A 144,179-nucleotide genomic window follows, 5' to 3' on the forward strand; every position below is an offset into this window, starting at 1 on the left:
TATGTCTTGAGAAATGTAGGGTTTACCGGTTAAGCCTTAACCCGGTGAAATGCGTGTTCGGTGTGTCAAGCGGTGCATTACTAGGCCACATTGTTAGCAAGGACGGTATTGCCGTAGACCCGGACAAGGTCAAAGCAATTTTGGAGGCACCGGCACCCACCACGGCGAAAGCATTGAGTTGGTTCCTAGGACAAATCCGGTGGCATAGCCGGAGGCTCCGGTATCTGGCAGACCTGGCCACACCATTGCATGCGGCGGTGCACCGAACACTGTTTCAATGGACGGACACAGACGAGCAAGTGTACTCGGCACTAAAAGTACTAGTATCACAAGCACCGGTGGTGCAACCCCCGGATTGGTCTAAAGAATTCCACGTATTTGTAGACGCATCTGACATAGCAATTGGGAGCGCATTAATGCAGCTTACCGAACCGAAGTGGTACTGGCCCGTGTATTATGCCAGCCGGAAGCTGTCCCAGGCGGAACGTAATTACTCAACAATGGAAAGAGAAGCCTTGGGCATGATCTACAACGTCACCAAGTTCCGACACTATCTATTGGGGAGGAAATTTTCCTTTCATGTAGACCATTCGGAGCTACTTTACTTGGTTTCGAAAGCATCACTCACGAGTAAGCTGGCCCGGTGGATGTTATTATTACAGGAATTTGAGTTCAAGATATTTTACCGGCCAAGCATACAACATGCGGTTGCGGATTATTTGAGCCAGTTAGACTCCTGTGAAACCGGTGACGGAGTCCCAGATGAGTTTCCGGATGCAGAGTTGTTTAGGGTCACAACAGAAACAACAATAGATGGTACGGTCGCCGAGGAGGACAAGTGGCTCACTAACATGGACCAATTCCTGAGCACCGAATTACCTTCAGAGGAGATGAATAGAGACGAACGGAAACGATTAGCAGTACAAAGTCGGCACTTCTACCTAGTGCAGGACACACTGTACCATAAAGGCGCGGATGGCATATGGCGGTGCGCGGTGCGCAGCAACGAAAAAGGCCAAATATTGCGCCAAGCACACTGCGGCGTTGCCAGAGGGCATTATGTTGGGGACGCTACGGCAAGGAAAATATGGCAGAGTGGCCTATGGTGGTAGAAAACATTAAAAGACGTCATCCGCTATGCTAAAGAATGCGATTTATGTCAGTGGATGGGCCAACCAACAGAATAGGCAAGGATGCCTCACCAACTAGTGCTGCCATTGGAACCATTTCAGAAATGGGGGCTGGACTTCGTCGGCCCATTTAAACCACCAGCAATGAGAACTGGCAACTGATACGTGATTGTCGCCACGGACTACTGCACCAAGTGGGTGGAGGCCAAAGCACTATGTGACAACACCGCGACATCCACGACAAAGTTTTTATATGAATATATTTGGTGCCGGTATGGATGTCTGATCGAGCTAATTAGTGACCAAGGTTGGCATTTCCTAGGACAAGTGGTGGAGAGCTTGACGACATTCTATGTGGTGGTGCACAAGCGAAGCACTCCGTATTATCCGCAAGCCAACGGATTAGCCGAATCCACAAATAAGATTCTACAAAACATCCTGCGGAAAATTGTCAATGAGAACCGGACGGATTGGGATACAAAGCTGCAGAGTGCACTCTGGGCCTACCGGAGAACATATAAGACAAGTATCCGGACAACGCCGTTTTGATTAGCATTCGGATTGGAAGCAGTAATGCCGATCGATTTCTAGGTTCCTAGTTTGCGGTTACAGGTTCGGGAACGCCTAAACGAGGAGTCGGAAAAAATCCGGCTAGCAGCACTATGCGAACTAGAGGAACACCAGATAGCCAGCCTGATGCACATGGAACTAGAGCAACGGAGAAGGAAAGCGTTCGTCGATCGACACCGGAAAGGTAACGAAAAAATGTTCGAGGTCGGCAAGCCGGTACTTGTCTTCCAGACTCGGATGGGTAAGATGACGCGGAAGCTATGGTTTCGGTGGACCAGACCATATTGTATTACACGAGAGTTCAACGGTTCCTACCAGCTAGGGACACGTTGTCGAGGTATTCCTCGCGGATGCGTGGAATGAGGCGGGCCTCGGGGGTCTTGTACCGAAGAGCAAGAGACAAAGGAGAAGCGAAGGGACCCACTACGTGTGGGCGTAGATTCACAGGGACACGGCCCTTCGACACAAAGACACGAGTGAGACACCGACGCAGAGAGACACGAATGTATGTATATATATATTAACAAGGACAAACAACAAGAAGCCCGAAGTCGGTTACAACCGAACAGGCCGGCGAACAGATGCCGTTGCCTGTTCGTAAACGCTCAGAAAGAAAGGAGTAGGTTGGAGGTGTTGCCGGAAGCACTCGGGCATTCCTCAGAGCAGCGCGAGCCACCCGAAAACCTGCACAGGAAGAAGCTACGGAGTATGGAAGAGAGACAAGCCTTCGGCCGACAACCCGACAGCACTTCGTCCTCTCTAACCGCGATCCTCTCCTCCTCCTCGTCTCCCCCCTTTTATAGGCAAGAAAGGAGTCGTTCCCCATGAACTTCCTTCCTACCGAATCTACCTACCTAGGATCTTCTATGTACCTAATTCTCTCTTATGTACAACATAAGGCGCACGTGCATGAAGAGCCGGTTCCTACGCTCCGGTGCACCGATTCCGCTTGTGGACAGTTTTCTTCACGACAATGCGCTGGAGAAGGTATGGGTAAATGGGTCAATGGGTTTCGACTCAAACCATACTATGGACCCATGCCAAGAAACCTGTTTGAGCATACAAGGGCTGACACTGAACCGGACACCGGTAAGCACGACAAGAGGATAACCGGTCAGGCAATCGGTAAGCACGAAACAGGTGAAAGGGACCACAATCCGGAGATGGGTCCATTTGGGCTGGACATGGATTAACAAGATCGAATTTTAAAAAAAACGAAAAAGAAAAAGAAAAAGTGAAAAAAAAAAATAAAAAAAAATCAAGTAAGATCCAATCAAACCCAAATCATACGATGGTGAGGAGCAAACGACCACATGCAATGACAAGGAGTGAAGGGGCACTTTGAAAAGACAAGTAGTGGGCTATTTATAGCACATTATAGTACACGACATGCACATGCGCAAGAATCGAGAAAGGCGCCAACATGCAGAAAGAAAACCTACACCACATGGAGGCCTTCTCATTTCGCGAATAGAGAATTGCAAACGCACACAGGCGATTAAAGATAATCAAACGCGAGCACCCAGAGCCCACTAATGCACCTACCTCACTAGCAACCACCGATTCAGAAGGAGAAATGGACTGCATGGCACTCTCTGAGGCAGCCAAGAAGTGGTTGAAGCAACACGGATTGGAAGGATTCTTGAGGATCATGGACACACCACCCTAAACCCTAAACCCTAAACCCTAAACAACTTCAAAACGGCAACAACTAGGCAACCAAAGAGAAGGAGGCCAACACTGAAAAAATGGCGAAAAAGCGGCCTAACCAGGTGGAAACGCAAGAGGAAACACCGGCACGACCAATAAAGATTACGTTGAACCAGCCAGGTCAACAGGAACCAAAGCCCATGGAAATGAAAATCAATCTTGGGACTCAAGAGGAGGAAACAGCGGAGGAGCCCAATGAGCACCTCCAGTGGCGCCAGAAGAAGTGCACTACAGACCATGCCAGGGAGCAATCGGGTCCAGGGAAGGATAGGACGTTGATACCCCGCACGGAGGGCCCAGAGCCAAGGGCGGAATCGAAACCGGTTCGAACAGAACCGGTCACAAAATTCCCTGCGCAGCAGGCTACGCCGGGGGTCAGGATATAACAAGATCCGTGATTCAGAAGCCGGTGATTCACTTGTCTACACCACCGGCACACCAAGACCAACCAGAGCCGGAATGGCCAACTGAGGCACAACTAGAGCCGGAACTGCCAAGTGGTAACCAACCAGAGCTAGAGTTGCCAATTGACGTAACCAGACAAGATCAGCCACTGGCAAGCGCAGAAATCGGCCAAACCTCCACACAGACACAACAACAAGGCACTGACAGCCAATGGTTATGGTGGATCGTTGATAAAATAGCCGGACTAGTCCATTATATGGAGGCAGAAGAGAAAGCAAAATTGGACTGGTTGCTAGCCACAACCGGAGAATTGGAAAAGGCCCGGTCAAGGATCCAGAGCTTGGAACAAGATTTGGCTAAGATGGTCATAACAGGACCCCGGGAACAAGAACCGATGGCTTCGGTACATGTACAGAATAATGTGACGCTGACAACTATAAATAATCTTCAAACCCCGGTGACAGAAACAATCCTGGAAACAATTACAGCGTAAGCACAAGAGCTTGCCGTTCTCAAAGAAGACCTGGCCGCACAGGAAGCATTACAGGTCAGGGAAAGAGAATTAAAATTGGCGGCAAAGGAGGAACAACGGAAGACTGCCGACAACCTCCGCCGAGCAGAAGAAAGCCTATGGAAGGGACACCAAGCCTATGACCCGCTTAAGGAAGAGAAAAAATTGCTGCAAGAGAAGGATAAACTCCAAAGGATGGTGGAAACAGAGATAGAGAGGCTCAAAGAAGAGCTTCGGCAGCAAAAGGATAGGGAAGACCGAGCTCGCCGCCAAGTCAATCTGAAGTTGAAGCAGAAAACAGAAGATTTTGACCGCCTGCACCGGGATTATAAACATGTTGAGATGGAATAAAAGAAGCTCATCACCGACAACGACTGGCAGTAGGAGAAGATGTTCGAGCTCCAGAACGAAGTGCAACGGGCGAAGACGGCACTAACAGAAGAACGGGTTGAGAAGGAAACCATACGAGCTGAAGCGATGCAGGAACGCCTGGAACTCTAGAAGCAACATCATGCGGAAACGGAACGTGCCACCATGGTCTTACAAAGAGTGCAGACAACTTATCAGAATCAACTGGTGCGCTACAAGGACTAGGAGGTGGTAACTGCGAACGTGATCAAACAATTGAAAGATGAACGGCAAGCCGCAGAAAACAAATCAAAGATGGGGTTGGAGCGGATCCAGTGCATTGTACAAACATAGAAGAATCGAACGAAGCGCTTGATTATGGTGGTCGAAATGGGCGAAGCATGCTGTCGAGCTATAGTTGTTGAGGGCGGATGCAAAAAACCAGCAAAGGGAAGGGGATGAGTTCAATCAGCTGGAAAAGGAAGAGTTTGTTGCCGTGAAAGATGAATTGGCAGACGACTTTGTAGCGTTGGCTGATGAACATATAGTAGTGGTCAGGCAACTAGTAACACAATTGGACGATGATCGGCTGGATAACCAAATCCGGTTTGAAAGTTACGAAAAGGAGAGGCTACGGCAAGAGGTGACAAAGAGCGTGGCAACAATCAATCTTAGTGATGAAGAGCCATCGTCGGAGCCAAGGACAGACAGAGGCAAGGCTGGGACAAGCCAACCGGATTTAACTCAGGAGGAGCAGCCAAGGGAGGAATATCCGCAACAACCGCCGGTACCGGGAGCCAGACAATAGTTATCGGAGGAGCAACGCCCAGAAGAGCAGGAGACTGCGCAGCAGTAGGAGCAACGCCCAGAAGAGCCGGAGATCGCGCAACACCAGGAGCAATGTCCAAAAGAGCCGGAGATCGCGTAGCAACAGGAGCAACAGCAACAACCAATGGAACAACAGCCGAAGCAACGACCACAGCCCACAGAGCAGCAGCAAGAGGAGCAGCAGCAATAACAACAGTCCGATCAACTTTCCGACTAACCCTTACAGCCCCTCGATCAAAACATTCTGGATATTTCGAACAAGGATTGAAGGCCAGATAGTGGGATTCAACGTACAAGGTACTGCCCCACAGGCGTGCCCGGAGTAAAGAAGGCGCTCATATCGACGAGTGAAAAACTTCGACACACTTTAAGAGAGAAGAGTCCCGTCACTCGGCTCGGCTACAAAAACTACATGGCCCATCACTATGGCTTTGCGCTGAAGGTAGTGGCCGAACAAGAGCCCAAGAGCTCCACCGAAGCGGCTCGTAACCCACGATGGGTGGAAGTAGTCGACCTTCATCGACACACTATAAGCCTTCGTCACCAGCTTGAGGGGGAGGAACCGAGATTGCCACAGCAAAGAAAGTAGAACGCCGACGAAAGCCAAAGTGGATGTCGGACGCCTCACACTTGAGGTTGAGGGGGCGTGTTGAGAGATCAAGCTCAATTTAGTTTAGTTACTTAGTCTACCATGTAACTTCGTAGTTACCTAGATAGAATCTAGTTAGAAGTGTTGACTATAACACCTTAAATAAGACCTTCTACTTAACTGGGATATTCTAGATCCTCCACTCCTAAGTACATTTATAAAACGACTTACACTTTTGTACCTATATTATCCTCACACATGTGCACCCTTGCACATGAGCTCTATATATACCTCATTGTAGGTATTTTTGTTTTTCATGATGATAATGCTAATTTAATATAGAGTTAATCATCCCCCATCTTCTGTTGCTCATAAGTGTACTTTCCTCGACGAGTTTCGTGGGTGGGTTCTTTTGGTGTGCTCGTCCCGTGCTACAAAATGCCGATGTGATTGCGACACACACAAAAACTCGGCTAAGTCTCGAACCCATTTATTTATTTTACCTTCTTTTTTTCTTATTGACACCACAATGACGTCTAGACGGACTAAGGAACTTAAGGATATACAAGACGAGGCTATAAGTAAGGAGGACTTTTTAGATATGTTTAATCGTTTAACAAAAATAGAGATGGATATGAAAAAATGGGCGAAAGACACCGAAACCTACAAGAAAAAAGATAGAGAGGAAAAAGACGCCCTCAAGGCCGAAATCGAACAACTTAAAATAGAAAACATCGACCTTAAAAAACAACTTAAGGACATCGAGGTATCTCGAGAAGACGGTGAAATATCCTCTATAGAGGATATAAAGGACGAAATTAAAAAAGTTAAAGAGGAAGTTAATAATAACATAGAGTTAGCTAAAACGGGTTGGGTAGATGTGGTTAAGAGAAACATTAAAAAAGAAATAAAAGATGAAAATATTGTTAACACCACCCTTGAAGAAGAGAAAATGCGTCAGGCCCGACGCTTAAATGTACGTGTCACTGGGCTCAAGGAAGGTGCATCCCCAAATGAGGACGCACAAACACTTGGGAAAATGTTAGGGTACACAGAGGCCCTACCTATCACCAAAGCATGGAGGGCCGGGCGTGACACAACTAGGAAGAGAGCCTTAGTCCTTCAATTTAAAGACTTAGACTCTAGAATCACTTTCTTTAAGAAGAGACCAATCCTTCGAGGAATGGATGGGGACCCCATCTATCTCGATGAAGACCTCACTAAGATGCAAATTGAGCATCGCAAGAGTTGTATGCCACGAGTTATGCAAGCTCGTAAAGAAGGCCATCGCGCCTTTTACCGAGACGGGCGAGTGATCATAAATGATCGCACTACTAACTGACGGCGTGTGGCCCATGTGACAGAAAATGCACTTAGGATGACCCTATGGAATTGTAATGGCGCACTTTGGGCACACCCCGGCCGCCTAGAGGAGATACTAAAGGTATCTGATATACTCTTCTTGGTAGAAACACATCAGAGCCCAAATAGAGGACTCCCACGGGTCGAAGGATTCCGTTGGGAGTCCGCTTTTAGACAAACCTCACGTCGACACACTACTAGGGGATCTGGAGGTGTCGCGATACTATTTCGTAGAGAGCTACATAATAGGATAGAAATAATGAAGATAGACCCAGAAGCTCGTTTTATGTGGGTGAAAGTCTCCACAAGCAAAGACCATGCAGTATTTTTCGCCATTTGTTACTTTCCCCCAAAAGGATCCCGTTATAATATTAGTGGCTTGACGAGATTAGTCGATGAAGGAATGACACATGGGCCTTCTCCATACGAACCCCTATCGGATGACATAATCCGATATTCTTCCCAAGGAGAAGTATTTCTTGTAGGAGACTTCAATGCGAGAACCCAATCCCGACAATGCACAGTATTTCAGATGAATAGAAACCTAGAAATGGTAAATGTTGATCCTTTAGACATAGGCACCACACGTAGATCAAAGGATCAAGGTGCGGACGCCACGAGCTTTGGCCATCACCTGCTCGAACTTGGCAGTCGGCACCAGATGGTCATATATAATGGTTTAGCTAAGTGGCCGGGCTCGGAAGAGCTCACATGTTTCCCACATGGAGGAGGGGAAAGCACAGTTGACTATCTAATAGGGCGCCCGACAGCTACCGACTTGATTAACTCCTTCCGAGTGGCCCCATGCCCTATTGGCGCAGACCATAGCTTCTTATACTTCGAGCTAAAATGTGATATCTCTAAGGTCACCAAGTCTAGTCAACCATGCCATCACACCACAATACATTTCACACATGAGCTCTCTGACATATACTCTCAACATGTTCAGGCCCATCTCCCCTCCATTGATCCCTCTCTACCGTTAGAAAGCCTTAGTACGAAACTCACACACATCCTTCACTCCGCAGCAGCTAGCAGTTTCCCATATACAAAACACTCAAATCAAGGTAGATCAGGATCAATGCCACAAAATAAATGGTATGACGAGGATTGTAGGGACCTACATAGACAACTTACAGTATCGCAACTCAAGGGTAGTATTACCTCCACACAAGCTCGCAAAGAAATGCGTAAGATGACACGTCGTAAGAGACGAGCGTGGGAGGCATCCCAATACTGGGAACTCTACCATATGCTCATGAGTAGCGATTGCGCCACGGCATGGAAGAGACTACGGGAGCCAAGACCACAAACACCCATCGAAGATCCCGAAACTTGGCACACATATACAGAGAGACTTTACCAAATCCCAAACCAACCACCTTTTCCAATGCCTTCCACACCCCGGCCTACCACGGGGACACTTTTCACGACCTCTAGGGTCATGAAGGTCATAAAGAAATTACAACATAGGAAGTCCATGGACCACACAGGATTGCGAGCAGAACACATTATATATGCGAGAGAGTGCCTAGCTCCCCTGCTAACTCTAATCTTCAATCGTGCCCTTGCGGAGGGTTTTCCACCACAATGGACTATGAATACAGTGACCCCCATACATAAAGGGGGGGACCCCATGGACCCAAATACATATAGGACCATTATGATAGGCCATACCTTTGCTAAGTTATATGGTGCAGTAATGGAAGCAGAGCTTAGCGACTACATGGAGACCCTAAACCTTCGTGCACCTGAACAAGCTGGCTTTAGACGAGCCTTCTCCACTATTGATCACATCTTCACACTTAGATGCCTAATTGACCAAACTAGGGCTCGCAAGAAGAGATTATATTGTTGTTTTGTGGACTTCCGCAAAGCCTTTGACACAGTCCCTAGAGATCGGTTGTCTGATAGACTTAAAAGCTTGAGGATACCAGATGATATGGTATGGGCCATCTACGCACTATATGAACAAGTGTCCGGGTGTGTCCGATGCCCAGGTGGCCTATCCAATCGTTTCACTAGCACTATTGGTGTAAAACAAGGTTGCCCCCTATCACCGACGCTTTTTGGGATTTACATTGATGAGATCACAGATTTTATTGCTCGTGAGGGAGGCACCGGAGTGGTCCTTGGGGATACGCAGGTTCGTATCTTGCTCTATGCGGATGACATAGTTTTGCTCTCTGAATCCGAACACGACCTACAGAGGCACCTCAATGCCTTAGATGACTTTTGTGTACAACGAGGATTGGTAGTGAATCTAGGGAAAACGAAAGTCCTTATCTTCCACACATCGGCCCAAGTTAGAGCTAAGTGTCACCTAACTATCTCCCATAGCCCAGTCGAGGTGGTTGGATCGTACGTATATCTCGGAGTCACTTTTAGTGCCCGCTCAGGTAAATTTTCGATGACACAGGCAGCGAAGGATAGACTCACGAGAGGACATGCATCCCTCTCACTCCTAGAGAGACAATGCCACCAAGCACACTTTCAAGAGCCACGGACTAAAGGGTGGCTCTTTGACTCATTAGTGACCCCCTCCCTCATGTATGCATCTGCGGTTTGGGCTCCAGGATTACCATCCTTCATGTGGACGCAATTAGAGAGACCATTGGTGATGATGCTATCACGCCAACTTCGAAGCAAATCGACTGTACCACATGACATTATTAGGGCCGAGTTCACGTTACCCCCAATGCTAGTAGAGGCACTTTTTCAACTTGTAGTCTTTATTGATAGGATACATAGCCAACCACATGATAGAATATCTCATCAAGCCTTTAAGGCCTCTCGATCATTGTATGAGTCCGGCTATACTAGCTCATGGTATGGCATGATGGTGACTTGGCTTCTTGCGAATGGTCTAGACATTAATAACCTACCTCCCCTTAGGTACAACCACACGAGTGATAACACCTTAATCTCTCATGAGAACCGCAATAAAGTAATACGCCAAGAAATATGGCAAATTTACACTCGGTGTAAATGGATCACCCCACTAGAGCCACTCCCATCTAAAATGTCGTACTATAAGAAACACTTCATGCACTTCTCTGAGTTAGGTTTTATCACACGGCCAAAATATCTAGATGTATTCTTACCACATGCACTAAGGGTTGCCATAGGACAACTTAGAATATCATCTCACCAACTTGAGATATGAAATGGCCGTACTAGTGGAGTCCCTAGGGAGGAAAGGATATGTAGGTTATGTCACATAGAGATAGAGGATGAGTACCACTTTACTTGCAAGTGTCCAACCTATGCCGAGATAAGGGCACAATACCGAGACATACTTGGTCCGTCTCCCACCCTCCCCAAACTATTAGATACTCTAGATATAAAGAAATTAGGCAAATACATTCTAGCGCTAAAACAACACAGAGAGAATAAATTACAAAATGTTGACAATAATGCTGCTAATGATCACGAACATGTAACAAATGCAGTTTTTCAGGAACCTGAGGAGACAACGAATGCCGACACACTTGCACCACTCGGCCTTTCCATTGATGAGGCAGAAAACCAGAGAAGAACCAGAGAAGAACCAGACGTCCTCGGGTGCCGGGTTTCAAAACAACTCAACGTGATGTGGACGCAATATTGAAAATAAGGGAACGTGAGCTACACCGCCTAGAAGCCATGGCTAGGGCACTCTCTACATTGGAACCCACATCAAGACCCTTTTACCCCCCACTTCTTTTCGAGAGGCTTGGGTGGAAATAAAATTAGGCTTAGTGTATAATCACTTTCGAGTATACTACATATTGTACACTACTAGAACTCTTTTAGTTTAAGTTCTATTTTTTTTTTTACTTAATTTTATTTTTAGTTATGATGACTGGATAAATACTCTATTGTTGTAAACCAATTGTCTCATGGGCCAAATTTGGCCTTAGAAGACGTTAATACACCTTTCTTTCTTTCTTTCTTTCTCTCTTCCTCTCACACACATATCACTTAATCTTCTCCTTAACTTAATCACATATTTAGGTACTAATTAACCTTCTTAATTACCTAATTAAGATAAATGTCAGATTAGTGCTTACATTCCTTGAAAATCAACACACCTTTGTTAAAAAATAGTACTAATTAAATTAAGGGAATGAATTATATTTTTTCAATAATACTGATTGCATGAGTTGGAGGTTCCATTCATTTCCAACTAAACTACATATGTTCCGCACATTAATTACCGATGACAACCAATTGAGATTTAAATGGTAATGAGATACCTAATTTTATACAAAATTTACTAGCTTCAATAACTCAGTTGGTTAGAGCATATGGTTGTTAACCATAAGGTCGAAGGTTCAACCCCTCCTTGGAGCGACATGAGTTGAACCTCTGTGGTGCATTCCTTGAGAGTAAACATATCTTTGTTAAAAATAGTACTAATTAAATTAAGGGAAGGAATATAATTTTTCAATAATACTAATTGCATGAGTTGGAGGTTCCATTCATTTCCAGCAAAACTACATATGTTCCACACATTAATTGCCGGTGATGACCAATTCAGATCTAAACGGTAATGAGATACCTAATTTTATACAAAATTTACTAGCTTCAATAACTCAGTTGGTTAGAGCATATGGCTGTTGACCATAAGTTCGAAGGTTCAACCCCTCCTTCGAGCAACATGTCAAGATTAGCTATTAAACCCATGTACTTGAGGCTATGAATATGAACTACATAAAAAAGCACATGAATATATTATGATTGTTTTATAACCTAAGTATGTTATTAAAGCAAAGATGAGAATACAAAACACGTTATGTCATGTATTTAATTACAAGTGAGCTAACAAGATACATGTATTAAAAAAGGAAGCCGAGTATACCCTGCTCTGAATCCTCAGCAAATCTATGGCGAGAAGTTAAAAATTGTAACGATAGAATGCATTAGGAAAATTGAATTCACTGATAAGGACAACAAGTTCTATTTTAGAATTGAAGTCTGATGCATATACAATACCCTAAAAAAATGCCTCAACCTAAATGAGGGCTTGTTTTCATTGAGAGTTGAACTCAACACCTCCCGCTTACGAAACAAGTGCTCTAACCAACTGAGCTACAAAAGCACCTTCTTAATGTAAACACCACATAGAAAATTCTTCGACATTGCCACTTACAAAAGATAGTCCAACAAATTGAGGTTCAAATAATTTGGTATAGACAATTTGTATTCATGAATTCAAAATATAAGTAACCTTGCACTAGGGAGATATTTCTTTATTCATAGACTAGACATAGTTATTGTGCCAAAAAAACAAATCTGAAAGTAAGTGAGCTAAATATAGGATTGTTGATTGCTTTTATTTAGCATCAACAATTCTATATTACCAAGTATCAGAAAAGGTAATGAAAAACTTTATTTTGTGCAGGATTTACGTAGTTTAAAACCTCATTTGGCTAGAGCATACGATTGTTTGCAATAAGATCAGAGGTTCAAACAATACGGAAATAAAATCTCTTTTATGATTGAAATTTGATGTGTATATAATACACTAAAACAATGCCTCAAATTAAATAATTTGGATTTATCAATTACAAGGCCAAGGGGCCTTGCACCTGGTAGCTACTTCTCTATTAAGAAAAAAGACATAATTTATGCGCGAGAAATGAAAATCAAAAAGAATTGTGATAAATGTCAGATTAGTGCTTGCGTTCCTTGAGAGTCAACATATCTTTGTTAAAGAACATTCCAAATTAAATTGAGGGAAGCAATAATATGTTTTCGAATAATAGTAATTGCATGAGTTGGAGGTTCCATTCATTTCCAGGAAAACTACATATGTTACGCACATTATTTGCCAAGGACGACCAATTAAGATATAAATTTTAATGAGATACCTGATTTTGTGCAAAATTAACGTGCTTCAATAGCTTAGTTGGTTAGAGGGTATGGTTGTTAACCATAAGGTCAGAGGTTCGACCCCTCCTTGGGGCGACATGTCAAGATTAGCTATTAGACCCATGTACTTGAGCTATTAATATGAACCACATAAAAAATCACATGAATATGTGTTAATTGTTTTATAATCAACACATGTTATTAAAGCAAGATGACAATACAAACCATGTTATCTATGTATTTCATTAGAAGTTAGCTGATAAGATGCACACACTCAAAAAGAAAGATGGGTATACCCTTCTCTACATCCTCAAGAGAAACTTTGAGAGGAGTTAAAACTCGATCGACCTATAGAAGTGTTCGAGCCCACCAAATTGTAACGACACCATGGGTTAGCATATTTTGATTCACGGATAAGGAAAACAAGATCTCTTTTAAAATTGAAATTGCATGTGAATATAATACACTAAAAAAATGCCTCAAACTAAATAATTTGGATTTACCAATTAAAAGGCCAAGGGGCCTTGCACTCGATAGCTACTTCTTTATTAAGAAAAAAGACATAATTTATGTGCGAGAAAGGAAACCCAAAAATAATTGAGATAAATGTAAGATTAGTGCTTGCGTTCCCTGAGAGTCAACAAATCTTTGTTAAAAAACATTACAGATTTAATTGAGGGAAGCAATTATATTTTTTCAATAATAATAATTCTATGAGTTGGAGATTTCATTCATTTCAACCTAAACTACCTATCTTCCGTATATTAATTGCCATGAACGACCAATTGAGATCTAAATGGTAATGAGATACCAAATTTTGTGCAAAATTTACGTGCTTCAATAGATCAGTTGGTTAGATCATATGTTTGTTAACCATAAGATCAGAGGTTAAACCCCTCCTTGGAGCAACATGTGAAGTTTAGATATTAAGCCCATGTACTAGAACGTATAAATATGAACTACATAAAAAACCACATGAATATATGTTGATTGTTTTATAATTGGCCCATGTTATTAAAGCAAGATGAGAATATAAACCATGTCATCTCATGGATTTCATTAGAACTTAGCTAACAAGATACACGCGCTAAAAAACAATGACAGGTTTACCGTACTATGGATCCTCAGCAAAAACTTTGAGAGGAGTTAAAAATTGGTCGACCTATAAAAGTGTTCAAGCCCACCAAATTGTAACGACACAATGGGTTAGGAGAATTGGATGCACGGATAAGGAAAACAAGATGTCATTGAATATTGAAATACGATACATATATAATACACTAAAAAAATGCCTCAAACTAAATAATTTGGATTTATCAATTAAAAGGCCAAGGGGCCTTGCACTCGATAGCTACTTCTTTATTAAGAAAAAAGACATAATTTATGTGCGAGAAAGGAAATCCAAAAATAATTGACATAAATGTGAGATTTGTGCTTGCGTTCCTTGAGAATCAACAAATCTTTGTTAAAAAACATTATAGATTAAATTGCAATTATTCTGATTAACCTATGCAAGTGTTCGAGCCCACCAAATTGTAACGACATAACGGGTTAGCAAAATTGGATTCACGGATAAGGAAATTGTGTCTTTGAAGATTGTAATACAATGCATATATAGTACACTAAAAAAATGCCTGAAACTAAATAATTTGGATTAATAAATTAAAAGTACAAGGGGCCTTGCACTCCATAGGTATATCTTTATTCAAAAATACGAAATAAGTTCTGTGCGAAAAAAGAAATCCAAAATTAATTCAGATAAATGTGAGATTAGTGATTGTGTTCCTAGAGACTCCACAAAACTTTGTTAAAAACCTGTTGAGAGATCAGGCTCAACTTAGTTTAGTTAGTTAGTCAACTATGTAACTTCATAGTTACCTAGATAGAATCTAGTTAGAAGTGTTGACTATAAAACGTTAAATAGGACCTTGTACTTAAGTGGGATATTCTAGATCCCCCACTCCTAAGTACATTTAATATAGGACTTACACTTTTGTACCTATATTATCCTCACACATGTGCACCCTTGCACATGACATCTATATATAACTCATTGTAGGTAATATTGTATTTTATGTTGATAATGCTAATTTAATATAGAGTTAATCATCCCCCATCTTCTGTTGCTCATAAGTGTACTTCTCTCTCTCTTCCTTTCACACACATATCACTTAATCTTCCGTTTAACTTAATCACATAATTAGGTACTAATTAACCATTCCTTAATTACCTAATTATTAACATGGTATCAGAGCGTGTGGTTTAGAAAATCCACTAAACCCACCCGACTCCATGATTGTGTGTTCAAGACGCTGTCGTGAAGATCTGTCACTACATGCAGATCGTGAGGCGGAACCGCCGAAGTCCTGGACCAGAAGGATTCGAAGTTTGCATGAGCTTTAGCGCGAAGGGATGTAAGATAGATTGAGAGAGTGAGATCAATATTCAGATTCCAATTTATTTTGAGACATATTAAGGAAGAGAGAGATTGAACCCGTGACTTCAATTTGGAGGGTCCAGAAGATACATCACCAATAGGAACTAGTTTCTTAATACTAATTTTGATATAAAGTACAAAGCTTGCTTGATTTCCATTACTTTTTCCTCTAATCTTTTATAGATGCCCCCATGCATATGATGCATGTGACGGTACAAGACATGCATACAATGCATGCTTGCCATTTCTGCGTTCATGCATCACATGTCATGCATGATGACCATGTCACTCATCCAAGCTCTTATGTATAGGAATTTACATGTAAAAATTATAACGATGAAAATAAACTTCAAAGAAATGGCTTGATTTAGTGGTAAGCATATTGGTTCTTATCTTGTAGGTGTAAGGATCAAGCTTGACTTGCACCCCTTTGTATGCACCCAAATATTACTAGGCTTTAGTCATCTTCTTTTCTTATATTTACAATTGTGCGCACATCATACGGGGACATGTTTAACTTTACATCTAGCTTTTCTTTTACAATTCTCATTTCAGTCCTATTTAGAACATGCTAGCATATGCGTGTGGCCTTCACCCATTTCACACGTGCACATTGCACCTTCTCGATTTCATTCAGTGCACACAATTTTCAGACCGTTGCCGAAAATCTTCACGACAACGCCAACGACAAAATGCGGCTATCAGCTACCATAGTGCCGCTACGTAGCACGTGTACGTGATCGAAGGAAGAAAAGAAAAAGAAGAGAAGACACTACAATCAACATGAACACACAAATGGGTAGCTCACTCCCTAGTGAAAAGCTAGACCGGAGCAATTATTCATCTCGAGAGTACAAGGTGACCAAATTCATCTTGTAAGCCAAGGGTATTAGAGCTACATTAACGACGCACAAGAAAATTGAACCGACTGAAAGAATGCCGAGCATGCAACATGGGAGCAAGCGGTGAGTTGAGTCATGTATTGCTTGGCAACATGTGTCCACGACCATATGCTTAGCCACATTCAAGACGCCAAGATGCATAAAGAAGTGTGGGCGAACTTAAAGAAAATGTTCACTGCCAACACAACCGCCCGAAAGCTTCCACTCCGACAAGAGTTGAACAACATTCAGCAAAAAGACATGTCTGTGTCGGACTACATTGCCAAGATCAAGAGCATTTGCGACTCGCTTGGTTCCATCAAAATAAACGTCGACGAAGATGAGATGGTTCAAGTATGCTTGAGTGGCCTCGCACAACGATTCGACTTGTTGAGGACGGAAATCTTGGCGAGGGAAAATCCTCCTTCGTTCGTCGACCGCAAATCAATGTTATTGGTCAAAGAGAATCACGTCCGAATCGAGACGAAGACGTTGGAAGGACAAATGTTCTTCTCAAGCTTGGATGGTGGTCGAGGACGAGGTCACGGTAGAGGAGGTCATGCCTGTAGAAGAGGCCAATTTGGCTCATCACAGAAGGGAACTCAAACCTTCACGAAAGCCATCGAGGAACCTTCGAAAGAAGGGGGAGCTTCCATGCTGAACAAGGTTGGCAAATGAGGCCCGCAACTTGCAACTATTGCGTAGAAATTGGCCGCCGTGAGGAGGAGTGCCGAAAAAGAAGAAGCAAGTTGGCTTCGACAAGTTAACAAGTCACGAATTACGCTAACAACTCTAAATACGACGACTACAACGGACTATTCGTAATCAGGCATATAGCGAACTCTATGTCGGTCTTCGAATCCACAAGCACCTCCAACTCGGAAGACGTGTGGTTCGTCGATTTCGGCGCCTCACATCTATGACATTACACCAAGAGTGGTTTCGTGACTTATGAACGCCAGACCGACACGGCTTCATAAAGACGGGAGACGACACCACACATCTCATTCGGCACATAGGAAATATCCCATTCGGGAAAGAAGGCGAACAAACATGCATCAAGAATGTCTTGCACGTGCCCACAATAACGAAGAATTTGGTCTAGGTCGGCCAAATCGTCAATCAAGGCATGCAAGTTCGCTTCAACAACGAAGGTTGTTTCATCGAGAAAGATGGCAGACTCTTAGCCAAGGGACGAAGAGAAGGTCGCATGTTCATCCTTGATTCGAATGAGGTGAAATTGGCCATGTATGCCAAAGTTCTCAAAACCGAGACAAGCATCGAGTTGTGGCATAAGAGAATCAACCACATAAACCTGCACTGGCTTCGAGCTATGCAAACAAACAGATTCGTCATCGGATTTCCGACATTCGAGTCGAAATGAGTCGACCGAGTATGCGAAGTGTGTCAACTCGGCAAACAACATCGACTCCCATTCCCGAAGGAGAGCCACGCAAGAAAAGGACTCATCGACATCATACACTCGGATGTATGGGGACCGGCTCAAACGCCGACGATCGGCGGATGCCGATAATACGTAACCTTCACTGACGAATACTCGCGCTACGTGTGGACCTTAGCGATGAAGAAGTAGAGTGAAGTGTTCTCCCACTTCCAAAAGCTCAAGGGCCAAGATGAAAAAGAAACGGGTCGGCACATTCGATGCCTACAATCGGATGAAGGCAAGCAGTACTTCTCCGATGAATTCACCTCTTACCTCCAAAGTGAAGGCATTCGGATAGAATTCTCGTGCCGACACACATCCCAATAGAATGGAGCAGCTGAAAGGAAGAATCGGCAAATACTTGAGGTAGCACGTGCCATGATGCATGAGAAGCAGATGCTGAACTTCTATTTGGCCGACACAGCATCCACTGTCGTCTATGACATGAATCGATGCACCACTAACTCCATACGAGCTCCTTGTCGGAAGCCGATCCTGTTGCACCTCAAGGTGTTCGGAAGCATTGCGAATGTACGCATCCAAATGAACAACAACAGAAGCCCCACGCAAAGTCAGAGGAATGTATCCTCATAGGATAGTCATCCGAGAATAAGGAATACAAGTGCTACAACCCTTCTACCCGAGCGGTTCGGGTAAGTCTTCGATGAGTCCGTATCCTGGTATGCACTAGAGAGAACTTCAACTCCTACTCTGCTCGACCCGGAATGCACCCAACAAGAGGTAGAAGATGGAGATCGCTTTAAACACATGTTGGAAGGAAGTTTGATTACGGCAAGGTCTAGTGGGACACAAGAGCCACCACGCAACCCAAGCACATCGCGGCCAAGTAAGATCTTGGACCAAGGCAAAGGTAAGATGCCTGAATATGAGGTTCATCACCCCGACGATAGTGATTCGGATGTGTCGGCTCCCTCACTAGACAGTGAGTTCAGTGTACCCATCATGCGAACACCTAGAATAAAGAAAGCGCTCACATCGGCGATCGAAAAACTTCGACGCGTTTTCAGAGAGAAGAGTCATGTCACTCGGTTTGGCTACAAAACGTACATAGCCCATCACTATGGTTTCTCGCTGACGGTAGTGGCTGAACAAGAGCCCAAGAGCTCCACCGAAGTGGCACGTAACCCAGGATGGGTGGAAGTAGTCAACTTTCTCCCACACACTATAAGCCTTCGTCACCGGCTTGAGGGGGAGGAACCGAGATTGCCATGGCGAAGAAAGCCGAAGGCCGACGGAAGCACACAAAACCGACGAGAGCCAAAGTGGATGTCGAATACCTCACACTTGAGCTTGAGGGGGTGTGTTGAGAGATCAAGCTGAACTTAGTTTAGTTAGTTAGTCAACCATATAACTTCATAGTTACCTACAGAGAATTCAATCAGAAGTGTTGACTATAACACCTTCAATAGGACCTTGTACTTAAGTGGGATATTCTATATCCTCCACTCCTAAGTACATTTAATATACAACTTAAACTTTCATCCCTATATTATCCTCACACATGAGCTCTCTATATACCTCATTGTAGGTATTTTTGTTTTTGATGATGATAATGCTAATTTAATATAGAGTTAATCGTCCCCCATGTTGTGTTGCTCATAAGTGTACTTCTCTCTCTCTTCCTCTCACACTCATTCACACACATATCACTTAATCTTCCGCTTAACTTAATCATAAAATTAAGTACAAATTAACCCTTGCTTAATTACCTAATTATTAACAAAACTATAACCTAATTTTATAGAAAATTTACATGCTTCAATAGCTCAATTGGTTAGAGCGTGTGGTTGTTAACCATAAGGTCGGAGGTTCAACCCCTCCTTGGAGCGACATGTCATGATTAGCCATTAAACCCATGTAGTTGAGCCTACAAACATGGACTACATAAAAAAGCACATGAATACATTATGATTGTTTTATAATCTACGTATGTCATTAAAGCTAAGATCAGAATACAAACCACGTTATGTCATGTATTTAATTACAAGTGAGGTAACAAGATACATGTATTAAAAAATAAAGACGACTATACCCTGATTGGAATCCTCAACAAATCCATTCCGAGAAGCTCAAAATTGTAAGGATAGAATGGTTTCGGAAAATTGGATTCACAGATAATACAACAAGTTCTATTTTAAGATTGAAATACCATGCATATATAATACACTAAAAAAATGCCTCAACCTAAATGAGGACTTGTTACCATGACTTTGGCTTGCTTTCATTGAGAGTTGAGGGAAATAGGTGCTCTAACCAACTGAGCTACGAAAGCACCTTCTTAATGTACACACCACATAGAAAATTCTTCGACATTATCACCTACAAAAGATTGTCCAACAAATTGAGGTTCAAATAATTTGTATTACACGGTTCGTATTAATGAATTCAAAATACAAGGAACCTTACACTAGGGAGATATGTCATTATTCACAAACTAGGCATAGTTATTGTGCAAAACAAACAAATCTGAACGTAAGTGAGCTAAATGTAGGATTATTCATTGCTTTTATTTAACATCAACAATTCTATATTAAGAAGTATCAAAAAAGGTAATGAAAAACTTTTTTTTGTGCAAGATTTACGTAGTTCAAGAGCTCATTTGGCAAGGCGTACAATTGTTATCTATAAGGTTAGAGGTTCAAGCCCTACTGGGAGAGACATATCAAGTTTAGATATTAACCCCATGTACTTGAACCTATAAATATGAACTATATAAAAAGCACATGAATATATGTTGATTGTTCTATAAGCACATGAATATATATTGTTTGTTTTATAATCGACGCATGTTATTAAAGCAAGATGTGAATACAAACCATGTTATCGCATGGATTTCATTAGAACTTAGCTACCAAGAATGACAAGTATACCTTGCTCTACATCCTCATCAAAAAATTTGAGAGGAGTTAAAAATTGATCGATCTATAGAAGTATTCGAGCCCACCAAATTGTAACGACACAATGGGTTAGCAGAATTCGGTTCACGGATAAGGAAAACAAAATCTCATTTAAGATTGAAATTCGATGTGTATATAATACACTGAAAAAATGCCTCAAATTAAATAATTTGGATTTATCAATTATAAGGCCAACAGGCCTTGCACCTGGTAGATAGTTCTTTATTCAGAAAAAAGACATAATTTATGCGCGAGAAATGAAATCCAAAAATAATTCAGATAAATGTGAGATTAGTGCTTGCATTCCTTGACAGTCAAAGTATCTTTGTTAAAAAACAGTACGAATTAAATTAAAGGAAGCAATTATTAATTTTCAATAATAATAATTGCATCAGTTGGAGGTTCCATTCATTTCCAACTAAACTACATATCTTCCGCACATTAATTGCTGGTGAGGACCAATATAGTTCTTAATGGTAATGTGACGCCTAATATTATACAAAATGTACAAGCTTCAATACCTAAGTTGGTTAGAGCATATGCTTGTTAAACATAAGGTCGGAGGTTCAACCCCTCCTTGCAGAAACATGTCAAGACTAGTTATTAAACCAATGTACTTGAGCCTATGAATATGAACTACATAAAAAAGCACATGAATATATTATGATTGTTTTATAATGTACGTGTGTCATTAAAGGAAGATGAGAAAACAAACCACCTTATGTCATGTATTTAATTACAAGTGAGCTCGCAAGATACATGTATTAAAAAATAAAGAGGAGTATGCCTATGTCATGTCTGTAATTACAAGTGACCTAACAAGATACATGTATTAAAAAAGAAAGACCAGTATACCCTGGTCTGAATCCTGAGCAAAACCATTGCGACAAGTTAAAAATTGTAACGATAGAATGGTTTAGGAAAATTGGATTCACGAATAAGGACAACAAGTTCTATTTTAAGATTGAAATATGATGCATATATAATACACTAAAAAAATGCCTCAACCTAAATGAGGGAAAACCATGACTTGGGCTTGCTTTCATTGAGAGTTGAACTCAAGACCTCCCGCTTACGAAACAGGTGCTCTAACCAACTGAGCTATGAAAGCACTTTTTGAAGAAATGTAAACACCACATAGAAAATTCTTTGAGATTCCCATTTACAAAAGATAGTCTAAGAAATTGAGTTTCAAATAATTTGGTATAGACAATTCATATTAATGAATTCAAAATACAAGGAACCTTGCACTAGTGAGCTATTTTCCATTTTCACATACTAGACATAGTTATTGTGCCAAAAAAACAAATCTAAAAGTAAGTGAGTTAAATATAGGATTATTGATTGCTTTTATTTAGCATCAACAATTCTATATTACCAAGTATCAGAAAAAGGAATGAAAAACCTTATTTTGTGCAAGATTTACGTAGTTCAAGAGCTCATTTCGCTAGAGCGTACGGTTGTTAGCTATAAGGTCAAAGGTTCAAGCCCTCCTTGGAGAGACATCTGAAGTTTAGATATTAACCCCATGTACTTGAACCTATAACTATGAACTACGTAAAAAAGCACATGAATATATGTTGTTTGTTTTATATTCGACGCATGTTATTAAAGAAAGATGAGAATACAAACTATGTTATCGCATGGATTTCATTAGAACCATAGAATGAACCATTCGTATCATACGTGCATTCGCATTCGCGAATGATTCAATAATACATGTATGGTAAATCATCTTAACGTTGGATTGGATACATAAGAATGGTATTGATTGAATCACATGTAATAGGTTTCAATACTTTAGAAATTATTAAAGTACTAAACATTAGAAAGAGAGAGAAAGAGGGAGACAGAGCAAGAGAGTGGCAGGTAGTTTCAATACTTTAGAAATGCTTAAAATACTAAACATTAGAAAGAGAGAGAAAGAGGGGGACAGAGCAAGTGTTATGAGCTAAAGCTTTAACTTCTATGGCAGTATTCCCAAGACCATTCACTTCCTTCTCTTCGTCGTCCTCAGATTCTTCATATTTTTCATATTTTTCTGATCATCACCATCATCGTGATGACTCTAATTCTGATTTTGTTTTTGAGGATCACCATGGTCCATGACTATCATTCATCTGATTATGAGGATCACCATGACTATGATTCATCTGATTCTCGTCGACATGGTGGATCAAGCTTATGTTCTTCTTGCTCATCATCACGGTGTTCTTGAGATTAATGTTGGCTCTGAGCATGTCCCTAGCTCTAAGGATCTCCTCCCTCATCCTCTCCACGATCATGAGCCACACCTACTGCCCAGAGCTCCCCATCGCTCCCCATGAATTATACTGAGGAGGTTGAGATATAGCAGAAACCATGGATCATTGCATCCATGGCCTGGCGGCAGAGTCGTTGTAAAGAAGAACGCCATAGCCATACCCGAAGACACAACAGAATTGTTGGAGAAATCATGGTCACCAAGATATGGCGGATGAGTGGCGTTCTGATCATGAGTAGCAGAAGAAGATTCATGAGGAGGAGGAGAGAGAGAGAGAGAGAGAGAGAGAGAGAGAGAGAGAGAGAGAGAGAGAGAGAAGTAAAAAAAAAAGGAACACGTATTTTTCCCCTTTCCAACGTGTTCGTTTCCAAACGTATTCAAACGTTTGAATGCTACCACGAACACGAATATTACGTTCTCTGATTAGAACTTAGCTAACAAGAATGACGGGTATACCCTGCTCTACATCCTCACCAAAAAAGTTGAGTGGAGTTAAAAATCGATCGATCTATAGAAGTGTTCGAGCCCACCAATTTGTAACGAAACAATGGGTTAGCAGAATTCCGTTCACGGATAAGGAAAACAAAATCCCTTTTAAGATTGAAATTGGATGTGTATATAATACACAAAAAAATGCCTCAAATTAAATAATTTGGATTTATCAATTATAAGGCCAAGGGGACTTGCACCCGGTAGCTACCTCTTTATTTAGAAAAACCATATAATTTATACGCGAGAAGTGAAATCCAAAAATAATTGACATAAATGTAAGGTTAGTGCTTGCATTCCTTGAGAGTCAACATATATTTGTTAAAAAACAGTACTAATTAAATTAAGAGAAGGAATTATATTTTTTTCAATAATACTAATTGCAGGAGTTGGAAGTTCCATTCATTTTGAGCTAAAGTACATATCTTCCGCACATTATTTGCTGGTGATGACGAATTGAGATCTAAATGGTAATGAGAGACCTAATTTTAGACAAAATTTACATGTTTCAATAGCTCAATTGGTTAGAGTGTATGGCTGTTAACCATACGGTTGGATGTTCAACCCCTCCTTGGAGCGACATGTCAATATTACCTTTTAAACCCATGTACTTGAGCCAATGAATATGAACTAATAAAAAGGGACATAAATATATTATGATTGTTTTATAAGCTAGGTATGTCATTAAAGCAAAGATGAGAATACAAAACACGTTATGTCATGTATTTAATTACAAGTGAGCTAAATATAGGATTACTGATTGCTTTTATCTAGCATCAACAATTCTATATTACCAAGTATCAGAAAAGGTAATGAAAAACTTTATTTTGTACAAGATTTACGTAGTTCAAGAGCTCATTTTGCTAGAGCGTACAATTGTTAGCCATAAGGTCGAAGGTTCAAGCCCTCCTTGGAGAGACATCTCAAGTTTAGATATTAACCCCATCTACTTGAACCTATAAATATGATGAACTACATAGAAAAGCACATGAATATATGTAGTTCTTTCTATAATCGCCGCATGTTATTAAAGAAAGAAGAGAATACAAACCATGTAATCACATGGATTTCATTCAAACTTAGCTAACAAGAATGATAGGTATAGCCTACTCTACATTCTCACCAAAAAAATTGAGAGGAGTTAAAAATCGATCAATCTATAGAAGTGTTCGAGCCCCACCAAATTGTAACGACAAAATGGGTTAGCAGAATTAAGATCACGGATAAGGAAAACAAAATATCTTTTAAGATTGATATTCGATATGTATATCATACACTAAAAAAATGCCTCATATTAAATCATTTGGATTTATCAATTATAAGGCCAAGGGGCCTTGAACCCACTCCAAAAATAATTGAGATAAATGTCAAATTAGTGCTTGCGTTCGTTTTGAGTCAACATATATTTCCAAAAAACCATTCCAAATTAAATTGAGGGAAGCAATAATATTTTTTCAATAATAATAATTGCATCACTTGGATGTTCCATTCATTTCGACATAAACTACATATCTTGCCCACATTAATTGCTGGTGACGACCAATGGAGATCTAAATGGTAATTAGATACCTAATTTTGTGCAAAATTAACATGCTTCAATAGCTCAGTTGGTTAGAGCATATGGCTGTTAACCATAAGGTCGGAGGTTCAACCCCTCCTTGGAGCGACATGTCAAGATTACCTATTAAACCCATGTATTTGAGCCTATGAATATGAACTACATAAAATGCACATGAATATATTATGATTGTTTCATAACCTACGTATGTCAATAAAGCAAAGATGAGAATACAAAACATGTTAATGTCATGTATTTAATTACAAGTAGGCTAAGAAGATAGACGTATTATAAAAGGGAAACGAGTATAGCCTTGTCCGAATCCTCAGCAAAACCATTGCGAGAAGTTAAAAATTGTAACGATAGAATGGTTTAGGAAAATAGGATTCACGGATAAGGACAACAAGTTCTATTTTAAGATTAAAATACGACCTTGTCCGAATCCTCAGCAAAACCATTGCTAGAAGTTAAAAATTGTAACGATAGAATGGTTTAGGAAAATAGGATTCACGGATAAGGACAACAAGTTCTATTTTAAGATTAAAATACGATGCATATTAAAAACACCTCAACCAAAATGAAAGAAAATCATGACTTGGGCTTGCTTTCATTCAGATTTGAACTAAAGACCTCCAACTTACGAAACAAGTGCTCTAACCAACTGAGCTACGAAAGCAACTTCTTTATATAAACACCACATAGAAAATTCTTAAACATTCCCATTTACAAAAGATAGTTGAACAAATTGAGTTTAAAATAAATTTTGAATAAACAATTCGTATTAAGGAATTCCAAATACAAGGAATCGTGCACTAGGGACGTATTTCTTTATTCACAAACTAGACATAGTTATTATGGAAAAAAACCAAATCTAAAAGTAAGTGAGCTAAATATAGGATTATTGATTGCTTTTATCTAGCATTAACAATTCTATATTACCAAGTATCAAAAAAGGTAATGAAAAACTTTATTTTGTGCATGATTTATGTAGTTCAAGAGCTCATTTCGCTAGAGCGTACAGTTGTTAGCCATAAGGTCGGAGGTTCAAGCCCTCCTTGGAGAGACATCTCAAGTTTAGATATTAACCCCATCTACTTGAACCTATAAATATGATGAACTACATAAAAAAGCACATGAATATATGTTGTTCTTTTTATAATCGACGCATGTTATTAACGAAAGAAGGGAATACAAACCGTGTAATCGCATGGATTTCATTCAAACTTAGCTAACAAGAATGATAGGTATAGCCTACTCTACATCCTCACCAAAAAAATTGAGAGGAGTTAAAAATCAATCGATCTATAGAAGTGTTCGAGCCCCACCAAATTGTAACGACAGAATGGGTTAGCAGAATTAAGATCACGCATAAGGAAAACAAAATCTCTTTTAAGATTGGAATTTGATGTGTATATAATACACTAAAGAAATGCCTCACATTAAATAATTTGGATTTATGAATTATAAGGCCAAGGGGCCTTGCACCAAGTAGCTACTCCTTTATTCAGAGAAAAGACATAATTTATGCGCGAGAAACGAAATCCAAAAATAATTGAGATAAATGTTAGATTAGTGGTTGCGTTCCTTTTGAGTCAACATATATTTGCTTAAAAACATTCCAAATTAAATTGAGGGAAGGGTTTACGGTTTGAGATTAGTGCTTGCGTTCATGAGCTCATTTCGCTAGAGTGTACAGTTATTAGCCATAAGCTCAGAGGTTCAAGCCCTCCTTACAGAGACATCTCAAGTTTAGATATTAACCCCATCAACGTGAACCTATAAATATGAACTACATAAAAAAGCACATGACTATATGTTGTTCTTTTTATAATCGACGCATGTTATTAAGGAAAGAAGAGAATACAAACCATGTTATCGCATGGATTTCATTAGAACTTAGCTAACGAGAATGACGGGTATACCCTACTCTACATCATCACGTCAGATTAGTGCAATAATGTCAGATTCGTGCTTGCCTTCCTTTTGAGTGAACATATATTTCCAAACAAACATTCCAAATTCAATTGAGGGAAGCAATAATATTTTTTCAATAATAATAATTGCATCAGTTGGATGTTCCATTCATTTTGACCTAAACGACATATCTTGCGCACATTAATTCCTGGTGACGACCAATGGAGATGTAAATGGTAATGAGATACCTAATTTTGTGCCAAATTAACATGCTTCAATAGCTCAGTTGGTTAGAGCGTATGGCTGTTAACCATAAGGTCGGAGGTTCAACCCCTCCTTGGAGCGACATGTCAAGATTACCTATTAAACCCATATACTTGAGCCTATGAATATGAACTACATAAAATACACATGAATATATTATGATTGTTTTATAACCTACGTATGTCAATAAAGCAAAGATGAGAATACAAAACACGTTATGTCATGTATTTAATTACAAGTGAGCTAACAAGGTAGATGTATTATAAGAGGTAGACGAGTATAGCCTGCTCCGAATCCTCAGCAAAACCATTGCGAGTAGTTAAAAATTGTAACGATAAAATGGTTTAAGAAAATTGGATTCACGGATAAGGACAACAAGTTCTATTTTAAGATTGAAATACGATGCATATATAATACACTAAAGAAACACCTCAAGCTGAATGAGGGAAAATCTGACTTCGTCTTGCTTTCATTGAGATTTGAATTAAAGACCTCCAGCTTACAAAAGAAGTGCTCTTGAATCCTAGGTACTTGAACCTATAAATATGAACCTCATATAAAAACACCTGAATATATGTTGTTCTTTATATAATCGACGCATGTTATTAAAGCCAGATCAGGATACAAACCATGTTATCGCATGGATTTTATTAGAACTTAGCTAAGAAGAATGACGGGTATACCTTACTCTACATCCTCACCAAAAAATTTGAGAGGAGTTAAATATCGTTAAATCTATAAAATCGTTTGAACCCACCAAATTGTAACGACACAATGGGTTAGTAGAATTCGGTTCACGGAGAAGGAAATCAAAATCTCTTTTAAGATTGAAATTCGATGTGTATATAACACACTAAAAAATTCCTCACATTAAATAACTTGGATTTACCAATTATAAGGCCAAGGGGGCCTACACTCGATAATTACTTCTTTATTCAGAAAGAAGACATAATTTATGCGCGAGAAACAAAATCCAAAAGTAATTGAGCTAAATTTGAGATTAGTCCTTGCATTCCTTGAGAGTCAACAAATCTTTGTTAAAAAACATTCCAAATTAAATTGAGGGAAGTAGTAATATTTTTTCAATAATAATAATTGGATGAGTTGGAGGTTCCATTCATTTCGAGCTAAACTACATATATTGCGCACATCAATTGCCAGGGACGACCAATTGAGATGTAAATGTTAATGAGATACCTAATTTTGAGGAGAATTAACGTGATTCAATAGCTCAGTTTGTTAGAGCGTATGGTTGTTAACCATAAGATCGGAGGTTCAACCCCTCCTTGCCGCGACATGTGAAGGTTATCTATTAAACCCATATACTTGAGCCTATGAATATGAACTACATAAAATACACATGAATATGTTATGCTTGTTTTATAACCTACGTATGTCAATAAAGTAAAGATGGGAATACAAAACACGTTATGTCCTGTATTTATTTACAAGTGAGCTAACAAGATACATGTATTAAAAAAGGAAGACGAGTATACCTTGTTCCGAATCCTCAACAAAACCATTGCGAGAAGTTAAAAATGATAACCATAGAATGGTTTAGGAAAATTGGGTTCACCAATAAGGACAACAAGTTCTATTTTAAGATTGAAATACGATGCATATAAAATACACTAAAAAAACACCTAAACCTAAATGAGGGAAAATCATGACTCGAGCTTGCTTTCATTCAGATTTGAACTAATGATCTCCAGCTTACTAAATAGGTGCTCTAACCAATTGAGCTATGAAAGCACCTTCCTAATGTAAACACCACATAGAAAATTCTTCAACATTCCCATTTACAAAAGATAGTGCAACAAATTGAGTTTCATATAATTTGTTATAGAGAATTAGTATTATTGAATTCAAAATACAAGGAACCTTGCACTAGGGAGCTATTTCTTTATTCACAAACTAGACATAATTATTGTGCAAAGAAAACAAATCTAAAAGTAAGTGCGCTAAATATAGGATTATTTATTGCTTTAATTTAGCATCATAAATTCTATATTACCAAATATCAGAAAAGGTAATGAAAATAATTATTTTGTGCAAGATTTACGTAGTTCAAGAGCTCATTTCGCTAGAGCGTATGGTTGTTAGCCATACGGTCGGAGGTTCAAGCCCTCCTTGGAGAGACATCTCAAGTTTAGGTATTAAACCCATGTACTTGAACCTATAAATATGAACTACATAAAAAAGCACATGAATATATGTTGTTTGTTTTATAACCGACGCATGTCATTAAAGCAAGATGAGAATACGACACAGTGGCTTATTGCATGGATTTTATTAGAACTTACCTAACAAGAATGATGGGTATACCTTGCTCTGCATCCTCACCGAAAAATTTGAGAGAATTTAAAAATCGATTGATCTATAGAAGTGTTCGAGCCCACCAAATTGCAACGACACAGTGGGTTAGAAGAATTTTGTTCATGGATAAGGAAAAGAAAAGCTCTTTTAAGATTCAAATTTGATGTGTATATAATACACTACAAATATGCCTCAAATTAAAGAATTTGGATTTATCAAATATAAGGGCAAGGGGCCTTGGACTCGGTAGCTACTTCTTTAGTTAGAAAAAACACATAATCGATGCTCGAAAAATGAAATCCAAAAATAATTGAGATAAATGTCAGATTAGTGTTTTCATTCCATGAGAGTCAATATATATTTGTTAAAGAACAGTACTAATTAAATTAAAGGAAAGAATTATATATTTTCAATAATACTAATTGCATCATTTGGAGGTTCCATTCATGTCCAACTAAACTACATATCTTCCGCATAGTAATTGTTGGTGACGACCAATTGAAATCTAAAAGGTAATGAGATACCTAATGTTATACCAAATTTACATGCTTCAATAGCTCTGTTGGTTACAACGTATAGCTCTCAACGATAAGGTCGGATGTTCAACCCCTGCTTGGAGCGACATGTCAAGATTACCTATTAAACCCATGTACTTGAGCATATGAATATGAGCTACATAGAAAAGCACATAAATATATTATGATTGTTTTATAACCTACGTATGTCATTAAAGCAAAGACGAGAATACAAAACACGTTATGTCATGTATTTAATTACAAGTGAGCTAACAAGATAGATGTATTATAAAAGGGAGACGAGTATACCCTGCTCTGAATCCTCTGCAAAACCATTCACGAATAAGGACAACAAGTTCTATTTGAAGATTGAAATACGATGCATATATAACACACTAAAAAAACACCTCAACCGAAATAAGGGAAAACCATGACTTGGGCTTTCTTTCATTTAGAGTTAAACTCAAGACCTCCCAGTGACGAAACAAGTGCTCTAACCAACTGAGCTATGAAAACACCTTCTTAATGCAAAAACACCACATATAAAATTCTTCGACATTCCCATTTAGAAAAGATAGTTCGACAAATTGAGTTTCATATAATTTGGTATAGACAATTCGGATTAATGAATTTAAAATATAAAGAACCTTGCACTAGGCAGGTATTTCTTTATTCACAAACTAGACATAGTTATTGTGGTAAAAAAACATATCTAAAACTAAGTGAGCTAAATATAGAATTATTCATTGCTTTTATCTAGCATCAACAATTCTATATTACCAAGTATGAGAAAAGGTAATGAAAAACTTTATTTTGTGCAAGATTTTCGTAGTTCAAGAATTCATTTCGCTATAGCGTGCTGTAGTTAGCCATAACGTCGGACACTCAAGCCCTCCTTGGAGAGACATCTCAAGTTTAGATATTAACCCCATGTACTTGAACCGATAAATATGAACTACATAAAAAAGGACATGAAAATATGCTAATTATTCATAAAGCACATGAATATATGTTGTTTGTTTTATAACCGACGCATGTTATTAAAGCAAGATGAGAATACGAGACAATGGGTTATCGCATGGATTTCATTAGAACTTAGCTACCAAGAATGATGGGAATACCCTTCTCTACATCCTCACCAAAAACTTTGAGAGGAGTTAAAAATCAATCGATCTATAGAAGTGTTCGAGCCCACCAAATTGTAACAGCACGGTGGGTTAGAAGAATTCAGTCCACGGATAAGGAAGACAAAATCTCTTTTAAGATTGAAATTCGATGTGTATATAATACACTAAAAAAATGCCTCAAATTAAATAATTTGGATTTATCAATTATAAGGCCAAGGGGCCATGCACCCGGTAGCTACTTCTTTATTTAGAAAAAGCACATAATTGATGCACGAGAAATGAAATCCAAAAATAATTGAGATAAATGTCAGATTACTACTTGCATTCCATGAGAGTCAACATATATTTGTTAAAAAACAGTCCTAATTAAATTAAAGGAAGGAATTATATTTTTTCAATAATCCTAATTGCATGAGTTGGAGGTTCCATTCATTTCCGGCTAAACTACATATCTTCCGCCCATTAATAGCTAGTGACGACCAATTGAGATCTAAAGCGTAATGAGATACCTAATTTTATACAAAATTTACATGCTTCAATAGCTCAGTTGGTTAGAGCGTATGGTTGTTAACCATAAGGTCGGAGGTTCAACCCCTCCTTGGAGCGACATGTAAAGATTACCTATTAAACCCATGTACTTGATTGAGCCTATGAATATGAACTACATAAGAAAGCACTTCAATATATTATGATTGTTTTATGACCTATGTATGTCATTAAAGTAAAGACGAGAATACAAAACACATTATGTCATGTATTTAATTACTAGTGAGCTAGTTCAAGCAAAGATTTATGTAGTTCAAGAGCTCATTTCGCTAGAGTGTACGGTTGTTAGCCATAAGATCGGAGGTTCAAGCCCTCCTTGGAAGGACATCTCACGTTTAGATATTAACCCCATGTACTTGAACCTATAAATATGAACTACATATAAAAGCACATGAATATATGTTGTTCTTTATATAATTGATGCATGTTATTAAAACAAGATGAGAATACAAACCATGTTATCACATGCATTTCATTAGAACTTAGATAAGAAGAATGACGGGTTTACCCTACCCTACATGCTCACCAAAAAATTTGAGAGGAGTTAAATATCGATCGATCTATAGAATTGTTCGAACCCACCAAATTGTAACGACACAATGGGATAGCAGAATTCGGTTCATAGATAAGGAAATCAAAATCTCTTTTAAGATTGAAATTCGATGTGTATATAATACACTAAAAAAATGCCTCACATTAAATAACTTGGATTTATCAATTATAAGGCCAAGGGGCCCTGCACCCAATAGCTACTTCTTTATTCAGAAAAAAGACATAATTTATGCGCGAGAAACAAAATCCAAAAGTAATTGAGCTAAATTTGAGATTAGTCCTTGCGTTCCTTGAGAGTCAACAAATCTTTGTTAAAAAACATTCCAAACTAAATTGAGGGAAGCAATAATATTTTTTCAATAATAATAATTGGATGAGTTGGAGGTTCCATTCATTTCAAGCTAAACTACATATCTTGCGCACATTAATTGCCGGGGACGACCAATTGAGATGTAAATGGTAATGAGAGATCTAATTTTGTGCAAAGTAAATGTGCTTCAATAGCTCAGTTGGTTAGAGCGTATAGCTGTTAACCATAAGGTCGGAGGTTCAACCCCTCCTTGGAGTGACATGTCAAGATTACCTATTAAACCCATGTACTTGAGCTTGCCTATGAATATGAACTACATGAATATATTATGATTGTTTTATAACCTACGCATGTTATTAAAGCAAAGATGAGAATACAAAATACGTTATGTCATGTATTTAATTACAAGTGAGCTAACAAGATACATGTATTAAAAAAGGAAGACGAGTATACCCTGTTCCGAATCCTCAGCAAAACCATTGCAAGATGTTAAAAATGGTAATGATAGAATGGTTTAGGAATATTGGGTTCACGGATAAGGACAACAAGTTCTATTTTAAGATTGAAATACGATGCATATATAATACACTAAAGAAACACTTCAACCTAAATGAGGGAAAATCATGACTTCGGCTTGCTTTCATTGAGATTTGAATTAAAGACCTCCAGCTTACAAAAGAAGTGCTCTAACCAACTAAGCTACGAAAGCAACTTCTTAATGTAACAACACATACAAAATTCTTAAACTTTCCCATTTACAAAAGATAGTCCAACAAATTGAGTTTCAAATAAATTTTTAATAGACAATTTTTGAATTTACTAAAGAAACACCTCAACTTAAATGAGGGAAAACCATGACTTGGGCTTGCTTTCATTGAGATTTGAACTAAAGACCTCCAGCTTACGAAACAAGTGCTCTAACCAACTGAGCTACGAAACCACCTTCTTAAGGTAAACACCACATAGAAAATTCTTCAACATTCCCATTTACAAAAGATAGTCCAACAAATTGAGTTTCAAATTATTTGGAATAGACAATTCGTATTAAGGAATTCAAAATACAAGGAACCTTCTTTTCTTTTCTTTTTCTAAAGTAGAATATACTCCATTAGTTAAAATGACATACAATACACAACTTTAGACATTACCTACTTCCATATGGGCTACATCACTTATTTATCTTACAGTAAATAGCCCACATGTTTGTTCTCGATGTTTGTCGTATCATTCACGCCCCTCTATCATCTAATGGGAGGGGGGAACAGCCATCTCGGTACTACGTACTGCCATCGTATATCCTCTCCAATTTCTATAGCCATCGGTGTAGTACACCATTGTTTTCTGAAATTTAGCCTCATTAAATCTGAAGCATCATCTGTTGCATCAATCCGCTCATATTGGGCCCTCAATGTAGTTATTAACATGTGCCATATTAGCTTAATAGATTCTGTTGGAGGACGTTTGTTTTCTAAAAACACCCTGGTACATCTTGCGGTCCAAATGTTCCATATGATAATGGGTGCTAGCAACATCCATAGATCTTCAATTTTCTGCTTCTGGGCATTACTTCTAGGTGCACTGTTACCAGCGATCAATCGAATAGTTACATTCTCCCCTCTGTACAATCAAATTTCTCTACGTCATCATCAAGGTAATTCCAACAAGCATGTCCCTAATTGAGGGTAAATGAGCTAGAGGCATGGCAAAGCAATCGTAATGCCCTTCTCTATACAACCGTAGCCTCATGACATTCCCAGAGATAGCGGGAAATGCTTTCTAGTTGTCCACATGCACTACATCTTGGGTCTACATTGGGGCTTTTAGTCCACGCCCCTACTGGCAAGGCTCTATGCACAATAAGCCATAAGCACATCATTATCTTGCGGTCACCGCTGTCATGCCATATCATTTTCCAGAATTTAGCTAATCTCCTTTCACTAATGCCCTCTTGTATCCAAAATTTACGAGCTGCAATATCTTGGTGTTCATGTTTTAGGATAATTTGCCTCTCGATTTTCGTGTTGTACCTGAAAAATTGCACCAACTTGGCACCATCACTTTGACCTTGAATTATCCAGAAATACATCGCGGGGTCCCATGATAGCTTATTTGAATGCCCTTCTATCGGCCAACACACTATCGTTGGTTTGAGCTCACTCGGCTCGGGGTCAACTGTCATAGCCTTTCCATTTTTTGCAAGCAACCTAATCAGCCTTTCAGTTTGATAGGCTGGTTGCTCACATATTACCCTTCTATGCTCTATTTTGTAGTAGTATGCCTCATTAGAACCGGCTTTCGTTCCCTTAATTCCAATTAGATAATTTTCAGCATCGATAACTCCTGTCCATTCCATTTCAGAGGGACTTATGGTTGCATCTTCCAAGATTTGCCCGCTACGTGCAAAGGCATCTGTAATCTTCATTAGCATGCATTTACCCCTGTTTATCCTCCATATTCTAGCCTTTTGACTGCCCACATCATTACATAGAAATCTCTTCCAATCTGCCAATGTATTCCCTTGGGCATTGATTGAATTGGCCCATTTGAAGCCTGCTTTTTGTCCTATCATCAACCCATACACATCTCTAATTAATGGGTTCCAAACAATAGGCATGTACATTCGAGCATATGCATCATTTCTCCACCTACAAACGATTCCCTTTCTTATTCTATTCCATGCCTTCATAATTCCAACAACACATATACTCTATGTACATCCCCGGTATTTGGGTCGCATTTCAGGCACAAACCCCCAGAAAGCGCTACTTGGCCAACTTCCACCATGTCTTGGCAACCACATCTTCCATTTGCATCTCCAGAGAATTTTCCAAGGTGCCTCAGGTGGTTGCAAGCTCCTGACCACCAATTTGCCTAGCAAGGCCTTCGTTTGCACCACAAGATCTATTAGTCCCACCCCACCTTCACTTTTATCTTTTATGAGTGTAGTCCATGCAACCTTTGCACAAGCATGTTTTTCCTCGATGCCCCCCCATAAGAAATTTCTGATCAACCAGTTTATCAATTTCATCGACTTGGGTGCGATTATCCAACATGCCGCAATATGCCATATTGTGGCCATTAGAACCTGATTTGCAATCACAATCTTGGCTGCAAAGGATAGTTTTCTTGCATTCCACCATATTAACTTCGCTTTTATTTTGTCCACCAGTAGAGTGTAGTGTTCTGAGCGATCAACGTCCATCTTGATTTTGAAACCCAAGTATCTAGTAGCTTCTCCTCTCCTCAACCATCTGAAATTAGGGTCTAGAGCCCAATTTACCACAGGCTTATTGCTAATTCAAATGCCCACTGATTTATTCCAGTTTATATTCGCACCCGACCCCCTACAAAACTCATTTATTGCACTTTTTAGTCTGTCCAAGTTGTTTGCATCCCCCTTAACATAGATTGTTGTATCATCAACATATTTTGTATCAAGCATCATTCTTGCATCATTGGGTAGGGGAAGGCCTTGTATTTGCCAATATCTATCACTAATATGATAATGCAATGCTTCTGCTGCAATAATGAATAGGTACGGGGCCAATGGGCATCCTTGGTGTATCGATCGTGTCATCGTAAAGCTCTTCCCTAAGCTTCTAGCCATTAAAACCTGGCTGGAAGTATCCCTATAAAAGGCAGCCAATCCAAGAATCCATTGCTGCTCGAAGCCTAGGGCATCCATCACTGCTTCTAGGAATTCCCATGAGATCCTGTCATATGCTTTTTCGAAATCGAGTAACATTACTGCTAGGTCCACTCCTTGCTCCTCTGCCCATGCTGAATACTCCCAGAAAGTTATCACATTGTCAACAATGCTCCAGTTTTCGAGGAAGCCAGTTTACGTTGTATGTATTATGTCCCCTAGGACCGTTTTCAATCGACTACTTACAACTTTAGCCATTATCTTAAAGGCATTAGTGAGAATCGTCAAAGGTCGCCAATTATCAAGCATAGTTAGATCTTTCCCATCCTTGAGAATTAAATAAAGCATTCCTCGACACATTGACGGAGGCATTAAACCTTCAGCCATAATGTATTGCATCCCTTCCAACATGTCATCCTTAATTAGATCCCAATATTTGATGTAAAAATATACAGGGAGTCCATCAATGCCTGCATAGCTTTGTTTGTTCATATCTGAAATTGCATCCCACAATTCTTGTATACAAATAGGGGTATTTAGACGGTCCATCAAGTTCCCGAATAAACTATTCCTTTCACACTCTGGTCTGGACATCCTTAAGCCTTCTTTGCCGGTCGGGTAACACATGGCACGCCCGTGGGACAATACCTTGTACGTCGAACCCATTATCTGGCCCTGCTACTCTTCGTCCAAACTATCCAGAATGCTTTGCTCCAGAATTTCCAATGGCTCGTCGGGAATCTGTTGTTGATGTTGTGGCTGTTGTTCCGTTTGTGGCTGCTGTGGTGGCTGCTCCATTTGTCCTTCTACGTTTGAGGCTGCTGCTCCGTTTGTCGCTCTGGCACCGGCGTTTCCTTCATTGTTTCCTCCGTCGGAGTTGTCGCTGGCTGACTAACCCCGGCCTGGTCCCCGTCTGGTCCTTGTACCGGCAACGGTTCCTCATCACTATGGTTGACCATTCCCGGCTTTCTTGCTTTTTCTTCCCGGAGCCAGGACTGCTCATAGCTCTCAAATTGGATTTGAGCCTCCAGCCGATCGTCATCCAGTTGAGCTAAGAGTTGCCAGACCTGCACCAATTGTTCATCCGCCAGGGCTGTGAAATCTTCGGCCAGCTCATCCCTTATGGTGGTGAAGTCCTCCGATGTCAGCGTATAACAATTGTCACCTTCCTTCCGCCGGTTTTCCACGTCCACCCTGAGCAATTGGAGTTCCGCCATATTCTGCTCCCATTTCGTCCACCATTGCACAGAGCTCTCGTCAATCAAGTGTTTGGTCTTGGTGAGCCATGCCCGGAGGATGCACTGGATCCGTTCGGTTCCCATCCGTGATTTGTTCTCTGGGGATTGTTGCTCCTCTTTCATTTGCTTGATGATTCTGACCGTGTCCGCCTCCTGCTCCCTATAATGCAACAATTGACTTTGATAGGTTGTTTGCAACCTCTGTAACATCATTGTCGCTCTTTCCTTTTCTTCATGGTTCTGCTTGTGGAGCTCCATCCGGTCCATTACCGCTTCCTCCAATAGCTTTGAATTCTCAGCTCATTCGTAGGCGAGTGCCGTTGTGGCCCTATCAACTTCTTGCCGGAGCTCGGCCATCCTTTCCTGTTGTTGCTTATACTCCGCGTCCAGCTGCTTGTAGTCCCGGTGCAAATGATCAAAACCATCGGTCTTCTGCTTCAACCTCTCGTTGATCTACCGGCGCGCGCGGTCCTCCTGGTCCTTCTGTTGACGGAGTTCTTCCTTCAACCTTTCGATTTCCGTCTCGCCATCCGTCGCAGCTTGTCTTTCTCCTGTAGCAATTTCTCTTTTTCCTCCTTTAGCCGGTCGTAAGGTTGATGTCCTTTACGCAGGTTTTCCTCTGCCCGGCGGAGGTTCTCAGTAGTCTTCTTTAATTATTCTTCGGCTGCCTTCTTCAAGTCGCGTTCGCGGCTCCGTAATACTTCTTGTGCGGCAAGTTCGTCTCTTAAATCAGCAAGCTCTTGGGCTTGCGCAACATCTTTCTCCAGAACAGTTTCTATCTCCGGGGTCTTGTTCGTATGTACATCCACCGGAGTCACCGGTGCTTCGATCTGTGTTGTGGTTAAGGCCATTTTGGCCATGTCTTCTGTGACCCGATCCAAGTCTTGTTCGAGGCACCAGATCCTTGACCGGGCCGTCTCTAGTTCATCGGTTGTGACTAGCAACCGTTCCATCTGCGCTCGTTCTTCCGCCTCTACGTATCCAACTACTCTGGCAATTCGTTCTCCTATCCACCGGAGCCATTGGCTGATGGTGCCCTGTTGTTGCATTTGCACGACGGGTTGGCTGATGGGTTCACTTGCCGGTGGCTGGTCCCGCCTTTCTGCGTCGAACGGCAATTCCGGCTCTACCTACTGACCACTTTGCCGTTCAGGTTCCGGTTGTGTTTTGGCTGGCCGCACTTGTTCTACTTGTTCTTGGTCGGCTAAGGAGGTTAGCATTTGTATAACCGGCTCTTGAGTTACGGGGCTTGCCGGTGCTGCTTTTTGTGCAAGGACTTCTATGACCGGTTCCATCCGCACCGGTTCCGGTGCCTCCGTTGGCATGGGATTCTCATTGTGGGTTGCAGGCGTTCCATCCTTCTATGGGTCCGAACGCTTCCCGGCTGATTCTGCGGTCCTCTTCACCGGCCGCCGCTGGAGGTGCTCCGTAGGCGCTTCCTTCGTTTCCTCCTTTTGAGTCTCGACATTCATTCTTGCCGCCAAGGTGTCCATTTCTTGCTGTACCGGTCGATGGAGTGGGCTCTTCAAGGCCCGTGCCGGTGTCTCCTCGTGTGTGTCCGTCGGCAGCTTCCGGCTGGCACACTCCTTTGCCGCCTTCTCTGCGTCAGCCGTCTTCCCCTTAGTGGCCTTGGAGGCTAACAGGTGTTGCCGTTTTGAAGCAGGTTTCGGGGTGCCGTCCGTTGCTCTTCCCCGTTTCTTGGTCTGGACGGGCTCGACAGGTGGCGCCAATAGGGTGAGCCATTGTGTCACCGCATGCCATATTTTCCGGCCTTCTTTGCCTTACCTCTTACGGTATCACGTGGGTGGCTCCCTTTTTTGAAATGCCGTTTTTTATTGAAGTTCTTTTTGTTGCGGTACCCTTGATGGGGTTGGTCGTCATATCTCCTGTAATCTTCCCGTCGTTGGTGATACCTGGGGGAGTGATCCCGGTTGTAATGCTCGTACCGTCCATTGTAATCTCGATACCTGTCATATCTGTCGCACCGGTCATAGTTGTCTCGTTGATCGCCGTACCGGACATCCTGTGCCACTCGATATCGCTCCTCTCGCCGCCAACGTTTGTCTTCTTCGTCACGGCTGCTACGTGGCTCGATTTGCCGGACTGGAGGTGCTTGCCGATTCAATAAGTTATATTCGCACCGGTCCATCGTATGGCTCGTAGACTGGTAAAGTAAGTAGTGCGTCCGCATGGTGCACTCCAGTGCCGAGTGTCCGAAATTCAAGCAAGTCGTGCATTGGATTGCTTGCCGGAACCGGAGATCCTCATCTGTTGGTAACACTCGTTGGAGGGCTCCCATTGTTAGCCAAGAGCTCGTTTTCTCCATTTCTCTAACCTGGTCGATGACCTGATCGACGGTGCTTGTGCAAAAGCCGATGACTGTGCATACCGTTCATAGAGGTTCCTGGAGCGCGGCTAAGAATATAGCCCGTGTTTCTTCCTCCGGAGGTGTTTGGGTAAGCTGACTGTGCATCCGTTGAAACCGGATGACAAACTGCGAAATGCTCTCCCCAGGGTCCTGCCGGATGGTATAAAATAGGCCCACCATTTCTCTCTAGTCCACCTCCTTCTGAAAGAAGTGCAAGAATTTATCTTTCAGGTCCGCAAAGGTGGTGATGGTGCTGGGGTCCTGCGTCCGATGCCATCTGGCGGCCGGTCCTTCCAATGTCACGCCGAATTCGGCTATCTTAGATCGTTCCTCTTCGGCCGCAGTTAACCGTTTTGACACATGGTTCGCCTCCCATGTTTGTTGAAACGCGTGAACATGAGCCTCCGTGTCCGGGTCATCTCTATACTTGGAGTACTGGAACGGCATGTCGTCGTCCGGTGTCGGTACGCGGGCTGGTGGTGTCGATGGTCTTTCCTGTTGTTCCGTCGGCGTCGGAGGTCTTTGCCGGTCTTCCTTTGATGTGGCCAGCTCGACTTCCGGTGTTGGAGGTCTTTCTTTGTCTTCTTCCGTGTCCGGAGGTTGCTCCACGTCTAGTGCCGGTGGTTCTTGGTTTGACAACTCTTGTTCCGGTGTCGGTAATGTATTCGACTCCTCGTCCTCCAGTTCTCCTGGGGTGTCGTTACTACTGCGATAGTTCGTGTGCGCGCTCTAACCCCCTTCCGAATCCGATTCTAGTGCTGAAAATGCTTCGGATTCGCCGTCTCTTCTGGCCAAGGCCTAGAGAAGGGATTCCGCTTCCCGGAGACTGCTTAAGCTGCTTCCTTCGTCCGGGTAGGCGTTTTGTTGCAGACGGAGCGACTCCTCCGCCACTTTCCGGATCACTTTGGAAAATGATCGATCTGATCGGATTTCTGCCGTTGCTTGCTGGAAAGAATCTCGCCGCCTTCGCTGTTCAGCAAGTCTTCGTGCTCTCTCCGTAACCGGGTCGTTTGTTGGCCTAGTCATCCATTCCCGTCGTTGTTCACTGCGATTGTGCAGGAATCATGGTCGCCAAAAACTGTGTTAATCCTAGGGCCGGACAATAGCCTAACACAGGGTGTCCACTTAAGACACTTCACCAAAGGGTGTTACAGCCAGATGACTTACGACACAACGCTTAATTAGACCTTAATTGGTTACTTAGCAATACCTCATTAACACGCGTAAGATATAACAATGAGTACAGAACGGTAATCAATACTGAAAGGTTAAGGCAATAAGTTCTATTAATTATCCGTTGTCCATTACATTGTAACCGGGCCTTTATATAGGTCTCCGGTGCGAAGTACAAAACGGTGCCAACCGGCACCTATTCGGAATCGGTCCGGATCCGGATCGGCATACCGATTCCGGTCTGTCCGTCCATATTAATAAAATAATTATAACAGTTCCCGAATAAACTATTCCTTTCACACTCTGGTCTGGACATCCTTAAGCCTTCTTTGCCGGCCGGGTAACAGTCAACAATGGTCCAGTTTTCGAGGAAGCCAGTTTGCGTTGTATGTATTATGTCCCCTAGGACCGTTGTCAATCGACTACTTACAACTTTAGCCATGATCTTAAAGGCATTAGTGAGAATCGTCAAAGGTCGCCAATTATCAAGCATAGTTAGATCTTTCCCATCCTTGAGAATTAAATAAAGCATTCCTCGACACATTGTCAGAGGCATTAAACCTTCAGCCATAATGTATTGCATCCCTTCCAACATGTCATCCTTAATTAGATCCCAACATTTGATGTAAAAATATATAGGGAGTCCATCAATGCCTGCATAGCTTTGTTTGTTCATATCTGAAATTGCATTCCACAATTCTTGTATACAAATAGGGGTATTTAGACAGTCCATCATCTGAGCTAAAACTCTCTTCGGTATCCTATTTATTATATTTCTAAAGGCATCTAGCTCAATATGTTCCTCATTGCATACATTCAGTAGTTGCATATAATAGCTCGTGGCCATTTCAAGCATTTCCTCCGCGCACGTGGTCATTGTGCCATCTGTCTTTTTCAAACATGAAGGTTGGGTCCCGGAGCCTTTGCATTTTACAGCTCCAAAAAACTTTCGTAAGACAGTCTCCTACCCTCATCCAATTTACTGCTTTACTACGATAGGCATTAGTAGTCCTTAGCTTCTGATACATATCTAGTTTGCATTTTGCCTCCTCTAGTTGGGCCTCAATCCATACATTATTCGGGTATTGTTCTCTTAAAAGCGAGTGTCCATTGCATTTTCTGTAGTTTCTCCTTCATCTCCTTTCTAATTTCAGTTGCTTTCTTCTTAAAGAAACATGCACATTGCTCAATTTTCCCAACCAGCTCATGAGCGGGATCATGATACATCAATTTGACATTAGACCATAGTCTTCTTATATCATTAGTCCATTTATTGTCCATGACCAACTCCTTGCTCACCTTCACATTATGTGGATTGCATCGAATGTTTTCTTTTATATGTAACAGGACAGATGCACGGTGTGAGAACATCGTTCCAGAACAAATTATGCATTTGCCTTTCATATTTATGAGCCGAGGGTCCAAATACCATTTGTCCAACCTGGATATTGTTCTCCCATGAACGCTTCCTTCTACTCTAAAGTATAGAAGAGATTTTTCTTTTTGCATCTGAAAGTTAGATGCATTCCAACAGTCTATCACATTATATGCTAAACAAAACTTATCCCATGCATCTTTTTCCGCCCCTTGCACCATGCCATTTGCATTTCCGCTTCTATCTTCTTGTTGCTCCACCATCTTAAAATCTCCTCCAATGATCCACAGATCTGCATCCGATTTCTTGTCCAGTAGTTGCAACCAGAATTCCTTTCTTTCAGTAGCAAAATTTGGGGCATATATGTTCAGTATGCCCAAGTGCCCATATTTGTGTTTTTATCCTTATATAGACAGCCTACCTGTGAATCTTGCATTATACTTAGCTTTCATTGCTATGAGTACTCCCCCATGAATATGTTTGTCCCCTGTAGCTGCCGACCATGTATTGGTCCAACTCCCAAGGTAGATGTTTCTAATTTTGTCGATCTTCGTAGGAAATAAAGAGCCCCACAACAGAGAAGAAGCACTCGGAATGGTTGGAACAACAAATGGGTGCTCATGTAGATTCAACATATGGTACCGCAATAAGTGTGGAAATGAAAACACAATGGAAAGATGCCATGCTATGGAGCTCGGGCAAGGCGAATGAGCAAGGCATATGCTATATAAATGTGAAATTTAGGAAGCTGTCTCAAATGATCACGGAATTCGTGGTATAGCGAACCTAGTAGAAGCTAGAAGACGATAATCTCCAAGATATGATCTTAGCGAACATAGTAGAAGCTAAAACTGCATTGGTTGGGCCACTAAAGAGGCACGATATATGCTGGAATGAATCTTACCTTGCTAACATGGAATATACAAGGCAATGGTGGTAGCCAATTCCACATGAAGAAGAATGTATTAGCTGCTTAAATTGAGCAATGCACTGAGGCAATAGTGCTTGATGTTATCATGGTGCAAAATACAAGGAACCTTGCACTAGGGAGCTATTTCTTTATTCACAAACTAGACATAGTTATTGTGGAAAAAAAACAAATCTAAAAGTAAGTGAGCTAAATATAGGATTATTGATTGTTTTTATCTAGCATCAACAATTCTATATTACCAAGTATCTGAAAAGGTAATGAAAAACTTTATTTTGTGCAAGATTTACATAGTTCAAGAAGTCATTTCGCTAGAGCATACGGTTGTTAACCATAAGGTCGGAGGTTCAAGCCCTTCCTAGAGAGACATCTCAAGTTTAGATATTAACCCCATGTACTTGAACCTATAAATATGAACTACATAAAAAAGCACATGAATATATGGTGATTGTTCAATAAGCACATGAATCTATATTGTTTCTTTTATAACCGATGCATGTTATTAAAGAAAGATCAGAATACGACACAATGGGTTATCGCATGAAATTCATTAGAACTTAGCTAACAAGAATGATGGGTATACCTTGCTCTACATCCTCACCAAAAAAATTGAGAAGAGTTAAAAATCGATCTATCTAAATGAGACGACCAATTGAGATCTAAATGGTAAAGAGATACCTAATTTTATACAAAATTTACATGCTTCAATAGGTTGTTAAACATTAGGTCGGAGGTTAAACCCCTCCTTGGAGTGACATGTCAAGATTACCTATTAAACCCATGTACTTGAGCCTATGAATATAAACTACATAAAAAAGCACATGAATATATGTTGATTGTTTTATAATGTACGTGTGTCATTAAAGGAAAGATGAGAAAACAAACCACCTTATGTCATGTATTTAATTACAAGTGAGCTAACAAGATACATGTATTATAAAAGGAAGACGAGTACACCCTGCTCTCAATCCTCAGCAAAACCATTGCGACAAGTTAAAAATTGTAACGATAGAATGGTTCAGGAAAATTGGATTCATGGATAAGGACAACAAGTTCTATTGTAAGATTGAAATACGATGCATATATAATACACTAAAAAACACCTCAACCTAAATTAGGGAAAACCATGACTTGGGCTTGCTTTCATTGAGAGTTGAACTCAAGACCTTCCGCTTACGAAATAGGTGCTCAAACGAACTAAGCTACGAAAGCACCTTCTTAATGTAAACACCAGATATGAAATTCTTAGACATTGCCATTTACAAAAGATAGTTCGACAAATTGAGTTTCATATAATTTGGTATAGACAATTCGTATTAATGAATTCAAAATACAAGGAACCTTGCACTTGGCAGCTATTTCTTTATTCACAAACTAGACATAGTTATTGTGCAAAAAAAACAAATCTAAATGTAAGTGAGCTAAATATAGGATTATTGATTGCTTTTATTTAGCACCATAAATTCTATATTACCGAATATCAGAAAAGGTAATGCAAAACTTTATTTTGTGGAAGATTTACGTAGTTCAAGAGCTCATTTCGCTAGAGCGTATGGTTGTTAGCCATAAGGTCGGAGGTTCAAGCCGTCCTTGGAGAGACATCTCAAGTTTAGATATTAACCCCATGTACTTGAACCTATAAATATGAACTACATAAAAAAGCACATGAATATATGTTGTTCTTTTTATAATCAACGCATGTTATTAAAGCAAGATGAGAATACAAACCGTGTTATCGCATGGATTTGATTAGAACTTATCTAACAAGAATGACGGATATACCCTCCTCTACATCCTCACCAAAAAATTTGAGAGGGGTTAAAAATCGATCGATCTATAGAAGTGTTCGAGCCCACCAAATTGTAACGACACAATAGGTTAGAAGAATTCGATTCACGGATAAGGAAAACAAAATCTCTTTTAAGATTGAAATTCAATGTGTATATAATACACTAAAAAAATGCCTCACATTAAATAATTTGGATTTATCAATTATAAGGCCGAGGGGCCTTGGACCTGATAGCTACTTCTTTATTGAGAAAAAAGAAATAATTTATGCGCGATGTCATGTGGTTTTTCACACACGATATGAAAACTATGTAAAAAAATAATGAAAATTTTATTTTAGATTAGATTAGTAGCTTGTTATAGAAATATGGATGTACTCAAGAGTTTCAATACGTATTTTACTACATACAAAATAGACAACTACATATCAAGTCAGGTAGACATGAAGCTTGAGAAGATAGGGAAAATAGAATTTTGAAGTATCCCACATAGATAGGAAACTTAAGGCCCTGGCTATATAAGCACATTGAGATCCCTCATTTTTTCATTTGTGTTAAGAGCACTTTGGCCACTTTGTCTAGATGGATGAATGTGGCCAAGTTCCCAAAAAAACTGACTGGCAATAAAATGGAACTGGAACTTGTCGGTAAGCAAACCGGCACTTGCTGGTAATCAAAATGGAACCGGCCGGTAATCAAACCGAGACCCGTAAGTAAGCAAACCAAAAAGCAAACCGGAATCGGCTAGTAAGCAAACCGGAATAGGCCGATAAGCAATCCGGAACCGGTAGATAAGCAAACCAGAACCGGCCGGTAAGCAAACCAGAATTGATCGGTAAGCAAACGGGAACCGGTCGGTAAGCAATTCGGAACCAGCCGGTAAGCAAATTGGAACTAGCTGGTAAGCAATACGGAACCGGCTGGTAAGCAAATCGGAACCGGAGAAATCGGCAATCGGATGGTGTCGGAAATCAAGCGGAACCTGCGACCGGACGAGGTTGGACGCGGACCGAACTGATTGGATGGGCAGCAATCGAGACGAACGGATTATAGGATCATGTGGCTAATTAAAGTAAACTAAAGTAAAGTAAAGTAAAGGTCATGTGGACAGCTGCATGCAACCAAAAGAAAAAGTCATGCAACTAAAAATGGATGCAACTAAAAGTGGACATGCAAAGTAACATTGAAGGCAATGATCAACGGAGAACTCTATATAAAATTCCATTTTTTTCCTACCCTCATGCTCTCTCCATATTTTTATTTTCTTTTCCTTCTTAGCTCTCTTATCTTATCGAGGCCATAACACTAAAAACCCTAAATTTCCCTACGGAAGCTATAAGACTCAAAAACCCTAATTTTCCCTACGGAAACCATATCTCTCGTATAACCTAATTCTAATTTTCCCTATGGAAGCTATAAGACTCAAAAACCCTAATTTCTTATCGAAGCTCAAAACCCTAAAATTTCTATTGAATCCATATTTGGTTTCTTCTAATCTATTATTCTAGTGATCTCCATAAGCTAAAACTTTTGTAATCCCAATCTTGGGATTGATTGTAATCTTTCTTTTCCTTTGTTAATGAAATTTGTCAATCTTTCTTATTTCGATTAATTCTTAGTACATAAACACACGAATCTGATCTTCTCTGGTCGGAGGCCCCGGGGTCTTGCCTCAAGTTCACGTATCCTCGTCGTATTTTCGCGACATCTTTGGTGAACCCGACGTGAAAGAGCGGTAGGGGAGGACAAAGACGGACGAAGAAGATTTCATGGAGATGATGTGAAAGACGATGGTGGATTCACACGGACAAGGCGCAATGAAGGAAAAGAAAAGAAAAGGTGACAACCTTTTGCCCCACCACATCTATTTTTTGGCACATGCCGGAGGATGTGCGGTTTGGTGGGGGTGGATGTCGTGGTGTGGAGTGTGTAGTGTGAGAAAAAGTGAAGCTTCACGCACATCTCATAAATTAATATACGAATGAAAATATAATAATAAATATAAAGTTGTAGTAGCTTAGTGGTTAGGGATTATAAGTATACATGGGGAGGTGTAGAATTCGAGTCTCTCTTGTGATGAATTAAAGAGTATTTTGCTCCCGTTCCATTTTTGTGGTAAAGGGAAAAAAAGAGCATGTAATGTTAAAATAGGCGCCTCTTTCCTCTATAAGAGGGGAGGAATAGGGCTTACCATGGGGTCGCCCATTTTGCCTTAGGGGTGTACCACTAGGGTTTCATCATCTTCTTATCTTCTTCTTGGGTCAGGGTTTCGTAACCTCCCTTTCTCCTTATCCCTTTTTCCTTCTTCATTTTCTTGTAGGGTTAGGGTTTTAGAGCTTCTTCTTTCTACTTTTCTATCTTTCTCCTCAACATAACCCGAGGTTTAGGGTTTTATGTTCCTTATGAGCGTGTAGGGTTCATCTTTCTTATGAGTTTTAGGGTTGTGAATTTTGCATCCATTTGTGAGCTAGGGTTTGGGTTTGAGTTCCTTATACAATGACTTATTCAACATCTCCATGGTAGTAAACTTGGTGGCCGGTTGCGGAAGAGAGGTTGTAGTGGCACGAGAGCTAATCCGAATCGTGGCAACATAGCCGTCGGAAGTAGTCGAGCTCGGAGCCCACTAGAGTCGCCTTCATCAGATTATTTTCAGCCCCTTGTGTGTTGATTAGCCGTTTTTGAATAAGATGAAACTATTTCTATGTAAAAGAATCACCTAAATCATGGTATCTAACTGAACCGTTGTACAAACCCTAATTTTTACAACATAACTCTTGTGTATTGTTGTCTACATTTCTCCCTAACCTCATGTGTATTCTCCTTAAACATTTGCTAATCGTGGTGGCGAATTTCCCACTATCCTCACTTCTTTTGTCTCCCCAGTCCAAGGCCGTGGCGGTCCCATTCGAGCGACACACGCATGCGAAACTTCGCGACATTGGTGAACCCGACGTGAAACGAGGCAGCAGGAGGATATCTCATGGAGGCATATAGATACAAAGAGCCGAAGAGATGCAAACTATACGAGTTCGACCAATGGGTATCATCATTAAAGACCCACCAAAGTGCCATGCATGCTTTCATTGAGTTCGAGTGTTGCTTTGCACAACTCTCGAAGCGGGATCAAAGATTGGTTGGGGTGGGAAAAGTCCTAATGTTTGTGAAGTCAATCGATCGGAAGGAAAGGAAGGCCATTGAAGTTTGACTTGAGGATGATGATGGTGCAAATGGCCTCACCGAGGATTGGACGAAAGTGGAAAGAGTATGTCAACTGCACGATAAGAGGAAGACAAGATTCTCATCAGCAAAAACACAACCCATGACGGATGGTGAAAGGAGGACGGGAAGCAACTACAAACTACCACCTAAAGAAGAGAGCTTGAAGAGGGAAGATTAGATACTCAATATAGAAGCCTTAATTAGAGAAGCATTAGAGAACTTAAAGGTGCAAGATGATGCTGAAGAGAAGCTTCAAAAGGAGCCAAAATTGAAGCAAATGGTAATTGAGGAAGCAGAGGCCTCCCAACAAATGTTGATTAATGTTACGCTCGATACAAAGGCCCACGTTCGGTACAACAGCACCACGGGAGAAAGTGTGGAACAAGACGCCTTCTCGTCTTGCAAAGAAACAAAGATGAAGAATGAAACAAATGAATTAAGGATGGCGAATGCTACTTCAAGGGAAGACAAATGTTTCAGAACACACATCGTGTCTGAAACATCAAGTGATGAAGGTGCTAGCATGAGCAAAGCTTCCATAATCGAGGGAGATAAAAAGTGTGAGGCCGACATGATTCAGGAAATAGCCACGAAAAATGACATCGAGTCAGAGATGGCTATGAACGAGTCAATGGTGGATTGCCATGTCGAAACTTTCTCCACACTCGTTTGGGAGACTTGGGCAGATGCGTCCGAAAGCAAACGTGAGACCCAAGAGACGGAAGGTGGTGACGAGGAAGTGAAGGCCGAACCATAGGTCCGAGGTTCAACCGCTCCTTGGAACGACATGTCAAGATTACCTATTAAACCCCTGTACTTGAGCTTATGAATATGAACTATATAAATAAGCACATGAATATATTATGATTGTTTTATAACCTATGTATGTCGTTAAAGCAATGATGAGAATACAAAACACGTTATGTCAGGTATTTAATTACAAGTGAGCTAAGAAGATACATGTATTAAAAAAGGAAGACAAACTTGTATACCCTGCTCTGAATCCTCAGTCATACCATTGCGAGATGTTAAAAATGGTAACGATAGAATGGTTTAGGAATATTGGATTCATGGATAAGGACAACAAGTTCTATTTTAAGATTGAAATATGATGCATATATAATACACTAAAAAAACGCCTCAACCTAAATGAGGGAAAATCATGACTTGGGCTTGCTTTCATTGAGAGTTCAACTCAAGACCTCTAGCTTAGGAAACAAGTGCTCTAACCAACTAAGTTACAAAAGCACCTTATTAATATAACACCACTTAGAAAATTCTTCAACATTCCCATTTACAAAAGATAGTCCAACAAATTGAGTTTCAAATCATTTGGAATAGACAATTCGTATTAAAAAATTCAAAATACAAGGAACCTTGCACTAGGGAGCTATTTCTTTATTCACAAACTAGACATAGTTATTGTGGAAAAAAAACAAATCTCAAAGTAAGTGAGCTAAATATAGGATTATTGATTGCTTTTATCTAGCATCAACAATTCTATATTACCAAGTATCAGAAAAGGTAATGAAAAACATTATTTTTTAGCAAGATTTACATAGTTCAAGAGCTCATTTCGCTAGAGCATATGGTTGTTAGCCATAATGTCGGAGGTTCAAGCTCTCCTTGGAGAGACATCTCAAGTTTAGATATTAACCCCATGTACTTGAACCTAGAAATATGCACTACATAAAAAAGCACATGAATATATGTCGATTGTTCAATAAGCACATGAATATATGTTGTTTGTTTTATAACCGACACATGTTATTAAAGCAAGATCAGAATACGACAAAATGGGTTATCTCATGGATTTCATTAGAACTTAGCTAACAAGAATGATGGGTATACCCTGCTCTACATCCTCACCAAAAAATTTGAGAGGAGTTAAAAATCGATCGATCTATAGAAGTGTTCGAGCCCACCTAATTGTAACAACACAGTGGGTTAGAAGAATTCGGTTCACGGATAAGGAAAACAAAATATCTTTTAAGATTGAAAGTTGATGTGTATATAATACACTAAAAAAATGCCTCAAATTAAATAATTTGGATTTATCAATTATAAGGCCAAGGGGCCTTACACCCGGTAGCTACTTCTTTATTCAGAAAAAATACATAATTTATGCGTGAGAAATGAAATCCAAAAATAATTGAGATAACTGTCATATTAGTGGTTGCATTCCATGAGAGTCAACATATATTTGTTAAAAAACAGTACTAATTAAATTAAAGGAAGGAATTATATTTTTTCAATAATACTAATTGCATGAGTTGGAAGTTCCATTCATTTCCGACTAAACTACATATCTTCCGCCCATTAATTGTTGGTGACGACCAATTGAGATCTAAATGGTAGTGAGATACGTAATTTTACACAAAATTTACATGCTTCAATAGCTCAGTTGGTTAGAGTGTATGGCTGTTAACCATAAGGTCGGAGGTTCAACCCCTCCTTGGAGCGACATGTCAAGATTATCTATTAAACCCATGTACTTGAGCCTATGAATATGAACTACATAAATAAGCACATGAATATATTACAATTGTTTTATAACCTACGTATGTCATTAAAGCAAATATGAGAATACAAAACACGTTATGTCATGTATTTAATTACAAGTGAGCTAACAAGATACATGTATTAAAAAAGGAAGACTAGTATACCCTACTCTGAATCCTCAACAAAACCATTGCGAGAAGTTAAAAATTGTAACAATAGAATGGACTAGGGAAATTGGATTCACGTATAAGGACAAGAAGTCCTACTTTAAGATTGAAATGTGATGCATATATAATACACTAAAAGAAAGCCTCAATCTAATTGAGGGAAAACCATGACTTGGGCTTGCTATCATTAAAAGTTGAGCTCAAGACCCCCCCTCCCGCCTGAGATATAAATGGTAATGAGATAGCTAATTTCGTGCAAAATTAATGTGTTTCAATAGCTCAGTTGGTTAGAGCGTATGCCTGTTAACCATAAGGTCGGAGGTTCGAGACCTCCCCTCCCGCCTGAGATATAAATGGTAATTAGATACCTAATTTTGTGCAAAATTAACGTGCTTCAATAGCTCAGTTTGTTAGAGTGTATGGCTATTAACCATAAGGTCGGAGGTTCGACCCCTCCTTGGAGCGTCATGTCAAGTTTAGATATTAAGTCCATGTACTTGAATCTATTAATATGAACTACATAAAAAAGCACATGAATATATGTTAATTGTTTTATAATCGAGGCATGTTATTAAAGCAAGATGGCAATACAAACAATGTTATCTCATGTATTTCATTAGAAGTTAGTTGACAAGATACACGCACTCAAAAAGAAAGACGGGTATATACCCTTCTCTGGATCCTCAGCAAAAACTTTGAGAGAAGTTAAAAATCGATCGACCTATAGAAGTGTTCGATCCCACCAAATTGTAATGACACAATGGGTTAGCATATTTAGATTCACGGATAAGGAAAACAATATCTCTTTTAAAATTGAAATTCCATGTGTATATAATACACTAAAAAAATATCTCAAACTAAATAATTTGGATTTACCAATTAAAAGGCCAAGGGGCCTTGCACTCGGGACCTACTTTTTTATTCAGGAAAAAGACATAATTTATGCGCAAGAAAGGTAATCCAAAAATAATCGAGGTAAACTTAAGATTAGTGCTTGCGTTCCTTCAGACTCAACAAATTCTTGTTAAAAAAAAGTACAAATTAAATTGAGGGAAACAATAATATTTTTACAATAATAAGAATTGCATGAGTTGGAGGTTCCATTCATTTCGAGCCCATGTACTTAGGCTACGACCCCGCCTGTCCGGAAAGCGCACATTAATGCCGTGGACAGCCAATTGAGATCTAAATGGTAATGATATACCTCATTTTTACCAAAATTAACATGCTTCAATTCCTCAATTGGTTAGAGTGTATGGTTGTTAACTCTAAGGTCGGAGGTTCGACCCCTCCTTGGAGCGACATTTTAAGTTTAGATATTAAGCCCATGTACTTGAACCTATAAATATGAACTACATTAAAAAGCACATGATATATATGTTACTTGTTTTATAATCGACGCATGTTATTAAAGCAAGATGACAATACAAACCATGTTATCTTGAATGTATTTGATTAGAAGCTAGCTGACAAGATACACGCACTCAAAAAGAAAGACGGGTATACCCTTCTCTAGATCCTCATCAAAAACTTTGAGAGGAGTTAAAAATCAATCAACCAATAGAAGAGTTCAAGCCCACCAAATTGTAACGACACAATGGGTTAGCATATTTAGATTCACGGATAAGGAAAACAATATCTCTTTTAAAATTGAAATTCCATGTGTATATAATACACTTAAAAAATACCTCAAACCAAATAATTGGGACTTACCAATTAAAAAGGCCAAGGGACCTTGCACTCGGGACCTACTACTTTATTCAGAAAAAATAAATAATTTATGCACGAGAAAGGTAGTCCAAAATTAATCGTGCTAAACTTAAGATTAGTGCTTGCGTTCCTTGAGAGTCAACAAATCCTTGTTAAAAAACATTACAAATTAAATTTAGGGAAGCAGTAATATTTTTTCAATAAAAATAAGTGCATGAGTTGGAGGTTCCATTCATTTCAACCTAAACTACATATCTTGTGCCGGTGACAACCAATTGAGATATAAATGGTAATGAGATACCTAATTTTGTACAAAATTAACGTGCTTCAATAGTTCAGTTGATGAAGGCTACATGGGTAACATCCGGAACGGTGTCATGAAGTTCAGGAAGGGGAGCCTGATAGTGGCTCGGGCCAAGAAGGTCAACACCTTGTACTTGATGAATGCCCGCTTAAGCCCGGAAGAAGTGAATGTTGCTTCCGACACTACCGGTGAGCTGTGGCACAAGAGATTGTGTCACATGAGCGAGAAGGGGATGAGGAGGCTAGCCGAAGACAACCTCATTCCGGTGAAAGACGTGCACCTTGAGAGGTGCACCGATTGCCTGGCCGGTAAGCAAAACCGGACCTCCTTCCGCTCTAGGCCATTGATGAGACATAATGCACCACTGGAGCTGGTGCATACCGATCTGTGTCAAGTGGACACGAAGTCACATGCCAGATCGTATGGCGGAGCACATGAATGCCTTCCAGGGGCTGATTCACTAGGTATCATCGTTGGAAGTACCTCTCGCCGATGAGGTACTAGCACTGCTCGTGCTCAGTTCCCTCCCGGATAGCTAGGAGATGTTGGTTGTCACTTTGGGCAACGTCGGGCCAGAAGTAAAACAGTTATCCCTAGCAAGAATCAAGTTGAGCTTGCTGGATGAGGAGGTGTGTCGGAAAGACAAGGATACGAGCTCCAACTCCAAAGCGCTCCTTACCGAATCGGAACGCGGAAGACAAAGGAACTGTAGTCCCCAGAACCATGAAAAGTCGGGGACACGATCAAAGTCAAGGGGGACGCCTACTTGCTTCTATTGCGGCAAGCCTGGACACTTCTAGAGGAACTGTCGGCACTTCCGAAAATACAAGGAAATCGGTAGTACCGATTTGAAGCGGTCACCGGACCGGAACGGCAAAGACCGGAGAGGACCGGACCGAAAGGGAACGATAGCAATCGCGGCAAGTGAAGAGGAGTTGATGCTCATCACCGAGGAGAGTGAGTTGAACCTTGCTGGCAACGAGACAACGTGGGTTGTAGATTCCGAAGCGTCGTTCCACCTTACCCCGGACCGGAAATGCTTTTCATCCTACACAGCCGGTGAGCACGACTGTGTCCGGATGGGGAATGAAGGTACATGCCGAATTGTGGGCATAGGAGACGTGTGGCTGACAACACCAACCGGATGCAAGTTGCTACTGAAGGATGTCCGACATGTTCTGGAGGTTCGACTGTACCTCATATCAGCCGGTCGGCTAGATGATGAAGGCTACATGGGTAGCATCCGGAACGGTGTCATAAAGTTCAGGAAGGGGAGCCTGATAGTGGCTTGGGCCCGGAAGGTGAATACCCTATACCTGATGAATGCCCGCTTAAGCCCGGAAGAAGTGAACGTTGCTTCCGACACTGCCGGTGAGCTGTGGCACAAGAGATTGTGTCACATGAGCGAGAAGTGAATGAGGAGGTTAGCCGAAGACAACCTCATTCCGATGAAAGACGTGCACCTTGAGAGGTGCACCGACTGCCTCGCCGGTAAGCAAAACCGAAGCTCCTTCCGCACAAAGCCACTGATGAGACGTAATGCACCACTTGAGCTAGTGCATACCGATGTGTGTCAAGTGGACACGAAATCACATGCCGGATCGCAGTACTTCGTGACGTTCATAGACGACCACAGCCGAAAGCTGTGGGCCACACCATTGAAGACGAAGGATCAGGTGTTATCCTTCTTCAAGGAGCTCCACGCAAGAGTGGAAAGAGAAACCGGCCAGAAGCTAAAGGCGGTTTGAACAGATAACGGAGGCGAATACCAGGGGCAGTTTGAGGAGTATTGCCGCTCGAAGGGAATCCGGCTCGAATTTACCGTGCCGAAGACGCCGGAACTGAACAGGCTGGCTGAGAGGATGAACCGGACCATAATGGAGATGGTCCGGAGTATGTTGGCACATGCAGAGTTACCCAAGACGTTTTGGGTTGAGGCGCTGGCGACAACAACGTATGTGATAAACAGGTCACCCTCAGTACCCTTGTATGGAGACACACCGCAAAGAGTGTGGACTGGTAAGGAATTGTCCTACCAGCATCTGAAGGTGTTCGGGTGTCTCTCTTACGTGCATGTTGCAAAGGACCAAAGAACAAAGTTGGATCCAAAGTCCCGACCATGCATATTCCTTGGATACGGCGATGATGAGTTCGGCTACCGATTGTGGGATCCGGAGTCGAGATATTACCTTCATGGAGGACAAGACCCTTGCCGACTGGGAGTCGGAGAAGAAGATAATGAACTCTGAATCGACCGGAAAGGACCGGTTTGATGAGATGCAATCCCATCCGGCAAAGAGCCGATTAACACTCGAAGAACCGGCCGGTTACGGTGAGGATACCAAACTGACAAAAGGTTCCAACAAAAGAATGGCGTGGACTTCGATGAAATATTTGCCCCGATAATAAAAATGATTTCCATCCGGACGGTGCTGAGCATAGTGGCAAGCATGGACTTCGAGGTAGAGCAGTTAGACGTGAAGAGGAGATCGACATGCAGCAACCGGAGGGATTTGTGAAGAAAGGGAAGGAGCACCTAGTTTGCCGATTGAAGAAGAGCCTCTACGGTTTGAAGCAGGCTCCCCGACAATGGTATGGTCGGAAGTTCGAGTCCTTCATGATGGATCAAGGATACCACAAGACCCAGGCCGACCACTACGTGTTTGTGAAGAAGTTTGAAGGTGGAGACTTCCTGATACTGCTCTTGTACGTGGACGACATGTTGATCATCAGACAGGACCAAGCAAAGATTCGGATGTTGAAGCAGACTCTTAACCAGACTTTCTCAATGAAAGACTTGGGTTCGGTAAGACAGATATTGGGGATGCATATCATTCGGGACCGGTCAAAGAAGCAATTGTGGCTGTCACAGGAGAAGTACGTGACAAAGGTGCTTGAGCGGTTCAACATGTCAGATGCAAAACCAGTCGAATCGACACTTCCGGGAAACTACAAGTTATCTGGTAAGCAAAGCCCGAAGACGAAGGCAGAGCAGGCGGATATGATGAAGATACCGTATGCCTCTACCGTCGGGAGCTTAATGTATGCAATGGTGTGTACCCGATTGGATATCGGATACGCAGTCGGAGTTGTGAGCCGGTTTATGAGCAATCTCGGGAAGAAGCACTGGAATGCAGTAAAATAGATACTCCAGTATTTGAAGGGCACTTCGAGCATGTGCCTTCAATTCGGCTCAAGTAAACCCCAACTCAACGGATTCATGGATTCAGACATGTCAGCTAATGCGGATACCAACTGGTCAACATCCGGATATGTCATGGCATACGCGGGGGGAGCTGTTTCGTGGCAGTCGAGGCTGCAGAAGACGGTTGCTTTGTCAACCACAGAGGCAGAGTACATGGCGGCTGTGGAAGCCGACAAGGAAATACTATGGATGAAGGACTTCATCGAAGAGCTAGGGATCCGACAAGAGGAATACCGGCTCTATTGCGACAGTCAAAGTGCCAACCACCTTGCGAAGAATGCAACGTATCATTCCAGGACGAAGCACATCCAGCAGAGGTACCACTACATTTGGGAGAGAGTGGAAGATCGAGAGTTCATTGTCGAGTTGTTACGCGCGTGCGTGGAGAAAGGCGGGACCACGGGGGTCTTGGACTAAGGAGTGACGGAGCGTAGGAAGTCGTGCTTCACCGTTTCTGGGGCATCCCAGAAGCACACCGGAAGCAACTGAAGGGAGAGAGAGAAAGAGAGGGGGGGCGCGTTTGACGCCGACTCACGCACACACACACACTCACACAGGCCGACCCGACTCACGCCCTTATGTACAGGAAACGCAGGAAAAGGGGAAGCACCCGACACCAACAGAGACACCAATATACACAGACAAACGCAAATGTATATATATAAAAGGAGGAATACATTCACGGCTTCGAGCCGGACCAAGCTAGGGTAAGTTACAACAGTAGTCTGCAGCCAAGCCGCCGTCCGGGGAGCTCTCGGGCTCGTCACGCAGAGCGGGGTCCTGCACAGGAGACCGAGCGGGAACAACCCTCAACAGTCGACCTCCCCCGCGAAGAAGAAGAAGATGAAACCTAACTCTAAACCTAACGGTATACCCTCTAACACAAAATGGGCAACCCTTTTCACAAAGGGCGCTCCCTTCCTTTTATAGAACAAGGAGAGGGATGCGTTACAATGTGGGATAAATCCCGACTTACATGGGATCGTCTGTCCCGACTTGACTACTCTTCGACGCCATAAAGGCGCCCTCGTTATTCACACTAAATGTATAAGGGTGAGCACACATACTGCACCCCGCCGATGTAGCCAATGTTTCCCGGTTTCCACCTCTGGCCGAAATTCTTCACGACATCGTGCTGACGAAGATCCACACGGAGGAGAACGGGTCAGACATGTTGACCAAGGTGTTGACACCCGACAAGTTGGATGCATATAGGAAGAGGATAAGATTGACGAGGTAGCCCATGCTAGAGTGAAGGGGGAGCCTGTTAGGATTTTGGTCCCTCCGGATGGGATATGAGTACCCAGCAACAAAAGACCCGATGAGAACCGGATGATGAGAACCCGGCAATGAAGAACCGGTGAGAACTGGATGATGAGTACCCGGCAAGGAAGACTCAGTGAGAACCGGATGATGCAGGCCCGGTGAGAATCTCTCACCGGATGAAGGGACATATACGTAAATATGTTCTAGAGAGCCCATTGGGGCTATATTTGTAAATAGCCCGAAAGTCATATTAGTATAAATATGACCTAGGGCAAACTCTTGAGAGGTAGTTGTCATTATTTTGTATAGAGTTATTGGTGTAACTGTTGTATAGAGTGTAATAGACACACAGAGAGAAACAGAGTAAGTCTTTGTTGTAACCACCGCCAGGCGAAGAGTGTGAAGACGAGGTCACTGCCTCCGTTCCGTGTCTACCTGTTGTATTCCTCTCGACATAGTGATATTTTGGAGTCTGTGGGATCCCGTGGTTTTTCCTGTTTAGGGTTTTCCACGTTAACATCATGTGCATTCTCTTCTGTTTGTGTACTTACTTCCATTTCTCATTTCGTCTGTGTTTGATTATCATTAAGTGATCTAAGTCTCGGTTGTGGCCAAAGATTATTCCGCATAGTTCCTAACAGAAACCCACAAAGAGTAATAAGTTTTGAAGAGCAAAGAAAGGAGATAATGAGAGAGCTGCATGATAAATAATGGGTTGGTCATCGAGGAATGTGGGCCACTTTCAGTAAGATTAAAGAACGGTTTTGGTGGCCTCGATACTATGAGGAAATAAAAAAGTATGTGGAAACTTGTCCCACTTGTCAATATTATTCAAATATAAAATTTTGTGATGAGTTACACCCAACATACTCACCGGGTGTGCATTACAAGTGGATGATAGATTTGGTAACAATGCCACTTGGAGTAGGACAAAACAGATATCTGGTTCTTGCAAGTGAAGATCTAACAAATCAAGTGGAAGGACATGCACTGCGAACAAAAGGGACATTAGGAGTATTTCAATTCATCTTGGAGGATATTGTTTGTAGATATGGATGTATTGGGAAGATAGTGGCAGATAGGGGAGAGCTCAATTCTACGGAAGCTCAAGATTTTTTTGACAAAGTAGGAATTCGGCTCTCTTTGACAACGGCATACAATCCAGAAGCTAATGGAAAGATAGAAAGGGGACATGGGAAAATAGTCAAAGCTTTGGCAAAGGCATGTAAAGGACGAGTTAGTGATAGGCCAAAAATCTTACCCTATGCATTGTGGGAGGATAGGACAACTCACAACACTGTTACTGGATATATGCCTGCAGAATTAATCATAGGACATAAACCGATAATGCCAATTGAAGAAAATATCACTACATGGGTTGTGTTGCCTTGGGAATCAGAAATGAGTAGGGAAGATTTACCTATGATTCGGATACGACATCGTCAAACAAGGACAGGAGACATAGAAAAAGCAGCTACTAGATTGAAAGAGGCAAGAATCAAGAATAAGGACAGATTTGACAAGATGAAAAGAATACGACCAAGAAAGGTGCAAGAGGGATATTGGGTATTAGTATATGATAGTAGCCTAGATAATCAATACAGTACTGTTCGGAAGTTCTCAAAAAGATGGTTTGGACCTTATGAAGTTAGAAAAATAACAGATAAGGCCACATATTTCCTCAATGAATTGGATGGGACAGGAATTCTTATCCCAATTATAGGAAGAAGGATTAAAATATTTAAAAGGACGGAGTCACTAGAGCCCAAATTTTATGAAGAAGTAGAAGAACTAAAAGAATGAGAAGAAGTGTTGGTGAATTTTGCACATCCAATGTGCAAGTTCAGAGGGGTGGGTGTCGTGAAGAATGTGCTTCACAATATAAAAATGAACTTAAATATTGTATTCAGCAATATTTGAGAAACTTTAACCCACACCCTTATATATGAAGTACAATGTACACACCACTAAGCTAGGCTATTTATTTGTAGAAGTATTGTAAAGAATGTGCATCATGATATCAGAATGAAGCTAAATATTGTATTGAATAAAATTGAGAGACTTGAACCCTCAACTTTGTATACAAAGCACAATGTACACACCACTAAGCTAAGTTAATTATTTTAGAATGGATTTGTATCATTATTCTTATCCCCTTCTTATTTTCATACGTGGAATCTCAAATGAGTGAGATGTCTATCATGCATCACATGTAATGCATGAACGCCAAATGGCGATCATGCATGCATGTCTTTACCCTCACATGCATTATATGCATGGGGGCACCTATAAAAAGAGGGGAATCAAGTTAGGAAGGAATCAAGTCAAGGTGAGAGAAATAATATGATCAAAGAAACAAATTAGCTCATTTGGGAAGAGGCTTGTGGTTTGAAGTTGGAATCAAGGGTTCAAATCTAGAATTTAGTGAAAGAATAGTCGCATCTTATGATCGACATTGTAACTTTGGTAAAATATTGTGTTGTTAATATAAAGCTTGTTCTTATAATACATTTTCACTTCTTAAATCATACATTGTCTCTTATCTCTTATCTATGCTCATCTGTCTCTCGCACATTAATTCTAACTTTTGTTCTTCATATCCTTAATCTTTCTAACATTGTTGCACAAGCCTTATAAAATATATAGCCAACTCCTTTTAACCTTAGTCCTTGTGACTTCGCCGCACGAACCACAACTACCCCGACAGCGTGGGTGGAACCCATAGTCTGCGAACAAGGGTGTTATGCTAGTTGTTGTGTGGAGAGTATTGTTGTAGACGAACTCGGCCATTGGAAGAAATTTGATCCAATCATCTTGTCGATAACTTATCATACATCGGAGATATTGCTCTAGAATCTGATTCACTCATTCCGTTTGTCCATCTGTCTCACGATGGAAGGCTGTTGAAAATTTGGTAGAAGTTCCAAGTGTCTAGAAGAGGCATTTCCAGAAATGAGACATAAATTGGGGATCGTGATTAGAGATAATGTCATCCGGTAAAGCGTGAAGGCGCACAATATTTGTTAATAATAGATCTGTTGTTTCCATCCTTGAAATTGTCTTAGAACCTAGAATAAAGTGTGCCATCTTTGTGAATCTATCAACCACCACCAATATTGAATTGAATCCATCAATGTCTGGAAGGTCAGTGATAAAGTCCGTCGAGATGGAGGCCCATGGCCTATTTGGATTTGGCAAAGGTTGAAGTAGACCATAGGGACGATGATGTACTGCTTTGGCGCAGGCACATGTATCACATGTTTTCACGAATTCTTTAACAAGTGTCCAAGGTTGTGGCCACCAATAACTTCTAGATATTAACTCCAAAGTTTTTGCAATGCCAAAATGTCCGGCTAGGGCATCATCATGGCATTCCCTGACTGATACAGTTACGAAAAGGATCATCTGGGACATACATTAAGTTGTACCGGAAAAGAAAACCATCCCGAAATATAAATTGGTGATGAATATTCCGTACCTCGCCTTTGGATGAGTTGTTAACATTGTCCCTAATCTCTTGTGCAAATTTGTCAATGGCAGTATTTGTGGCTATTGCATTGAGTAATGATTCATCCATGGCCATATAAGTTGCACAGAGTTGAAATTGATGTGGCTATAGGAGACAATGTGATTGTTGATTTTAGGCTGCATCCCCTGACCAAATTTCCAATTCCGAACATCGAGATAGGGCATCGACTTTACCATGTTGGGCCAGGACGAAAAACAATTTCAAAGTCGCAATCAGCCAAGAAGGTCAACCATCGTGCTTGCCTTCAATTCAAAATGTGAGTATTGGTGAAGTAGACAAAGTTCTTTTGATCAATCATCACCTGGATACGGTGTTGGGCGCCCGCCAAGTAAGGACACCATTCTTCAAAGGCGGCGATAATGGTAGAGAGTTCTTTGCCATAAATTGGGTAGTTGATATCGGGGGGTGTGAACTTCCTAGAATATAAGGCAATAGGATGAAGGATCCCGTTTTTATCTGATTGAGAGAGAATGGCACCCATGGCGAAGTCAGAGGCATAAGTTTCGACTATAAATGGTTTGATCAAATCTGGATGAAAAAGTACCAGAGTCGAGGTAAAAGCTTTCTTTAGTGTCTCGAATGTCAGTTGGGTTGTTGGAGTCCAGCAAAAAGGGGAATCCTTCCGAGTGAGTGGTATAAGTGGTTGTGCTAGTGTAAGGAATCCTTGGATGAATCGACGATAGAAGTTGACAAAACCCAAAAATGTTTGTACATCCTTGACCTTGGTGGGGACTTCCCACTCTTGAACGGTTGCGACTTTCTTCTTGTCCATATTGAGACCATAAGATGAAATGACGTACCCGAGGAACTCAACTGAGGTTCGATCAAATTCACACTTCCTGGGTTTCGCATAAAGTCCATGTTCCCGAAGTTTGGACAAGATAAGTCACACGTGCTTGCTATGCTCTATGTAGTCCTATGAGAAGATAAGTATGTCGTCGAGATTGATGACCACAAATTCGTCTAGATATTTTCAAAAGATATCATTCATCATATGTTGAAAAACAACAGGAGTGTTTGTGAGACCAAATGGCATACCATGTATTCAAAATGCTCGTACTTGGTTTGAAATACCGTTTTCCACTCATCTCCAGGCTTGATACATACCAAGTTGTAGGCGCCTCTGAAATCGATTTTGGAGAATATACGCCCAGCCCGACGTCGGTCGAGGAGTTCGAGGATTAGAGGCAGTGAATAGCGGTTTCGAACAGTGACTCAATTGAGCCCGCAATAGTCGACACATAAGCATAGAGTTCCATCTTTCTTTTTGACAAATAGAATAGGAGAGTCAGCTGGAGATTTTGAGTGGCGAGTGAATCCCTTTGCGAGATACTCTTCAATGTATATTTTCAGGGCCTTGAGTTTAGGTTCAAATAACTCATAGATAGAGCCAAAAGGAGGACAAACACCATCTTTCAAGTCAATTGGACAATCGTATGGGTGATGTTCACGAAGACGATCAGCATTTTCTTCTCCAATACATCAGAGAAATCATTGTATTTTGATGGAAAAGAGCTACTACATAGGGTAGTGTCTGGAGTGGACATGACCGCCATGTCCTTAGAATTAGAAATGGATGCAATTAACACCGTATCAATTACCCGAGCAAGAGTGGAATCTGTTTCTGAGGCTGATGCGGTTTGAACTATCGATGTAGTTTCTATTGGAGCAATCGATGACATGGTTCTTGTTGAAGAGGAAATGGGAGTGACCACTAACGTGGTCCTTACCAGAGGAGAAATGGGAGTTTCCATCGAAACATGAGTGGGAGCAATCGTTGATGCGGTCCTCACCGAAGCGGAGACTGAAATCGGAGCAACCATTGATGCGGTCCTCACAGGAGCAGAAACTAGAGTTGTCCCCCAAACATGAGTGGGAACAAACCCAATATCCTCACAAACTCGCACCTTCTTGAAGTCAGCGCTTAATGGGAGGATAATATCATGAACATCGAGTCGAATTTGAGCCTTAGGTCCTTATATATATATATATATATATTTCTCCTAGACAAACTTTAGACTTTAAACCTTTGTATAAAGAGTGGTATGTAAGACTCAGTATGTAAGACTTAGTATGTAAGATTATGTGAGCTGACGAAATTCAGATGCATAGATTGATGTTGCATGTTCTCCTTGTTGTAACGGATATAGTTTGTTGAGTGTGACTTGTCATTTGCCGGTCTCCCCGAAAGTTGCCTCATATTCAGTAAGAAATGCTTGTAAATCATTCAAGAGAGGCAAAGAAGCCTCCACTAGAGGGGCAAACCAAGCTTGCGCTTGTCTTGTCAGCAACATGCCCATCAGTCCAACTTGTCAAAAGTCATCAGAATATCTTTGGGGTTGAAGACGAATAATAAGACGGATTTGGTTGATGAAGATTCTTAATCGTGACCTTTTTCCATCGAATTTTTCGGGCAAGATGACATTAGGTTCTACATCATAAGGGTCAATAATCGGGTGAGGTATAATCGTCGTCGCTGCCTAAAGTTCTTGAACAGAGTTTCGTAAGTTCGCATTCTCATGTTGGAATTGTTGCGGCTCCACCAAAATTTGCTCAAGGTTACTAGATGATTCTGACATGATAGTGTATTGAGAAAGAAGACAAAAAGAAGGAACGAGATGAATCTGTCACGGATGAACAATTGGAAGACAAAGAGATGGCTAAGTTGATGAGATGGAGAGATGGAGAAGTTGATGACAATGAGTAAGAATATTTATTCCATGACTGGTGTTGATCTCCTTGATGCTAACAAGGGAGATCAACCCTTTTTATACATATAGTAACGCATGATAAGCATGCTCATGCAAAGTCATACATACTATAATAACAAGCATACTGATTCTTGCATGCCAAGTCTTATATACTCAATCTTACATACTAAGTCTTACATACTCAGTCTTACATACCACTCTTTATACAAAGGTTTAAAGTCTAAAGTTTGTTTGGGAGAAATATATATATATATGAGGACCTAAGGCTCAAATTCAACTCGATGTTCCTAACAGGTAATTATTTCTTTATTCTCAAACAAGACATAATTACTGACCAAAAAAAAAAGAAATCTAAAAATAAGTGAGATAAATATGGAATTAGTGAATGTTTTCATTGAGAATCAACAATTCTTACTTACCAAGTATTACACATTCTATTAAGGATACAAATTATATTTTTTCATTCAGAGCAATTGGACGAGTTAGAGATGTTGTTCATTTAGAGGTAAAGGAAATATTAAACAAGGGAGATAACCAGTTGAGCTCCAAAAGCAAAACATCAGTTTGTAAAGGCTTGCTCATTACCACTTACAAAAGGTAGTCCAAAAAAAAAACTTCGAAAAAATTGCTATACAAAAATTTGGATTAATGAATTAAAAGTACAAGGGGCCTTACACTCGGTAGTTATTTCTTTATTCAGAAACAAGACATAATTAATGCGCCGAAAAAGAAATCTGAAAATTAGTGAGATAAATATGAGATTAGTGTTTGCTTTCTTTGAGAGTCAACAAATCTTAGTTAAAATTGATTGGGAAACTCCTTCCTCATGTTCATATTTCTTCTCATATTCTCATGTACTTGAACCTATAAATTCGAACTACATATAAACCACATGAATATATGATGATTCTATTATAATTTATGTATGTTATAAAAGCAAGATGAGGCTACAAACCATGTTGTTTCATGTATTTCATTAGAAGTTAACTAACAAGATACACGCACTAAAAAAGAAAGACAGATTAACGTTGGTCCAAATCGTCAGCAAAAACATCGAAAGGAGGTAAAAATCGATTGATCTATAGAAGTGTTTCGGCTCAACGAATTGCAACGACACAATGGGTTAGCAAAATTGCATTCATTGATGAGAAAACCAGGGCTCTTTACTCATTGAAATATGAAACATATATAATCCACTAAAACCAAGTCTATTGAATGAGCAAAATGCATGAATTGGCGTTGCCTTCGTTGTGAGTTGAACTCAAGTCCTCCCTTTTACTAAGCAAGTGCTCTAACCAACTGAGCTATGAAAGCAGCTTTTCAATACAAACACCACGTAGAAAAATCTTGGATATTGCCACATAGAAAAGATAGTCCAGTAAATTAAGCTTCAAAAAAATTGGTATAGATAATTTGGATTCATAAGTTAAAAATACAATGAACCTTGCAGTAGGTAGCTATTCGTTATTCACAAACAAGACATAATTATTGTGCCAAAAATAAAAATCTAAAAATAAGTGAGATAAATATGGGATTAGTGATTGCTTTCATTAAGAGTCAACAATTCTTAGTTACCAAGTATTACAAATTCAATTAAGGGTATGAATTATATTTTTTTAATGAGAGCAATTGGACGAGTTAGAGATGTTGTTCATTTAGACATGAACGAAATATTTTCCGCATACTAAACAAGGGAGGTAACCAATTGACCTCGAAAAGCAAATCATCAGTTTGTAAAAGCTCGATCATTACCACTTACAAAAGATAGTCCAAGAAATTAAACTTCGAAAAAATTGGTATAGATCATTTGGATTAATGAATTAAAAATACAAGGGGCCTTGCACTTGGTAGCTATTTCTTTATTCAGAAAGAAGACATAATTAATGTGCCAAAAAAGAAATCTGAAAATAAGAGAGATAAATATGAGATTAGTGATTGTTTTCCTTGAGAGTCAACAAATCTTTGTTAAAAAGTATTAGAGATTCAATTGAGGGAAGCAATTATAGTTTTTCAATGAGTTAGAGATTGCATTTATTTAGAGTGAAACTAAGTATCTTTCGCATATTGATTGAGGGAGATAACTAATTGACATACAAAAGGTAATGAGAAACTTAATTTTTTGCAAGTTTTTAGTGCTTTAATAGCTCAGTTGGTTAGAGCATATGGTTGTTAACCATAAGGTTGGAGGTTTAAGCCCTGCTTGGAGCGACATGTATTTGAAAAAATAGGTATAATACGTATTTATAAAAAAATGTAAGTAAAACCCCAACAAAAAGCAAAAGAAAAAAAAAAATTTAGTGAAGAAGAAGATATGAGATGACAACAAAGAAGAAGAAGACAAAAACTTGTCCTGACTCTGAGTGTGATAATCGGATAAGATAGAAGAAGAAGAAGAAGAAGAAGAAGAGAGAAACCTATTCTGAATGTGATAATCGTAGATGTTGTACGTTTTAGGGTTAGGGTAAATGATGATAATGATAAAGATAGGAATAGGGTTCACAATCATGGTAGATTGATAATGTATGTGTGATGATGATGGTGAGAGAGATCATGAATAACAAGACAAGCATTGAGGGGTGGGGGGTGGTGCCTAGAATGGCTCTACCCCCCTCCCAAGGGGGGTTCAACGTTAGGGAAGAGAAGAGAGAGAGAGAGAGAGATGACAAGAGAGAGATTGAGAGAGAAATGGTTATTGTATTCATTCATTCCCCATAAGGGGTTAAATAGGTACAAAGGGGTAGATCCACAAGGGTGCAAGCCCCTTGGGCATTCACACCTAGTCACTCACTCACACCTCTTTGTATCCACCACATTCACACTCATAATCGTATAAGATTACACATACATTACATCTTTCACCCTCACTTATCAATCACCCGTACATCTCGTACAGTAACAGTAGATGATTCCTTAATCTATGAAGGCATAATCGTACATAATTACAATTTGAAGTAAAACATCCTGATACACACTTACACTAATTTATAGAATAAGTGAATGTCAACATCCATATTATTACAAGCATAGTACGTAAATTTTGTGCTCGTCTAGCATAACATTCGTTTTCCTACGTTGGAAAACGAATGCAAATGTTATTCAAACATTCTTGTGTTTTTTTTTTTGTTTTTTCCCATTTTTAAATATATTTTTAGTTTTTCTTCCTTTTCTTTAGGTTTATTTACCTCATAATAAATAGTAAATCCAAAAGTATGGTATTTATCATTCTTTGAGGGTGTTTACCATACTCAAATGATTGAAACATTCGTGAATGTGAATGCACGTATGGTACGTATGGTTCATACTATGATTACAAGTATTTTAGGATGTGAAATGTTTGAATGTCTTATATGCATTTTAGGATCTAGAACTATATTGTGCATCACAAAATTGTGTAAACATAGATGTTTTTTATAATATTACAGATATTTTTTAAAAAGGTAAATAATTTTCAAATTCTAGTAGTATTTAATGTACTATACGTAAAATACGTATTTTACGTATCGTACGTATTTTATAAGTATTTAACATATTAAAAAACATATTTAACGTATTTTTAAATTGGGAGGTACTATACGAGTATTAATACGTTATATATGTATGGTATCTGTATCGTATCTAACATACCTAACAACCTTGCTTAAGAGTCAACAAATCTTTGTTAAAAAGTATTAGAGATTCAACTGAGGGAAGCAATAAATTTTTTCAATGATACTAATTGCATGAGTTGGAGATGCCGTTCATTTAGAGGTAAACTAAATATCTTCCACATATTGATTGAGGGAGATAACCAATTGGCAAACAATGAGAAACTTAATTTTGTGCAAGTTTTACGTGCTTCAATAACTTAGTTAATTGCCTGAGACAACCAATTGAGATCTAAATGGTAATGAGATACCTAACTTTTTACAAAATTTACGTGCTTCAAAAGCTCAATTGGCTACAGTGTATGGTTGTTAACAATAAGATCATATCTCAAGGTTAAATATTCAGCCCATGTACTTGAACCTATAAATATAAACCACATGAATATATGATGATTGTTTTATAATCTATGTATGTTATCAAAGCAAGATGAGAATACAAAATATGTTATCTCATGTATTTCATTAGAAGGTATCTAACAAGATACATGTAATAAGAAACAAAGACAGGTTAACAATGGTCCAAATGCTCAACAAAAACATCGGAATGAGGTTAAAATGGATCCATCTATAGAAGTGTTTCGGCCCAACTAATTGTAACGACACAATGGGTTAGCAAAATTGGATTCATGGATGAGAAAACCAGAAATCTTTATTGATTGAAATACGAAGTCAACACTGTGGTGTGCATGTGTTCCTATGTACCACCTATTTAGCACACCCTTTTTAGGATGCATGTACCTATGTCGACCCACCCTTTTAGCACACCCTTTTAAGCTAAGCCAACCCAATGGGTATCTTTAGATCAAATATAAATTGATTAAGAAGTAAGAAGCTAAGTAGGATGGTTTTGATCTCTTATGTGCATTCCACATATTGGTGGAGAAGCGGGGTTCCAGTCCCCCACCTCCAAGCATTCGCCTCTTTCGCTTCACAGGTATGCATCGCTCTCGCCAGCATCAATCACTCAACCCACACTATCTTGTTAGTCTCTAGTAGGAGTATCTCTTCCATTAGCGCCGCCTTAGTTCACCAGTTAGGCCTCCCAACATCCACCACTCCCTCCATCCAAGTTCTTTTTGGTGACCACCAATATCTATATACTCATCTCGCATGCAAGCTCATTGCCTCGTCACCTTAGGCGATCTCACTTTCTCACACCACTTTTATGTCTTTCCCTACCAACTCTTCCCCCTCACCTTAGGTTGCCCACTAACTTCTTGTCCTATGAGTTTCTCCGATCTCCCTCCTACCCGATAGGCGTCCTATACCCCACCTCAGCCAAGTCCAAGAAACTCTCAGTCCACATGAGTATTTCATCTCTATTGGCCAATTGCTAACTCGTTTTCCATCACTAGCCCCGTCCAAGTATTATCTTATCAGGGTCGCCTGTTCCACGGGGATGTCCTCAACGTTGTTGTAGCTCAACTAGGTGTCCAATAGGTGCTTAAGTTCCCATACCATCCTGAGACAAATGGCCTCCCTGGACATCTCAACGAGATCCTGAAGAAGGAGATTGCCGCTATCATTTATCCATGCAACAAAACTTGGGATCAAATCTTGCCTTTCGTCACCCGAGCCTCCAATACATCCGTACAGGTGTGGACACAGATCAACCCTTTTCGAGCACTCTATGGGCGTAACCCTCGCCATCCACTAGAATCGTCCATTGATGTCCATTCAAAACCTGCCAACATGAATAGTGCCACTTGGGGGGCTCTATCTCCAACATATGCTCCCCCTCCTTCGACAAGCCACTGCTCTTGTTCCTGTTCTTGTTCCTACTCCTACTCCTGCTCCTCAGTTTCTTGTTTCTCTAAGGGGCGAAATGTGGTGTGCATGTGTTTCTTTGTGCCTCCCTCTTAAGCTAAGTCAACCCAAATGGGTACCTTTGTATCAACTATAAATTGAGTAAGAAGTAAGAAGCTAACCAGGCTGGTTTTGAGCTCTTATGTGCATTCCACAATATAATCCACCAAAAACAAGTCTCAAACTAAATGAGCGAGAACCATGAATTGGCTTTGCTTTCGTTGTGAGTTGAAGCCAAGTCCTCCTGCTTACTAAACATGTGTTCTAACTAACTGAGCTATGAAAGCAACTTCTCAATATAAACACCACATAGATAATCCTTGGATATTGCTACATACAAAAGAAAATCCAAGAAATTGAGCTTCAGCACAATTGGTATAGAGAATTTGGATTGATAAATTAAAAATACAAGGAACCTTGCATTAGGTAGCTATTTCTTTATTCACAAACAAGACATAATTACTGCGCATAAAATAAAAATCTAAAAATAAGTGAGATAAATATCGGAATAGTGATTGATTTCATTGAGAGTCAACAAATCTTAGTTACCAAGTATTACAAATTCGATTAAGTGTACAAATTATATTTTTTTAATCAGAGTGATTGGATGAGTTAGAGATGTCGTTCATTTAGAGCTAAAGGAAATATCTTCCCCATACTAAACAAGGGAGATAACCAATTTGTTAGGAACCGGATGACGAGTACCAGGCTACGGAAGACCCGGTGAGAACCGGATGACGAGTACCTAGATACGGAAGACCCGGTGAGAACCGGATGACGTGTACCCGACAAGCGCCGGATGATGCAGGCCCGGTGAGGAGTGCTCACCGGATGAAGGGACATATTCGGAAATATGTTTCTGAGAGTCCATCGGGGCTATATTTGTAAATAGCCGAAAATTCATATTAGTATAAATATGACTTAGGGCAAACTTTAGTAATGTGTGTTGTCATTCTTGTTGGCGCAAAATTAGAGCGCAATAGTGTACAGAGAGAGAGAGAGAGAGAGAAAGAAACAAAGAGGTCGTTGCCTCTGTTGTAACCGCCGCCTGTGGCGAAGATCATGAGCATGAGGTCGTTGCCTCCATGAGCTCACTGTTGTAATCATTGTGATATAGTGATAGTTTGTAGTCTGTGGGCTACCGTGGTTTTTCCCTAGTTTGGGTTTTCCACGTTAACATCATGTATTCTCTTTTCTTTCCTGTGTACTCTTCTCTCCATTGTGTCGTGCCTTCATTCCCGTTTTTTTTGTGTTTGATTCTAAGCTTGGTTGTGGCCGATCGTTGCTCATTGGGAGCGCGTAGTTCTTGTCAAGTGGTATCAGAGCGAAACGACACAGAAAATGGACGAATCGTTGGGAGGCATGTTCAAGCTCATCGGCTCCAACTATTCCGTGTGGAAGTCGAAGATGAGGGACATGCTCGTGGTTAAAGATCTTTGGTTGCCGGTTCAGTTCGAAGACAAGAGACCGGACAAAATCGACACCACGATATGGGAGGTGATGCACATGAAGACAACGGCGTACATACGGTGCTTCATCGACATTAGCCTATATAACAACTTCAATGAAGAGACCAAGGCTCATGAGCTCTGGGAGAAGATCGGCATTATGTTTCAGAACAAAAATGATGTTAACCAGGTTTCGGTATTCCGGAAACTAGTAAGACTCTGGTACCAAGATGGCTCCAGCATGGTGGAGCACATGAATGCCTTCCAGGGGCTCATACACTAGGCAACATCATTGGAAGTACCTCTCTCCGATGAGGTACTAGCGCTACTCCTGCTCGGTTCCCTCCCGGATAGCTGGGAGATGTTAGTTGTCACTTTGGGCAACGTTGGGCCGGAAGGGAAATGGTTATCCCTAGCAAGAGTTAAGTCGAGCTTGCTAGATGAGGAGGCGCGTCGGAAAGATAAGGATACGAGCTCCGACTCCAAAGCGCTCCTTACCGAATCGGAACGTGGAAGACAAAGGAACCGTAGTCCCCAGAACTGGAAGAAGTCGAGGACACGATCAAAGTCAAGGGGGAGGCCTACTTGCTTCTATTGTGGCAAGCCAGGACTTCCAGAAGAACTGTCGGCATTTCCGAAAAGACAAGGAAACCGATGGTAGCGATTCAAAGCGTACACCAGACCAGAACGGTAAAGACCGGAGGGGGCTGGACCGGAAGGGAACGACGACAATCGCGGCAAGTGAAGAAGAGTTGATGCTCATCACCAAGGAGAGTGAGCTAAAACTTTCCGGCGACGAGATGACCTAGGTGGTCGACTCCGGAGCGTCATTCCACCTTATCCTGGACCGGAAATGCTTCTCATCCTACTCAGCCGATGATCACGGTTGTGTCTGGATGGGGAATGAAGGTACATGTTGAATTGTCGGCATAGGAGACGTGTGGTTGACAACACCAACCGGATGCAAGCTGCTGCTAAAGGATGTCTGACATGTTCCGGAGGTTCGTCTGAACCTGATATCAGCCGGTCAGCTAGATGATGAAGGCTACACGGGTAGCATCCGGAACGGTGTTATGAAGTTCAGCAAAGGGAGCCTGATTGTGGCTCAGGCCCGGAAGGTAAACACACTGTACCTGATGAATGCTCGACACTACCGGTGAGCTTTGGCACAAGAGGCTGTGTCACATGAGCAAGAAGGGGATGAAGAGGCTTGTAGACGACAACCTCTTTCCAGTGAAGAACGTGCACTTGGAGAAGTGCACTGACTGTCTGGCCGGTAAACAAAACCGGACCTCCTTCTGATCGAGGCCACCGATGAGACGTAATGCACCAATGGAGTTGGTGCATACTGATGTATGTCAAGTGGACACGATGTGCTGAAGAAAACCGTCCCTAGGCGGAATCCGATTTTAGCGTGCGTAAACCGGTTCTTACACGCGAGCACACTTTTCGTTGTATGGTAAGTAGGTAGGTACAAGTCGGGTTAGGTGAAATCCTAGGTAGCACGCATTCAATAGGGAAAGAATCGTGGTGTATCTCTGTCCGAAAGTATAGAGAATTAATGTGATGTAACGGATGATAACGGCCTCCCTCCTTGAGCTATAAAAGAGAGGGAGAGGAATGAAAAAGATATCGCGCATTAGAGAGGACGAAGTGCTGTCGGACTAGGACTGAGCCCTTCTCCTCTGCCTCTCTCCATAGCCATTTTTGCACAGGTTTTCGGGAGGCCGACTCTGCTCCGAGGAATGCCCGTGTGCTTCCGGCAGAGTTTCCATCTCGCTCTTCTGTGTGTGAGTGAACAGGCGTCGGTGTTCGCCTTGCCGGCCTGTTAGTTGTAACCGTCTCGATATATATACATATATTAATATACATACGTGTTCATATACTCAGACTTCTAGTCGTCTCATTTTGCTGTGTTGTTGGACTGTGATTCCTGTATGCTCCCGTGTCTGTGTGTGTGCAAGAGCGTCTGCTGCCTTTCCGCTCTCCTCTTTCTCGGCTATTTCTTGGTCCAAGACCCCGGTGGTCCCGCCTTGTTTCCCCACGCACGCGAGTAACAACGCGACATATTTGGTGAACCCGACGTGAACAGGTAGCAGAGGAGTAGAGAGATGAGGGGGTCCAATCTCGCAGAAGCCATGGCTTCGGCTGTGGATCGGATAGTGAGTGCACGCGAAGGCGCAGGCACCCTTGATAGGGCTATTGAAGCGGTCGTCGGCACGATAGGCCGGTTCGGTGGAAAGGACGCCACGAGCTATTTGGAGGCCTACCGGGCCGAGATGGTAATGAGAGACATTCCGGAAGAAAGGCGACTGACCGGGTTCCCTCGGGTGGCGATGCCAAGCATCCATGCGGAGGTGCTCGAGGTATGGGCTAAGAGCCGGACCTGGGAGGAGTTTGAAGAACGGCTCCTCGAAAAATACGGGCCTGATGATGCGCTTCGGCTCTCGAAACGGGACTTCATGGAACGGGTTGAGACCCCCGAAAAGGGGAGAAACGTGTCGGTGCTCCTCCAGGAGTTTGAAGAACGTTTCGCGCGTCTTTCGGCGCTCGACCGGACCGTACTAGACACAAGTCGCGTCCTGTTGTTCGTTAAGTCGGTGGATGTGAGGGACCGGGAGCAAGTGGGTCTCCTGCTAAAGACTGATGACGGGCTGACGGCCGACTGAGCCGTGGTGAAGAGAGTTTATGGCCGTTTCGACAAACGGCGAGATTGGGTCGATAAAGGGTCAACAGGGGCGGGCTCTGTAGCAGCAAGGAAACTCGAGCCAACCTCGCTAGCGCAAAGGGAAGAGACCCAAGACTCGCTCGAGACCGGATCGACTTTGACAGGCATGGTCAAAGGTTTGTCCGGAGGGGCAGCTCTAGAGGAGCTGACCAGGATGGTAAAGGACCTCCAGATTGCACAGGCACGGAGAGACGGCGGCGAACAGGCCCGTGACCGAAAGCCTCTAGCTGGAAACCGGTGTTTGTGGTGCGACGCCGAGGCAATGAGAGCCAACGTGGTGTATCTATGGAACGGTCGGGTGCACGCTAGCGAGACCCGAAGGGCCTTGGACCTGATTGTCGGACGAGGGGGTATGAAATGGATGATGGAAGAAGCGGCGGCTCGCCACGCGGAGACCATCCACTACTCGGCGTCGGCTAGGATCCGGGTCGGAGGAGGTGAGGCCCGGAAGACGAACGAAGCCGGATTCTGGCCACTGATGCTGGAAGTCCTCGCCGGCGCATGGCTAAGGAAAGAAGAAGCGAACCGCGCGGAAAAACAGGTCCGGGAGGTAACCGGGTGGAGCGACCCGGTCGAGGAGAAGATAGGCTTCGTTGAAGCCCCATGCCAGAACTACGAGGCTTTGGTGGAAGACAAGCGAGTAGGTAAAACCGGAGGGGCCGGGCCCTCACAACGGTGCGACCGGTGCACCGGATAAAACCAAGAAGGCCGGGTACCGGTTGAGCACAGAAATCGAAAGGACCACGGACCTACGAAAGGTCCTGGAGGAACGTATCCTCGACAGCAAAGTGGAACTGTCGCTGAGGGAAGTGCTCGGGATCGCCAAGAAGGAGTTCCACGACTCCATCGTAGACTTGGTGAAGAGGAAGAGGATGTCGATAGAGCCAGAGCCGGAGAAGCCGGTGGAAGTGTGAATCATGCACATAGAGGACATGGCGCTAGAAGACGAGTTGGCGGAGAGCCACTATTTGAGGCCGCACTGGGCCAGAGCGACCACGGAGACCCCTGTTAAGGTCGGGGACGTCCAAGAGCTGGTGGTGGTGTTGGTGGACCACGGTTCAAAAATCAACATGATGTCCATGGACTTCTACAAAAAGGGGAAATGGCCGATCAACACCAAACACGGCTGGAAAATACGGGCAGCGACACGCGCCATGGAAGAACTACATGGAGCCTGCCTGAACGTACGGGTGAAAATCGATGATGTCGAGATCGACCAGCACTTCTTAGTGCAAGAGACGTCCTCACATCCGGTTATACTAGGAGAACCATACATCACGACGGCACGGATGGAGACCAAGGTGCTGGACAACGGTTCGGCCTACGCAAGAGTCAAGAGCCAGGACGGGCGTCACTCGGTTCAGTTCCTGACGGTGCGACCAAACCATGAGCGAAACCACGAGACCCTCGGTGGCGAAACCCGAGGGGATTTTTAGAGAGGGCTATCAAGGTGTGGGGCCGCGATAGTCCAGACACCTCGGAAAAACTCCACAAATGTATAGTACGGAAGAAGACCTATACCAGAGGTAGGAAATTTTGGTTCTTCGACAACGGAGGTTGTACCATGGCCGGCGTCAACGGCTGGGAAAGGAAGCGAGCGGAGGGGCGGCTCAGGGGATGCGGAGTCCTCTCCCCCGACGAAGAGATCAACGGAGCCATGGAGGCGGTCTCTTTTGACGACACCTTGGGCGAGTTGCGAAAGGTTATCAGTGAAGACCTTAGAGAAGACCGGACCGTTATGGTAGGTTCGATGGGAATGTATGAAGTCATCGCAGACTTCGGGGAAAGGATCAGGTCGGATCGGACGGCCCGCATGAATACAAAGTACAAGACTGTGGACCGGAAGGTAAGGCCTGTCGCAGCACCCTTGCCGGAGGGCAACGAGGAGCGGATAAAGGGGGTCGCGTCAAACCCAAGTTTACGGAATCCGGCTGGCATAGGGCACCAGTTCACTGACATAACGCTACAGGAGCTCAAGGTCGGTGGGGGTAGCTTTCTACTGATGGCGGAGGAGAACAGGTTTCGGAGAATGCTCGGAAGGCACGGGAAAGCCTTCGCGTTCTCACCGGAGGAGATCGGGTGCGTGAACCCGACGATCGTCGAACCAATGGTGATCTTCACGGTATCGCATGTACCATGGAATCTCAAACTGATCCCCGTATTCGAATCAGTGGTTTACGGTGCCGAAGAAGAACGGCACGCTGCGCTTCATTCAGGACCTGCAACCGGTCAACAAGGTGACCATCCGTAACGCAGGAATCGGACCGACCATAGACAAGTTCGCAGAGGCCTTCGCCGGAAGGTCGATTTACTCTGTCGGTGATCTGTACTCGGGTACGATCAGTTCCAACTAGTCGTGGAGAGCAGAGACATTACAACGATGCGGACTCCTCTCGGCCTAGTGCGAATGCGTACCCTACCACAAGGAGGGACGAACTCGGTGGCTCACATGGTGAACGCGATGAACAAAGTGCTCAGGGATTGTATCCCGGACATTACCATGCCATTCTTAGATGACATCCCGATCAGGGGATGCCCGGTGGAGGAAAAGGACGAGACAATCGGACCGGACGGATGTCGGAATTTCGTGGCGACTCACATCAATGACTGCGAGAAGGTGCTGCAGAGACTAGAAGGCGCGAGGCTCACCTTCTCCGGGGAAAAATTGGCCTTCAGGCAATCAAAGATCATGGTCGTTGGGCACCTATGCGGACCATACGGTCGGAAACCGTCTCCGGCCAAGGTGGAAGCCATCTCCACGATGAAGCATGATTGCAGTTCGGTTACGGAGGTTCGGAGATTCTTGGGAGCATGCGCGTTCTACCATATCTGGATCCTGCATTATGCCCACGTCACGGAGCCATTGTATGGGTTGCTGAAGAAAGGGCATAAATTCGAGTGGGGAGAGAGCATACGGAGTCTGTCCGAAAGATGAAGGAAGCACTTGCCACGGCACCGGCGCTCCGAAAGGCTACCTACAGCAAAGACGCTCCGATTTACGTAACCGTAGACACGAGTTCGACTGCGATCAGATGGGTGATCAACCAAGAGGATGACGTTGGCACGAGGTTCCCCATCCGGTTCGGTGCGAAGGTCCTCAGTGAGCGACAACGAGGATACGCCTAGGTTAAACGCGAACTCTGGGGTATCGTATCGGTGGTGAAGGCCGATAAAGGAGAATGCCATGGCCGACATGCTCTCGAGGGCGAGGTTCAAAAACGAGGACAACATGGTTTCGGAGGACGAGGAAGTCGGCGTAGATTTCTTCGAGGCGGCATACGTGACGACAAAAAAGGGGAGCACTCCAGCGCTTAACGAATTCGACGAGAGCAAGTATTACGGGGAGTGGCTCCAGATCGACGGGCTCCTGAAAACAATGACACCGAACGCAGCGTGGACAAAGGAAGAGACCAACCGGATCCAGAAGAAAGCGTATCGATTCTTCCTTTGGGATGGGTACATATGGAAGCACCCGAACAAGAGGGACGGCATCCCGCTTCGAGTAGTGGCAAAGAAAGAAGAACAGGAGGAACTACTGGCGGCATTTCACGAGAGTCCTTGGGCCGAGCACCACGGAATGTGGGCGACGTTCGAGAAGCTGAAGGAGAAGTACTAGTGGTCAGGGCTGCACCAGGGCATGCATCGGTTCGTAATGACTTGTGAAAGCTGTCAGATGCACTCCGTAGTCCGACATCGGGACGAGCTACACCCGACTTACCCGCCTGCGGTCCATTTCAAGTGGATGGTGGACTTGGTGACGATGCCCATGGGGGTAGGACAAATGCGATACTTGGTGCTTGCGCAGGAAGACTTAACGAACCAAGTGGAAGGCCGTGCACTGCAGAACAAGACAACCACGGCGGTATGCCGGTTCTTGATCGAAGAGGAAGTGTGTCGGTACAGGTGCGTTGGGAGGATCGTAGCACACTAGGGAGAGCTGGATGTGCGGGAAGCTGAGGAGTTGTTCGACCGGCTAGGCGTCAAACTCTCCCTCACTACGATGTACAATCCGGAGGCGAACGAGAAGGTAGAACATGGGCACGGGCCGATCGTAAAGGCGTTGGTGCGTGCATGCAAAGGGCAGGTCGGGAATTGGCCGCGGCTCCTTACTTACGCACTATGGGCGGACCGAACTACGCAGAATTCGGTGATTGGGTTCATGCCGGCAGAGCTTATGTATGGACAGAGGCCGATCATGCCAACAGAGCGAACCATCTCCTCATGGGCCACGGTGTACTGGAGAGGTGACATGAGCCGAGAGGAGCTGCTGGCAGCACGAATACCGGTGGCTGCGCGGTTACGTGGGGGCGGATGTCGTGAAGAAAACTGTCCCTAGGCGGACTGGGACCGAGCCCTTCTCCTCTGCCTCTCTCCATAGCCATTTTGTTACCGGCCAGGAAAGGAGTTCAGAGTGTGAAACGGGGAGTTATTTAAGTAGTAGGAATGTGGTTGTAATTAAGCTATGAGTGTGGACGGACGGACCGGAATCGGTATGCCGTTCCGGATCCGGACCGATCCCGAACAGGTGCGGATGGCACCGTTTTGTAATACAGACTGGAAACCTATTTAAAGGCCCGGATACAATGTAATGAGGAGCGGTTAATTAATCAAGCTTAGTGTTGTTATCTCTCTGTGTTAATTGTCGTTCTGCCTTCATTGTTATATCTTACGCGTGTGATTATTAAAGGCGATCATGCTAAGTAACCTAATTAAGTCGGATTAATCATTGAGTCTAATCCTGTTGCCGTAACACCCCTTTGGTGAAGTGTCTTCCGTAGACACCCTGTGTTAGGCCATTGTCCGGCCCTAAGAGTTAATACAGTTTTTGGCGACCACGATTCCTGTTTTTGCAGCGAACGACGGCACGGATGGATGACTAAATGAACGCACGACCTGGTTACAGATCGAACTCGACGCCTTGCCGAAAGGCAAAGGAGACGTGAGGCTTTCCAGCAAGCGGCGCAGGAAATTAGAGTGGATCGCTCATTTTCCAACGTAATCCGGAGAGTAGCGGAGGACTCCCTCTGGTTACAGCAAACATCGCACCCGGACGACGGTAGCAGCCTAAGCAGCCTCCGGGAAACCGAATCCCTGCTCCAAGCGTTGGCAAGCGGAGAAGGTGAAGCAGAAGCCTTTTCAGCGTATGAATTGGACTCCGAAGGGGAATACAGCGTGCACACGAACTACCGTAGCAGCAACGAAACCCCAGGCGGACCGGAGGACGAAGGATCGGATACCTTACCGACACCGGAACCGGAAGTGCTAACGCTGGAACCCCCGGAACCAGCAGAGGAAGAGCGACCTCTGACACCGAAAGTCAAAGAGGAGAGGCCTCCGTCACCAAAAGAGGAAAAACCACCGATGTTGGAAACAAATCGGGAAAAACCACCGACACCGGAGAAAATCCCGGAACGAGCACCAATACTGCCAGCCCGAGCACCGATACCGGACGACGACATGCCGTTCCAGTACTCCAAGTATAGAGATGATCCGGACGCGGAAGCTCACGTGCACGCCTTTGAACAGATCTGGGAAGCCAACCATGTGTCCCAGCGATTGACCCCAGATGAAGAGGAACGCTCTAAGATAGCGGAATTTGGCGTCACATTGGAGGGACCGGCAGCAAGATGGCGCCGGACACAGGACCCGTCTACCATTAACACCTTTGCAGATTTAAAAGCTAAATTCTTGCATTTTTCCAAAAGGAGGTGGACCAGACCGTAATGGTAGGCTTATTTTAGACCATCCGACAGGAGGCAGGGGAGAGCATTCCCTAATTTGTCATCCGGTTTCAACGGATGCATAGTCAACTTGCCCGCGCACCCCCGGAGGAGGAATTACGGACTATATTCCTAAACGCGCTCAAGGAACCCCTATGCACGGTTTGCACGGTAATTGACTTCCACACAAGTACTATCGACCAGGTCATTGACCGGGTGAGAGAGATGGAAAAGACAAGCTCCTGGCTCACACTGGGAGCACTCCAACGGGCGTTACCGTCCGAGGAAGACCTCCGGTTTCGGCAAGCAATACAGTGCACAACCTGCTTGAATTCCGGACACTCGGCTCTAGAATGTACTATGAGGACGCAATGTGTAATCTGTCAATCCAAGGGCCATATGACGGATAGGTGCGAGTATAATCTATTGAACCGGCAAGCACCGCCCGTCCGACAAATTGAGCCACGCATCAGCCAGGATGAAGAAGAGGAACGCTGGCGGCGAATGGACCGCAACTGACCGACACAGGATGTCCGGTATGGCGATCGACAGGAGAATGATGTCCGGTACGATGATCGGCAGGATAACTATGACCGGCATGATTGGTACCAGGATTACAATAGATGATACGAACATTACGACCGGGAGCACTCCCCCGGGTATTGTCAGCAACGGGAGGAATACGGCAGATATAACGGGCAACCCCATCAAGAGTACCACAATAAGAAGATCTATAACAAAAAACGGCATTTCAAAAAAGGCGGCTACCCACGGGATCTGGAACAAGGAGCTTCAAGCAGCCAACCAGCCCAAAACCCCGGGTACAACAGACATTGCCGAATCCAGCAATACCCGGAAAGCCTACTGCTACTACTACCAACAGGAAGGCCATTATAGTAATCAATGCCTGGTGAAGAGCTATGAAAAACGACCGACGGTAAATATGGTAGTCCCTGAGGTGGCAGATCTACAGCAGGTGACCACAAGGTCGAAGGGCATGGCCAAGGAATGGGAGACGCAGGAGACCATCCGGAAACAAGCGACGGAATGGGTAAAGAAATCAAACGAGCAGAATGTCACAGACTTACAACGGCAAAAGGAGAACACCGTAGGGCTTGCCGACGGTAGTCACTCCGAGAACGAGACATGGCAGGCGTTGCAAGAATGCCAGATTACGCTGCCACTAGGAAGACTTCTACAACTCGTGCCAAGATTCACGGAAGGACTGAAGATGGCCATGACGGCAGGAGAATCATCACCGGCACCGGTGATCTTCTCGAATCCGGAGGAGGGACCAACGGTGGTGGACACCAACAGTCCGGTAATCACTGCCATTGTAAAAGGGAAAGAACTCCCCGACACAGTTATAGACGGAGGCTCTGGGGTGAATGTAATAAGCCTCCGGACGTGTGATGCCCTAGGAATCCACGAGTGGGAGCCGTGTCCGTTCTGGTTGCGGATGGCCGATACAAGCTCAGTGCGGCCGACAGGATTAATACGGAAATTAGAAGTCACCGTGGGCGGTCATACATTTCACATCTCGGCAGTAGTGCTACAATTACAGGCACAAGGCGCATACCCGCTATTGCTGGGGCGGCCATGATTGAAAACGGCACATATCAAACAGAATTGGAGGAAAAATATAATTACCTTCCGGCGAGGAAAAGCCAAGGTACGGGTACCAACACAGCCAAGGACGAGCACTGGCAAGGAATGTACACCGTTGTATGCGGAATGCGTGAACATGCTAGAAGGGTTAGCTGACGAAGAAGAAGCTCAGTACTTGCAGGAAAACCCGAAGATCATACCCCTCTTCGAAATTGACATTGCCGAAGCAGTAGCACCATACTTACCGCAACCGGAAGAGGCTGAAGCAGAACCGGATAAAGACGCAATCCGGGAGTTACGGCAAGCGCAGGAAGCGTTGGAACGGGAAATGGCCGTTGCACAGCGCGTAAAAGCGTCGCAACTGGAAGAGGTGAACCTAGGGACCACGGACGAAGCAAAACCGGTGCACATCACCAAGGAGATGAAGTCCGAAGACAAAACGGTGATGATCACACTTCTCACGGAATTTCGCGATGTGTTCGCATGGTTATACTAAGACATGCGAGGACTCGACCCTCAGTTATACCAGCATTAGGTTCACTTCAGCAAGGACGCAAAACCAGTGGCACAAAGACGGTATCGGATGAATCCCAATTATGCCACCAAAGTCAAGGAGGAAATCGAAAAATTGCTAAGAGTTGGCTTTATCCGTCCGGTAAAGAAAGCGACATGGCTGAGCCCGATCGTAGTCGTACCGAAGAAGAACGGAAAAATTCGAGTTTGTGTGGACTACCGGAAACTCAATGCAGCTACGGTAACGGATACGTTTCCACTTCCGTTCACAGATGGAGTGTTGGATGCCGTCGCCGGCCATGAGGTCTATAGCTTTCTAGACGGATTCAGCGGGTATAATCAGATCCGGATGCACCCCGACGACCAAGAGAAAACGGCTTTCGTCACCGAATGGGGGGTGTTTGTGGCCGTGGTGATGATGTTCGGACTCAAAACGGCACCGACAACATTTCAACGAATCATCATGGAAATCTTTGGTGAATATATTCCGGCTTTTATGCAGGTTTTCCTTGACGATTTCGCCGTCTATAGCCGGGAGGAGGACCATTTTCAGCACCTCCGTCTTTGTCTAGAAAAGTGTAGAGCGTACCGGCTAAGCTTGAATCCAGCTTAGTGTGTATTTGGCATGTCCAGTGGAACTCTATTAGGACATATTGTGAGCCAGGAAGGTATTGCAGTCGACCCGGACAAAGTGAAAGACATATTAGAAGCATCGGCGCCGGCAACAGCAAAGGCATTAAGCCGGTTCTTAGGCCAGCTCCGGTGGCACAGCCGGATGCTCCGATACCTGGCCGACCTGGCTACACCGTTGCATGCCGCCGTACATCGGACACCATTCCAGTGGACCGACACCGAGGATAGGGCGTATAGGGCCCTCAAGGTACTATTGTCGCAAGCACCGGTAGTGCAGCCTCCGGATTGGAGTAAAGAATTTCATGTGTTCGTGGACGCCTCCGACATCGCAATCGGAAGGGTACTTATGCAGCTTACGGAGCCAAAATGGTACCGGCCAGTGTACTATGCCAGCTGAAAGCTATCCCAAGCAGAACGGAACTACTCTACCACAGAACGGGAAGCTCTAGGGATGATCTATAGTGTGACAAAGTTTCGGCATTATTTATTGGGAAGGAAGTTTTCCTTCCATGTAGATCATTCGGCACTCCTTTACCTGGTGTCCAAAGCGTCACTCACCGGCAAATTGGCCCAGTGGACCTTACTGTTACAGGAATTCGAGTTTGAAATATTCCACCGACCCGGTATACATCATGTCGTGGCGGATTACTTAAGCCGATTAGAGTCCGGAGAGACGGGTGACGGAGTAGCGGATGAGTTTCCGGATGCGGAGTTGTTTCGAGTCACTGCGGAAACGGCAGCAGATGAGACGGTGGCACAGGAAGACAAGTGGCTCACAAACATGCACCAGTTTTTGAGCACAGGACTGTCTCCGGAAGAGATGAACCGGGATGAACGGAAACGCCTGGTGGTGCAAAGCCGACATTTCTGCTTACTACAAGACACACTTTACCACAAGGGCGCGGACAGCATATGGAGACGGGCTGTGCGCAACGATGAAAAGGACCTGATACTGAGGGAAGCCCATTACGGAGTTGCCGGAGGTCACTATGCCGGAGATGCGACGGCCAGGAAAATATGGCAAAGTGGCCTATGGTGGCCAACGACATTAAGAGATGCGGTACGGTACGCAAAAGAATGTGACCTATGCCAGCCAATGGGCCAGCCAACGGAGTAGGCTCGTATGCCACACCAGCCGGTACTACCACTCGAGCCATTCCAGAAGTGGGGGTTGGACTTTGTTGGACCGTTCAAACCACCGGCAATGAGGACGGGTAATCGGTACGTCATCGTCGCGACGGATTACTGCATGAAATGGGTGGAGGCCAAAGCCTTAAGAGACAACACCGCTGCGTCAACGGCGAAATTCCTATACGAGTACATCTGGTGCCGTTACGGATGCCCAATCGAATTAATAAGCGACCAAGGGGGGCACTTTCTTGGCCAAGTAGTTCAAAGCCTGACGACATTCTATGCCGTTGTCCACAAACGGAGCACACCATACTATCCGCAAGCGAACGGGTTAGCGGAATCGACGAACAAAACGCTCCAGAATATCCTCCGAAAGATCGTCAACGAAAACCGAACGGATTGGGATACCAAGCTACATAGCGCGTTGTGGGCATACCGGACGGCATACAAAACGAGCATCCGAACAACACCGTTCCGGTTAGCATTCTGACTAGAGGCGGTAATGCCGGTGGAATTCCAAGTACCCAGCTTACGGATCCAGCTACGGGAACGGCTGAACGAGAAGGAGTCGGAGGCAATACGGTTAACAGGGCTGTGTGAACTCGAGGAACAATGACTGGCAAGCATCCTGCACTTAGAATTGGCGCAACGGCGACGGAAAGCATTTGTTGACCGACACAGGAAAGGAAATGAAAAAATGTTCGCAATTGGCAAACCGGTGTTAGTATTTCAGACCCGGATGGGCAAGATGCTGGGTAAACTATGGTTTAGATGGACCGGACCGTATTGGCTAACACGTGAGTATAATGGGTCCTACCAGTTAGGGAAACTTGCCGGCGAAGTGCTAGGCAAATGGGTCAACGGATTCCGATTGAAGCCATATAGAGGACCGATGCCTAAGAACCCATTTGAGCAAAGGACCGACACTAGTGCGGAAACGGCAACCTATGAGGGAAACGGCAACCACCAAGACGGCAGAGACGGAGAGCCTGTAACTGGGGAGAATGAGGCCGGTAAGGGTCCAACGGACAAGTAACGTCACACACTCGAAAGAAAAAAAAAAACGAAGTAATCATGCAAAAGCGAGGAATGAATGGATGAAAGAGCGAGGAGCGAAAAGGTACGTAGTGGGCATTTAAAGCGCCACCACAGGACATAATGCTATTTTAGCACACGACGTGCACACACTCGAAAAAGGCGCCAAAATGCACAGAGAAAAACCACTGCACGTGGAGACCCTTTACTTTCGCGAACCTAGAAGCATAGAAGCACCAAGGCGCTGCAAGATCATCAGACGAGAACCTACGCATAGAGAACCCCCGCCTTCTGAACTCTCTCTCTCTCAATCTCACTCTCATCACCATCCAACCTCGTCACCGCAATCCGACCTCGACACAGACATGGACCCGCAAACGCTGTCGGAAGCCGCCAAGACATGGCTAAAGCAACACGGGCTCAAGGGCTTCTTGATGATGATGGAAGTACCGCCACACAAAGAAGCCGACAAGGTGATCAAAGAAATCGACACAGAGGTCATAATAGCAGAGGCGATTCGAGCGTTAACAGGCCTCCCGGAGGGAGGCATACTCACGATTGACAATCCGACCCCAGAGCAACTCATCAGGTATTATGGTGAGTACTCTCTAACCAGCAAGGGCTACCGAACACAGGGCAACAGATATATGCTATTCCGCGAGATTGCTTGTGTGGTCCACGAATACGGCCATGTGTACCCAGACCCCCTGTCATGCCGCAGAACCAGGCAGGGATGATCATCGCCACCTACGAAGGGATCAAGGTGGATTGGCCGGTATTGATCGCAGACGGGTTGTGTGCGGCGATCGAGATCGTCAGAGGCAAAGACGACAAAGAAGGCAGAGACGGATGGAGGATATGGCACGCCGTAACGCAGTGGCTCACCTTGCTTGTGCCACCCGTCCAGCCCGTCCAGCCCAAGAAGCGAGGAAGAGTGGCGGACGGCACCCCAAAGACGGCTTCCAAACGACAACAGCTATTGGCCTCTAAGGCCACTAAGGGGAAGGCGGCGGACGCAGAACAGGCGGGAAAGGAGAGCGGCAGCCGGAAGCGGCCAACGGATGCGCAGGAGGAACCACCGGCACGGCCCATAAAGGTTACACTCCGCCGACCGGTGAATAGAGAAGCGGACCCCTTGGCAGCAAAACTCAATGTCGGGACTCAAGAAGAGGAAATAGAGGAGGAGCCTACGGAGCACCTCCAGCGACGGTCGTCGGCAAGGACCGTTGAGGCAGCCGGGAAACGTTCGGACCCTCAGACGGAGGGAACACCGGCTCCCCATACTGAGACTCCCACGCCAAGGGAGGAACCGGAACCGGTGCGCATGGCACCGGCATCACCACCGACAACACCAGCAAGTCCCATTCCGCTAGAGCCGGAAAGGTCAATACAGCCTCCCTCGGCCAACCAAGAAGAAGCGCAAGGGGAACCAGGACAGCAGGGTGGTCCACGGGCAAAAACGGAATTGCAACTCGGCGCAACCAGGCGGCACCACCCATCTACAAGTGAGCCCATCTGTCAAACCTCCGTGCAAGCACAACAATGCACCGGTAGCCTGTGGCTCCGGTGGATAGGTGAACAGATAGCCGGAGCAGTGGGGTATATTGAGGCGGAAGAAAGAGCGCAAAGCGAACGGTTGCTCGTCACAACCGAACAACTAGAGACGGCCCGGTCCAGAATTCGGTGCCTTGAAAAAGACTTGGATCAGGTCACGACAGAGATGGCCAAAATGGCCTTAAAGGCAACACAGATCCAATCACCGGTGACTCCGGTAAGTGTACAGAATAAAGAAATGGATCGACCTGTACATACCAATAAGACCCTGGCAACGGAAACCGTTCCGGCGAGAGATGCGGCGCAAGCCCAGGAGCTTGCGGAATTGAGAGATGAACTTGCCGCACAAGAAGCGCTAAGGAGCCGTGAACGGGAATTGAAGACAGTGGCCGAAGCCGAATTAAAGAAGACTGCTGAGAACCTCCGACGGGCAGAGGAGAGCCTCCGGAAAGGCCATCAAGCGTACGACCGGCTAAGGGAGGAAAAAGACAAAGTGCTGCAGGAAAAGGACAAGCTACAGAAGACGGCGGAAACGGAAATTGAACGGCTGAAGGAAGAGCTCCGCCAGCAGAAGGACCGCGAGGACCAGGCCCGTCGACAGATCAACACATGGCTCAAGCAAAAGACAGATGATTTTGAGCACCTGCACCGGGACTACAAACGGCTGGAAACAGAGCATAAGGAACGGTTGGCCGAGCTCCAGCAGGAAGTTGATCGGGCCGCGACGGCGATCGCCGACGAACGTGCGGAAAATACAAGACGCTTGGACGAGGCGGAGAAGGTCCGGATGGAGCTCCAGAGGCAACAGCATGAAGAAAAGGAGAGAGCGTCAATGGTATTGCAGAAATTACAAGGCACATATCAAAGGCAATTGACGCATTACAAGGAGCAGGTGCAGGACAACGTCAAAATCATCAAGCAACTGAAGGAGGAACGGCAAGCGGCGGAAAGCAAATCGCAATTGGGAACGGGCCGGATTCAGTCCATCCTCCGGGCATGGTTGAATCAGACAAAACACTTGATTGATGAAAGCTCCGTAAGATGGTGGACAAAGTGGGCACAAAACGCGGCGGAACTCTAATTGCTACGGGCAGATGTGGCAAACCGGCGGAAGGAAGGAGATGATTGTTATACGTTGACTTCCGAGGACTTCACCGCCATACAGGACGAGCTGGCCGACGAGTTCCAAGTCCTGGCGGATGAACAGCTGGCGTAGGTCCGGCAACTCGTAGCTCAGCTAGACGATGATAGGCTGGACGCTCAAATCCAGTTTGAAAGCTACGAGCGGTCCCGGGTTCGGGAAGCGGCAACGGTTAACCTTAGTGATGAGGAACCGTCGCTGGCCGAGGGCCAGCCCGGAACCAATCAACCGGAGAGCACTACGACAGAGGGAGCAACGACGCAGACGCCGGTGTCAGAGCAACAAACGGAGGAGCAGCCGCAGCAGCCACCAACGAACCCGTCGCAGCAGACATCAACAGAGCAGCAACAACAACAACCAATTCCAGATGAACCATTGGAGACTCTCAAACAAAGCATTCTGGATATTTTGGACGAAGAATAGCAAGGGTCGGTTGTGGATTCGACGTACAAGGTACTGTCCCACGGGCGTGCCATGTGTTACCGGCCGGCAAAGGAGTTCAGAGTGTGAAACGGGGAGTTATTTAAGTAGTAGGAATGTGGTTGTAATTAAGCTATGAGTGTGGACGAACGGACCAGAATCGGTATGCCGTTCCGGATCCGGACCGATCCCGAACAGGTGTGAATGGCACCGTTTTGTAATACAGACCGAAAACCTATTTAAAGGCCCGGATACAATGTAATGAGGAGCGGTTAATTAATCAAGCTTAGTGTTGTTATCTCTCTGTGTTAATTGCCGTTCTGCCTTCATTGTTATATCTTACGCGTGTGATTATTAAAGACGATCATGCTAAGTAACCTAATTAAGTCGGATTAATCGTTGAGTCTAATCCTGTTGCCGTAACACCCCTTTGGTGAAGTGTCTTCCGTAGACACCCTGTGTTAGGCCATTGTCCGGCCCTAAGAGTTAACACATTTTTGCACAGGTTTTCGGGAGGCCGACTCTGCTTCAAGGAACGCCCGTGTGCTTCCGACAGAGTCTCCATCTCGCTCTTCTGTGTGTGTGAGTAAACAGGCGTCGGTGTTCGCCTTGCCGGCCTGTTAGTTGTAACTGTCTCGATATATATACATATATTAATATACATACGTGTTCATATACTCGGACTTCTAGTCGTCTCGTTTTGCGGTGTTGTTGGACTGTGATTCCTGTGTGCTCCTATGTCTGTGCGTGTGCAAGAGCGTCCGTTGCCTTTCCGCTCTCCTCCTTCTCGGCTATTTCTCGGTCCAAGACCCCGATGGTCCCGCCTTGTTTCCCCACGCACGCGCGTAACAACACGACAATGAAGTCACATGCTGGATCGCAGTACTTCGTGACGTTCATAGATGACCACAACTGGAAGTTGTGGGCCACACCATTGAAGATGAAGGATCAGGTGTTATCTGTCTTCAAGGAGCTCCACGCGAGAGTGGAAAGAGAAACTGGCCGGAAGCTGAAGGCGGTTCGAGCAAATAACGGAGGTGAATACCGGGGGCAGTTCGAGGAGTACTGTCGCTCGAAGGGAATCCGGCTCGAATTTACCGTGCCGAAGACGCCGGAACTAAACGGGTTGGCCGAGAGGATGAACCGGACCATAATGGAGAGGGTTCAGAGTATGTTGGCGCATGCAAAACTACCCAAGAAGGTTTGGGCTGAGGCACTGTCAACGGCGACATATGTGATAAACAGATCACCCTTAGTACCCTTGGACGAAGACACGCCACAGAGAGTCTGGACCGGTAAGGAAGTGTCCTACCGGCATCTGAAGGTATTCGGGTATCTTGCGTATGTGCATGTAGCTAAGGACCGGAGAGGAAAACTAGATCCGAAGACCCGGCCATGCATATTCCTCGGTTACGGCGACGATGAGTTCGGCTACCGAGTGTGGGACCTAATCGACAAGAAGATATTCCGGAGTCGAGATATTATCTTCATGGAGGACAAGACGTTCGCCGACTGGGAGTCGGAGAAGAAGATAATGAACTCTGAGTCGACCGGTAAGGATCGATTCTACAATGAGCCGACCCAACTGACAAGAGACCGGTTAGCACGCGAGGAACCAGCCAGTTACGGTGAGGATACCGAACCGGCAGAAGAAGAAGTAGAGGAAGCTGAAACCGGAACCGGCCAAGGCCCCGAATCGGATTCGGATGAAGAGCAAATGGAGGAGCCGGTTACCGAAGCCCAGAGATGGAGATATCCTCTCAGAGAGAGAAGGGCCCCCCGGAGATTTCCAGATGCAGAGCATGTGCTGCTAACCGATGAGGGGGAGCCAGAAAGCTTTGAAGAAGCGAAGGATGACACCCACAGCCGAAAATGGTTAAGTGCCATGCAGGATGAGATGGATTCCCTGCATGAGAACCATACGTACGAATTGGTGGAGTTGCCGAAAGGAAAGCGGGCACTCCAAAACAAGTGGGTGTACAAGTTGAAACCGGGAGATGCCAGCAACCCCCCGAGATACAAAGCCAGGATCGTGGTGAAGGGGTTCCAGCAGAAGAAGGGCGTGGACTTCGACAAGATATTTGCCCCGGTAGTAAAGATGACCTCCATCCGGACGGTGCTGAGTACAACGGCAAGCATGGACCTCGAGCTAGAGCAGCTGGACGTGAAGACGGCATTCCGTCACGGTGACCTCGAAGAGGATATTTACATGCAGCAACCGGAAGGATTCGTGGAGAAAGGGAAGTAGCACCTGGTATGCCGGTTGAAGAAGAGCCTGTACGGACTGAAGCAGGCTCCCCGACAATGGTACCGGAAGTTCGACTCCTTCATGACCGATCAAGGGTACCACAAGACACAGGCCGATCACTGTGTGTTTGTGAAGAAGTTCGAAGGAGGCGACTTCCTGATACTCCTTGTACGTGGACAACATGTTGATTGTCGGACGGGACCAAGCCAAAATACGGATGCTGAAGAAGGCTCTCAACCGGACCTTCTCAATGAAAGACTTGGATCCGGCAAGATAGATGTTGGGGATGCATATCATCCGGAACCGGCCAACAAAGCAATTGTGGTTGTCACAGGAGAAGTATGTGACAAAGGTGCTTCAGCGGTTCAACATGTTAGAAGCGAAATCGGTCGGATCGACACTCCCAGCAAACTGCAAATTGTCCGGTAAGCAAAGCCCGAAGACGAAAGCAAAGAAGGATGATATGATGAAGGTTCCATATGCCTCTGCCATCGGGAGCTTAATGTACGCAATGGTGTGTACCCGACCGGATATAGGATACGCAGTCGGAGTGGTGAGCCGGTTTATGAGCAATCCCGGCAAGGAGCACTGGAACGCGGTCAAATGGATACTCCGGTACTTGAAGGGCACTTCAAATATGTGTCTCCGATTCGGCTCCGGTAAACCTCAACTTGACGGTTTTACCGATTCGGACATGTCAGCTGATGTGGATACCAGCCGGTCTAGATCCGGGTATGTAATGACATATGCAGGGGGAGTTGTTTCGTGGCAATCAAGGCTGCAGAAGACGGTTGCGTTGTCAACCAGGGAGGCGGAGTACATGGCGGTTGTGGAAGCTGGCAAGGAAATATTATGGATGAAGGACTTCATCGGAGAGCTCGGTATCCGACAAGATGAATACTGGCTCTATTGCGACAATCAAAGTGCCATCCACCTTGCTAAGAATGTGGCCTACTATTCCCGGACGAAGCATATACAGCAAAGGTATCACTGGATCCGGGAAAAAGTAGATGACCAAGAGTTCGTGCTGACGAAGATCCACACAGCCGAGAACGGGTCAGATATGCTGACCAAAGTACTGATACCCAACAAGCTTGATGCATGCCAAAAGCGGATCAGACTAGTAAGACATCCCATGCCGGAGTGAAGGGGGAGTTTCTTAGGAAACAGGTCCCTCCGGATGGGAAGTGAGAAGAACCGGATGACAAGTACCCGGCTACGGAAGACCCAGTGAGAACCAGATGATGAGTACCCGGCTACGGAAGACCCTATGAGAACCGGATGACGAGTACCCGGCTACGGAAGACCCGGTGCGAACCGGATGACGTGTGCCCGGCAAGCGCCGGATGATGCAGGCCCGGTGAGGAGTGCTCACCGGATGAAGGGACATATTCGGAAATATGTTTCTGAGAGTCCATCGGGGCTATATTTGTAAATAGCCGAAAAGTCATATTAGTATAAATATGACTTAGGGCAAACTTTAGTAATGTGTGTTGTCATTCTTGTTGGCGCAAAATTAGAGTGCAACAGTGTACAGAGAGAGAGAGAAAGAAAGAAACGAAGAGGTCATTGCCTCTGTTGTAACCGCCGCCTGTGGCGAAGATCGTGAGCACGAGGTCGTTGCCTCCATGAGCTCACTTGTGTAATCATTGTGATATAGTGATAGTTTGCAGTCTGTGGGCTGCCATGGTTTTTCCCTAGTTTGGGTTTTCCACGTTAACATCCTGTATTCTCTTTTCTTTCCTATGTACTCTTCTCTCCATTGTGTCGTGCCTTCATTCCCGTTTTTTTTGTGTTTGATTCTAAGCTTGGTTGTGGCCGAGCGTTGTTCATTGGGAGCGCGTAGTTCCTGTCACAATTAAGCTCCTAAGCAAAACACAAGTTTGTAAAGGCTTGGTCATTACCACTTACAAAAGAGAGTCCAAGAAATCAACTTTGAAAAAATTTGTATAGATAATTTGGATTAAGGAATTAAAAGTACAAGAGGCCTTGCACTAGGTAGCTATTTCTTTATTAAAAAAGAAGACATAATTAATTAGCCAAAAAAGAAATCTGAAAGTAAATGTCATAAATATGACTTTAGTGATTGTTTGCCTTGACAGTCAACAAATCTCTGTTAAAAAGTATTGCAGATTCAATTATATTTTTTCAATGAGAATAATTGCATATGTTGGAGATTCCGTTCATTTAGAGCTAAACTAAATGTCTTCCGCATATTGATTGAGGGAGATAACCAATTGACATAGAATGAGAAACTTAATTTTGTGCAAGTTTTCCGTGCTTCAATAGCTCAGTCCACTAGAGCATATGGCAGTTAACCATAAAGTCGGAGGTTCAAGCCCTCCTTGGAGTGACATGTCAAGGTTAGATTTTCAACCCATGTACTTGAACCTATAAATGTGAACTATATATAAACCACATAAATATATGATGATTGTGATGAAAATAGTGCTCGGCCACAACCGAGTCTCAATCGCACATTGGAAGAAAACAGAAAACAGAAATAAGACGACACAAAATATTAATGTGGAAAACCCTAATCTTGAAAATCACGGGAGATCTCGGAACCCTAATCCACTATAGAGGCAATGACCTCGAGCTCTTAGCCTTCACGAACAGGCGGCTACAAACAAAAATGTCTCTCTCTCTCTCTCTCTCTCTCTCTCTCTCTCTCTCTCTCTCTCAATGTCTCTCTATGTCTCTCAATGTCTCTCATTGTGTACAACAACAAAAATGACAACAACTCTAACCTATTTTCCCTAAGTTATATTTATACTTATATAACTGATCATCAATCTGATCTGTCTCCCCCTGCACTCCGGTATGGGGTCCTCATCAATCTGATCTGTCTCCAGCATGCGTCCAACTTGTTGGCTGACAGCACCTTGGTCAACATATCCGACCCATTCTCCTCTGTATGGATCTTCATCAACGAAAATTCTTTATCTTCTACCTTCTCTTGGAGCCAAAGATATCTCCTCTAGATGTGCTTAGTCCGAGAGGGTAGGCCGCATTGACTATCGCAGTAGAGCCGACATTCCTCCTGTCGGATTCCTTGTTATCCGATGAAGTCCTTCATCTAGATTACTTCCTTGTCGGGTTCCACGGTAGCCATGTACTCCGCTTCTGTTGTCGACAATGATTTTTCACATTAAAGTTTTTTCACTTTTTCAAGTTTTTACCTTTTTCAAAATTTCAACTTTTTTATTTTTGATGTTTTTTCTTCTCATCATTCTTCTTCCAACCAAGCCTTCTCCTTACTCAAATCTGAACATTATTTCTGAATCGTTCTTCTATCTCTGATTTGAACCTTATGCATGAATCATTGTCTTAACCCAGATTTCATGCTTCATCTTTCAATAGTTCTCATAACATCATGGTTGAAGCTTCTCCCATGAATCATTATTCTAGCTCGGATTTGAAGCTTCTTCCAACCCCAATCTTTTCCACTCAGATTTGAAGCTTCTTCCAACACCAATCTTCTGCACTCAGATTTGAAGCTTTGGCTAACATGAGTCCTCCTATCTCTGATTTGAAGATTCTTTGTTGAAACAGATGCGGTTCATTGATTAGGAAATTTCTTCCTCATGTTTATATTTCTTCTCATATTCTCATGTAGATTTCTTTCATGTTCTTCTTTCTTCTCATATTCTCATTTCCAACATGAGTCTTCCTATCTTCGATTTGACGTTTCTTCCATGAATAGTAAGTGGTTCATAGATAGGGGAGATGTTTCCTTATGTTTATCTTTCTTCTCATCTTCTCATGTTCATTTTTCTTTCCTGTAGATTTTTTTTATGTTCATCTTTCTCATGTAAATCTTTTTCATGTTCATCTTTCTTCTCTATTCTCATCTAGATATTTTTCATGTTCATCTTTCTTTTCTTATTATCTTGTTCATCTTTCTCTTCAAGGGTTTTTTCATGTTCATCTTTCTTCTCTTATTCTCATGTCCAATATAAGTATTCCAATCTTCGATTTTAAGGTTCATCTATGAATCATAAGCGGTTCATACATAGAGGAGCTTCTTCCGCATTTTCATCTTATTTTTCATATTCTCGTGTTCATCTTTCTCTTGTGGATTCTTTTCTTGCTCATCTTTCTTCTCGTATTTTTGTGTTCATCTTTCTCATGTATATTATTTTCATGCTCATCATTTTTCTCGTATTCTCATGTTCATCTTTGTCATGTAGATTTTTTGCATGTTCACCATTCTTCGTATATTTCATCATTTTAATATATAAAACCATGGTTTCCTTGTATATGATTTTTTTATGTGATTCCTTGTCATATTCAAATTTTTTATGTTGCACGTTTATCTTTCTTCCTTTATTTCTTGCTTTTCATATTTGATATCATGTTATCATTGGTTATGAAATTACTAATACAACTCTTGTTGATTAATTATGCTTGCAGGTTCCATTTGGTAATATTAGTATACAACTAATTGTAACCTTGATTGCTTTAATTACTTTCCATGGTATTCTTTTTTAAGTAATACATATAATTGAAAATGTTAGTCATCAATTTGGTTGACATGTCTTGTTTACCAATAGACAGTATATAGTATGTGTAATGCGCAAAAAATGATTTATTAATCAGTCTTCCATTTCTTTTAAGAAGATATAAGTTTTGCCCACAACCCATATCGGTACAGTGAGCTTGATGTGGTAACTATCATATTGTGAAATGGAAACAAATTTAGGGTATGTAGTAGAAAATATAGGGAATAGACTAGTTAGGAAAAATATTAAGTAGGCATATAAGGAGACATGTTACTATGCTTGTCTCAGAGTTTCAAAAGTAACTCTAGGAGTTCATTCCACGTAAATTTAGGGTTTATGGGCAAAATTCACAATTCAAGGAATGTTACATAAGAAATTAATAATCTACATTTCAGATGATAAAAAACATTATCTGATTTTTGTTTAACATTGGTTTGAGCTTGACCATGAAAATTTACTATTTCTTGGTCTCATCTTTAATCTTCATTAAGTTTGGTCCGATGGTGTAGACTCACAATTAAAGGTGGCATGATACTTCTTTTTTATTGCAAGGTAAATTGATTATTGTACGTTAAGTACACATAGTTCTAAGTCTATTCAACTAATACTTCATAGGCCTTCAACTATTACTTTAGTTTCCTATGCATTCTAATCTTTAATGAAAACTTAGAACTAATTGTATTCAAACTTGTCTACATTACTAATATTAGTTTAGTCTCCTACATTTAGTGTTGTTCAATAAAAACTTTTTAGTGAATGACACGACAAACATGGAGAAAAAACATGTGGGCTATTTAGTGTAAGATAAATAAGTGATGTAGCCCATATGGAAGTAGGTAATGTCTAAAGTTGTGTATTATATGTCATTTTAACTAATGGAGTATATTCTTATTTGGAAAAAAAAAAAAAAAAACTTTTTACTTTTCTTCCAATGTGCATCAGTACTAATAATGTTTTTACCCATGTTTAGTCTTTTTAAGTAATAACTTAGTATTGTCCTCCAAAGTGCATAAATGTTAATTATGTATTTACCGATATTTAGTACATTTAAATAACAATGTAGTATTGTCCTCCCATGTGCATCAATACTAATTGTATATTTGCCTATATTTAGTATTTTTATATAACAACTTTGTATTGTTGTTCTATATGCATCATCACTAATTGTCTATTCACCTATGCTTAGTATTTTGAATAATAACTTAGTATTGCTATCAAATGTGCATCAATACTAATTATGTGTTTACCCATGTTTAGTATTTTTAAATGAAAACTTAGTATTGTCATCCCATAAGTGTTAGTACTAACTTTCTACTCACTTATGTTTAGTATCTATAAATAATAACTTAGTACTGTCCTCTCACGTGCATTGGTACTAATTGTGTATTTACCAAAGTTTAATCTTTTTAAATAAAAACTTAACACTATCCCCCCATGTGTGTCATCACTAATTTTTTATTCACGTATGTTTAGTATCTATAAATAATAACTTAGTACTATCCTCCCATGTGCATCAGTACTAATTATGTATTTACCTAAGTTTAGTATTTTTAAATAAAAGTTAGTACTATCCTCCCATGTGCATCAATGCTAATTGTATATTTACCCAAATGTAGTATTTTTAAATAAAAACTTAGTACTATCCTCCCATGTGTGTCAGTACTAATTTTCTACTCACTTATGTTTAGTATTTTTAAATAACAACTTAGTACTATCCTCCCATGTTAATCAGTACTAATTGTCTATGCACGTGTTTAGTATAGATATAAATAAAAATTGACTATTGTCCTCCCATGTGAAACAGTACTAATTGTCTATTCACGTATGTTTAGTATCTATAGGTAATAACTTAGTATTGTGCTCCATGTGCATCAGTACTAATTTACAACATAATATTATCCTTAATTTAAAACTTAGTATTTTCCTCCCACATGCACAAGTACTTCTTATGTTTTAAGCCATATAAAATATCCTTAATTTACAACATAATACTATTCTCCCACGTCTATCAGTACTAATTCTATTTTAAGCCATGTTAAGTATTCTCAATTTACAACTTAGCATTGTCCTCTCACATGAATCAATACTAATTATATTTTAAGCCTTGTAAAGTATTCTTAATTTACAACTTAGTATTGTCCTCGCACATGCACAAGTACTAATTATGTTTTAAGCCATGTAAAATATTCTTAATTTACACCATAGTACTATCCTCCCACGTCTATAGTACTAATTCTGTTTTAAGCCATGTTAAGTATTCTTAATTTACAACTTAGTACTTTCCTCTCACATGAATCAATACTAATTATGTTTTAAGCATGTTAAGTATTCTTAATTTACAACTTACTAATGTCCTCCCACGTGCACAAGTATTGATTATGGTTTAAGCCATGTAAAGTATTCTTAATTTACAACTTAGTATTATCCTCCCACATCTATCAGTACTAATTCTGTTTTAAGAAATCTTAAGTATTCTTAATTTACAACTTAGTAATGTCCTCCCACGTGAATCAATATTAATTATGTTTTAAGGCATGTTAAGTATTGTTTGGCTACCTGTGATGTACTAACTTAGAACTGTTACTAATGTTTGTTGGCTACGTATGATGCAAAATGCCCATGTACTTCTCATTGACCAACATTAGGATGCAATGGAACTACTTCAAGTGTGGACATGGAAAGGGAGAGCATGATGGGGCGGGAGGTTGTGATCAAGCATGCTCTTATAAGCAAGAAGGTGGATAATAAAGGTGCTAAGTTACAAAATGCACGTGATGTTGTGGAGTGGCTAACATAAAAGATGTCAAATGATGGTAAGAATAGATTGTTTATTGAGATTCATGCTAATGAGCTGGATAGAAGTAAATCATATGGTTGTAAAATTGTGAAAAGGACGTGTAAGATCCATCGCTCTTTAGGATTTTGTCACAAGAACACAACACAATTGTTATTTCGCAGTTTATCATGCTTTTGTTCCATCTGTATTATAGGTGAATCTTGGGATGAATGCACTAATCTATCAGTCGTGGAGTCAGGGAAGTTGCAGAAGCTTGAGATTCTTGTACCGGTTGACCGAGCCATCGGTGTTGTACTTGACCTTGTACACCCACCTACACCCGATCGGTTTTACCCCTTTTGGTGCATCAACCAGGTCCTAGGTCTCGTTCTCAGCCAATGCGTGCATCTCTTCCTCCATCGCGGCACGCCAATTTGCGTTTTTAGCCGCTTCTGCGTAGCTCTCTGGCTCACGCACTTCCGCTACACGGGTCATGTACGCATAATGATGCGCCATGTACTCGTTGTATCCGAACCACACAACTGGGTTCTTTTGGCGGGTAGATCGGCGTAATCTCACATTAGCCGATGTCGAGGCCTTCTCGGTCGACGCGGTATTCATCTTTAAAGACCTGTCACCGGTTCCCTCGGAGTCGGACTCACGTCGATCTGACTCGTTCCTTTCCGTGCCAGAATCCGACACCTTCTTCTTCCCTTTCTCTTTGCGCGTAAGCCGTCTCCTCGGCTTCCTGCGTGGGGAGTGCACGGCCGAGTCTCCACTACTCGCCGGCTCTTCATCGAACTGGTCGTACCGACTCAGTCGTCCAATCGGTCCACTTAACCAGAGTGAAATCGGACTCTCTTCGCGGGTCTCGATTTCGGGCTCATCCGGAGGCATCTCGACCTCGCTGACCTCATCGTCAGAGCTCGGATTGGAGTCGAGGTTCGTAGTCGTGGGCAGGTACCAAGACGCGGACTCGTCAAACACAACGTCGCGGCTGACACGCGCTTGTTTGGTGCCAGGGTTATAGCACTTATAACCCTTCTGCTCGTCCGAGTAACCGACCAAGATGCATTTCTCGGCCTTTGCGTCCAGCGTCCTCCTTTTCTCCTTCGGTACATGCACATACGCAATGCTACCGAACACCCTCAAGTGTCGCAAGTTCGGCTTCGTTCCGAAATATAGCTCGTGCGCCGACACTTTGTCTCCAATCCGGTTCTGGATGTATACCGCGGTCCTTACCGCCTCGGCCCAGTAGAACTTGGGCAAGCTCTTCTCCTCCAGCATTGCCCGTGCCGCTTCCATAACTGACCGATTCTTTCTCTCGGCCACGCCACCGTTCTGCTCTAGCGTGTATCTACAACTGAATTCGCGGCGAATTCCCATTTGTTGTAGGTAACCGTTGAATTGACCGGAAAAGTACTCTTTCCCGCCATCCGACCACAGGCACTTGATCTTTCGTCCCATTTCCGTTTCCACGAACCCTTTGAGGTCCCGAAAACAGTCGAAGACTTCGCTCTTCCTCTCAATGAGGTAGATCCACGTGTGCCACGTGTGGTCGTCGATGAAGGAGACGAAATATCGGCTCCCGCCAAGACTAACGTTTTGTGCCGGCCCCCACACATCCGAGTGTATAAGGTCGAGCTTGTTCCGGCTCCGGTTTCGCTCGTTGGGGAAAGGAAGTCGGTGTTGCTTCCCGAGCTGGCAGGCTTCACAAATTTGTGCCTTTCGGCCACTAAACTTGGGCAATCCGAACACTACCTGTTTCGATTGCAGATCTTGAAGCCGCTGGTGGTTGACGTGGCCTATCCGCTTGTGCCACAAGTCGATGTCCGACTCGGTCTTTTGTCCCTTTGCGAACATTGTGGTGCCGTCGTCAGTGGAGTCGAGGATGAACATCCTCCCGTCTCTGCGCCCTTGCGCAATCACTCAGCCTTCTTCCTCAATGAAGCACCCGAGGTGTGTAAACCGAACCTCCATCCCTTGGTCGACGATCTGTCCGACCGAGACCAAGTTCTTTGTGATTGTCGAAACGTGCAGCACGTTCATGAGTTTCCCTTTCTGCCCGACATGGCTAAGGGGAACTTCTCCGACATTTGCGATCGGATGCGGAGTGTCGTCTCCAGTTGCGACTACTCCAGGTTGTATCAATTTTTCAAGGTACGAGAACCACTCCTTATGGCTCGTCATGTGGTTTGACGCGCCGGAGTCTACGTACCACACCTCGTGCGATCTTGGGGTGTTCTGTTTCATTGAGTTTGCTTCGTGTCTCGTCACGAAGACAGACCCTTCTCCGGCTCTCCCGGAGTCTTCGGCGTAGTGTGATCGCTGCCGATTTCCCTTGTCGGTATGTCTGGAGCCGTTCACGGAACCAGTTCTCTCCGAATCGGCGCGCTTCTTCCAGCACTCACTTTCCCTGTGGCCTTTCTTGCCACAGTACCAGCACTCCGCGATGGACTTCCCTTGCCGGTTCTCATCGCTTCGACTCCCCCTGTTTCCGGAGGGTCCGAAGTTGCTATCGGCATCACTTCGGTGCCTTCTTTCCTGATCTCGTCGGCCGCCTCCATTGCGCCCCGACTCGCCTCGTCCTCCACGTCCACGAGGCCTATCTCCCTCCGTGTACAGCATTCTACTGTCGGTGTGCGTGCTTGTAGACACACCCGCGTGGTTCTCCTCTACCAGGAGCATCGACTGTAAGTCGAAAAAGGATGGCGTATTCTCCCGGGTACACACAGCCATTCGGAACGCTCCGAACTTCGACGCCAAACCTCCAAGACAGATCTAGACCATCTCGCTCTCCTCGATGTTCACCTCTATGGAGGCGAGGGAGTCGCAGATATCCTTGATCTTCGAGGTATAGTCCGCCACCGACAAGTCGCGTTGTCGTAGGTTGCTCAACTCCTGTCGGAGCTGAAGCTTCCTGGCTGTGGTGCTCGCGGCGAAAATCTTCTTCAGATTTTCCCACGCACCCTTCGGCGTCTTTGCATCCCGAACATAGCTCAATAGTTGTTCGCCCACGTCATTAGCTCCTTCGACATAACTCCAGTAGCTGTGCCCGAGCAGGTACTGGTGCATCTTGTAGGACCAAGACGCGTAGTTGGTTCTGTCGAGCTTCTCTGTTGGAAGCAAGCTCACCATGCCTCTATCCATCGTTCTTCTCGTTCTTCTTCGTCAAGCTGTGTCGGCTGCAGAGAGGTTCTCAACCCTCACGCTCTGATACCATGTAAAAAGTAACATGCGGAAGCAAGTATGAAGACCGAACAGAAGGAAGGAAAAACAGGTTCAATGGAGAGCTTGAGCTTAAGCGGTATACGCGGGAGAGACAGAGAGAGAAAAAACACAAAAAACTATATTCAACAATAATACTCAGTCTGTACATAAGACGTGCTCAGTGAGCACTTTTATACAAGTCCTAGAAGGACTGACCGAAGTACTGACAGTACTTCAATGCTCATCAAGAGCCCCTACACTAACTCCCAAATATATTCCTCACGGAATATCTTTCCTAACGACCTCCCGGTTTACGCACTCGGCCTAACCGATCGGTCCCAACCGATCCGGTCCTCAGCTTCTTCAGCCGATCCGGCCGATGTTGAGCTTGTCTCCCAACACAGCACTTCACCGAAATGCTTGGTGTTCAGCATCTCGACGTGCCACACTTGAGGGGGAGAATGGGCAAAGACACCACCGGAACAGGCAAAGGCAAAGAGACTGCCGATTGCGTCGGTGGGGGAAGAACCGACAAGGGGAGAGACAGGAAGAAGAAAGGAGCTGAGTCGACAAAGAAAGTTGACACATCCGAACAAGTCGGAACAAGAGGCAACAGAGGCAGAGTCAAGAAGGACAGAGCCGACCGAAAGAAGAAGGCCAAGACCCAGACATGGTCCAATGTGGTGAAGGGCCTGGAACCAGAAGACGAATCGGGAGCAACCGATTCAAACAAGAGCTGGAACGAATCGGAGACAGCCGATTCGGTTCTATAGAAGGATTCGGAAGAACCAGATCAATTCAAGGCCAAGAGGACAAGAAGGTAGCAAAAGTCGATGCCAACACGAAGGGATCGGCGAATCAGCAAAAGCCAAAGTCAAAACAGTGAGGGAGCTTAATTGGGCCTGTTGAGCAGACAAGCCGACCAAGGAAGTCGAGGTGTGCAAGAATAGAAGGGTCGTAGCAAATGGGACCGGACCGGACCAGGAGCGCGAGCGAGGCGGAGTGACGCCAGGAGGAGCCAGGTGGAAGGACCGGCTACCATAGAGACTGACACTACGATCCGACCTCAAGTTGAGCTTGAGGGGGAGTGTTGAGCGACAAGCTCAACCGGATCAAGATCAGCTGAATAAGCCTAAGCCAGATCGGCATCCAGAAGGATGAGCCAGTGAGCAAGTGAGCCGGTGAACTGGGGAGCCGGTTAGCTGGATCAAGCAGTAACCGGAAGCCAAGTAGCAGCTAGTCTACTAGGGAATTAATATCTTGGTAGCCAATTCTTTACATGGTATCCGAGCTATTGGTAGCTTGATCCAAGCCCGTCGCTTTGGCGTGTGTTGTGTCTAATCACGTGTTCACAAAGAACCAACTGATCGTTGTCCCAACGACCTACACAATTCGAATAAAGAGAAGAATAAGTCGCTCCACCCGAGAGAAGAACGTAGTCAACCGATTCGGCTACAACGACTACATGGCATATCATTATGCATTCATGATGAAGGTGGCAACAGTCCAAGAGCCAGAAACCTTTTTCGAAGCGCTAAAGACCCACGATGGGTTGAAGCGATGAATGAGGAGATGCAACAGTCAATCGATACAAGGCTCAACTTGGGGCGAAGGGCTACACGCAGATGCACGGTGTCGATTATGAAGAGACCTTTGCCCCGATGACAAAGATTGTTGGCCAGGTCAGACGTCCAACTGTAGAAAGGACGGAAGACGGTTAGAAAGAGTAAAAGGAATGGGTAGGGCCAAGTAATTATTAGGCAAGAAATAGACTGCTGTAAAAATAGAAAAGGTATTGAATTGTCGTAACGGTTCACAAATAGATGTAATCGTCCATGAGCCTATATAAAGGGCCATGGAAATCTTGTAAAGCTAATCGAAAAATTTGTGTATCATTGCGCTTAATAGAATCTTGTTTGCCTCTGATACTCTAAGTAACTATGCTATCTTTAATTTGTGTTGAGTTCACGTTCTGCGTAATCACGTGTATACAATCGGTTGTAGTCGTTTTGTCATCTCCACAAATCGCACAGTCTCCGTTCAATTCACGCGTAAGTTCTGTAGTTCGAAATCATCGAACAAGTTTGTGGTGAAGCGACTCCCTTTTTCCCCCGACCACAAGACCTTGAGTCGAATTGCCAAAAGATCGGAAGTTTGGCACCATGTTATCCTACACTGATAACACTTTTGGGATGTCTGGTTGATCTGTGAGCACACAAAAGAACATCGGGGAATGGATGTCGTCCAACTGAAGAGGCAACAAAGAGACAACACGACGAGGTAAACCATAGACTCGGCCAGAATCCCGACAAGGCGGCAAAGCTCGCCTTGGGAAAGTTGCGCCTCGACACCTTCTTGCCGGATCTCGACGAAAGCGTGTTCGACTCCACGCTCACCGAGCACAGCACCATTGGACAGGAGGTCCTCTCCCCAATTCATCCGATCGATGAAAGCACTAGTGGAAGTAATTTTGAGGCCTACCACAACGATAACCACACACCGTTTCCGACAGATCACACCCACAACAGCCTCGGACTTTACACTTTCGACACCATGACATTCCCATACCCACGTTACAATGGTGAACCCGATGCTGAAGCTAACCAGGTCTCACAACGACTACGAGAAGCCAAGGCCAATGCGTCGAAAATCGCAGAATTTGGCCTCACTCTCAAGGGAAGAGTGGTGTGTTGGCACTTGCAGTTCGATTTGGCTACATTCACAACTTTCGATCAAATGTGCATAGTGAAAGAGTTTCACTCCGATTCGAAATCAGAAATTGAACTTAGACGCAAACAGGAAATAAGAAAGAACACACAATTTACGTGGAAAACCCTGATTTAGGGAAAAACCACGGATCAGAGCTTTCACTATGAGAAATGACAGAATACAATCATAGAACAATGAAACCTGATTTGGTATGAGCATGTACTGAAACCACGATTTTAGTCAAGCTCTTCAAACTCTAGCACGCAGGTGACTATTCCTTCTGAAGCTTCCGAAGCTTCTCTGTCTTTTTCTCTTTTGCTTCACACTTCTTTTCTTCTTACTTAGCTTCTGAGTACGTATACTCTTACACAGCCACTACTATGCAGAAAACCAGTCGTTCTCAGATTTACCACACACACGCTACTCGTTTTTCTCTCATATATATATATCTCACACCCTCACATACGCTATGTAGGTTTTCCCCTTTTCTCACTATTTCACTCTTAGTGAGTTATCCCACATACAGGCGCACTGCCAGGCCTGTCAACATATATATACTAAGTCGTTTTCTTCTTTGAATGTAGAAGACATATGTATATGTATATGTGTGTCTATTCGACTGATTACGAATTTGACTCTCTCACCGAATTCGATCAGCTAACCCCCGATTCGGTTCTTCGTAACTGACTATTCTTTTACTTTCCGAATTTCGACCAAATTCGGTAATTCGGTTTTTCGGCCGATTTCAGTAATTCGACTCTTTTCGGCTTTTCGGCCGATTTCGACCAGTCGACACTCAAGTCGACTTTTCGGCCGACTCCCCCGCAAGGAGGGACGCCTTTACACAACAAACTCCCCCTTCACTCCTGTAGGGGGAGAACCAACCAAGCCAATCTTATTCCGGCATGCAACAAGTTTTTCCATAGGCAAAAATTTTGTGAGCATGTCTGAGCCATTTTCTTCAGTGGGGATCTTAGATAGAACAAACTCATTTTCTTCCACTCTTTCTCTTAACCAATGGTACCTTCTTTGAATGTGCTTTGTACGAGAGTGGTAGGTAGCATTTTTAGCCAGATGGATAGCACTTTGATTGTCACAATGAAGTAAGTACTTGTCTTGCTTCAATCCTAGTTCATTCAAGAACTCTCTCATCCAAATCAGTTCTTTTCCGGCTTCCACTGCAGCCATATACTCAGCCTCGGTGGTAGACAAAGCCACAACCTTTTGCAATCTTCATTGCCATGACACAGCTCCCCCTGAATACTTCATCACATACCCTGATGTGGATCGGCTAGTATCTACATCACCCGACATGTCAGAATCTGTAAAACCTTCTAGCACAGGTTTCCCGGAGCCATATCTAAGACATACATTCGAAGTTCCTTTGAGGTATCTAAGAATCCATTTCACAGCTTCCCAATGCTCCCTTCCAGGATTTCCCATGTATCGACTAACTGTCCCGACAGCAAATGCAATGTCCGGCCTTGTGCAAACCATAGCATACATAAGGCTACCAACCGCAGAGGCATACGGCACTCTTCTCATCTCTGCCTTATCTTTCTCAGATTTCAGACATTGTCCTGAATTTAACTTACAGTCCATTGGCAATGGAGATCCGACTGATTTTGCATCGCACATATTAAACCTTTGCAAAACTTTTGTCACATATTTCTCTTGTGACAGCCATAGCAAGTTTTCAGTCCTGTCCCGGACTATATGCATTCCCAAAATTTGTTTTGCCGGTCCTAAGTCTTTCATGGCAAATGATTTGCTCAATGATTTCTTCAAGCTTGCAATCTTTTTGACATCCTGTCCAACAACCAACATATCATCCACATACAACAACAGAATAAGAAAGTCACCCTCATTATACCTTTTCACAAATACACAATGATCAGCTTGTGTTTTGTGGAATCCATGTTCCAACATGAAGGACTCAAATTTCTTATACCATTGTCGTGGAGCTTGCTTTAAACCATACAAGCTTTTCTTCAACCTACACACGAGATTTTCTTTTCCTTTTACCTCAAAGCCCTCCGGTTGTTGCATATAGATTTCCTCTTCTAGCTCACCATGCAAGAAGGCTGTTTTAACATCTAGTTGTTCAATTTCAAGATTCATACTAGCGGCCATACTCAAGACAGTCCGAATAGAGGTCATTTTTACAACTGGGGCAAAAATCTCATCAAAGTCAACACCCTTTTCTGTTGGAAACCCTTTACGACGATACGGGCCTTATACCTGGGTGTACTACCATCTTCACCAGTCTTTAATTTGTAGACCCATTTGTTTCTAAGTGCCTTCTTACCATCAGGCAACTCCATCAGCTCATAAGTTAGGTTCTCATGCAAGGAATCCATTTCTTCTTGCATGGCATTATACCACTTCTCCTTGTGTACATCAGTCATGGCCTCTTCATAGCATTCTGGTTCCCCTTCATCAGTCAAGAGAACATATTGACTGGCTGGATATCTAGAAGAGACCTTCCTTTGTCTTCGTGGATATCTTCTCCCTTCAATAATTGGCTGATGGCCGTTTTCTTCCAGCAACTCATCTTCCGACTCCAATTCGTGTGTATCAGTCAGATGTTGGGTGTCGACCGACTCAGATTGTTGTTGGGTGTCGATCGACTCAAATTCAATTTCATTAGCCGATTGTTGTGTGGGAGTCGGATCGACTAGTATTGACTCCATAGCAGTGATCGATTTGGGAGACGACTCTGGTCTTTGTTGCTCCCAGTCCTCGATTGTCTTGTCTTCCATGAATATGACATCTCGACTTCTTATCACTTTCTTGTCAAGGAGATCCCACATTCTGTACCCGAACTCGTCTTCCGAGTACCCCAAGAATATACAAGGTTTGGACTTGCTGTCCAGTTTTGACCTCTAATCTTTAGCAACATGTACATAGGCCAAACATCCAAACACCTTTAAGTGCTGGTAAGACACATTTCTTCTTGTCCACACTCTTTGTGGTACATCCCCCTTCAAAGGCACTGATGGAGACCTGTTTATGAGATAAACAGTCGTCAACATTGCTTCAGCCCAATATGATTTTGGCAATTTTGCATGTGCCAACATGCTTCTTACCCTTTCCATTATGGTTCGATTCATTCTTTCTGCTAGACCATTTAGCTCAGGTGTCTTCGGCACCGTATACTCAAGTTTGATGCCTTGAGTCTTGCAATACATCTCAAATTGGCCTCTATATTCGCCACCGTTATCTGTCCGGACAGCCTTCAGCTTCTGTCCGGATTCTCTTTCTGCCCTGGCATGAAACTCTTTAAAGACCGACAACACTTGGTCTTTAGACACCAGCACATAAGCCCACACTTTCCTACTGAAGTCATCAATAAATGTGACAAAGTATTGTCCTCCACGATGAGATGGGGCATCAACATAACATACATCGGTGTGAACCAACTCTAAGGCATGCTCTCTCCTCATTGGAGGCCTAGAGTGAAACGCTGTTCTATTTTGTTTTCCAGCCAGGCAATCCACACACTTTTCCAAATGCACTCCTTTCACCTCTGGTAGGAAATCCTTTTCCGCAAGGATATGCATTCCCCTTTCACTCATATGTCCGAGCCTTTTATGCCACAACTCACCATCTGAGCCAGCCACTACATTTGCTTCCTCTCGACACAACTTCCCATGCATTACATATAGTGTGTTCTGTTTTTGGGCTCGAGCCACGATCAGGCTCCCTTTACAGAACTTCCATGAACCATTTTGGAAGCCACCGCTGTACCCTTCATCGTCTAGCCGTCCAGCCGATATCAAGTTCAACCTGACATCCGGAACATGACGTACATCCTTCAACATTAACCTGCAGCCTGTAGATGTTAGCAAGCACACAGTTCCTATGCCCACAATCTTGCATTCCCCGTCATTTCCCATCTTTACATGACCATAGTCACCCGCTGTGTAGGATGAGAAACATTCTCTTTTGGGAGTTAGGTGAAATGATGCACCGGAATCCACTACCCATGTGCTCTCAGCACTTGCAAGATTCACACTAGCTTGTTCACATATGAACAACATCTCTTCCTCACTAGTTGCGATGACTGAGGTATTTTTATCATCGGAGATTTTTCTAGGTTCGATCTCATCAGCCATGCCTTTGTCCTTCCTAAGGTGTCGACAATTCTTTTGGAAGTGGCCAGGCTTCCCACAATAAAAACATGTAGGTCTTCCTCTAGATTTCGACCTAAACCTATCCCCATTTTCTAGACTTCTATGTTCTCTTCTACCTCTACTAAATTCTTGGGTCACATTAGCCTCCGATTGAGATAAAGCACTTTTATCCTTTCTTCTTGTCTCTTCATTTAGAATAGTCGTTTTTACTACTTGTAAGGATAAGTTGTCTTCTTTACATGAAGTGCTGAGTGTTACTATTAGGTTTTCCCAACTATCGGGTAGAGTACATAATAATAGTGTGGCCTGCATACAATCATCTAATGGGAACTTTGATGATGCTAACTGATTCACTAGTCCCATAAACGCACTAATGTGCTCTACTATACTCTCTCCGTCTACATACTTCAGTCTCACTATCTTCCTCATCAAGAAGGTCTTATTTAAGGCATTTTTCCTTTCATAGAGAGCGGAAAGCTTATGCCATAGCTCGAAGGCATTTGTGTCACTCGCTACATGTTGTAGGACACTAATGTCTACACATTGTCTTATGGTCGCCACTGCCTTCCTATTTAGGATTCTCCACTCCGAATCTATTACCCCCTTTGGTATATCCTTGTTTTCTATAGGCTCATACAAGTCTTTTACTATTAGGAGATCTTCCATTTTGATCTTCCAATCTGAATAGTTTTATGAGTTCAAGACAATCATCCCAGGAAAGCCACTCACGCTCCCTTCCATCTAGAACCTATGCTCTGATACCAGTTTGAAAGAGTTTCACTCCGATTCGAAATCAGAAATTGAACTTAGACGCAAACAGGAAATAAGAAAGAACACACAATTTACGTGGAAAACCCTGATTTAGGGAAAAACCACGGAACAAAGCTTTCACTATGAGAAATGACAGAATACAATCATAGAACAATGAAACCTGATTTGGTATGAGCATGTACTGAAACCACGATTTCAGTCAAGCTCTTCAAACTCTAGCACGCAGGTGACTATTCCTTCCGAAGCTTCCGAAGCTTCTCTGTCTTTTTCTCTTTTGCTTCACACTTCTTTTCTTCTTACTTAGCTTCTGAGTACGTATACTCTTACACAGCCACTACTATGCAGAAAACCAGTCGTTCTCAGATTTACCACACACACGCTACTCGTTTTTCTCTCATATATATATATCTCACACCCTCACATACGCTATGTAGGTTTTCCCCTTTTCTCACTATTTCACTCTTAGTGAGTTATCCCACATACAGGCGCACTGCCAGGCCTGTCAGCATATATATACTAAGTTGTTTTCTTCTTTGAATGTAGAAGACATATGTATATGTATATGTGTGTCTATTCGACTGAGTACGAATTTGACTCTCTCACCGAATTCGATCAGCTAACCCCCGATTCGGTTCTTCGTAACTGACTATTCTTTTACTTTCCAAATTTCAACCAAATTCGGTAATTCGGTTTTTCGGCTGATTTCAGTAATTCGACTCTTTTCGGCTTTTCGGCCGATTTCGACCAGTCGACACTCAAGTCGACTTTTCGGCCGACTCCCCCGCAAGGAGGGACGCCTTTACACAACACATAGCGTTCCTTTGCTTGTTCCATTGAAGTGTCCCGTAGTGCGAAATCATCGGCAAAATTTATTCAATTCGACAGTTTAGCCAGGAATCCATCGCCAATTTCGTCATTCACTTCCAAAACCTCCGAACCCAGTTAACGTGGGCACCCACTCAAGAGGAAGCCAAGGACACTTTTCTAGCCGCCTTGCGTAGACCCATGCGAAAGACTCTGGGCATGCTCGATTTCATGGGCCAGACGGCCGATACGGTGATCGTCCGGGTCCTCCAGTTGGAGACGGAGGATACAGAAGAAAGCATGTACATGACCTCCTTACAGCAAGCACTACCATGGGACGATGAGTGCGAGTTTCGACAGGCGATTCAGTGCACCATCTGCCTCAACCCAGGACACTCGACCATCAATTGCAACATGCGGGCACACTCCCCAATCTACCACTCTAAGACACATACGGTCGATCAATGCGAGTATAACCTCCTGAATCGACCCACGGCACCAGTTCGGAGAATCGAACCTCAGCGCAACGGCAGGCAGCCACATGAGCGGTTCCACCGGGACGAAAGCTTTCGGGATGCGGAGCGCCCTCATTACAATGAACCTGTACGCTGAGACAACGATCAGTATTGGGACGACAAGGATCCACACGATGACGATTACCATCGGAATGATCGATACGTCAATCGAAGCGGACAACGCTACGATAACTGGCATCCTACGAATAATAGAGGTGGGCAAGCCGAACGGCAGGATTACGGAGGCGATCGGCAACCTAGCAACCAGCGCCTACGAGATGACAGTCCACAGGAGGACCGACGCCGCCGACCCCCGCATAACTATCGATGCGACTACCGCATGAATTCCCTAAACACCCACCAATTTTGTATTCCAATCAAGGTGCTCCACCAAGGGTGACTCTTCCATTTCCCTCAATCTTGGGCATTTCTTTTATTTTCATTTCTTAGAGCCCAAAATGGCTTTTCAAATTTAAGAATGTGAGTGTTTATACACTTTCCTTTTCTTTGCTTAGTATTGCTTTTGGTTTTAAAACCACATTGATGTGTTTTGATATTCAATGATTTGGAAGGATTAATTATATTCCTCAAAACAACACCAATCTGTGAAAAAACCCATCAAAAAACTTGCATTATCACAAACTACCACATGACAAATTTAATCTTCGGGTTATCTCTCATTCATGTGAATAATTACCTTGAATTCTCTCTCCGTTGAATATGATAACACACTTTTTTATTTCATTTGACCATTTCGTTTTGTGAATACCATTAACCAGTCATTCCTTCAAAATTATAGTGCCTTCACGTGCAATGTGTCAAGACTCTGAGCACGAAATTCAAGTATGGGCATGTTGCCTATAATGATAAAGCTGGAAATTTGTGTACTACAAGAAAACACAGGGAATTTAAGCACTTATTCAAGAAATAATTATTTACATTTCGACCTAAAACAACATTATTGAGCTTATGCATACAAACCTTGGCATTGCTAGCTAGGAAATTGCACCTTACCTAGTGAAAGGAAGCACGTCATGTTAAAGAGTAAAGGTGAACATGAGGATATATAGAAAATTTGGCATCCTGCATGAGCTGAAGCCAAAGAAATTATATAAACAAGACCACCTTACAAAATTCTCACAATCAAATAGAATATTGATGTGATGATGAAGTTGATGATGGTAGTGATGATGATGATGATGATGATGATAAGGATGTTGAAAATTGTTGTTGTTGTTCACGATGTTGATGATGATGACGACTTACAAAATTACATCATCGACAATTATTATTGACAAAGGATCTAGTTTACATTAGACATTACCATGCCAAACAATCCTTTAATAAAGGAAAATTCCATCCCCCCCAAAAAATAGCCAGATTCCATCCGCCAAAAAAAAGTGTGAAAATACGGAAAAAACTGTGAATTTACCAATTTCCTTAATAAACTACGTTATCATTTAAAGGAGAAACCATAACATCCACATTACGCATATGTATATACATATACTGTATACATTATACAAAATAGAGCTCACAAACGATCACAACATGATACGTATATGCATATATATACATGATACATTAAACATTTAATACTCGACATAGCACAACCTAATACGTACATACAAACATATAGATTATACATTAAACATTTGATACTCAATGTATACATATAAATATACCCAATGTAAATAATTCCAAGTGGGGGGTAAAAGATGTAGAAAGCTTTGAACATATGGTCCTAAAGGTGGTGAGTGCAACTCCAAAGAAATATGATCCACAAAAGCCTCCCCTGACACATTACATAATTTAAAGGTGACAAAAAGAGAGCCATAGAGAGACTCCCGTGACAAACACACACACACACACACACATTCTCTCTATCTCACTTTCTTACTAAGCCTTGGGAATGTGTGCATGTCATATATTCACGAGCTTCATGCTTTCTATCACCTCTCTCTCTCATCATCATTATCATTATCATCATCATCTATATAAATAAGACCATTGAACCTCCCTCAAAACCTTAGTTAAACATACAAACATTCCTTAGACCTCCTACATGTTTCATGGCTTCTCAAAGATCATCATGCTCTCATCATCGTCATATCAATCAATGCAGTAGCACTCGTCCTGCAGATGATATGGTCCATACCTTTGAGATTGAGGTAGTCAATCTTTGCTATAATGTTATGCCATCATCATCACCTAGGATGAAGACCAACCATCATGGTCCCATGCAAATCCTGAAGAATGTGAGCTTTAAGGCCAAATCAGGGGAGCTTCTAGCCATAGCTGGACCAAGTGGGTGTGGAAAGTCCACACTCTTAGGCCTCCTAGCTGGTGCCATCATCACCCAACCCATGATTTCCAACAATGAAGATATCACAACCATGGCAAGTAAGAGCATTCTCATTAACAATAGGCCTGTGGTCGACGCGTTCACATTGAGACGGATCTCCGGATATGTCCCACAATCTGACGCGCTCTTCCCTCTCCTAACTGTCAAAGAGACTTTTCTCTTCAGTGCCCACATCCGGCTCCCATCGTCCACATTCAAGTTGTCCGAGAAGCTGGAGAGGGTCGAGTCCCTGATGGCCGAGCTCGGGCTATCACACGTGGCTAACCGACGTGTGGGAAACGTCCATGTCGACACGGACACTAGAGGGGGTCTCTCAGGGGGCGAAAGGAGAAGGGTGTCCATCGGTGTGGAGCTCATACATGACCCTCCTGTGCTTTTACTCGATGAGCCTACATCGGGCCTAGACAGTGCCGCGGCTCTCAAGATTGTCGGGATGTTGCATTCAATGGCGAAGAATCGGTCCCGGACCATTGTGTTGAGCATCCACCAACCTAGCTACCGCATTATGGAGCATATGAGCTCCATCCTTCTCTTGGCTAGGGGCCATGTGGTGCACCACGGAACCTTGGAGCAATTGCAATGGAAACTCGCGCAAGGGGGCCATCACATCGAGCCTCAAGTCAACATACTCGAGTATGCAATCGAAGATATAATGAGCTCAAAAGGCGGCTCGATGATGCACATGCATTCTCAGGTGAGTCCTTTGGAGAATCCGGAGATGCATGGCTTTTTGGTCTTTGTGTGTAGGCTAAAGAGATTTCATTTTAAAAATGCTAAGTTCCTCCTCCCCCATGTGCATGTGCAATGCATGGCTCTGGTTGGGGAAAACCTTTAAATCGTTTATTGTTAAGATGGGGAAGAGTTACAAGCTACTGCACTTGAGAATTTACAATGTGCAAAATTGGATTAGCAATGCAAGCTAAGATTCCATTCTAGGAATAATGGTTGCGATGTTTAAGATCATCCAATAGACTACGGCGAAGGTGTAGCATTTTCACAAGCATGCTATCTATGCTTAGTATTATCCTTAACAAAATAGAGAAGCAATATAATAAAGTGTAGAAAGTAACCCATTACCAATAGAGCCTTCTATCTATAACACACTCAAATGTTGTTTCATTAAAACTTGTATAGGTGGATCATAGGTTCTCACCCAACAAACCCCCCGAGTCCACAGGAGGATCAATGGCAGCCCACCACGGAGCCAAACAACATCGGCGCCAACATTGGACCAATTCCATGAGCCTTGAAAGCACCAAGCATTTCCATGGCCTCTTTACTTTCGAGTATAACAATGGTTGCCCTAGAGAGGTAGTGATCCTAACTCAACGATTTGCAAGGAACATTTTCCGGGCATCAGAGTTGTTCACACAGCGTGCGTTGCAGTCTCTCGGGGCTGGAGTGGCCTTAGGGACAATTTACATGAACATAAGTGGGGGGTCAAGGATGGCCACCGAGGCAGACCGACTCGGGTTCTTTGCTTTCACACTTACATTCTTGTTCTCGTCGACCATGGAGGCATTGCCCATCTTTCTACGAGAAAGAGATATAGTGGAGATGGAGAGCAGGAGGGGGGCGTATCGGGTGTGTTCCTATGTCATGGCCAATGTGTTTGTATTTCTACCGTTTTTGTTGTTGTTGGCAATGCTCTATGCCATGGGAGCATATTGGCTAGTGGGTGTGAAAGGCCCTATGCCTTTGACAAGGGACCCCGAAGCATTCGGCTTCTTTGTCCTCGTGTTGTGGCTTGCATTGACACTAGCCAATTCTTTCCTATCCTTTGTGGTCACTCTAGTACCAGATTACATAGTGGGGAACTCCATCATAGCGACATGTTTCGGCTTCTTCTTTCTCTTCTCGGGATACTTCATTTCGTTGAGCAACATGCCCACGTATTGGAGATTCATGCACTACATTTCTCTCTTCAAATACCCACTAGATGCTCTCCTTGTCAATGAGTTTGGATCTAGCTCCAATGGGGAGACGAGGTGCTTCGCTACCTCGAATTATGGTTCTAATAGCTTTTGTAGTCTCTCAGGAGAGAACATATTGACAGAGCTAGGCCTTCAAGACACCTCTAAGTGGCAAAGTGTATGTGTCATGATCTCTTTTGCTTGCTTTTACAGATTTCTAGGTTATTTCATGCTTCTTCTCAAGGTGTGGAGAGCTACTACCAAGTCATAGGGACTTACCCCAAAATGTAAATGTTAATAAATTGTCTAATTACAAACCTAAAAAGTACGTTCAGTCTTATAGGCTCGAGTGTGTAATGTAATTCACTAAAATTCAATTGTTGGAAATAATTGTCTTTTTTATTAGCTCTTAAATCTCTTCCCATCATACATATGACCACCAATTTCTTACAACAGATGTGGAATCTATCATCCACACCTTTGTATACCACATGTATAATTTTGATTAGTACAAAGACGTCACTTCTACCAAGATCAGTGCAAAAACTTGCACCATAAATAAGGCCATTTCCTACAGCCCAATGATTCATGGGTGGCTCCACCATGTGGTGGTTAGTTATACTCTTAAGAAGACAGCATTTTATAATTGGGTTAGATGTTCTTTCAGGAATAAATTACAAAACAATTCTGACTTATTAAAGGCCCACAACAATCTCAAGCCTCCTCTAAGTTTTAGGTGCATGTAAGAGGTATGACATATACATTAACCACTCAATAACCACAAGTCCTTCTAGATTATGAAGTTGGCATCTCTTCCCTCGTTAGATGGATGAATGTGACATAATGTAGTTGAGATATCAACCAGGAAGGACAGCATTATCAAAGCGTTCCCAATTATATACTCTTCCTCCCAAAGTTTCATAATGAGCCCAACTTACAATCTGTTGTCATCATGACACACTTTCCTTGGTTGAAACTCAACCACGGGATAACTGGAAATTACAATTCAGTTCAATCACATTTGACTATGAATTTTGACTAGAATAAATAGGCTTTCGATTGTGTTTAAAGAAAAACCTAAAGTACCCCCTGTAATTGAAAGATACATTGAATAAGCTTACCTAGTATGCTAATGACAAGAGGATGCTCTCAACTTGGATATTAAACTTGAGCTACCTACTCACCAAGGTTGAGCAAGTGTTATCGGAACCAAGATAAATTACATCATCACCCAAACATGCATAATTTTTACTTCATGTAACCACTCTTACATATAAATAAGCATATTGTAACAATCATCCTCCAATGTCTACAACATAATATGTGCCACAACGAGTAAAAAAAAGTACATAATCTTGATAAAATAAAATCTCATGTGCAACCAAAATGAGGATTAACGAGACGGTTTGTAGGTAGAATTATTTCTACTTATGAATCCACACTCTGATTAACACCAAAGACATAATGAGTGTAATTGAAGGTAGCAGAGGACCTGAGATGAAGGTACCATAATTTATACATGTATGTACATTTCCACACGTGAATAAGTAGATAGCATACTCTCCATACGCATTCTCGAAATTGACATTGACCTGCCCACACCAAATCCCTTTTCTCCAATTGAAGCCTGACAATTATAGAAAGTCAATGTATTTATATTATAGAAAGGCTGGACTTGGTCTTAATCCTTTCAGTCTTAGGTTCCAAGTACTATATATACCATTGGCTGAAGTTGCTAGAAGTGTATGATAAATACAATGTAACCTTGTACTATTATCACACACTCGAGAAGCTATTAGTAGATAAGACAATGTATACCTTGGAGCTATGTCTTATCCTCAAGTAGCGAATATTCGCTTCAGAGTCCAGAACTTAATCAATAAGACAATGTAACCTTGGTACTACATCATATCCTCAAGTAACTAATTGTGGCTCGAATCTCCAAAACTCAATTGATAAGACCATGTAACAATTACATTCATCACATGCAATTTGAATAAATCAGTCAATTTGGTTACTCGATAGAGACACTACTAGAAACAATAACATAAATGATCATTGCTTTGATGGTAGATTTCAAATGATACAATGGATTACCATTTACTCCAATGTGGAATATAGTCATTTCTTTTGGAGTCACTTTTTCTTGTTTCTGGCCCTCTCTAGCCATGCGAGAATCCCTTTCTCGTTCTCTGTGAGATCACTCTTGTTCCGAATGGTACCCTGTAAGCCCACAGTATTTGCTTACTTCTAAGATGTTTTTTTTTTTTCACTGAATCTTATATATCTATTATGAATTTCATGAATGCTCATAAAAAAATCATCTCTATAATTGTACCTCTACAAACTCGAAGTAGTCCTTGAAATTCCGCTCATAGTAGCTGTCGAGCCGCTATTTGAAAAATTTAAGCACAAGATATGAGTACGAAAGGGATGAACCATGATACCTACAGTAACCATATGACGCTGGTGATGAAACAATCATTATCTGACAACACTGATGACAATTATGACGTAGCCATTATATTGTTGAGAAAGCATCCAATTTACAGTATAAATGAGTGATGAGATACAACCCTAATAACTTACCTCCTAAGGTCCAAGACTACAGGGTAAACATAAAAGGGTAAGGGTGTGGTACACTGTGTTTAGTCAATTTTCCAAATCGGCACACACAAATTTGAGAAAAACCCTAAAATATTTACCTCCTGTTCATTTTTAGCTTTATTGGCTTGAGATTTTTCCAAAAGCTCTGCATATCAGAAAAAAGATCAGATATTGTTTGAGAACGGGATTTTCGCTGAACCAGAACACATATGTATACATATACATTACATGCAAATGCCATATACATATAAACCTCCTCCTGATTCCTCTCACCCTTATTGTTTTAAGCAGGTCAAAGTATGCAGGAGTGGAGATAACATTACCGCCTTTTAAAGCAACCACATAATAGATATACACATACATCACATCATCCTAAGGATTAGAGATACATTTACATAACAGTGGAGATAACATTGCCGCCTTTTAAAGCGACCACATAATAGGTATATACATACATCACATCATGATAAGGATTAGAGATACATTTACATAGCGATATGCACATCACCAACAAACATGCATGTACATATAATATATACAACATATGAATATAAACATAAGAGTTACAAAGATATGTGCATACATTGCATACTTCTACACATACGAATGTGTGCACGCATAGTTATTACCACTATGAGAGGACAATACATTTATGCATGTATGTATACACATGTAGATATACATATGTCAGTAGAGAATGGAAAAGAATCCTTACTCTGGATGAGCTCCGTTTTGGGTGGGTATTCAAAATCAGGTTGCGAGGCGAGGGAGGAGGCAGAGCGCAGGGTGAGGAGAGGGATTGCGGCAGTCAAGGCCCTTAGGACGTAGGATCTCCTGCTTGTTCCACAGCTCGACGACGAAGATATGGGGAGGAGCTCCCGATAACCATGGCTGACTACATCCCCTTTCTTCTGACGGGGATCGACAGAGGCGTGAGGAGAAGGAGAAGGAGGAGGGATGAAGCTGCTGCAGAGCATGGCCTCGTCGCTTGCTTTGTTTTTTTGGAACTTTGGAAGGCGTTTCTTTGGTCGTGATGGGAAGGAGAAGGAGAAGGAGAAGGAGAGAAGAGGATAACGAAATATGTATGTATGATGAAATTGAGGATTCGAACCAACAACCTACTGCAATATGTATGTATGCATAGAATGAACCATACGTATCATACGTGCATTCTCATTCGAGAATGATTTCAATCAAACGTGTATGGTAAATCATCTCAAAGTTGGATTGGATTGACTAGGGTCTATATTATATATCGATTCACTCTCAATCCTAATAAGTGGACTCTAATCCATTGTGAACCACCAACATAAGTATGGTTGCAATATTTGCATTGTATCACATGCATACTTTTGGGATGCAAATCAATACATCTCTATCATCCTCACTTTAGAACTTTACAAAAAAATGAGTATGAATTATAGAGATTGAATCAAAATATGTCATTATAAATTATAATCAAATGTTCAAAAACTCATAAAACGTATATTCGAGAATATGAAGAAAACATGACATAGGCAGTATTAACATAACAACTTACCACTAGGGTGACCTAATTTCTAATAAGAAAGAAAGAAAGAAAGAAAGAAAAAGGAACATGACACTAACATAAAAATTTGCCATGACATAGGCAGTAGTAGCATAACAACTTACCACTCAAGTAAACTAATTTCTAATAACAAAGAAAGAAAGAAAAAGGAACATGACACTAACGAGAAGATATGAGAAAGTTGGGAATTGAACCCAAGACACACATAATAGTAGCACACCAACTTACCACTAGGTTGTGCTTAGTTGAAATGCTTGCACAAACACAAATATTACATTCTATGTATGTATGTATGTATGTATGTATGTATGTATGTATTCATTCCAATTTGCCCATTTTTATAACTCTAGGGCCTCATATTCCGATTTCTTGATTTAACAACTTTCGGTCTAAAAACATATCTGTTTATCTCTCATGTACATACATATTTATTAGAATTTTGAGGTTCATATGTCGTCCCGATGAAATTCGGAGCCATTAAATAACGTGCCTTTTATCCACCATCCGTGCTCTAGAGCCATCACCAAACACAAAAGATTTTGATCTCTAGAAATTCGCTTGTGTCTACCCCCCCATACATAATAATCTACTACTATATTTTGTTTGTGCCTTGGTCCATGTTTTTTTATCCCCTACCCATTATTGAGTTTGTGTCGTCACCATGTTTTGCATGTCATGAGCATCATGGACATTTGTCGTTCACATTATCTAGGGACATTACAATGGAATATCTATAGAATAGCACACCTACTGAAATGTAACCAATGAGCTATGGTTTGGTTTGAACCAAACCGAACCGCGAATCCGCAGCTTAACAGTGTAAACGATTCAGTTCGGTTCATCAAGTTTTTAAAAACTGTTCGGTTTCAGTTCGGTTTGTTTTGGGGGGTGAACAGTTCGCTTTGCTTTGGTTTTAATGGTTCCAAAAACCACGGTTTAAACAGTTTAACAATTTGATGGTTTCTTATTTTATTTTTTTAAATAACCTTTTCATTTTTAAGCCTAATTCTCACATTCTAGGAAAAATCTTTAAAATTTTGAAAAATTAAAATTTGAAATAATGAAAATTTAAAAAATTTTAACTTTTGAATTTTGGCCTAAGTTGAAAACTGAAAGCGGTTTAAGGGTTTAAATTTTGGCCTAAGTTTTAGCGGTTTAAGGGTTTAAGGATTTCAATTTTTACCTAACGGTATGGTTCAAACGGTTTTGTGGTTCTGCTCGGTTTGGTTCAGATTTCAAAAAAATTTAACGGTTCGGTTTGGACACTCTTCAACCGAACCGAACCATTGTCGATTGTTACTGACATGTGGCTTGGTTAGATGTGCCGGCATCACCTAAAGGATAGCTCTTTTGTTTAGTAAATTAGTTGTATGATAATCAATGGCATGTAAAAAAACATTTTGAAATATTCTGCCCAATGGAAGAGTGATTTTTGTAAACTACCAATCCAACAACAAAACACAAAATACACCATTAGGGTTCTACATTAACAATTTTTTTCCTATTGATGGCCAAAAAACCTATATGTTTAAGGTAAAAAACAATCGAGACCTTCATCCTTAAGTATAAAATAGAGGATTAGTAATTGCTGATTTTTACTTAATGTACTTTAGAATATAACAAATATTTTCTCTCACATGCTTCTTAATAAGTTGTGTAAAGTTATTTTATGTACAAGGAGTTCATTCTACATATCCCACGAAGTTGTTCCATGCCATGTTGTTCACATACCACCTTAAGGGGTAAATAGCGCCACCCTTGGGATGAAATATTTCCCCAAGTGGTGAGAAGTTGACATCGTCGAGATGCCAAAACTTTTATGCTGATGTGAACTCTTATCAAAATGTTATATTCGTTGAGCAATAACTCCTCCACTCAACACCATTGGATCACTAAAGACCAACCTTCGTCCCTACTTGACTAGTGAGTCTTGTAGTCAAAGCTCCCTTTAGCATTTGCATTCATCCGTTCAACCTAGGGAAGCCTTTGAATGCCTCTGCTACCTTCAAGAAGCTGATGTCCCTTAGGAATGAGACCAAGAGACTCTTCTTTGTCCCTTATAGAAGACATTACGTGGTGATGCACAATGTGAAAGGATTCTTTTTGTTCATAATGTGGACATCCCCATCAATTGGATGTAACAAATGATTGCTTATATATAGATTTATAAATTTTTCCTCAATAAAATTCTCAATTAGTTATAAGCATGTAAACACTCGTGTAGTAGTAATGCTTGTGCTTTGCAAACTTGAAGGTTGTAGGTTCAAGTCTTGGGGAAAGCTGTGTATTGCATTATAACAAAACTCCTCTTGTTTTTGTTTACACAATAAATTTGGTACAGCCTTGCAAATGGAGATCAAACACTACTTGATGTTAGTCTGTAAGAATGCTAATTTCTCATTTACTGTTAAAAACAGGAATGTACAGAAATGGTAATGCGGATGAGTGGCAATCTTAGCAATAGCATGTTCCCTCTCGGTGTATTTGATTTGAAGCAATATGAAGAAAATTGCTTTAAACAGTTTGGTGTAAAGCCCAAGCCTACATGGATCACAGATGAATTTGGAGGCCATGTAATTAATAAGGTCATATAGTTTACAACCGCCAGAAATCATATGCTTTTTTCACTAAACAAGAAATATGATTATGACAATGACTGCAGCACATCCAAGAACCTCTCAAAAACTTTGGGAGCAACATAGTATTCTCCAATGGTTTATTAGATCCATGGAGTGGAGGCGGATGAGTTCCTAGCTGTATTTTGTTTATTGGTTTATAGCCTCTCCTCCCAAAAGTTTCTTTAAAAAAGAAAATCTTAGGCAGGGTTTTACATAACATTTGTAGCACAATAGTTACTGTGGTGACCAAGAATGGTGAGATTAAGGAGGCTCAGTATATGAGAATGTGGAAAACATGCTTTGATTTGACTTGAATATATGGTAGGTCTATGTGAGTTCTAAAACTTCTGCAGCATTACTATGTATATATATATGTGTGTGTGTGTGTGTACATTATACAGAGAAATGCACAGCAAACTCGTAAAATCGAGCTATGTCTATGATACTGTAACATAAATGCAAGGATCCCTTAACTTTACCTTGACAATAACCATTGAGTCTATTTATGCTTGTGAACGTTGAATGTATTGATGAAGGTGTAATCAAGCTAATAAATAATGGTACGCATCGTGAAAGGCATGTGTTTAGTTTCTGACCTCCTTAAGCTCATTAAGGGGGTTGGAATATACGAAATTGCTCGAGAGGATGAGGAGCCTGCTTTAGAATTGTTCAGTAATATTTCTAGCTTAATTATAATTACAAATTTTGGCGTCCACAAAGAGGCCAAACCTTGATCCATGGGAACTAACTACATAAATTTTCTTGATATCTATCTTTCCTAAGAAGGGATATTCATGCTTTGGAGCAAAAAGTTTCTGTGTGGATTAAATAGTGCACTCAGATATGGCACCTAAGTTATCACACCCTCTTAAAATGTCATCAAATGTCTCATGAATTTCACCTGAATTTTGTGAGTAGTTTTGATCAGGGATTGGCTGTTTTTTGCAAACTTCTTTTACCTAAAAGGTGGGGCCAATACACTTGAAAGGTATGCACAACCATAATATCTGAAGTACTAATACTTCTCAAGTTAGAAGATAATTGGCATTGATGATGTGGAAAATGCACAAGGGCATATTCTAGACACACCATTTGGTCCACCATTCAACCCAAATAATCTCAATATTAATCTACTTGTAAAGAACATTATTCTTTTAATAGAAAACCTGTGCACTATACATGTGAAAGGCCTATGGGAACAATAAACGCGAGTGAAAATTCAGTATGCTGCATTAACTCATCGAAGATCAGTTAGTATTTACCAGTTAGAATTTACCTAGTACCAGCAAGCTGACCACATTGAGAGGTTCAAAATGTTGATGTTAAAAGAGGTAGAATAACAAGAATGTGTTGCACATTAAGTCAAGATTAACTAGGGATCTAGACGCAACTCTGCATCCACTCAATTTTTCCTGTCTATATTTCAAGCATTCGAAGCTTTTGATTGGGCAAACATTATAAATACTCATGACCTTGATCTTTTGAACAGTTAAAACTTATCTAATCTTACAATCTAGGAACTTATCCATATACTTGGCTCCCCTTACTGTTTGGAGTTTTTTATAGCACACAGGTGTTTCTAACCCATTTAAATACATTTAGACTAACGGTTTATTTACAGCTCAGATTGACTGTGACCAATAACTTCAAAGTCAAGTGACTGTTTCCAACACGACCTTTTTTACATCAATAGTTTCATTTACAACATATGCCTCAGTCTTCGTGCTCAGCTTTCAAAGCAAGTGAGAAACAGAAAAACGAATACAGTCAATTGTGGCAGTAATAGTTTCATTTACAACAATATATGCCCCCAGGCCCGTATCTTCAAGGTTCATGTACAAAGTAACCCAAACCATAAACAAGGCAAATACCACATGTGAACAATAAAGAGGTAAAGTTAGAATAATCGTCAGAATCTTTTTAAGATTTTCATTAATGCACTGTGAGCATTAAGAACCACAAAGAACACATCACCAGTATCTGTGGAGTTGCCAACTAATATAGGTCATACATTACTATGACTAGGAGGCTTTCCTTTACTTGTGCTGCGTGCATGCATAATCTCCCAAAAAATTATAACTTTCACGAGTGTTTTCCTCCTGCTTCTACATGTTCCCATTCAGCCTCCCCTTTCAAACATATCACCTGCTTATCTAAGTCAACTGGCCTTAGGCATATTATTTCTACTTCATCTGCCTCACTATCCCAATCTTCCTGGCTGTCACAGTTCATCAGGTACTTTGCATTTGTATTACCCAATGCATAATATGATGTTCCATTCCAAGAAGGGATTTTCTCAGCAACAGCATTATCTCGAGATACCCTACTCTGATCTCCTTTCATAGCATATACTGAACACTCGGAAGAGTCATTACAATCTGAAAGAGGCTCATCTTCTTCACTGCAACTCATATTTACGCCGAGCTTTGGCCTTGCCAGAAGCATTGAAAGTCGACAAGCGATATCACTTTGCAAATTCTTAGGATATTCAATTGTGTCTCCCTTTTTCAGCAACGATGCAGTTATATGTGGCTCAGTGCTATTTTCTTTATCCAGATATGCTTGATTCATTGGTGCATCCATGTCTTCAGTTGTCATAATGTCTGATTGAACAAGTTTAGTTGACCTGACACAATCTGTATGCACCGTACTTCCCTTGATTAAATCTTCTCCTGAAATCTCAGTATGTTCAACATCTTCAGGTTCCTTGCAGTAGTGGGTATGGCACTTAATGTGAGAAGAATCTGTACCATTATCAACAACTGCAGCAATATGAGCTAAAACAGGGAAATACTAATGACAGTATAAGCATAAAGCAGTGTAATGAACAAAAAAACACAAATTTCCATCAGACTGAAATACCTGTATCTTTAAGTTTCTGAAATTGTTTCTTTATGCCTTCTACTTCAGCATTAATTTTCAGTACTTGTAATTTAGAAGCCTCCAGTTCATTATGTGCCTCATACCAAAGTTTCTTATACATGGAAACAGTGGCATTGCTTTCCGAACGTTCATAGGCTATATCATCCTGCAATTGCATAAGGTTACTTCTCATCTCTGATATTTGCTGCTTGATAGATGCATTCTCATCTTCTAGGTTAAATTTTGCATGAATAGTTGGGATAGTTTTATGAACTTCAGCTCCCTGAGTTTTTCGAGAAAGACTAGTCTGAAATTGATGTGGCATAGTTCCTTGGTGCAGAAAACTAAGAATACTTTGTGCATCCACATCATCCTTCAACCCATTGGTGCTAAAATCATCTTCTAAGCTCTCCTGGCATTATACAAAGTGTTAAATCCCATTCGAAATAATGCAACAAATCATGACATGATTTAAAGAAGATAGCCATGGATGAACCTGATTGATCTCCAATATCGAATTGTCATTCTCATTTGTATGCAATTTTTGTAAAAGACTGAGAGAGAGCATATAAATCGACTTCTCCATGGCCAAGTCACTTTGACCAGAACCTCTATTTATATAACCAGATTTGCTCCTTAAGATCACCTTGGAGAGATGATAGATGCTTTTCATTACCAATTGGTATCCATCCAATCCTAGCATGGCTTGACCATTGTCTAAACCAATATTTTCATGCACTGAAGTAGCAATAGTATGTATATCTTCCACAGAAGGTTGACAGGTTTTACTTTCAGTAGACAGGATTTTCTGATTACCAGCATCACTCAAATCTAATAAAGTGGCATTTTTGCATTTTACAGAGTGATTTTCTTTGGTAACTGGATCTGCAAGGCCTTTTACAGTAGGCAGAGACTTAGATGAGGTAGACGGAGAAGTACATCTAACATCTTTCAGTGAATCGCGACTGTTTTGTGAATTTGAGGAAATGTTGACAGTGTCCTTTATGCAAATATTGTTTCCAACTTGACTCTTATACTTATGATTGTTTATATCGCTGTTTTGTGTTTGAAACGAACACTTGCCTTCGTTCTTTGCAACCTCTTCTTTAGCACGCCTATCATCTGCAGGGGCATGCAAAGATAAAACAATAAGGAAATTCAATTATAGAATATGATATATAATGTTCATCTTCTCTATAAATATGGAAGGAAAACAACACTTTTTATTATTGATATTGTTGAAACAAACCACAACTACTAACAAGGTTCCTGATTCCTACTTTCATGAATAGAAACTCAGTATAAAAATGTCTAGGCAGACCACAACTACTAAGACAATAAAGTAATACAATGTCCAATGGCTGTTGTGAACTCTTAAAACTAGACATTCTGATAGAATTCTGACTAGGGAAGTTTCTGAATAGAGATGATTGGCAAGCCCAAACATGCCTAGCAATGAACATCACAGAAAATGTCCAATGCACGTTTTGTTATGTGAAACATCCACCTTACTAGGTTAATGGTCTCAATATGACTTATTCAGCATAATCTGTAATAATCTTTGCACCAATCATAGGAGAAGGATTATTGTTTGTGTAAATATTGTTGCATGTGATCACGATCTATAAATGCCCAGGAAGACTATATGTGCACTCCATGTTCTTAGAATCCACTAACAAGAGGACAATCTTTCTTTGGATCACCAATCAAGATTGACGCTCACGATGAGTTTGGGGTTTAAAGGATCTCATGCGAGAGATTTGAGGATTGAAGTTTGCTGCACACAATCAATGCACATTGGAATCTACCTCAATCTCCAAGATACTCTTCCTAAAGTTCAAATGTTCACTGATAAGTATCAATATTGCAAAATAAAGTTTAGAAGCAAATTGCTTCACCTGGAATTTGCAGGTGCAAGAGGAGTCAATGTTATCAATATAAACAGCCACAAAGTTGTCTAGATGTTCTAAAATGTTACAATATTATGGAGCCAATAGTAACCTCTAGATTTTCCATCTCAAATAAACTTTCTGGATGATTATAACCTCCTTAGTTTTAGCCTCCCTATGTATCACATGCTTTGTAGCAATTTCTCAATAACAGTTCACAAATCTCTTTCAGAGTTAAAATACATACTTTGATCACAGAGTTTATATGTTTCTAATATCACTCCTATTTCATGGGTCATAAACTTATCCAGCCATCCCAGCTCAACTGTCAGCTGAATTCTCAATGACAGCAGAAAACTCACAAATCTAGATCTTTCATAATATCCTCCATCCTAACCTCCAGAATCCTGTTCCCAAATTTCTCCAAGCACGAGAAAGAGTTGGTCAGGGAGAGGCTAGCACGATAAGTTCAATCTTTACATTCCACAAGATCATCATCTAGTAGAGTAGAGAGATTGGCGGGATTTAACCCAAGTGTAAAGCTTAGTAAAATCATGGCTTACTATTAGAGTTTAGCTTCATTTTATTCTATGCTGAGCTTCATTAGAAATTTCCACGATAGTGGAATCCTGTGAAGGTAGTTTCCAGGCATGTATCTACTGAATTACAAAGCTCCATTCAATAATCTATTTCCACCTTGATATTTTCCTAGGGTGAGCTCTAGAATAGCTTTTCAATCTTATTACATTTATCTCATGAATTATTCTCGTGCACATTAATGTAATATGCTTGCGCACGACTAACTCTTCCACAATTAGTATATTAATTGAATGGTTTCAAAATTTTAATGTACGCACTGTTCCAAGAAGAAAAAATATGTAATGGGCTACAAGTATTAATAGCTGTATTGGACTTGGGCCACAGGTTTTAGTCTTGCTAAAACAAGCTCTGAAGAGAATAAGTCCTCTTCTGGTTTCAATCATTTTCTTTGTATTCTACTCTTCTCTTTATCTAGTTTCCTTGCATCATGCCTCACATTGAGATGTCATGTATAGATTGCAAAATTGAAATCAAGATCTTTGTACCAATATCATAAAGGAAGCTGTTCTTTCTGAAGATATTTTACACTCATAAGACCATGCCATGCACATTGGGATTTAGGCATGTTATATAGAGCAAGCTATAAACAAAAAATATCACTGAGAAAACATTGCATAAAATTGCATTGCAGAAGTACAAGAAAAAAAAAAAGTAGGGCTATATAATATAGGAAAAACTCTGAAATATCCTTGAAGTTTTAGTTGTTTTGAGGAATGGCCCTAAGTTTCCATTATTTCTCACAATTGTCCCAATCAACCCCCCAAAATGAAACCTAGTTTCTCAAATAGCACTTACAATTACTCAGGAGAGGTTGATCTAGTACATTTTGGGAAAATAATGGAAACATAGAGGCATTTGGGGAAATAATGAAAAAACAGGGGTATTTTAAAGTTTTTTGCACACAGTATTAAACATGAATACCATCAATGAAACTTGTCTCTGCTGACACCTTAGACAAGCTAGGCTTACTGATGAGGTTTCCAAAAGAAAATCCCTTTGGAAGCTCATGCTTCAACCCAGTGGCCGCAACCTGCTTTTCTAAACTCTTCACTTTGCATTCAGAGTTCATCTCCCCAAACTTTTCCTGATGATTTCTCTGATAACTCACAATTACTTCCTTTTTATTTGATCGATAACCATCTCGGACAGGCACAGAGGTGTTGCCTTGATATGTGCTAGATCCAACCATAAAGGCTGCAAAACATAAAATATATAAATCTGCAGTGCCTCCTGATCCTAAGAGACAGAAATCACTTTATATATTCCTCAAGACGCCATCTTAAATATATTTCTCAGGAACTGTTGTATATATATGTTTCTCAACAAACCAATGTACAAATATTTCGCAATTCCTCAAGAAACCATTGCATGTATATGGATTGGTAGAATCATAAATCAGAGCCCTATAGGAGGATTTCATTTACCTTGGGGAAGAATGGAAGGTGGTCCAGATAATGATGCATTCTTGGAAGATATGAAAGTGCTTTCTCCTCCGCAAGGTATAGCCTGGTATGCAGAATCATCAAGATAAGAAGAATCACCATATTGCCAGCCTGTACCAAAGCAATTCCAGTTGTTTTCTCCATAGAAAACTTCTGGAAACCATGACACCTCGAAGCTCTCTGTACCTGTACTTGCATAGTTCGAATGGCTATACAGGTTAGAGGTCTCTTGAACGTAAGTATCAGAGGCATTGTCCAAGTCTTTCTTTGAAGGAGAAGTTTGATCTGAATAGCAATACTGTTGCAATTGCTGTGAGCGTGGATAGAACGGTGTGAAGGATGAAGGGAGAGAATACGATGATCTTGGAACAGTACTGCTTGTCGTGGAAGCATCTGTAGAGGCTCGGGCATTGAATGATGAAGATTTCATTTCTTTGACGGTGTGAAGGAGAGGGAGAGAATGGTTACGGTAACAGTATTGAAGACAACTATATTACTACCAAATGCGAACAGTAATGGCGATGGAAAAAAAAGGATAATATCCACAGAATGATGGAGAGAAGACGAAAAAGAAATAGTAATGGAGATTAAGGATCAGACGGAATTATTTATTCAAAGAAAGATCAAAACAAGATTCATAAGACCAACAAAGAAAACAGAAATGGTGATAAAGGATCTGAATGATTAAACATGATGGAAGACAAACCTTTCCAAGAAAATATGGTTCTAAAGGTTTGGATGCAAACAGCAATGGTGACGAATATTCAGTCTGAATTATGAAGTCTGTTGCTGATTCAGTTGGGAAGAATAGTGTAATAAGCAGCACACACACACATATATATATGACATAAAAGAAATTAGGGTTTCGGACCGTCTGTAGTTTGAGCTAGGGTTTCCGGGTGGGTGGCTGGGAATAGGGTTACCCAATGACTTTGGATTACGCTTATTAAATTCTTCAGACTGTACATAAGGGTTTGGAAATGACTGTGGATCAGGGAAGGTTTGAAGACTCTCTTCGGACTATGGAATATTGTTGCTGAATGATAAAGAAGGTGAGGTTTTCAGTCAGTCAGTCAGTCAGAAAGAAGCATATAAGATGTGACTTTCAGCCGTGTATGCAGGACGTGGGTTAGGGTTTCGGAACACACAGAGAGAGAGAGAGAATGAAATCCTACCCAAAACTGAATATAGCTGCTGCGTCTTCTTCTGTCTGCTACTGCTGCTTCTGCTTTCTTCTGTGAGAGAGCAATGGATGAAGAAGAAGAAGAAGAAGAAGAAGAAGAGAATGGTCTCTAAAGATGGAAGATGAAGAAGGGGCCCATTACAATTGGATGGGGATGGGGGGAGTTAGGATTCTTTCACAAATTCTTTCACAAAATGTTGGTTGGAACTTGGGAGCCCAGCTTCTCTTACAAACCGAGTGGCCGGCCAGCCATCACGAGGGAGTGGCCCCCTTCTGCCTCTGTAAGTAACCAAGTCTCGCACGCCACTCACTAGTGGGTCATGTCATGTGGTCATGGCCATGATTGAGCGCACGTAAACCCCCCTCTCATTGGAACCATGTTGCCCAGCCTATCATGGGCAGCCTGTTGAGTGTTGGCTTGTCCACAGGGAATGTTATTGCTGCTTTGAGCTGACATTTCGTGAATACTCGTCGTGTTTTGTAGGACACTCGCCTCACCATGCAAAGCTCTTGGCTTATAACGCAGCTTATCTCGAGCCTATTGTTACGGGCATTACCATAACTTATCCCTTGCTAGTTTTTTATGATAGTTTTCTACACACGAGGATAGGGGTGTGGGGTTTAATCCAAGAATGTAAAGGGCCATCACCACCTACTTTTTACCGTGTATGAAGATTATGCAAATCACACATTCGTTCCAGATGTTGTTATTGCGTCATCGAGATTTTGTGTTTGAGGATGTGTGGGGATGCCAATGTCATTGTCTTTGCATGCACACACATAAGGAGGATTCAGACAACCCTTATGGGCCTGGTGTGAACTTGCTTGGAGGCCTTGGGTTTAACTATAAATATGAGGCCTAACTATCCTCATTGGGGCATCATTTGATTACGTCAACATTGTGATATTTTTGTGGCTAGTAGACGACACTACCAGGTATGATTCGGAGCCAATAATTGTGGAATGGGATGTCATTCAAGGCTCGAGTCCATCTTGATCCCTTCGTTCATGGGTGGTCGGGTGGATTGGCACCCTTTTTTCTCTCTCTGTCTCTTTATTTTCTTATCTGTTTCCTTATTTTTATGATAACAATTGGTATCGGAGAGACTTTCTTTTGTTGATTTGTTTTTCTTTCTAATGGTGAGTGATTAATGTGTCGTTCGAGGGGTGACGTAATAGGTGACACATTCAGATCATTACAAATATTATTCATTTTATAGAATAAATTTGAAGTTAAGGAATTATTATAAAGGCTAGGATTGATTGAGTGGCTCTTATCAAAGTGGATTGGAATAAGTGGTTAGATGTGAATATTGCATGTAGAAGTGACACATGTAACCTCCAATAACAGTAACGATGATTTACATGAGTGACAAATTTAATCAAAATATTAATGTAAAAGGGGAACTCCTCTCGTCAATCCTTTGTGGATCAACGCTAATTTTAGCGAAATGTGTCTTGTTATTTTCCTCTCATATCTTGATCCCATTCACTACATTGTTTCCTGCTCCGAGCTATGTTTCTATAGCTTGTGTTGGAAAGCCCTTCAAGCTTTGTTTCTATAATTCCCTTGTTGAGAATCAAACTCAACCTAGACTAGTGTGTGAACACACCTTTCAGAATCTATGAGCACTCAAACGTCAAAAGTCACCACTACTATCTACACATTAACTATGTGTCATAGAATCATATTCTGTGACACATAACTAATGAGTTTCCACATTCCCCATGACTGATGAGCTTCGGTAGTTAATGAAGAGAGAGGGTGACTATATAAAGTACACTCCTCCTACTTTGTCATAGTCGGTTAAATCTCCTTTGTAATATACAATTATCTTGAGTATTCTATTTTCATTTATCTTGTGCTTCTCTCCTCTCCTCTCTCTCTCTCTCACACACACACACACACACACACACACACACACACAACACATCTCAAACCTATTCCGTTCCACACGTGTGTTGTGTGTGTCTATGCCAATGATCCAAAGAGATCTGGCTCATTGTTATTGTAGTGCGACTACATAGCTTGTATTCAAGAGAGAAGAAGGAAATAAATCTGTCAAGACTGAGAGAGAAAAAGAGAGAGAAAAAGAGAGAGAAAAAGAGATAGAGAGATAATTGAAAGAGAATTATTATATTGAAGCGTAAAATGGATTACAAAGAGTAGGCTACAAAATGGCGTTGAACCAATTTAGGTTTGGGATGGGTGGTAGATCCTTATTTATAAGTAATAGAGAACTCTCTAGAATATTCTAGGTTATCCTAGAATGTAGAGTAATCTAGAAGATCTCTAGAGTATTCTAGAAGGTTCTAGTGGTATAGAACACTCTAGAATATTCTAGGTCATTCTAGAATGTAGAGTAATATAGAATATTCCTATGATATTAGATTTCATATTCTAGAGACTATACATATAAGAATATTAATACAATGGTTAAGGATTTGACATGTGTACAACAAGGTCGTGGGTTCAAATCCTTTCAAGTCATAATGTGAGTGTCATGATCCTTTCGATGTATGATGTGACTGTTATCATGACACTATCCCCCTTCTTCGACGACACGTCTCACGGGTCGTAGGGTTTGTATTAGGACCTGGTTTACAAGGATATTGGCGATGAAATGCATTGACGAGTTCTGCAGCATTGGAAAGATTTGTGGCAGGTTCCCAAGTTCGATCATTGGGGGTATAGCCTAGCCAATCGACCAAGTAATACAACTTGTTGCGCACGATTTTAGAATCGAGAACGGCAGCAACTTCAAATTCAGGCCCGTCCAAGAACTCGACAGGTGGTGGGGGTGTCGTAAGACAGCCCAGAATTGAACTTGTAGTATAAGGTTCCAAAAGGGATACATGAAACATCGGATGAAGATGCATGTGCGGAGGGAGGTCAAGACGAAATGCAACATCACTTATCTTACCAGTGATCATGTAAGGGCCAAAACGTTGGTAATCCAATTTACTGCAAGGTCGAGTGGTCTTGATGTTGTGTTGGAGAAGCCATACATGATCCCCAATGCGGAACTTTTTTGAGGAGTCTAGACGATGACGATCGGCAAGCCTCTTGTGTGTAAATTGAGCATCGTGCAAATTGTGGAGAATGTTAGCTTGAATTTCTTGGAGGCGACTAAGACGATCCTCGGCAGCAGGGTTGGTAGGAACTTCTGGATGCGCATTCATCGTCCATCGAGGATGACAACCCGTATTTGCGAAAAATGGGGAATATCCTGTAGAAGAATGGGCTGAGTTGTTGTAAGCGAATTCCGCCAAGTGCAAAAATGCAACCCAATCATCTTGTTGATAGTTGATGAAACAACGAAGATATTGTTCCAATGTCTGGTTGGTACGCTCTGTTTGGCCATTTGTTTCAGGATGATAGCCCGAAGAAAGCTTAACTGAAATGTGGAGAAGTTTGAACAGGTGCTTCCAAAACTTTGAGATGAATTGTGGACCACGATCACTAATAATATCATCTGGCAGACCATGATGCTTAAATACCTCCCGCATAACGAGATCAGCCGTCTCTTGACTAGTAATCGACTTTGTACATGGCAAGAAATGTGCCATTTTGGTAAATCGATCAACCACTGTGAGAATTGCATCAAAACCTTTTGAAACTGGGAGATCAGTAATGAAGTCCAAGGATATAGACTTCCAAGGTGTTTCCGGAACGGGAAGTGGTTGTAGTAAGCCATAGGGTCGGTGACGAGGATTCTTTGATCGACAACATATATCACAACTCCGAACATACTCCTCAACAAAATGACGAAGGCGAGGCCACCAATAGCGTCGAGAAATTAATTCTAGAGTCTTGTGAACTCCAAAATGACCAGCCATTGGTGAGTCATGGCAATGTTGCAAAACTTGTAGCCGTGGGGGACCATCAGGAACATACAATAAATTTTGTCGAAATAGAAAACCATCATGCCAATAGAACTGACAATAGTCATTACGAGGATTTTTCGACTGTGAGCAAGAAGCACGATCCGGGACGATATGATCCAAAACATCCTTGGCGAAATCATCAGTGGCCATATGATCTCGAATGGAATCAAGAAGAGTGGAATTTTCAAGAGCTGTTATGGCGTTAACTACCATTAATCGTAATCGATTAGGACCCAAAAGGATTTGTTTTTGATGCTCAAAAGCAGGTTCCCCTGGACGAAGTTCCATATAAGAGCGCCGAGAAAGAGCATCTGCTTTGCCTTGCTGCATCCCAGGGCGATATATGATGATAAAGTCGAAGTGAGTCAAAAATTGCGCCCACCGGGCTTGTCGCCGACTCAAGACTCGAGCATTTTGGAAATAAGTCAGGTTCTTATGATCATTGTAGACAATGATCTGCTGAGAAGAACCTTCTAGGAAATGTCGCCATTGTTGAAACGAATCCACGATTGCAAGAAGCTCTTTGTCATGGATCTCGTAGTTGATCTCTGCAGCTTCAAACTTTCGTGAATGAAAGGCGACAGGGTGTAGTTGTCCATCATCTCCAGTCTGCGAGAGGACACTCCCTAGTGCAAAATCGGATGCATCGGCTTCGAGGATGAAGCGTTTTGTTGGGTCGACATGTGCTAAGATAGGTGCCGTTGTAAATGCTCGTTTTAAGCTTTCGAATGCCTCGGATGCATCTGAACTCCATATAAATGGTTGATCTTTATGTGTGAGCTGAGTAAGCGGAAGCACAACCTTGGAATAATCTTTAATAAATTTTCGATAAAAATTTGCAAACCCGAGAAAACATTGCACATCACGCACTGAAAGGGGCGTTTGCCATTCTAAAATTGCCTGTACCTTCATGGGGTCCATAGCAATACCATTTGACGATACAACATACCCCAAAAATTCCACTTGATTCTGGCCGAAACTACACTTTTCTAATTTTGCGTAGAGACCATATTCTCGGAGTCGGCATAGTACTTGACGAACATGTGCATCATGCTCCTCTTGGGTCTTTGAGTAGATTAAAATATCATCTAGGTAAACTATAGTGAAGATATCAAGAAAATCTCGAAAAATATCGTTCGCCATATGTTGGAAAACAGCAGGTGCATTCGTGAGACCAAATGGCATCACTGTATACTCAAAATGTCCATAGCGAGTGCGGAAAGCTGTCTTCCATTCATCCCCCGGGCGAATCCGAACTAGATTATATGCTCCGCGAAGGTCCAACTTCGTGAAATATTTTGCACCACTGAGACGTTCCAAAAGATTCGGGATTAATGGTAGAGCATATCTATTTCGGATAGTCACTTTGTTTAGCCCTCGATAATCCACGACCAACCGAAGAGTCCCATTCTTCTTCTTAACGAAGAAGATAGGTGCACCAGCAGGGGATCTAGAATGCCGAATGAATCCGTTTGCCAGATTCTCATCAATATATTCCCGCAAAGTCTCTAGCTCTACAGGGGAGAGATTATAAATTGGGCCCCATGGAGGTTCTTTCCCTGGTTGTAAGTCAATAGGGCAGTCGTATGGCTGATGCTCCGGCAATGTATTGGCCTTCACCTTATCAAAGACATCTGAAAACTCCTTGTATTTCTCTGGTAGTTTAATATCCGTGTCACGTGAAGTGGATGATGGAGTTGCTACTATTGCGAAGACGAACATGGCCTCGTTCCCCCCTTCCTCCCGCAACTGTCGTAAAGAGATGGGCGATAACTCCGGGGATCTATTAACACATGTAGGAGAGAGGGATGCAGGATTTGTGCTTTTGTCCCGAGTCTCCTCAATTGTTCTTTTCATCCAATCAATCTTCGGGTTATGGAGTTCAAACCAGGGGAGACCTAGAACTATTGGGTGGTCCGGACTACGAATAATATTGAAAGAGATTATGCTTGCCAAATTGCCAAGAACTATCCTAATTGGCTCGGACTCCTCGACTATATCTCCTGATGCTATGGGACGTCCATCGATGACTCCTACGGCTACTGGGTTGGGAAGCTTATTCAAGAGGATGTTTTGTGACAAGGCAAATTCACGATCCATGAAACAAGAGTTGGCTCCAGAATCTAGAAGGGCAGAGGCTAGGACTCGATGACATGTAGATGTGGTAAGCTCGACTTGTGCTGAAAAAACTCGACTCACTTGATTTGATGAAATGGAACCACGACTAGGAACTAACTCTACATAGCTAGGATGGTCCAGCCAAATGGCTCCTATTTTGGCCGGACTTACTCGTTTAACACATCCTCTAATTAACTCAAGACATCGAATCTATTCTCATGACATGGACTATGAGGCTTATTTATGTTATTAGAAGTAACAATAGAACTCGATGTAGGGTTTTCATGGGCACTTACTTGGTATACTTGACGCCTAGGTTTATGTGGACAATTTACAGCTATATGTCATGGACCACCACAATACAGGCAAAGGCGATGCGCTCGACGTCGTTGTTTCTCAGCATCTGATAACGGCCCACGACGTTGTGTTGACTCTATTTCCATCGGAGTTGGGCCATCCCTTGTAATGGGTCTAGAAACTTGTGGAGGCGTTGCGACTACGGAAGCGTAAGTCTGTTCAGGTTGGCGGCGTAACATTTGTTGGCGCTCAGAACGTCGCTCAAATAGGCGATTATCACATCGCACAGCTCGACTAATGGCTTCTGTAAGTGACTTCGGATCTTCAGGGAAAGTAAGAAGAAGATCTTTGACATCATTTCTCAAACCTTGACGGAATTGATCCATTAAAGCTGCCTCATCCCAAGGGATATCGCATGCCAAGAGACGGAAATCGGCTGCAGAAGATGACGCGGGACGATCTCCTTGTCGGAGCCTTCGAATCTTGTTTATCGCTGTCCTAGTGCTGTCAGTGTCTCCGAAACTAGCTTGAAACTCTTTAACAAAGGCCTCGAAATCCTCCAGCAATGGTGATTTCTTCTCGAGAAGTGGTGCGAACCATGCTAACGCCGTACCGCATAGCAAAGTTCCCACTAATCCCACACGAGCAGCATCCGTTGGATACCGATTGGGATGTAGCTGAATAACTAAATGAACTTGATTCAAAAAGCCTCGAAATAAAGATCTCGTACCATCAAACTTGGCAGGGAGGCTGATCTTTGGCTCTCTAGGAGAGTTCTGAGCCCCCGACGCTTGCTCTCGTAATGACAATATAGTCGCCTCAAGTTGATGAACCCGCTGTGATAACTTTTCATATTGTTGAGCTTTTTCGGCGCTCACGTGTTGTAGATCTCCAAGTAGCCTTTGATTCTCATGCTCTAATGCCACAAATTTATTCGTGAGCATGTCGAGCTCAGAAAGAACACGCATGTATTCTTGTTTGCTCACGGACTCCATAGCTTATGAGGGGAGAGGAGAAGGAAGAAGAGAACTTGTTAGGGTTTGTGGAAGACGAAGAGATGAAAGGAAAAAAATTGGTTCAAACTGTCAAGACTGAGAGAGAAAAAGAGAGAGAAAAAGAGATAGAGAGATAATTGAAAGAGAATTATTATATTGAAGCGTAAAATGGATTACAAAGAGTAGGCTACAAAATGGCGTTGAACCAATTTAGGTTTGGGATGGGTGGTAGATCCCTATTTATAAGTAATAGAGAACTCTCTAGAATATTCTAGGTTATCCTAGAATGTAGAGTAATCTAGAAGATCTCTAGAGTATTCTAGAAGGTTCTAGTGGTATAGAACACTCTAGAATATTCTAGGTCATTCTAGAATGTAGAGTAATATAGAATATTCCTATGATATTAGATTTCATATTCTAGAGACTATACATATAAGAATATTAATACAATGGTTAAGGATTTGACATGTGTACAACAAGGTCGTGGGTTCAAATCCTTTCAAGTCATAATGTGAGTGTCATGATCCTTTCGATGCATGATGTGACTGTTATCATGACAAAATCTACATTGACATAATGAATACTTAAATAGGGAGCACTCTCCCTAGCAAGAAGTTGGATAGAAAAAACTTTGCATCTTGGGAGTACAAGATGCACCAATACGTTGTCGGCCAAGGTTATTGGGGCTACATCACAGGAGCTCAAGAAAATCGGCCCGACCCAACGACTCTTGAATACTCAACATGGGAGCAAGCCACAAGCTAAGTGATGTATTTCTTGGCGACATATGTCCATGACCACATGCTTGGCTACATTCATGAAGCTAAGACGCCGAAGGAAGCGTGGGAGAATCTTCAGAAGATTTTCGCAGCCAACACAACCGCAAGAAAACTTCAACTCCGCCAAGAGTTGAATAATATCCAACAAAGGGATATGTCCATCACAAGCTACACCTTGAAGATCAAGGAGCTTTGTGATTCACTTGGCTCAATAAGCGTCAATGTGGAGGATGACAAGATGGTGCAAATATTCCTAGGTGGCCTCGCACCACGGTTCGGTGTGATGAGAACCGTCGTCCTATCAAGGGAGAATCCTCACTCTTTCTTCGATCTTCAATCCATGTTGTTGGTTGAAGAAAATCTTGTTCGAACAAAGAGCAATGCCTCGGAAGGCCACATGCTCTACAAACATTCGAAAGAGGAAGAGGACATAGCCGAGCAAGAGGCCGATTTGGCCAAGGACGAGGCGGACGAACTCCGACCTATGAAAACAACTCCCAATTTCGGCAAGAAAGTAGAAACAATCGAGGAACATTTGGAAGAAAGGGGAGCTTCCATGTCGGTCCAAGGCGACAAAACTCAATTGAGTGCGGATATTGCGGCAAAACTAGCCACCACGAAGAAGAGTGCCGGAAGAAGAAGCGTGAGTCGACTTCCACAAGCCGACAACTCACCAATTATGCCACCAAATCCGACTATGAAGACCATGGTGGAATGATCGTGATGAGACATAGAGAAAATTCTATGTCGGCTTCTACTTCGACTAGTGCCTCCAATCCGGAAAACGTATCATCCGTCGACTCCGGTGCCTCGAACCATATGATGTCTCATCAAGAATGGCTTTGAGACCTTCGAGAGCCGGATCGTCCCGGCTATGTCAAGACCAAAGATGACACCACTCATCCAATTCGGCATATCGGCAATGTCCCATTCGAGAAAGAAAACGAACAAACTTGCATAAAAAATGTCTTGCATGTACTAACCATAACGAGGAATTTGGTCTCGGTCGGCCAAATTTTTGAGCAAGGCATGCAAGTTCGATTCAACCAAGGTGGTTGTTTCATCGAGAAGGAAGGTCGACTCATCGCTCATGGTCGAATGTTTATCCTCGAATTGAACGAGGTAAAATCGGCAATGTTTGAAAAAGGCCTCAAAGCCGACACCGACATAGAGCTATGGCACAAAAGAATCAGCCACATCAATCTCAACAAACTCAAGGGCATGCAATCAAAAGGAGTCGTCATTGGACTTCCGACGTTCAAAGAGAAAGAGATTGAAGGAGTATGTGGAGCTTGCCAATTCGGCAAGCAACATCGGCACCCATTTCTAAAGGAACAAAATGTGAGCAAAGGCCTCCTAGATGTGATCCACTCAGATGTGTGGGGACCGGCACAGATGACCACATTGGGAGGATGTCGGTACTATCTTACCCTCATCGATGACTTCTCTAGGCATACATGGATCTTTCCCATGAGGCAGAAGAGTGAAGTGTTTACACAATTCCAAAAATTCAAAAGCAAAGTCGAAAAGACAACTGGCAGCCATGTACGATGTCTTCGGTCAGACGGAGGAAAGGAATACTTCTTCAATGCATTCTCGGCATACCTTTGCCAAGAAGGAATTCAGCAAGAATTTACTTGCCGACACACACCACAACAGAACGGTGTAACCGAATGCAAGAATAGGCACATCCTCGAAGTAGCACGGACCATGCTCAATGAGAAGCACATGTTGAAGTCATATTGGGCCGAAGCAGTAAATACTACCGTCTACCTCATGAATCGGTGCACAAAATCCAAAGTGCATGAACTTGCCCCTTATGAGAAGTACTATGGGAAGAAGTCGGATCTATCCTATGTAAGGATATTTGGCTCACTTGCATATGTGCACATTCCCAACGAAAAGCGGCAAAAGTTAGATCCCAAGCTGGAGAAGTGTACTGTTGTAGGGTACTCACTAGAGCAAAAGGGGTACAAGTGTTTCAACCCCTCCACTCGGAAGGTTCGTGTAAGTCGGGATGTCGTCTTTGACGAATCAGCATCATGGTACAAACTTGAGCCGACTCCTCCCGAATCATTTCCAGTCGACCCTAACTTGGCCAACCAAGAGATAGAAGACGAAAATCAATTAAGGCATATGTTTGAAGAAAGTACGATCATGACCAGGCTCAATGGGCCACAAGAGCCCCCGAGCGACCAGAGCACATCTCAGCCAAGTCCGAAGATGGACAAAGGCAAGGCCAAAATGCCAGAATATGAAGACAATCAATTCAACAACAATGAGTTGGCTCACTCACTTGACAATGAGCTTGATGAATTTGATGTGCCTCTTATGAGGTCATCCGGAGTTAAGAAAGCACTCACATCGGCAAATGAAAAACTCCGATGCTCCATCCGTGAGAAGAATCTAGTTAGCCAATTCGGCTACAACGACTATATGGCATACCACTATGCCTTTATGATGAATGTGGCAGTAGTTCAAGAACCGGAAATTTTTTCTGAAGCAGCCAAGGATCCATGATGGGTCAAAGCAATGAATGAGGAGATGCAGGCATTATGCAGGAATGAGACATGGGATCTTGTTCCCCACTCACCACACAAAAAGGCGATAGGCTACAGATGGATTTACAAAGTGAAGTATAATGCCGATGGCTCCATCAACAACTACAAAGCCTGATTTGTAGCGAAAGGATATGCCCAAACACATGGAGTTGACTATGAAGAGACCTTTGCCCCGGTGGCAAAGATGACGACTGTGCGGACCCTGATTGCAGTTACAACGGTGAACGGGTGACACCTCCATCAAATGGACGTCAAGAATGCCAAGAACGTCTTTCTTCAAGGCGAATTAGAAGAGGAGGTGTATATGGTACAAACACCCGGCTTCGAATCCAACATCCATCCGAAAGCAGTCTGCCGACTTAAGAAACCTCTCTATGGTCTTAAGTAAGCACCACATGCTTGGGATTCAAAGATAACACAATATCTTCATCGAATCGGCTTTCGAATGTCAAAATACGACAACTCTCTCTATGTAAGACGCGATTATGAAAGTCCGATTATCATCATCCTATACGTAGATGATCTGGTCATTGGAGGTGAGAATCTAGTCGACATCAACAAGGTCAAGTCCCTCCTCTCAAGCACATTCAAGATGACGAACATGAAAGAGCTCCATTACTTCCTTGGCATCGAGGTAATTTGGACTCTAGCTGAGATTATGATCTCCCAATAACACTACATCCTCAACTTGTTATACAAGTTCGGGATGACTAAGTACAAATATGTGGCAACGCCTCTTGATCAGAACCTGAAGCTAATTGCTGACACCGGCACAGAAGAGTGTGAGCCGACTTAGTATCGACAACTGATGGGGAGCCTCATCTATCTCACGATCACTCGACCCAACCTTATCTACCTGATCAGTCTCCCTTAACCAATTTAGGCAAACACCATCTGACATTCACTTGGATTGCACTAAGCGAGTGTTACGATACATGAGTGGCACAATGGATTGTGGCATTCTCTACAAATTGGCCACACCAATTCGACTCCAAGGATACACAGATACCGATAGGGCCGACTACAAAGCCGATCAAAGATCAACCTCTGGTTTTGTTTTCTCCCTCGATAACGGAGTAATATCCTGGAGTAGCAAGAAGCAACCAACCATCGCTCTTTCGAGCATAGAGGCTGAATACAGGGGCACAACTATGGCTGCATGTGAAGCCGTATGGCTCAAGAGGATTTTGAAGGATCTGGGCATTCCCATCAAGGATCCGACTCCCCTTTTCTACGACAACATGAGCAGTATTTATCTGGCTCGGAACCCGGTGTTCCACGCGCATGCGAAGCATATCGAGGTGCACTATCACTTCGCGCGTTCAGGCTGGAGACGTCGACCTTCAACATATCCACACGAATCTTCAGACAGTCGACATCTTCACCAGAGCCCTAGGAGCCGACAAGCTTCGGCATTTCATGTCAGACCTTGGATTGATGATCCCTGACTTGCCAAGCTTGAGGGGGAGTACAAGAGAGAACCGGATACCATTTGAACCAGATACTAGCTGATGCAGACACCAACCGAAAGGAACCAACCCAAGTTGAGCTTGAGGGGGCATGTTGAGAATCAAGCTTAACCTAGACTAGTGTGTGAACACACCTTTGAGAATCTATGAGCACTCAAAGGTCAAAAGTCACCATTACTCTCTACACATTAACTATGTGTCATAGAATCATATTCTATGACACATAACTAATGAGTTTCTACATTCCCCATGACCGATGAGCTACAATAGTCCTAAGACGATCGGATGTCGAGGAGATGTGATGAGGTAAAAGGGGATCTCCTCCTAGTGTGCGCCCACACGAAGCCCTAATGGGATCGTAGTTTGAGTAATTGCTCATGACGAGAGGACACGCCTGTCGGTGGCTTCAACGGGAATGGGTTTTGAGAGGCAAACGATGGGTACACCATGTGCTTGGGCGAACGCAACGTCGATGAAGCAAGAAGACGCCCCAGAATCAAGTAAAGCGATAGACTGAATGGAACTGGAATTAAAAGAAAGCCATACCTCCAATGTGAAATTGCCTAATGGTCCGATAATGGAACCAAGATAATTTGGGTGACAGGAGACGTCCAACTGCATGGCGAATGATGTTGTTTTCCGGATGTTGGGGTCCGTTAGCTTGATGGAATTGAGGGTGATTAGTCCTAGGACAATGGCGAAAGAGATGACTCGAGGCACCACAATACATGCACAAGCCATTAGCCCGCCGATATTGTCGTTCGACATCAGTCAATGGCCGAAATCGGGCTTGATCAATTTCCATGGGGATTGGAGCATCTGCCAAAGTAGGGGCACGTGACACATCTGGCGGGAATGATACTTGGGGATGTACTACAGGGGCGTGTCGTGGAAGGGAATGAGTTCCCCAAGTCCCGCGCTCTTCCTGACGAAATTTAAAAAGACGATTGTCACAATGGACTACTTGTGAGATCGCTTGGGATAATGAGGTGGGCTCGGGAAAGTTTAAGAGAAGATTCTTGACATTGCTCTGAAGGGCCCACCGAAAATGATCAACTAAGGCTTGATCATCCCAGTTGATGTCACATGCTAGTTGTTAGAATTCTGAATCATAGACACGTGCTTCTTCGAGGGCATAAATCTTGGTGAGAGTTGCACGTCACCGATCTGTCTCTCCAAATGTGACCTCTAACTCAGCGAGGAAGGTAGGAAAGTCCTCCAATAGAGGCAAAGAAGTTTTGAATAATGGTGCAAACTGCTTGGGCCAGACTGGAGAGGAGGGTGCCCACAAGGCTGACTTGTCGAAGATCATCTGCATACCGTTGAGGTTGTAGCTGAATGATAAGACGAATCTAGTTGATGGAACCTCCGAAAATGTGACCTCGTTCCATCAAATTTTTCTGGGAGGCTAACCTTATGCTCAAGAAAATGAGAAGAATCTAGGGTAGATGTTGGTGGAAGGTTGGGCTCCGGGCTAGGTTGTGGTGGGAGACTAGCCTCCGCGGGCTGTGAGTATAGGGAGGCACCTACTTGAAGTTGTCGTAATGAATCTTGAAGAGCTACATTTTCAAGTTGGAGTTGTTGTAAGGTTGTCATTATTTGGCTTAAGTCAATGGCTGGGTCGGACATAGCTACGGCTAATGAGAGGGAGAGCTACGAGGATGGAAGGTGAAAAAACTATCATGGATAGATCATAGGCTCAAGAGACTAGAAAGAAGATAACCAAATGGATGAGTGGTATTAACTAAAAGACTCCATAACCGGTGTTGTTCACCATGAATTCCTTCAAGGTTAACCCAACTATTCCTACTAAGGGGCATGCATACCTATTGCACGCATGTGATACAATAGAGCATGTAGGTATGCATGCATGTGCCAAGTGTAAACAATACAAGGGAGAAACTATGCCCATGATGCTAGTTAAAAACTACAAGGAGCAATTGTACACATGATTGTATACTAGATATGTTGGTTAACACATAACACTTGATTATAACATGATTGGTCATGTCAAGAGTTCGAATCTTGACAGAAAGGAGAATCTGGTATGCTAGTTGAGGAAGATCCTTTACGACAGTGGTATCGGAAGTTCAAATCTTTCATGGCCGACCACTGCGTGTTCGTGAAGGAGTTCAACAGAGGAGATTTCCTCATTCTCCTACTATACGTGGATGACATGCTGATATTCGGACAAAGACCATAATCCAAATGTTGAAGAAGGCCTTGGGTAGACCATTCTCAATGACGGATATGGGTCTGGCAAGACAGATCCTGGGAATGCACATTGTTTGGGACCGAACAAAAAGTTATTATGGTTGTCACAAGAAAAGTACGTGACAAAGGTGCTCTAGAGGTTCAACATGGAAAGCGTGAAACCGGTCAGTTCGACACTTCTGACTAGCAGCAAGTTGTCTGAAGAGAAAGTCGGAGAAAGTTGAGGTGATGAAGGTACCCTATGCCTCAGCGGTCGGAAGCCTGATGTACGCGATGGTTTGTACCAGGCCAGACATTGGATATGTTGTCAGAGTCGTTGGCCAATTCATGAGAAATCCCAATAGAGAACATTGGGAAGCAGTCAAGTGGATACTTCAGTACCTGAGAGGCACCTTGAGCATGCGTCTGATTCGGTTCAAGTAAACCCTTATTGGAAGGTTTTACCCACTCAGACATGTCGGCTGATGTAGATACCAACTGATCCACGTCCGGGTATGTAATGACTTATGCAGGGGGAGTCGTCTCGTGGCAGTTGAGGTTGTAGAAGGTCGTGGCCTTATTGACCACGGAAGTGGAGTACATGGACGTAGCAGAAGCCGACAAGGAGATAATCTAGATGAAGGAGTTCATCAGAGAGTTGGGGATTCGACAAGAAGAATTCCGACTCTATTGCAACAACCAAAATGTCATCCATCTTACAAAGAATGCTGCCTACCACTCAAGGACCAAGCACATCGAGAGGAGATACCATTGGCTCCGAGAGCGGGTAGAAGAAAAGGAGTCTGCTCTGATGAAGATGCACACAATTGACAATGGATCGGACATGCTGACGAAGGTGCTATCGGTAGAGAAGTTGGACGCATGCCGAAGACGGGTCGGATTAACGAAGCACCCCATGTTGGAGTGAAGGGGGAGTTTGTTGGGAAAACATGTCCCTTTGGATGGGAAGGAGAGCACGAGCCAGATCAATCAAATCCAAAGGAAAAGAGAGACCGGAGCTAGATCGGTGTCTATGATGCGACAACCTGGAAAATATGGCAAAGTGGGTTATGGTGGCCAATAACCCTGAAGGACGCAGTTCGGTATGGCAAGGAGTGCGATCTCTGCCAGTGACTCGGCCAACCAACGGAACAGGCCCGGATGCCCCATCATCTGGTATTACCATTGGAACCATTTCAGAAGTGGGGATTGGACTTCGTAGGCTCATTTAAACCACCGACGATGCGCACCGGAAACAGATACATAATTGTCGCCACCGACTACTGCACAAAATGGGTGGAAGCGAAAGCACTACGGGACAACACCGCGGCATCAACATTGAAGTTTTTGTATGAACACATATGGTGTCGGTACGGTTGTCCAATCGAACTCATAAGCGACTAGGGAGAACATTTCCTCGGCCAAGTAGTAGAGAGACTCACAACATTCTATGTGGTAATCCACAAGCGTAGTACGCCTTACTACCCATAGGCAAACGGTGTCGCGGTAATCCGCGCTCGCATCTTGGATCCGGGCGGGACCACTGGGGTCATGGACCAGGAGGGGAGGAGTTGCCGAGAACCTGAATCCTCCGGAGCTTGCCGCGTCGCCGGCCGGTTTGATCCCGGATATTCTCCGGACGCGGCCGATAACCACACGGGAAGTGAGAGAGCTCGCCCTCGTCCTTGCCACCCCTTTAGCCCGTATGTACAAGGGGCCCAAAAGAGGCACGGGGCACGATCAGGTTAACTGCGCCCGCACATACGCACACACACATATCCACACCCGGTTACGACCGGCACCTCTACACCGGCGACCATGCACG

At 42.6% G+C, this 144,179-nt stretch overlaps 3 protein-coding genes and 12 non-coding genes across 16 annotated transcripts; 11 read left to right on the forward strand and 4 right to left on the reverse strand.

Moving 5' to 3' along the window:
* Positions 1-11,714: 11,714 nt before the first annotated feature.
* On the forward strand, positions 11,715-11,788 carry TRNAN-GUU (transfer RNA asparagine (anticodon GUU)). The gene has a single exon. It is a non-coding gene; the product is annotated as a tRNA-Asn (tRNA).
* A 1,543-nt stretch (positions 11,789-13,331) lies between these two features.
* Positions 13,332-13,405, forward strand: TRNAN-GUU (transfer RNA asparagine (anticodon GUU)). Its single transcript has one exon. It is a non-coding gene; the product is annotated as a tRNA-Asn (tRNA).
* A 6,442-nt stretch (positions 13,406-19,847) lies between these two features.
* TRNAN-GUU (transfer RNA asparagine (anticodon GUU)) lies at positions 19,848-19,921 on the forward strand. The gene has a single exon. It is a non-coding gene; the product is annotated as a tRNA-Asn (tRNA).
* Positions 19,922-22,026: 2,105 nt separating this feature from the next.
* Positions 22,027-22,100, reverse strand: TRNAT-CGU (transfer RNA threonine (anticodon CGU)). Its single transcript has one exon. It is a non-coding gene; the product is annotated as a tRNA-Thr (tRNA).
* Positions 22,101-25,333: 3,233 nt separating this feature from the next.
* Positions 25,334-25,407, forward strand: TRNAN-GUU (transfer RNA asparagine (anticodon GUU)). The gene has a single exon. It is a non-coding gene; the product is annotated as a tRNA-Asn (tRNA).
* Positions 25,408-25,901: 494 nt separating this feature from the next.
* Positions 25,902-25,975, reverse strand: TRNAT-CGU (transfer RNA threonine (anticodon CGU)). Its single transcript has one exon. It is a non-coding gene; the product is annotated as a tRNA-Thr (tRNA).
* Positions 25,976-27,484: 1,509 nt separating this feature from the next.
* Positions 27,485-27,558, forward strand: TRNAN-GUU (transfer RNA asparagine (anticodon GUU)). Its single transcript has one exon. It is a non-coding gene; the product is annotated as a tRNA-Asn (tRNA).
* Positions 27,559-31,967: 4,409 nt separating this feature from the next.
* On the forward strand, positions 31,968-32,041 carry TRNAN-GUU (transfer RNA asparagine (anticodon GUU)). Its single transcript has one exon. It is a non-coding gene; the product is annotated as a tRNA-Asn (tRNA).
* Positions 32,042-33,027: 986 nt separating this feature from the next.
* Positions 33,028-33,101, forward strand: TRNAN-GUU (transfer RNA asparagine (anticodon GUU)). The gene has a single exon. It is a non-coding gene; the product is annotated as a tRNA-Asn (tRNA).
* Positions 33,102-50,966: 17,865 nt separating this feature from the next.
* Positions 50,967-51,040, forward strand: TRNAN-GUU (transfer RNA asparagine (anticodon GUU)). Its single transcript has one exon. It is a non-coding gene; the product is annotated as a tRNA-Asn (tRNA).
* Positions 51,041-51,637: 597 nt separating this feature from the next.
* Positions 51,638-51,711, forward strand: TRNAN-AUU (transfer RNA asparagine (anticodon AUU)). The gene has a single exon. It is a non-coding gene; the product is annotated as a tRNA-Asn (tRNA).
* A 14,394-nt stretch (positions 51,712-66,105) lies between these two features.
* On the forward strand, positions 66,106-66,179 carry TRNAN-GUU (transfer RNA asparagine (anticodon GUU)). Its single transcript has one exon. It is a non-coding gene; the product is annotated as a tRNA-Asn (tRNA).
* A 44,864-nt stretch (positions 66,180-111,043) lies between these two features.
* Positions 111,044-113,629, forward strand: LOC147855440 (ABC transporter G family member 10-like). The gene is made up of 2 exons (XM_087330463.1): positions 111,044-112,085; positions 112,526-113,629. The coding sequence occupies exons 1-2, from the start codon at positions 111,099-111,101 to the stop codon at positions 113,573-113,575; spliced, it is 2,037 nt and encodes a 678-aa protein (XP_087186589.1). The 5' UTR covers positions 111,044-111,098; the 3' UTR covers positions 113,576-113,629.
* A 1,718-nt stretch (positions 113,630-115,347) lies between these two features.
* On the reverse strand, positions 115,348-116,936 carry LOC147855441 (photosystem I reaction center subunit N). Its single transcript, XM_087330023.1, has 4 exons — positions 116,627-116,936; positions 116,010-116,056; positions 115,643-115,696; positions 115,348-115,527 (listed from the first exon to the last, which is right to left on the reverse strand). Exons 1-4 carry the CDS (start codon positions 116,886-116,888, stop codon positions 115,441-115,443), a joined length of 450 nt encoding a protein of 149 aa, XP_087186149.1. The 5' UTR covers positions 116,889-116,936; the 3' UTR covers positions 115,348-115,440.
* A 4,803-nt stretch (positions 116,937-121,739) lies between these two features.
* LOC147855442 (uncharacterized) lies at positions 121,740-127,701 on the reverse strand. Of its 2 annotated transcripts, XM_087330135.1 has the most exons (6): positions 126,854-127,701; positions 126,544-126,623; positions 126,351-126,459; positions 123,437-124,062; positions 122,941-123,352; positions 121,740-122,822 (listed from the first exon to the last, which is right to left on the reverse strand). In XM_087330135.1, exons 1-6 carry the CDS (start codon positions 127,299-127,301, stop codon positions 122,161-122,163), a joined length of 2,337 nt encoding a protein of 778 aa, XP_087186261.1. In that variant the 5' UTR covers positions 127,302-127,701; the 3' UTR covers positions 121,740-122,160. The 2 variants fall into 2 exon arrangements, with proteins under 2 accessions (XP_087186261.1, XP_087186259.1); XM_087330133.1 differs by having other exon boundaries at positions 126,351-126,623.
* Between the last annotated feature and the right edge of the window lie 16,478 nt (positions 127,702-144,179).

Source organism: Azolla caroliniana, unplaced genomic scaffold (genome assembly GCF_043228905.1).
Source record: "Azolla caroliniana isolate FFs.n. ecotype wild unplaced genomic scaffold, voAzoCaro1.0.p SCAF_14, whole genome shotgun sequence".
In the NCBI taxonomy this organism is placed as follows: Eukaryota; Viridiplantae; Streptophyta; class Polypodiopsida; order Salviniales; family Salviniaceae; genus Azolla; species Azolla caroliniana.

Bases quoted from the DNA above. Each gene is read 5' to 3' on its own strand.
- LOC147855440 (XM_087330463.1), top strand. From the start codon at position 111,099: ATGGCTTCTCAAAGATCATCATGCTCTCATCATCGTCATATCAATCAA. The intron at 112,086-112,525 runs GTGAGTCCTTTG...AAACTTGTATAG, and splicing joins TGATGCACATGCATTCTCAG to GTGGATCATAGGTTCTCACC.
- LOC147855441 (XM_087330023.1), bottom strand. From the start codon at position 116,888: ATGCTCTGCAGCAGCTTCATCCCTCCTCCTTCTCCTTCTCCTCACGCC. The intron at 116,057-116,626 runs GTAAGGATTCTT...TCTGATATGCAG, and splicing joins CAAAACGGAGCTCATCCAGA to AGCTTTTGGAAAAATCTCAA. The intron at 115,528-115,642 runs GTACAATTATAG...GTGGGCTTACAG, and splicing joins ACTACTTCGAGTTTGTAGAG to GGTACCATTCGGAACAAGAG.
- LOC147855442 (XM_087330133.1), bottom strand. From the start codon at position 127,301: ATGAAATCTTCATCATTCAATGCCCGAGCCTCTACAGATGCTTCCACG. The intron at 123,353-123,436 runs GTTCATCCATGG...GTATAATGCCAG, and splicing joins CGATATTGGAGATCAATCAG to GAGAGCTTAGAAGATGATTT. The intron at 122,823-122,940 runs GTATTTCAGTCT...ATAATGGTACAG, and splicing joins TCAGAAACTTAAAGATACAG to ATTCTTCTCACATTAAGTGC.